General features: G+C 37.9%; 1 protein-coding gene across 2 annotated transcripts; it reads right to left on the bottom strand.

Annotated features, from left to right (window-relative positions):
* Nucleotides 1–21,281: 21,281 nt before the first annotated feature.
* LCMT1 (leucine carboxyl methyltransferase 1) lies at nt 21,282–108,905 on the bottom strand. Of its 2 annotated transcripts, none has more exons than XM_027859606.1 (11): nt 108,611–108,905; nt 100,594–100,685; nt 99,797–99,918; nt 93,376–93,452; nt 86,627–86,688; nt 59,651–59,753; nt 37,607–37,727; nt 34,983–35,084; nt 32,163–32,254; nt 27,064–27,161; nt 21,282–21,519 (listed from the first exon to the last, which is right to left on the bottom strand). In XM_027859606.1, the coding sequence occupies exons 1-11, from the start codon at nt 108,712–108,714 to the stop codon at nt 21,494–21,496; spliced, it is 999 nt and encodes a 332-aa protein (XP_027715407.1). In that variant the 5' UTR covers nt 108,715–108,905; the 3' UTR covers nt 21,282–21,493. The 2 variants fall into 2 exon arrangements, with proteins under 2 accessions (XP_027715407.1, XP_027715408.1); XM_027859607.1 differs by lacking the exon at nt 108,611–108,905 and adding an exon at nt 108,245–108,359.
* Nucleotides 108,906–116,432: the final 7,527 nt, after the last annotated feature.

Genomic DNA, 116,432 nt, shown 5'->3' with positions numbered 1-116,432 from the left:
AGAGAGAGAGAGAGAGAGAGAGAGAGAGAGAGAGAGAGAGAGAATGGTGGTATATGAATATATGTAAATATATAAATAAATAATGAAAAATACTTTATATATCTACCTACCTATCATTATTATCATTAGCCTTCTAATTAGTCTCCCTGCCTCTTCTCAGCCCCTCCTCCACCAATGAATATTCCATATAGATGCAATTCCTTTGAATTCTAAACCTTATTATCCTAAAAGTCCTTTTTTTTGTTTTGTTTTGGACCAGACATGATTTCATTGGTCCAGGGAACTTCTTGGTGAGGAAACTCATGCCACCACAGCAGGTTAGTGCAGCCTGCATCCTACTCTGCCACTTAGAGATTTAGAGAGATGCAAGGGACCCTGAGAAGTGAAATGACTTGTCCAAGGTCTTCCAAAAGTCAGGTCTTCTACTCCAAGGCCATCTCTCCATTTCCTGCATCAGGCTGCCTCTCTATACCTACAAAATAACCTTCTCAATGCTCATTCTGGCTCCAAGCTACCTCTCTATCTTTCATGGAGTTCCATTCCAGCCAAACTAGGATACCAGCCATTCCCCAATATTATCCTGCCTTCTCACAGGTCATCCCTTATGCCTACAGTGATCTCTTTCTAAATTTTTGTCTGTTCAAGGGATCATAGACTTAGAGACAGAAAGGACATCAAAGATCTTTTGGTTCCACCCCCCTCATTTTATATGTGAGGAAACTCAAGCTCAAGAGATTTAAAGACCTGACCTTCTTAAAGGTCACATAGATACTAGGTGGCAGAGCTAAGATTTGAACCCAGATCCTTTGATTCCAAATCTGCCACTCTTTCTCCTGCACCATGCTACAAATACTTCCTTTCCTTCAAAGAAGGACCCAGATCCGGTGTTATGACCTACATAGAGCCTTCCTTGATTCCCCACCAGCTAGGAGAGATCTCCCCTCTGTCCTCACTGACCACTCACATTTGCCCAGCCCTTTAACATCTGAAAAACACTTCACATACATTCTCTTATTTAGTGCCAGCAAGGCACACACTGCAGGTATTATTACCTCCACTTAACAGATGGAGACACCGAGGATCTGGAAAGGTGAAGTAACTTGCTCAGGGTGACAAAACTAATCAGTCTTGGAGCTGGGATTTGAACCCAGGCAGGAAGATGCTGGTAAAAAGTAGAAACAAGCAACAAAACAATAAATCAAGCCTTGATTTGTGGCATTTGCCAGTTTCTGAGGTGTAAACAGATGATCACGCTGAAAATTTAACAGTCAACTCTCACAAGAGGGGAAGTGGTTGGAGTTAACTTCAGCATCCTTGAACCCAGGTCTTAATGATTCTGAGTCCAGGACTCTATCCAATACACCATACTGTCTCCCTGACTGCAGGTCTTGTATTACAGTCATTCCCCAACAAATAGTGGGCTCCTAGAGGAAGGGACTGTGTCTCGTTTCATTTTTTAATTCCCAGCACTGAGAATAATACCTTGCAGATAGCTCAAGCTTTTCATAAATATTTGCTGAATTAAATTAATATGCAGAAATAGAGATGCTGGATTCCCTGAAGATCTGCAGTCTATAGCTCCGTCCATAAGAAAAATGTGAAGCCTTGAAATGAAAATTCAATTTATAAGTTGTAATTATTGCCTAAGGGCAACTAGGTGGCTTAGTGGATTAAGTGCCTGGCCTGGAGTCAGCAAGACCCCTCTTCCTGAGTTCAAATCTAGACTTACACTCTTACTAGCTGGGAGGGATAGCTAATGCAGTGGATGGCAGAATCAGGATCCAAAAATAGGCTAGAATATTGAGACCATGACCAGTAGTTTAGAGTAATACAAATTCAGTCTTTGTTAATTTATCAGATTGCTTCCAAGTGACATCTAGCTGAGAGAAAGCTTTGACATGAGATACGTAAGACAGGCCAACAAAAGAGACAGTTTAGGTTTTGCTAGGTACTATGGAGAAGGGCCATATAGTTACCACTTCCATGGCTCCCTACCCATACAGTCAAGATGTAGGTCTGGGCCTACTTTCTCCATGAAGCGTATTCCTAGTATCCCCAACTATAAGTGATATCTCCTTCTTAGAATCTCTCCTACCATTTTGTTTGACCCTTTCCTAAACACTCATGCAATCCTCGCATCAGAGACTGTCTCCCGAATTAAAATTCCCAGGTATTTTGCAAAGAATTTTCTCATTCTCTTAGGTCATAATCTCCATCCAAACATTCATTACAGCTCCTCAATGCACTAGACCAGATCCTTGCCCTTACGTGCATGAGCGTGCAGTTCATAATATTATTGAAGAAAGTTTTATTAAAAGGAGGAAAATGAAATGGAATTCCTTAAATGAGTAGCCATCAGTCTCAAAGGAGCAGAAGAACTCAGTCACCTATAGTGTTCTGCCCCATTTAGGTCAAAAGCAGAGGGGTGGGGACGTGGTTCTGATCACTCTCCACCTTGCAGACATTCCTCATGATGTTGCCATCTTTTTAGCACTCTCAGCCCATCCACCAGTTTCTCAGTCAAGACAATGGGTTATTTCATTTTTCTGGACCATCTTACCCATGTGACATAAGGGGAAAAAAGCCTCCCAAGTCTCTTCTGAATTACCACTGCTCCCTTCTCATCCAACTCTACTGACTTCTTCAGCATCTGTCAGTTACCAGTTCCACCCATCATCATGCACCCCTTGGGCAGACACAATTTATTGTCTCCAGTTCAGTTCTTCAAACTGAAGAGAGACAGGGCTATATATATATTATAACTGAGGATCATAGGTTCATTTCACAAAAGTAATCTGTCTCATCCTCCTCCTCCTGTTAATTCTGGGCCCAGCTCATTGTCCATCTGCACAGTCTGTCCAAGGTATGATGGACCTACATTCTATGTGTTACCTCTCCAACCTCAAATCATAGCCAGATCATGAGGCGCTTTTCACTCGTTTAGTTTTGCCCACATCAGGCTGAATTTTTTTGATTGATTATAGATCTCATTTGGGCATCTCTGCAATGTTGCATGACCTGGTATTGTCTCTGCCTGCAAGCTGGTATTGTCTCTCAGGAAGGAAATACAACTGAGCACATAGGAAAAATTAGATCACAGGATATGAGCTACGCAAAAAAGAGAAATGCTTTCCTGACAAAGAGAGCTGGTGGGCTGCCAGTAAAGATGGTGATCCATCACTGAAGGCCACAAGTCCACTTGAGATATTAGCCGGCAAATGTAATCTGCCAATGGAAGTGGTTAAAGGACCTCAGAAGATATTAGGAACCTCTCTTCAATTTCTACTCTGCCTTGGAAATCCAACACGGCAGAAGCACACACATTTGGCAAGCATACCTCTCCTTGTGCTTGATTTTAATAATTAGAGGGTTATTGAACAAAGTTATCACCATAGTCTCATCTTTTGAGAGATCTTACATGATTTTGACTTATGCACGGGAGATGCCTTATAGGAGAACTTTTAAGGCAGCTCATATTTTCTGGTTTTATTTATAGCAAAAATGTCACTGTTGATATGGCAGTTTTCTTATAGTCTATCCACTCAATACTGGACAAGGATCTCACATTTAGAGTTCTAACAGCTAAGTGACTGTTTGTAGACATTTCGAAAAGTGTGATTCTTAGCACTCTGCCCCTTTCCTATGACTCTGCCACTGTCACAACAGAAGGGGAAAGGGGCCCCACACAGGATTGTGGATCATTTTAATTTTTCTTTGTTTCATTGGTTGCTATGACAACCTATGGAATTCTTTATTCATCACCAATTGGCCATCCTGCTGGAGATAAGCATCTCTGTAATTTAGTGAGGTCTATCCTCAGAGAGCAGACACTGTCTGTTGCTGGGACTTTATAGGAAGTCTTTCCAGCATAGAATTTTCCCAATTTTATGCTCTGTCGGTAGCCTTCAAGAACCTTAGGTCCCCCCCCACTCCACAAGGAGACATTGGAGTAGGACTTTGTTACACATAATGTGTATCTCAAATAATGTTTATTAAACTGGAATGAAGTAAACCTGCACTTCTGACTTGCTTTTATCCTTTTCAGTTTCTTTGATTCATAATCAATAGGCAATTATTAAGGCTGCTTTAAATTAAAGAAGTTAAATTGAACAAACATTTCTTAAGCTTCCACTATACTATTCAAACTTTATGTGGAACCTTTTCCTACTATATGAGCAGTACAGTGCCAACTTGGAGAAACAAAGGCGAAAAGATGGCATAGTAGCTGTCCTCAAAGAACATGTAATTTAGTAAAAGGTATAATGCAAGCCTACAGATAACGACGATAGTCCTAGTCATCTATAAAACCCCACCCTTCACTTATTGCTGTAATATTACATCTTATCCTAATATTCTAAGTGGGCCTGTCGCCTCTAGTGGTGGGTGCCATCTTTACCAGGAGTCTTTCTATGGGACACTAGCTTCCTTTGACTGTTCAAAGAGAATGGTTCTTCTATTTTCCCTGGTTCACAGCCTGTGGTCTCATTTCTTCTGTGCACTAAATTCCTATTTCCCATCTGAGAAACAATGCCAGCTCTCAATTAATTTTCAGAGAAGGGATGGCTAACTGGGTCTGAAGCCAACAAATGATCAAGACCACCTGCTTAGACTGCTAACTGTGTCCACTTGCCCCAAGTTTTCCATGACTCATTCCTCCAGTATTCCCAGGGGAGGGGTAAACTATTACTACAATGTCCTCAGCCATGGAGATAAACATGTCCTGCTGCAATAAGCACCATGATTCTTGCATACCTTCTTCACAAGATCAGATGAGATAATGAATTTAAAACCCTTCATAAAATCTTGGAGCACGATAAGAATGTAAGCTGTTCTTAATAACCTCAATTTAGAGCTGGATGGGACCTTAGAGATCCTCTAGTGTAATCTCGTTTATTACTTAATACTTAATTTATATAATTAGTTTATCATTATAAATAATTAATTTACAATTTGATAATTAAGAAATAGGTTCAGAATTCAGATTCTGATTCTGTGGCTGTGCAATCTTTGGCAATCACATAACTGAGGTCTAGAGAAGTTGTATGATTTGCCAAAGATTGCATAGTAACAGAATCAGTATTTGAATTCTGATTTAGAGTCCAATGCTCTTTCCACTACACTAGAATGCTTTTGGAAAAAGGTAAGAAAAAATATTTATATAATAAACACATGCACATATATATATACATATGTTTATGAAGCCAGAGAATAGGAACTATAAGGTAATAATAATAATTTATCTGTCAGAGAGGCTGCTGAAGTCTAGTGGAAAGAGAACTGACTCAGGGTTTCAGTCCAAGTTCCATCACTTATTAGCTGGGGAATATTTGACAAGTTGTTTAACCTCTCAGCCTCAGCTTTTTCATATAGAAAACGGAGGTGATGGGACCTCAGTGTGTATAAAGACTCCCTCTTTATTTTGGATTTTGCCTTGGACTTTGGACTCTGACCATTTTATATGTCTGTATCCTGCATACCTCACAGGCTAGTTTTGAGGATCCAATGAGAAATGAATTGAAGTGCTGTGTCAACAATAGAGTGCCACGTGCATGTTGGTCTTCATGTTACCATTTCTGCGCCTCTTAGGGGCAAGCTGCTGGGCTAAATGGAGCAGTTGGCCTGATCAAATGAGACAGATCTGTTGATATAACATCTTTTATATCATTCAAACACTATTGGCTTGATACTTTCTGAAATATCTCAGCAACAATTCCTCCAAGAATAATTTACACAGCAACTACTCTACTGTAAGGGAAAACAAAATTGACTCCGATTCGCACAGTGACCAACGGTGACTTCAGAAAACCATTGATAAAACATGCTTCTTGCATCTTGGCATAGAGCCAGGTTCATAGATTTAGAGCTTGAAGGGACCTCAGTTCGATTCTTTCATTTAATACACAAGGAAACAGAGGCTCACAGGTGTTAAGTGACTTGCTAATGGTCATACAGCTAGTAAGTAACTGAGGTAGGATTTAAACCCAGGTCTTCAAACCAAAAATTCTATCCACTATTCCTCCCTGGGGGATTATGGGTTTAGAATATAATGTACGTGGTCAGACACAGCAGCAACAGTGTCAATTCGTTTGCTTAAATACTTCTTTATTACAAAGATGCATTCCGTCGGGGGTGTGAAGTAGGGCAGTCATCGGGAGGTGATAATTTCTTAAAGAGCATCAATAAAACCTTTTTTAAAAAGCTTTCTTTGACTCCTATCCTTGCCCACCTGCCCGCCTTCCTGATCTTTGATTATTTTCAACAGAGTACAGGTGATGCTCAAATGAAAAATGGTCTTACTCATCATCTTTTAAAACAAAGTGTCATCATTGAGATAATGATGTAGGTAGAATTAGGGTTAAAATGAGACAGAGCTAGGAGTGAAATAAATATGTGACCAGTAGGGTTGTTAATCTCCTAATTTAAACCAAGTCCCTGTTCTCCTTCCTAGAGCCAGCGAGGAGGCATGGTGGATAAGAGCTCTGAGCCTGGAATCAGGAAGATCTGGGTTCAAATTCAACCTCAGACACTCGCTAGCTATGTGACCCTAGATAAGTCTAATAACTAGTCCTCTGGTAACTAATCCTCTTTCTGTCTCAATTTCCTCAACTGTAAAATGGGGATAATAATAGCACCTACTTCACAGCATTGCTATGAGAATCAAATGAGCTGCTTTGCTCAGCACAATGCCTGGCACATAGCAGTTACTTAAAAATGCTCATTTCTACACTTACCTTGCCTTTTTTTTCCTTGAGTGAATACTGAAGATTTCTTTTTTCTTTGCCACTATGAGATTCAAGAAAACTTGGTCCTTAAAACACGTGTACCTGAAGTAAACACATAAAAATCAATCAGCCGTAGAATCTGAGATACACTGAGTATTGGAGTTTCAACAGGACTTCGGGCATAGAATTTCAAAGTGCTAAGAGACCTTGGAACATAGAGTATCCAAGCCAGAAGGGGATCTTAGAGTACACAACATGTGTTGCAAACTTGAAAGCAAGGGACTGTGTCCTCTTTCACTCTGTATCTTCAGTCCTTGGTATATAGTAGATACTTAATAAATGCTTATGGAATGAGTATCAGATGAAATGTAGTGTCAGACCTGGAAGTGATTTTAGATAATAGAAGAAAGAAGTTTAGCTCTAGGAGAGTTTTTAGAAAAGACTCCAAGTGAGGGAGCATTTGCCCAAGATTAAATATCTAACTTGTAGATACTGAAGCAGCACCTCAGATCCATATCTCCCCACTCCCAGTTCAAAGTTCTCCCTATTAAATTCTACTCTACTAATAAAAAGTTGAATGCTATCTTGAATATCAACTCATTTCCAATGTCTCCTGATAGCCTATGCCCTGAACCTAAGAGTCTTGGGAATGGCAGTGCTCCAGGCCTACATCCAGCATAGCCCTCACATCCATTATCCAGGAGGATGACTTCTTTAGACAAGGAGCCAGCCGTCCTGACCAACTGCTGACCAACTGCCTCAAGAAGCTGAGCTGAAACACTGGGGCAACCTGGGGGAGATATAGGAGATGGCATGTGCCAGGCAAGTTGAACCATCATCTCCACCACCTTGACCACCATCTAACTCAGACCTCAACAGTGATAGCCCAGGACACTGAATCTAAGGGCTTTGGGAATAATACTGCTCTCTAGGCCAGGACTTCTTAAATTGTAAAATCTGGCAACAGAAAAAGGTTTCTGAATGTGCAATGACCAATAATTAATTAAAAAATCAAACACGTAATGAATCCGAGGTGTTTCTGGCAGTGCTTGTCTGTGTTGCATCATGCAACTTCACTGCAGCCTTGGTTCTGAGCACAAAGCATGCGCACTTTGTACTGTGCATGCCCTCAGGCCATACAACACCAACAAAAGCTACCAAAAACGGGAAAAGGAGTCTGGAGTGGAAAAAGCTTAAGAAGCCCTGCTCTACGATGCAAGGATCCAAAACAACTCCAAAGGATTCATGATGGAAAATGCAGTCCACATCCAGAAAAAGAACTATGGAGTCTGAATGCAGATTGAAGCATATTATTTGCACTCTCTCTTTTTTTTCTTTTTTTGTTTCTTCTTTCTCGTGGTTTCTTTCATTGGTTCTAATTCTTCTTTATAACGTAAATGTGAAAATGGGTTCAATATGAATGTATATATAAAGCCTATATCAAATTGCACAGCATTTTGGGGTAGGGAGAGGGGAGAGATGGGGAGAAAATTTGTAACTCAAAATTGAAAGTGAATGTTGAAAATTAAAAATAAATAAATAAACTAAAAAAAGAAGTCCTGCTCTAGGCCACTGGTCCTGCTTCCAACCTGGGCTCCACAACCATCATTGAGGGGAGAAATCACAATGAGAAAGGGACCCACTTTCCTCTCCACCACCAACACCAACACCAACCACAACTAACAGGCAAGTAAACGCAAGAACCCAATGAGTATCAGTACCCTCTAGTTCACCAGCCCTGTTTCCAGCAGAGACCTAGCAGCCATCATCCTGGGGAACATGGAGATTCAACCTGGCAACTGCTTCTGTAGGGGCTGCAGCCACAACTATTGAGATTCAGGGGGAAAAAAAGTTTTCACCAACAATGTCTTTGAACAAATGGTTCAACATCAGAAACGGGTATAATTTTATCGGTGGAAACAACAGGTAAATGACACAATGGTTAGAGCACTGAGCCTGGAGTCAAGGAGACCTGAAATCAAATCCAGCCTCAGACACTTACTAGCTGTGTGACCTTGGGCAAATCACTTACCCTCTTTTTGCTTTAGTTTCCACTTTTTTTTTGTAAAATGGGGATAATTATAGCACCTACCTGCCAGGGTTGTTGTGAGGGTGAAATAATCATTGTAAAGCACTTATTCACAGTGCCTAGCACATAGTAAGTACCATCATCAGTGTTGAAGATGATGCATTGCCAGGTGCTTTGTCACTGCTCCCTAAGGACCATGGGACTTTTCCATATGACTTGAGTTGTTTTTGAATGTGTGCTCCCTGAGAAGAGACTGTCTTATATTTCTATTTATATCCCCAGTGCCCACCACAAAGTACAAAGTAAGAACAAATGCTTTATCATTCATTCATTCAAAGCATTTGAGAACCTACCTCGTACACTAAAATATGTCAGATATATATCATGTTATGAGTCAATATTCAAGAATCTGTGATTTCATCAGTGTGGGAACTTCTTCCACCAATGCAGACCACAACCACAAGGCCCAAAGAGGCCCAAAGTGATTTTCCCAAGGTCATACAGATAGTAAGTGGCAGAGCTAGAATTTGAACCGCAGCTCCCCATGTTTCCTTGTTTGTAACATCTGGAGTACAATGGATAGAGGGTTGACTTTAGAATCAGCATCACCTGGGTTCAAGTTCTTCCTCAGACATATACTGGCTATGTGACCCTGGCCAAGTCACTCTCAAGGTCCCAAGGCAGCTCTTTATGCCTTAGCAGATGATCTTTGTGAAAGACTCTAGGCAAAATCATTCATTCCTTTAGGACCAACTCAGTGATGGATCCCTCAGAATTTAGCAAGACTAAGTCAAGCAGTCAAAGCCTTCCCTACTGGTATGGCCCCAGAGAGCCCAAGCTGACTTCCAAGGCACTGGAGGAGTATATTTTTCCTATTATAGACACTAAATTTGTGCAATTGAAATGCATTATATTGGTTGGGATATGATATGCTGCTTAGAAATTGGAATCATAGATACAGAACTGGGGGGAAAAACATCTGATTTTACCTTTTCATTTTACAGTTGAGGAAACTGAAGCCCAGAAATGTTAAGTGACACCCAAGGTCACATAGGTAGTAAGTAGAAGAGCCACAATTTGAATCCAGGTCCTCTGACACCAATTTCCACTCTCCTTCCACTGTATTCCAGGGATAAATCAGAAGTCTTAGCTTGGAGTCCTCACTTAGATACTTATCACTGTATCATTTTGGTTACTTTGCCTCTCTGAAAAGATAAGGATGATAAAACTTGCACTATCTATCCCCACAGATTTGTTATAAGGATCAAATTAAATAAGGTGATGTTAAGATACTATATAGCCATAAATACATCTATGTTAAACATAAGCTATTGTTATCGCTTTAAGTGAATTTTCCGAATAGAGGGACATAAGGAACCAATGAAAATCAGAAAGTTGAGCCGGGGTGCTGTCTATGAAATTTGTGTTATTTGTAATTATGTAGTGGAAAGGGCAATGAACTTGAAGGCAGGGACAGAATCACAGAATTTCAGAGTCAGAAGGGATCTTGGCTACCACCCAGACAAGCCCATACCTGACTATACCACATGCTTGACTATGATCTTTCAGTCTTTGCTTAAAAGCTGCCAATGAAAGGGAACCCACCTGCTCCTGAAGTACCCTATTCCACTTCTAGACATGGCTAATTATTTTTTTTTCCCAATCTTTCCTCATGTCCACGGCTTGAGCCTTCTCAAACCAGGTCCCAGATCTGTCAAAGTTTCAGTGTGAACTTTTATACCTGGGAAATGCACAAATTTGATTTATTGTTTTGTCAAATGCCTAAAAATTTAAGAAAATGATGGAGAAAATGTTATCAATGCATAATACTCCAGATGTAGTCTGATTACAAACTATCATATCCTTATTCCTTTCATCTCATCCACTTAATGTACCCTAAGACAGAAATAACTTTTTGGCTGCTATTTCATACTGTTGCCTCATATTGGATTTACAATCCACTGACATGCCTAGGTCATGTGGATTCTAATCCAACCACTATTAAGTAGTTGTGTGACCATGGATAAGTCACTTACATACCATGGGGCTGTTTTCTCATCTGTAAAATGAGAGATACACTAGATGGGTTCTAACGTGACTTCTCTCACTGATATTCTATAATCTATGTTCCAAGGTTCTTTCCAGCTTTAAATCTATGATCTCATGATCTGATTTTCTGTGATTTCATTTAATCTCTAAGCTGGTCAAAGTTCTTGTTTATGTGTTTTCACCATAAATGCAAGTAGGGATTCACTGTTCTCTTTCTCTGCAATGTTTTCTTCCATGGAAAGTCACAGCCTGAACCTTGAAATATGAACTCTATTGTAAAGTCATTACAAGACTTCAGTGGCTTTTCACAAGAGTTACTGATAGCGAATTTTAGGTGACAGAATTCTGCTGATCTTCACACTCAGGGCTGCAGCCAAGACAGTTTCCAATATGGGGTACACAGCCTTCTAGGTCTCCTTTCTAGCTGTGACCAACACCTGTGAACCTTTTCAGTGATAAAGGAATGAAATTCGTTTTATGATGGCCGATCAACGTGAAACTAAGATTTCCCAGACTCTTTGACTAGCAATTCTTTGTTCACATAGGTAAGTTTGTGGTTTACTAGCAATTTATTAACTGTCCTCTTAAAGGCAACTGCTAGCTACATATTTCCAACCATACAGACCAGGGGTGGGGAACCTGCAGCCTCGAGGCCACATTAAGGAGATTTTTTCTTTGAAGCTTGGATTCAGTCACAGGGCTGCACTTTAGGCCCTAGAGGGCCACATGTGGCCTCGAGGCTGCAGTTTCCCCGCCCCTGGTATAGACTCAGCCTACAGGGAAAGCTACATAGGAAGCTCTTCCTTTTCAACACTGTCCCTCCAACTCCTAAGGCACATGAGGGCCAACCAGAAGCCTTTGGTTGTACATGCCTTTTATGAAGAGGCCAAATCATGCATCTCCCTGGAAGTGCCTGGTACACAGGATCAGAACTAGGCATTCTTGATGGGATGACCCCTAAAGACCTATTTCCAAGCATGCTCCATAGGATGGGATCTACACCCTCTCTTCCATTACATAAATATTACAGTTACCAGAGAACCTCAGGAGTGATTATCTTTAATTCATAGAAGAGGAGAGTCCGCGAAGACCAACCAGAAGGCTATCCCCCAGATTTGATATATCATTACATCAGCCTTCCACTGCTCCTTCCACTACCACTCCATGACACAGGGCAGCTCAGCAGCAGAGGTGAGGGTTAGTGGTTCTATAGAAAGAAGCATGGTCTCATGCAGGCATGTCTTATTGGCTTCCCAACACTGGAGACAGAAAAATGTCGATTAGCAAGGCTGCCTGGGAGATGGACATTTAAGTCACTGAAGGTTTCAGGCATAGAAGACTCCAGAAAGAAGAGACGGTATTTCTAGAGCAGAGGTAGCGTATTGCAAGAAAGAATAGGCCCTCCTCCAGAAAAGAGATTTTTTTTTTCAGACTACCACATACAACTACTATTGCAGTTCGGGTCCTCATCACCTCTCATTTGGCCTATTGCAAGAAAATTTTCACTGGCTACTCACCCCTCAATATCATTCCCTCCAATCAATTCATCTTGCACATAGCTGCCAAAATAGTTTTCCAAAGGCCTAAGGCTGATGTGTTCACTTCTCTATTTAAAAATTTTTACCCACGGCACAGTGGATAGAGGTCCAGCCTCAGAGTCAGGAGGACCTGAGTTCAAATGCAGCCTCAGACACATGACACTAGCTGTGTGACCCTGGGCAAGTCACTTAACCCTGATTGCCTCGCCAAAAAAAAAAAAAAATTCATCCACATAATTGAATGAAAGATATAGAGAATACTAATGGGCTAATTTGTTAAATATACATATATTATATATACATATATACATTGACTTGATTAATTAAATTTATATGTATATAATATATATTTGTTAGAGTAAAATGTCTTCTAAAAAGTTGTCCTCCTGCAAAGTGTCTACTATTAACAAGTTCATACAAAATTTCTTGAAAGTTGTAACAACAGAGATAACTAAACAATAGACGAGGAAATATATGCTCACCAAAAATGTCAGCTACTAACAAGAATATCCAATGAAGAGTCCAAATGCAAAAAAGGATTCCAAAAAGTGATAAAGTACTCCAAATGTTCCTGTTATAAGCAATATGCTGATTACACCAAGCCCTGGAACATTACAGAATTTCCTAAATGAGATCCATAACTACCCAACAGTTGGGCCTAACAATCTAGACAGGAAAAACCAAGTGGATGAAGAATGCTTATTGTCCTTACTATGATTTCAAGTTGTATGAACAGTCCCTTGAGCTAATCATCAATATGTATATCTTGGACAGACAATGCAGATCAATGAGAGTTTAATCCAACCTGCCTGTTCGCTGTTGTCTGAACTCAGCTTTGTCATTGCATATGCTCTTCCCAGTTCTCGGAATGAACTCTCTCCTCACCTCTGCCTCTTAGAACCACTAATTTCCTTCAAAGTTCAAATCAGGGGTCGCCTTCTATGTTGCACCTTTCTCTATACTTCCAGTATGCTATTCCTCCTCAAATTAGCCTGTATTTGCTTATCTGTTTACATGTTTCATTGCTCAATAAAATTTAAGTTCCTCACTATGAATAACAAATATAATGACGATTTATATTTATATAGCACTTTAACATTTGCAAATCACTTTGTGTTATCTCATTTGATCCTCACAACCACCTGTGAAATGGGTGCTATTATTAATCCCATTTTACCAATAAGAAAACTGAGGCTGAGAGAGGTTAAGTGCCTTGCCCAGGGTCACATAGCTAGTAAGTATCTACGGATGGATTTGAACGTAGGTCTTCCTGACTGTAAGGAGTAAGGACTGGGTTGTTTGTTTGTTTTGTTTTGTTTTTGTTTTTGTCTTTTGGTCCCCAGAGCCTAGCACAATGTCATAGTAATGTTTAATCAATATTTATAGAATTGATTTGGTGAAGAGTTAGTGCTGGACAGCCTTTAGGAAACTGTGCAGCACTTTCAATGCCAAACTTCTCCCTGAAACAAAAATCCATCTTTTTGTTAAACGTGAATGTTCTTCCAGTGCGATGCTATACGCCCATCAATCATGGAATACAATAGTTGATTTAATGTCACCCAAAGGGCAGTGGAGATATGATGGGTGTAAATAAGCTACAAAATATTACCAGTGATGACTCCCATATGAAGAAGCATAAAAAGATGTGAAAGGCAGAAAAGTAGATGAGCTAACAGATGCATGACCCATGTGCTACAATGGTACCCAAGCACTCTTAAATTTAAAAGCCCTACAGATGCTCTCTGGGCTCTTTTCCTGACTCTCCAGACTTCTTTCTTTTCAATGATCTAGAAATCTTCTCACCCCAGAAGATCACTCTGCCTCTGCAGACTCGTCCTCAGGTCAATTACTGCCAGAACTCCCATTTTAAGAAAAATTCCCAGGCCAGCCATGTTCACTCCTTTCCTCTCTAGGTTCTGACTCCCTGGATTACTTTTCCATCATGCCCTGGCACACATGCCTTCTCCTCTCCCCCTCCCCACTTTTCAACTTTCTCTTATGTGTTATCTTCTCCTGTTAGAATACAAGCTTACTAAGGGCAGGGAATGTCTTTTTTGCTTGTATTCATATTCCCAGTGTTTAGCACAGTGCCTGGTACATAGTAAGCATTTAATAAGTGCTTGTTGACTTGAATTGATTTGACCTAAAGGTCATACCTTCAGTATGTGGGCAGGCCCCCCATGGAAGATTTATGGGAAGACATGGCCAAGAGGCTCACAGTATGAGAAGATACGGATGGGTTGTGATATACTACTGATTGGAGTAGTACCCACATCTAGAAGATAATAGATTCAATGGAAATATTAGATTTATAATTGTTTTTTTTTAAAGATGGAAAGAGCCTTAAAAAACCATCCAGTCCAACATCTCATCTAATTTAATGTCAACTAAGTCCCAGAAAGGTGATATTCTTTGCCCAAAGTCACATAGCTGTCACCAAAGCAAGGCCTTTATAACAACACATGATTCCTGAGTCCCCATACTCTGACAAAGCTTTTATCTTGCTCAGAATCATGCTTTCAAATCACTTCCTAGTCATTTCCAAACCATGCCAGCTGGTCTCTAGCCACCCTTGTCATTGCCCATCCCCCTGGAACCCAGATTTTGCCCCTGGAACTCTGGGCTCTGGTAATTGTGTTTTCACCTTATCCTACCTGGAACCAGGCTTCCATGTCTCCTCCCCTACCATTTCCCAATTCCCTCCTGCAACTAATTTCTTGCTTCATTTAACATGATGTCTTCCCCCATTAGAATATAAGATTTTTGAGGGCAAGGATTGTCTTGTTTATATTTGTATTCCCAAGTAACATAAAGCTGAACACAGCACAAAAAGCACTTAATGCTTTTTCATTCATTTGTTCATCACACTCATCCAATACTATCTCACCCACATAACACTACCTTCCTTGTGACACTTAACTTTTTAGCAGGTCCACTACTATGCTTCTTCTGCATAGTTCATTTCTCTGGACCATGGTTTCTCCTTTGTAAAATGAGTGGATTGGATTAGATGAACACTAAGTTTCCTTTCAGCTCTGACATTGTGCATTCTACGTTTTAAGATTCTTTCTGCTTCTAATATGCTTTGTTTCTGCCTTTAATCTATAACTTCGTATCTTTTCTATCATGGTTCCATAATAATCAGTCATGGCTCAGACAAATAATATTACAAAGGCTCAGAACCTCTTTAGCAGAGAACAGAGCTGAGACTAAGACAACAGGATGAGAAAATGGAAGCTCCATGCTCTGCTCTCAGCTCCATCAATGACCTATTAGGAGCTTTTGGATACTTCAGTTTACCGATCTGCAAAAAGCAGAGCATCTGGCTGCCCAAATGGTGTGGTGAATGGAGTATCTGATTAATGATGATGTTTTGAAAATATCAAAAAACATACCAGACAGAATATTGTCTGAAGCAAACACACACACACAAACACATGGCAGTGGCAGAGGAGAGAAGGAAACATACACAAGGGATGCTATGGAGGTAGAATAAACAAGATTTGGCAAGGGATTGAACGTGGCAGCGGGTAGAAGCGATGAAAAGTGATGAGTTCAGAATGACACTTGTTTTAGGAGCCTAACCTAGGAAGATGATGGTGTCTTCAATAGTAATAGGGAAGTCAGGAAGAGGAGGGGGCTTGAGGGTAAAGAGAGTGAGCTCGGTTTTGGACTTCATGAGCTTAAGATGTCTACAGGACAGCTTCCAATTCAAGATGTCTAATGGGCATCTGTTTCGAGACTGAATGTCAGGAGAGTTTAAGGTATGAACTAGTTTAAGGTATGAATTACTTGTTTCATGTCCCTAATGATGACAGGACTGAGTGCTATACTCCAAAAAAATATATTTAAAGTAAGCAAAATCCTTTCTTTGAACAAGGTGGGTGGTGAAGGTGGTGTTTTTATTTTGCAGATGTGGCTCTCTGCCTTTCCTACAAAACTGACAACCAATTTTCCCAAGTACACGAGCTAAATAAACTTTAACCTAATTAGGATCATCTAAAAGCTTGTCAAACACTAATCTTTTATATAGTCAGTTCTGCTATCATGCTCATTTTGAAAATGTGAGTTTGTTTCAGCATGATTGATATATCAGGGAATAATATGAATGTAAAGAGAATTTTAGGTTTGTTTATGTGCAATTTCGTCAGTGAAACAAAAGGACTATAAACCACATCCATTCACACATGTTTATAACCTTCCATTGCCACTTCATAATAACTCATAAGCTGTAACCCTTCTGATGGCCACTTCCACAAGCAAATGTATCATTTATTGATTTACTGTATATCTTCTGATGCAGAAGATATGGTCCGTACCCATCCATTGTCTGCCCCTTTCACTTCCACCACAGCTAGGCCCCTTTGCTGTAGGCTTTCTTACCTGTATGTAGCCTTTGACTCTGCCACACCAAGCCCTACTGAGCAGTAGCTGAAAGTCATGGACACAGCCGTTATTTATTGTAGGATTTATTTAACCATTTAATGTGTATAAAAATATGCTATTATTTTTATTAGGTTATCTTTTTTTTTTTAATGTGTTGTTGATGGAGTTTTTTTCCCCTCCTATAAGCCCCATGATTTTTATTGTACAATTTCGCATAGCACAGTGATTTTTAGGAACGCATATGACAGAAGAGCTGACTATACACTTGGGTGAACATGTTTTACAATCTATTCCGTTTCATTGATCTATTTGGGTTTGTTGCTTTTTATTTTGTTTTGGTCCAGTACTATGAAGTTTTCTTAAATAAGTGGCCCAGTGGATAGAGCACTGGTTCAGGAGTCAGGAAAATCCATGTTCAAATCTGGTCTCCAAAGATTTACCAGCTACATGGCCCTGGTTCAAGTCACTTAACCTCTTCCTACCTGCACATCTGCAAAATGAGGATAATAATAGCACCTATCTTCCAGGATTGTTGGGATGATAAAATGAGATATTTGTAAAGCACTTTGTAAACTTTAAATCTCTACATAAGTGCAATAATTACTAAATTTTCACTTTGTAATTCTTTTAAAAATCTGAAGTACAAGGAAGTACATTGACTTTTAAGTGTCTCCCTTCATATTCTTACCCACCTGTTTCTCCATTCAGATTTCACTGTAATTTTGTCCAGTTAAATAAAGAAGTTCCTTTGTATTTTGCATGGTATTATGTTAAATATATACATTCATTGATGAGTATTTTCATTTTTATTCTATTAATCAAAATCATCTACAAACAACTTAATGTCCCTCTAGTTATTTAGGTCCTCCTTTATTTTGGTCACCACCATTTTATAGTTCTCCTATATAGACTCTATATACTTCTAAGTGAATTTTCAAATATCTGATAGTTTTTATTGTTGTTATTGGCAAAAATAATTAAAAGTAACAAAATTCTGGCAGCACTGTATAAACAGGCACACTCATTCATTGCCAATAGAACTGCAAACTTGCATAATCTTTTTGAAAAAAATCTGGCAATGCATGCACAGAAAATAATCCTGTTCTTTAATCCAATAATTCAATTAGGAGGAAAAAAGCTGTCAGTTCAAATATTTTCATGGTAACATATGCAACTGCAAAAACAAAAACTGGAAAATACTCATAAATGTCCAATAACAGGGGTACAGTTAAACAGTGGTACATAAATGTAGTTGAATACTATTAAAGTAATTAAGATGAAAAACATAAGACGTTTGTGAAATAATGCGAAATGAGAAAAGCTGAATCTAAAAAAAAGACATCATAGGAAAAAAAAGAATGAATGGACAAAGAATCTTGAGGGGTACATAGAGGAAGAAAATAAAAAGTGTTGGATGCTTTATGCTTTGAAATCAATTCATATATAGTTGGTATTACTGTTTAATGTTGAGCACCTAATAAAATTTTTTTAAAGGGGGGCCTAGGAAGGCCTCTGAGGTCAAATTCTATGCTTCCTTTTTTTTTTTAAAGGAATTAATTATGCAAAAAGGCTTATGACAGGTTTATGCTAAGTGCTAAAATTGGTTACAAAATTACTATATGCTAATATCTATACTTTTGAGGAGAAACAGGATGTCAAAAAATGAAGCTATGTGGAAGTCATACTGCCCAACTGAATACTGATCAGGGAGCCAGGAGATCTGGGTTCTAGTCTTAACTTTGCCCTGGGTAGCTGTTGTTACCTGGGCCAAATCACTTGGCCTTGTTTTCTCATCTATAAAATCAGGGAGGTAATCACTATGGACCCCCTGAGTTTTGAAATTCTATGATTTAAGACCATCTCAAGATGTCACATTGCATGAATGCCTCCATGGTGTTTTTCCCCACTCTTTTCCATCTGACTAAGGACACAAGGGCTTGGAAGACAGCCAAGTCATTTGGAGAAATGGGAGAAGTTCCTCTTTCTATAGAGATAAATGCCTCCTGAGAGGCAATTTAAAGCAGGGAATGTTAAGAGAGAAAAGACAGTTTTGAGAAGCAGATGTTTCTCTGATACGCTTTGAGCACCTCATTGAAGACACTTGAAGCCCCATGAGCAGGTCAAAGCAGTAAGCTTTCCAGCTTAACCATGCTCTTGCCCAGAAGCCCACAAAGATTAAGAATAGCTACTAAGTATAGCTTTGGAAGACTTGTGTGTCCAAGAAGGGAGGCAGGGGAAGTGAAGGATAATTTATTTTTCCCTGATAAGGAAAAATAGCCTCCACTAAAATCCTACTCCCAAACCTTATCATATTGGGAAAGTTACCTAGTAAATGTGGCCTTGGAAAACTTGTTACTTCAGAAAGGGAGCCAGGATGAGCAAAGGATTTAACCCTAATAAGGATTCACTAAAGTCCAATTCACCATATTGGGGGAAATGATCCTGAATTTTCAAAAGCTAAAGCAGCAAGCATTGCTCTTGTGAGGTCTTGAAAGCTAGGAAGACTGAGTATGAGTCCAGCAGTGACTCAAAGGACGATCAAGCAGCAAGGAAATGCAAAGAATCAAAACTCAAATCCTAGTTACTAGACTAAACCCAATGCTTAACTGACTAAATTCAAAAGTCCCAGGAAGAATTCCTCAATTGACCTAACAGTAAGAGGCATTAATATATCAGTCCTATGGGAGAAACATATTTGTATGGTGATCGTGACCCTGGGTCTTGCTGGTATACATTAATGTGAAAAGAACTTGGGTGAGTACTAGAACAGTGGGAGAAAAGCTGTATAGAAATCTAATACTCTTCCCACCATGCTGTTGTGTGCTACTGAAAGATACCACCTACTCCTACCCAAGCAATAAATATAAAATAATAATAAATGTAATAAATAAAATTTAACAAATACATAAATAATAAATAAAATAAATATAATATAATAAACAATAAGAAATATAAATAAGAAATATAAAAATGTCATTGTTTTTAATTTGCGTAACTTTTCTCTTGGGGAAAAAATGGGAATGGAGAAAACACAGGTTCCTTCTGAATTTCTGGCACCTTGACTAACTACAATATTTATGTCTTGTCAAGAAAGTAAAAGACTAGCAGGGTGGGGCAGCTAGGTGGTGCAGTAGATGGAGCACAGGCCCTAGAGTCAGGGAGGACCTGTGTTCAAATACGGCCTCAGACATTTGACACTTGCAGTGTGACCCTGGGCACAGGGTCTTATTTGCCTTATTTCTCCTATTAGGCTATAAACCCCTTGAAGACAAGGGCCATATCTTGCTTCATCTTTGTATCTCCCAGCAGAGGGCTCCCAGAAGACAAAGTTAGGAACAATGGGTAGAAGCGGCCAAGAGGCAGATTTGGCTCAACACAAGGAAAAATTTCCTAGTAATTAGAGCTGTTCAGAAGTGGAATGATCTGCCTTAGGAGGGTGGGTTCTTCCTCACTTGAGAAATTCAAACAAAGGCTAAGTGACTACTTGTTTTTTGTTTGTTTTTTTAAATTTGAGGTATGAGTTGGACTATATGATCTTTAAGATCCCTTCCAATTTATTCTGTTATTGTGCAAACTGAACTGTGATTACAAAAAGCTAAAGCAATACTAGATAAAGGAATTACAGAACTCATGGCAAAGAGCTCCAGTAATAGCTCACTCAAAAAAATTACGTCAATTGATACTAGTCATTTGTTTATATTCTTTTCTTCACTGAGCCATTGAATGGTCTATAATAAAAATAAATTGGGCAGTAAAACACTTTCCAACTGATTCTTAGCTGTCAATCTGGGCTACAGTCAAGTTTTTGAACCCCTATATGTAGTAACACTTTCATTTTGGGGATAAGATTTTAATGGTTTAAAAAAAAGAAAAATATTTTAGCTTTCTCCTTCCTACCTCCTACTGGACTTTATTAGATTTTATGTCCTTTGAGGGTAAGAAACATGCCTTACACTATTCCCTAAAAGAATTGCACACAAGACCTTAAGCAAAAGAAATGCTCAGTAAATGTCTGTTGAATGAATAACCTGGCTTTCTGAGAGATTAAGCAGCAAAAAAAGCATACATAAAATCAGTACTATGGAAACAGAAATCTGAAAGTATCAGAGAGAAAGGAGTAAAAGAAGAATAAACGTTTGAAGTGAGGACACAGAGACCATCTAATATCCCCAGAGAAAACAACACCAGAAAGCAGTCAGGTCCAAAAAATTCAAAAACGTGTTTTAATTCTGGCAGCCTTCTTCTAGATGGATCATTTCATAGACTGAGAAATCAAGATGCCATATTGTACCAGTAAGCCAATCTGAACAAAACACTGACCCGTTGGCAAACAGTTTTCACATTAACTATAAATGTAGCCCAAGGCATAGCTCACAAGTCTGCTATGCTCAGATGCATTTAAAGACGACCCACAGATTCAGAGTGAAAGAGCAATAACAGCTAATGAACTTGATTGTTCTCTTTTGATAAAGCAACCTTTGTTAATGGGGACTCTTTGGGTCTGAAAATTTCTAACTCGAGGTTCTGGAGGTGAGAAATAGAAAAGCCCAAATCTGCTCATAAAGGCAAGAGAGGTTTATTAACACAATAAAATACCAGGAAACATCCCCAGCAACACTGGTTACTTGAGTCTTTTGGGAGTGTGGGTGACACTGAGGAGAGTGAGATGTGTACATGCACTGTTCTTTGACCAAAGAAAGCTCTAAAGCATTTCTTCCATGGAAGGGATGGTAGGTTTGGCTTCTGGTTCAACAACTTCCCTGAAGAAATTATTTGTAGGTGATATCCTTGAGACCTGTGGGGAGAAGAAAACAAATCATTTAAGGATTAAAAACAAGAAGCATGTCTACTTAGGAGATTTGGATTCTGTTTTGTATTTATCAATGATATGCTACATGGCACTGTGCAAGTCATTCACAAATTCATTGTTAGAGCTAGAAGGGACCTTAGAGGTCACCTAATCTAAAACATGTTTTACACAGAAGGAAACTGAGGCAAAGATATGTGGTAATTTTTCCCAAGGTCACACAGATAACTAAAGGCAAGATTAATCATACAAATAGGGTCTTCTGAATTCTACGTCACAGCTTTCTCCACTATAACCATGCAGTATTAAATATTCATGCTTTATAGGCAGAAACAAAAGAAAGTCTAAAATGTGATTTGACAAACCCAGGGGCTGGGACACCATGGCAACATTTGCACTATGGTACATAGTATTTCTGGTGTGATCTTCACTATATAGATATTTGTGTTATGTCTACGTGAAATACATACATGCACACATGTGCACATATACACAGAGTCTCAAAAGTCTTAGTATGATTTTAAGCTTTAATAACATTGTAAGTATAAATGCTACAACACTTTAAAAGTCATTTAAAATTTTAAGATACTGATGTTTCTTATTAAAATTCAACACAACCACCATCTTGGACTATCCATCACTCTAGTCTTTGTAAAAACTTTCATCAACTGCTAATCAGTGACTGAAAGGACTGCATTTATAATTCTAGCTTTAAGAGGGACTGAAATAAAAAATTAAAATTATTCAAAATTCACAAAATCAAGTAAGTGCAAAAAGAAAATTATGTTTTTTTGTAAGTCTGTAGTATTTGTACTTCCGAAGTTATTAAAAACCTAAAACTGCACTAAGATTTTTGGGATAGTTTAATTAATTTGTTCAGCCAATAGCTCTGTAAAGGTGCATAACGTAACCCATCCATCATGCCTTCTTATCCTGCTCAACTCTTATTTATGTCCATCTGAAGTCCTCCAGAGGAGATCCACCCAAAGGGCATGGAAATCTATCTTCTAGGTCTGACAGTATGAGTACCGAAGCAGAAGGAAGGCTATTCATTTGTCATAAGAATTTTTCTTTCCTTTTAAATGGAAAAAAGAATTTTTAAAACTCCTCCTAAAATGTGGAGTTGGCTGACAGAGTCAAAGCAAATCTGTCAGGTCCTTAAAGGGAATAAGAAAATGTTCAGTATTTTGTAGCAATGCTGGGTAAGGTGAGCAATACATGTTCACAGACACAAAACTTCTACTGAGGGATATTCTAAGAGATAGGTAAGATTTCTCCTAAGATACACATGCAACTTCTAATGTTATCAGATTCTAGTCACAGAAAGTATCCACTGGATACAAAGATTTTTCTACTAATCTACAATCAATAATGTCATAGGCATGAAGTTGTTTTCAATAGCAGAAGAATTTTGTGCTCCAGTTGGAAAAAACTCTTTTCTCCAAACTTCATATGTGGACGTTAAGGAGGGTCTTTAGCCTAGCCCTAGATGAACCTACAGAAGCTGAAAAATAAAAGCGACAGATATGCTTTTGCATTGCATTAATGCTATTTAAGAAGAAGAAACAGTTTAGAGATGAGGACTTAGAGAGGTGATTCCTATTAATTCTATAGGTATTTATACTAATTTGAATAGCTTGAATTCCATATAGCCAAAGTAATGAATTTGTATTAAAGCTCATGACAGTTTATGAAATAGCATTCCTCCTCACTCTTTCTTTTGTCCAGTAAGAACATAAATTTGGTTTTGGGACTACTAATTTCCCCTTGATAGGATGTATGGTTTCTTAAATAAACAGTAATACAGTGCCCATTATTACTACTGTTCCATCTTCTTAGTTTTATCTTAACCCATATGTTACCTAAATTTTTATGATTTAGTTAACTCGGCCTCCTATTCCTGCTGTTTCGCTTTAGTCACTGTTTGTCATTTGTCCTTTAGTTCAGATTGTCCTCACCAGTGTTACCAAGAAGGAACCCAGTAAGGGAAAATGTCCCGGCTTAGCAAGCATGTTGCTACTTGTGTTAACACTTGCTGGCTTTGTTTCTGCAGCGATATGAATGCTGGTGATAAATCCCAGTAAATACAAAATAAATAATTTCATTTCCCATTTGTGTTCCCAACAACCATGATGTCTCCAGGGGGAAATACTTCCATAGCCTATATATGTTAATTCTTTAATATCCATTTATAGCTAACTTTGGACTCGGCCAGCACACCTCAGCTGCCTTCTCCCCCCACTCCTACAGCCCCCTCTTCCACTGGTGTGTTCCTCTCAAAATTTCCATTTTGAGAAAAGACCCAGACCACTCCCACTCCCTACCTTAATCTTCAGACTCTGGCACTGGTACTTTCCTCTCCTTCCTTCCTACTCCACCCCCACTCTCTGATGTTTCAGCTCCTCTTTATGTGTTATCAGCTGCCACTAGAACAGAGGCTCCTTCAAGGTGCGGACTTTCCTTTTGCTTGTTATTTGTATCTCTAGCTCCTGGAACAGTGTCTGGCATATTTTAAGTACTTAATAAATGCTTCTTCTAATATTTTTATTCAACTCAGCTGAACAGAACACAAAACAAAACTGCCCAGGTCCATTCACATGATGGTTTTGCCTCAAATGTTAAGTTCCTGAGGCCCAAGCTACATCCTGTATGGTTATCCAAACTGGCAGTACTGCAGCGTGGAAAGAGCAAAGGACTCTGAGCAAAAAGACTGGGACTTGAGTGCTAAGTTCTTGTGCTAGAACAGATCTTAGAGATTGAGACCTAGCGAAGTTAAGTGGCTTGGACAAGGTTCCACAGGCAGCAAAATTGGGACAGGAATACTAGTCTGACCTCACAGCGACGCTCTTTGTACTATGCAGAGTTGCTTGGGGAGTATCACAATACTTTGTTCTCCAAATTGCCACTTTCAAACTGTCTTACTGACACCATAACTCAGCAATCTCTCCTCCTTTAAAGTTCACTCAATCCAAATTTATCACTCAATTAAGATTCTAGCAGCTGTGACGTCCCAATACCAAGGATCTTCCTCTCCTTCCTAAGTAAGTTCGCTGCCTGCCTCACTAGGGGACTTCAACATACATACTGATATTCTCTCAAACACCTTAACTTCCAAGTTCCTCGATCTACTCAACTCCCATGACCTCCCTCTCCTCAACTATACTTACGAGATGGTCATACCCCTGACGTTGCCATCACCTTCAAGTGTGACACTTCCATGTTCATTAACTCCAAAATTCCTTTATTTGATCATAACCTTTTATTATTCCATCTTTCCCTATGCCTTACTACCCTAACCCTGTTCTCTGTCCTCACCACGACTTCCAGTTCCTATACCCCTCAATTCTTTCCCAGGTCATCACCCCTGCAATGGGAGTATTCCCCACCTTTTCCTATTTCATACCTTAGAGAACTAGCTCAACTACACACTATTCGAGACACTCAGATCCCTTAACTCCTAACACTGATTATGCCTTGTATAATCTCTGGCTCAACCTGAGATTACCTCCACCTTCTAGTCTTGGCTCCTATTTGAATGCTGTTGAATGGAGCTGAAGAAAAATCACAAAACTATGTGGACCAGATCCAAAGCTAGGGGTGTCTGAGGTTGGAATTGAACTCAGGCTTTCCTGACTCCAGGCCCAGAGCTCTAACCCTGTACCACTTACCAACTTAGCTCAAATCCCACCTTCTGCAAGAGGCTTTTCCCAGTCCTCCCACCTCACCCCTCTCCACTGCTTTCCCTTTGACATTACCTCCCATTTGCTCTGGGTGTATAAAATTTTTGTATGGAGATAATTTTTTGAATATTGTGTCCACTCATAAAAATGTGAATTCCTTGAACAGAAATCCTGTTTTTGCTTTTCTTTGTATGCCAAGCACTTGTATGATGACTGGCACTTAGTAAGCACTTAACAGATGTTAGCTGACTGAAAGACCTACGGCCTCTGGCATAACAGCTGTGTGACCATGGGCAGGACATGTTGTTTATGTCTTCTCACGTGTCAAGTGAAGATGATAGTACTTGCTTAACTACCTCATAGTCCTGCTATAAAGATCAAATCAGAAGGTAACATATGGATAAAGAGCTTTGTAAACAATGAAGGCAGTTATTACTACTTTTGTTATTGTAATATAAACAATCCTGGACAGTTATTAACAATGTCAAGCACATTAGGCAATTAATTATTTTTATAGCAATATCAACAACATAGAGGCAGTATGGTATTGTGGACAGAGAGCTGGCCTCAAAGACAGGAAACCTGGGTTCAAGTCTCACTTCACCTCTTGAGGGTCTACTGGGACTCTGTGACCCTGAGTCAATCTCTCAGTGCTCTAGGCAACTCTTTATCTTATAAATTGCCAACAAAAAAAAAAAAAAGGTACCATCTTCTTTGGTAGAAGATGTTTCTTCATCTTGGAATTTTATTCCACTAATGTCAACTCAAGTAAAAATGGATCCCTGAGAGCAGCATACTGATTTAGAAAACCACAAATTAACATTATCTATGTTGTATTATATTTTTATTTATTTTATTAAACATTTCCCAAATACATTTTAAATTGGTTCATACCTCTTAGGAGTTTGACACCTTTGCTAGTCTATATTACTGAAATTACAGGTCCAGACTCTTATCCTAACAACATCATCATCATTAATTATTACACAAAATAGAGTTTTCCTTTCCACTGATGTCAGTGCTCTCTCAGGGGACATATAAAGTGTTTATATCATCATCCCTGTTACTGCCATTTGACCTCAATGCCACTTAGCATCTGTGTGATCAAGTGACGACAAGAAGAAGTCTCTATCCCTCCTCTGGGTTCCCAATAAGGGCATCTAATTACTACCAACGTTATGCCCTCCCACTTGAGAAGTGCCAATAGATGAGCATGGGCATTGGACCTGAAAATCTTCCTTTTCAGAGACAGTTTAAAGAGCTCCCCTCTTTCTGAGCCACAAGGATATGTAGGGTACAAAGGCTATACCAACTAATTCTCCAAATCAGGCAGGTCTCTGATAGGTGATACCTATACTTTCCTGAACAGAGCATTCCAGTGTACTTTAGGACACAATAATGGAATTTTACACTCTTTCATGGCTAGAGTATTTCAAGTGCTTGCAATCTTTAAAGGAAAATTCCACTTGTCTGGCCTCCTGGAATAGTCAAGTCAACAAACATCAGTAGTTTAGTACAAAGGGCACTGGGGTTAGAGTCAAAGACCCCATCTGAGTCCTGATTCCAACACATACTTGATGTACAATTATTGGTCAGTTTTTTAACCTCTTGGAGCTTCAGTTTCTCTACAAACCAATTTATCAGCAAGCATTTATTAAGCACCAACTAAGTGCCAGGCACTGTGCTATGAAGTGGAGATACAAAGACAAAAAATGCTATAATCCTTGTTGCTTTCTGTAAAAGAGGATATTACTCATACTACTTACCTTACAGGATGGTGTTGTAAAGGAAAAAGTTTATAAAGCAGAAAATGCTATGTAAATGATAGCTATTATTATTCATAATAACTTACCTAGGTTGTTTCCACCTTTTGTTGCCCAACAGAGACAGTAATGTTGCATAAGTTGTTCAAGAAGCTCCATTTCATCAAGGAATTCAAGTGATTCTATCCTGTAAGATAATTTTTTTTTAGTCTAAGTCTAAAGCTATCAATTTGTTTATTTATAAACAGTAAATTTTGTTTGTTTTGTTTGTTTTTTCTATGCACATGTACCATTTGAAAGCAAAATTTATTTAAACATCAAGCTAGGTAATTGGGGGGGAAAGGGGAACTTTTCTAAAAAAATTACATCATATGTATGTTTACAGGAGCACAAACATGAAAAATAGAAATGGGTTTTTGTTACAAATATTTAGGTTAAAAACCTAAATATTAAAATGCAACATGTTTTTCTTAGCATTCGCACAATGTAAATGCAGATTTTTTTTTCTTTCATAAACGCATAGTAATAAGGAAAAAGACAGGTAGGATTTTAAACTTAAACACTGTCCTACAACACTAATTTCCTGAGTCTGTCTACACAGGATGTAAATTTAAGTGTTTAATTTCTTAGCAGCAAATTCAGCTATCATAACTACATATGCAACTGCCTTGAAAACAAAGTATTTGCAGAAAGTCTGAAAATGAGCACTGGACTTAGAATCACAAAGCCTGAGTTCAAATCCTGGCTCACGCATCACTAGCATTATGATCTTTAAAAGGCCATTTTCTCACTCTATGCCTCTGAAGCTTTGACCTTCTCTAAAATCAAGATTCTATAATTTGTACATTTTGTGGATAAGAAAAACTGAGGCACAGAGAAGCTAAGTGACCCATAATACCTATTGCAACATGGTCATTCTCATGATTAAATGGGAATAAATGTAAATCAAGCCCATAAAAAGTGTTTTTTACTGTTATTATTTTTTTTTTACTTATTTATATTGTTATTTTTACTGCTATTACTACACCGTCACAACTTGGGTGCCCTGTTTCTTATATCCAGGGAATATGATTTGAAGAATCTAACCATGATCCTATAGCTCAGTATCTTCTCCAGGAACTGTCAATAATTTTTTTTTTTAATTTTTACAGTAAATCTGGGTCTCACAAAGCTATACTATAGGTAATATTTCATAATACTCTCTCCAATTTGGGGTGCAAAGAAAATTTTTTAAACATTTACCCACCAAATTTCTTAATAACTAGTTACTATGGGAATTTAAATACTCTACAACCTTGCTCTAGCCCTGTCCTTGGAGGTCCATACTAACGAACTACCCATTAAGACGGCAAATATTTACTGGGTGTGTACTATGAAGCCATGAGCTCAATTCCGCAGGACATATAAAGAAACATGATACAAAGTCCTCTAGGTAGTCATTAAACACCCTCAGAGGTGGTACAAGACAGATCTTAGACTAAATGCAGCAATGGAGCAAACAGTGTCAAAGTTTCCAAGGTAATGATGGTCACTTTTCTGTTCTTAGTGAATGCCAGTAGTTGTTAAGGGAGTTAGAGAAATGTGAGCATTTTACACTTGCTTTATATCTCCCACAACTTTCAGTACTGTGTGGTCACAGAGATCCATAGTAGATTTTAAATAAATACTTAGGATTACAGATTTAAAGTTGCAAGGAACCTCAAAGATTGTTTCAACCAACCTTCTAATTACAGAGGAATCAAGGAGGCCCCAAGATGTAAGTAAAGTGACCTGCCAAAAGGAGCAGGTGGCAGAGCCAGGATATGAACTGAGGGCTTCAGACTCCAGACAGTGCTTCTTCCACTGAATCTGGCTGACTTGTATTGACTGACTGATCAAGAGGATTAGGCTATAGAAGAGGCTGCATTATTAGCAGGACACACCAACAGCAGCAATGGCATCAGGATCTAGGAAGATGCTTCCAGGGCACACAGAGAAGAGGGAGAGGAGTGTAAAGCAGTATGGGCAGCTCCCAAGGGACACATGAGGCCACAGAAGGTAGAACCAAAAGATAGATGATAGCTTTAAAGAAATAAAAAAATAAAAAGGTGGCATCTCTTTGCCCCTTGATACCGTAGATTCCAGAAAGATTTTGATGAAGAGAAGTATACCTAACATTTGTTTTCAGGTTTAGAAAGTTGAATAACCTTGGTTAACTTGGCATTTTCTTTATCTTGAATGCATTAGCAAATCTTATCGTATTTTTAGATGAGATTGCCTTGTGAATTATCTCTAACACAATTTCTAATTTAACGCACAAGGCAGTTAACAAGAGAGATTAGTGAAGTCACTGAATTGGATAGGACATAACTGAATCACCGTCTGTATGTGAGAACATCTGTAGCAACCTAAGTCATGACCTCAGAGAACCAGAAAGGTTGGATAGTCCGGGGCAGCAGATGTCAAAGCAGTTGCTGACCTGGATCCTTCTTTCACCACTTGCCTGTTAAAGCTCTTAGCCTTATCAATGGTCTGTAGAGTAGACAGGAATTGAGTTTAAGCCCACAAAAACCAAGAATATAAAACACAAGATTTAGAAGACAGTGACTGTATGTGGTAGCATAAAGGAAGAGATAGAATGTGCTCTCTACCAGAAGTGAGAACCAGCCAGTTGTCTACGCAGTATCCATAGGGGTCCAAAAAGCATTACAGCATTTCCATCATAAGGGCAAAGCAAAGGAAAAAGGCCACACTGAGTAACGGAGAGAAAATAAGACCAAGATTGAGGAGACCTAGTTTTGACTCCCAGCCCTGATACTTATTAGCCAGCAGATCTTAGCCAAGTCAGTTTACTTCTGTGAGCCTTGATTTTCCCATCTATAAAAGGGGACTTATATTACATACCTCATAGAGCTATCATGAACAAAATGCTTTCCAGGCCTTAATACGTGATACAAACTATTATTTTTATGTTTAGTTTAAAAATCATCATTTGCTTTAATCTCAGGACTACTGTTATTTCACCATTTAATAATAACAGGTTCCCTCTATTAAGTACTACAGACATAGTCAAAACGTATATTTGTTTTGCTTAGCTGTACTTTGCTACAAGGGAGGGTGCTAATGGTTGAGGTGAATGAGGCAATGGGAGGTGATAATAGTGTGAAAAAGAGCAGCAATATAACATTTTTTATAAAGTTACATGCAAATAAAAGCCAATAGCTAGCATTTATGCAGTGCCTTAAAATAAACAAAGCACATTACATCCATTATCTTATGATTTTCACAACAATCCTGTGAAATAGGTGATATTATTATCCTTCTTTTACAGATGAAGAAACTGAGGCTGAGAGGTGAAGTGACTTGTCCGAAGTCACACAGCAGCGTCTGTGGCAGGATTCAAACTTAGGACTTCCTGACTTCAAGCCCAGTGCATTATCCACTCTGCCCCCTGGCTGCATCCTCACACTTGGGAATCTAGGACCTAGACTGGGAATGTACCTAGCATGGGCCTGTACATATAGCAGGGGCTCGAACAATTGCTGACTTGGGGGAATGGAAGGGGAGAAGGGGAGAAAGGAAAGGGGAAATACTCTAGGCAAAGAGTTAATTCTATTAGGCAGCCAGGCCACTTCTTATAAACCAAGGATGCTACTCAGATTATTGAAAAGAGGTTTCTATGAAGAGAATCAAAAGACAGATCAGTGGATGTGCATTTAATGGTATCTTAGGTAGAAAAGTCTATTTTTCTAGATTACCTGCTGAAGGAAAAGGAGCAAGTATCCTCATGCCTAAATCATCATGGTAAAAAGGCAAGAAGAAAGAAAGTAGGACACATTTGCTAAAGGTAATAAAACTAAAAATCTCTCCCTAGACTCCAGTCACTAGATTTTAGAAGCAGAGTGCTTCGAATTAGGGAGGGGATAGTCCCACTGTCCTGTGCCTTGGTCACTCCACTTCTGAAGCACTGTGTTCCTTTTTGAAGGGACAATGATAAACAGAGGCAGCAACCAGGGGGGTGAGGATATTCCAAAGAACTTAGCTAGAGAAGATATGACTTTAAGAAGAAACAAGAGAGTGATCTCCAAATACATAAAAGGAGATGTCACTCAGAAGGATAAGAATTATTCTGCATGGTCCTTGAAGGCAGAACTGTTGCAGGGAGGCATACTTTTAGTTCAATATAAGAAAAAAAAGAAGATATTTCTAATAACTAGAGCTGTCCCAAAATGAGAACAGCTGCTCATGAAGGTAGAGACAGGAAGTGTTCAAGTGAAGCCTGGATGACAACTTGTTGAGCATGCTGAAAAGGCACAACTGGATCAAACAAGGGGTGAACTAGATGATATGTAAGGTCCCTGTTAACTGCAACATTTTGTAATTCTTTTTCTTTCCTTAGTGACACTCAGGGTAAAACTGTGACCTCATACCCATTTGAATGTGAACTCCTTAAGGGCAAGGGCTGATCTGCCTTGCTTTGCCCAAAGCCTAATAAGGTGCTTTGCACACGGTGTACAATATAGCCATTAATAAAGGGCTATTGACTGACTCAGCTAAAACTACTTACTGGTGACTTTACAGAAGTTAGGGGATTTACTAATTACTTCCATTCCAAGGACTGCTTTGGGATATTTCCATGTATGACTGTTTATTTTGACTGAAATAATCTGGTTGACAGATAGAGCACTGGGTCTGGAGTGAGGAAGACCTGAATGCAAATCCAGCCTCAGACACTAGCTGTGTGACCCTGAGCAAGACGCTTAACCCTGTTTGCCTCAGTCTCCTCATCTATAAAATGAGCTGGAGAAGGAAATGGCAAACCACTCCAGTATCTTTGCCAAGAAAACCCCAAAAGGAGTCACAAAGAGTCAGACACAACTGTAAACAACTAAACAACCAAACAACCACAAAATCTGATTGGCAGAAACTTTCTCTCAAATAATAGTTAATGAATTTCTCTAGAGATATTTAGAGCAGTTTCCTTTAAGTTAATAGGCTACTTATTTTAAAACCTATCTTCTTAGTTCTTTTCACATTAAAAGATTTAACAAGGAAGTAAGGTGTGTGTTGGAGTGGGGAGTGTTGACAGTTATAAATAACAAAATTCTAATAGAGGAAAAACTTATACAGTACAAATACACAATGAACTACCAAAGAAATGCCATCTGGAAGAGATTTCCACTTACAAAAAAAAAGATGGTGTCAATACCTGCTCACTTCAGCTCGGGGTAGACTGCTATATAATTCCATCATGTCAACAGCAGAAGCTTTCTCCCAACCATTTGACAGCAGACGCTGTTTCTGGAATGTGCAAGTGCAGATAAAATAGAACCAACATACAAATCAATTCAATTCAAACACTCTTAAGCACCTACTATGCACATTGTGATGGATGATGGTGTGATACAAAGACAAAAATTCAGTACTCCTTGATCTCAAGGAGCTTGCATTCTACTGACAGTATGTATAGTTTTTAAAATCATCATGAGTTTCCTGAGAAACTACTTCTTTTCATGAATCTGCTCCAGCCCCTACTGATCACTGCTTCCTCAATTCCAATAGTCCTCAATGTCCATACCACACAATTTAATACCTGATTAGAAACTGCTTCATATTAATCTCTGGACTAATGCCTCAGGTTCAACTGATTACCAGTATGAATTAGCTGGGATAGCCATTTAATTTATGTGAGACTCAGGTACTTCACTGTTAAAATGAGGATCATAATTCAACACCTACCTCACAGAGGTATTAGAAGGGAAATATTTCTGTAAACCTTAAAGTGCTCTATAAATGAGATCTATGATTATTCTCTAGACATACCATTCATCAAAGCAGAGAATATCCAAGTTTAAAGGGACATTAGAGATCATCTAATCTAAATCCTTCCTTTCAGAAGTGTACCTACATCTTTTCTTCACATTACTTCACGGCAGTAGTGCCACCTTCTGTTTATCAGTACCCTCAGTACTTACTGACATGATTCCCCATAAGACGAAGAGAAATATTAAATTAGACTCATACATGCCAATCATATAAAATGAGGAGAGGGCCTAGGTATGTGGGCACCTGTCAATGTTTCCACAATTCTGTAACCCACAAGGAAACTTTTTTTCCAATTCCACATCTCTGTAACCATTCCTGGCTAAGCAGAGAACCTTGGTTCCTGACACTGCATTGTGAAGCCTCAACCAGTTCTGTAGAGGTTTTTCCTCCAACAGTGAAGCTTGAGTTATGTGATAAAGAGCAAGACTGTCTTGCTCTGACCTTGCACTCTTGACAAAGCAAATTAGGATCTGAAATGTATAGGAATAGAAAACTAGATTCCTCTTGCAATCCAGTCAGAGTTGAGGGTGTAAAAATATCTCTCATAATATTTGCATAATTGTTTTACAAACTGATGGCTACATAGAGGAAGTCAAATACTTGCTAATCAATTCAATGATCAAACAATTGCCATTTGGCCAGGATGTAATAACAGCAAAGATATAATACTTGATCATACAATCAAAATCTCTCAGTATGTTAAAAGTGACAAGGCCATAAAAGAATATAATTCATGGTTAATTTCCTTAAAATCCAAACAATTTTGAAAGTTTCTTTTAGACAGTTCACCAACTCACTAGAAGTGCCATAAGCAAATCACTTCATCTATTGTGGTCTCAATTTCATCATCTGTAACATGAAAAGATTAGCCTAGCCAATCTTTATGGTCCTTTCTAATTCAATGGTTTCAAGATAATGGTATGCTTTTTTATGTACAAGTAGTAATTCTACTGAAAATAAATGAATTATCAGGAAGATAGGAAGAAAGACATCCAAGAGGGACTTAACTTAAGGAAAGTTTTAAGTCTTAAGTCCAAAGGAATTCTAGAATAGGTGTCTTAAAATTAAAGTAGATTTTTTTTAGGATAAGTGGAGAAGTGATGGGCAAATTGGCATGATTATGGGCAGGGATGGTGGTAGACAGGAGTAGAAACTATACATCCTAAAAGGAGGAATATGTTTACCATTAATATGATTTCCCTTTTAAAAGGCTGTCTTGGGGGCTATCTGGAAATAATCGCTCACAAAGTAAGGTTTCCTCCAGATGAGAATATCTCTAGGATAAAAATATCATAAGGTATGTTTCCCAGGCAGTTGCCAAGAATGGGAGAGAGAGTAGCTGTCAAGTTGGGCTTGTCAATAAACGAAGGCAAAAAAACCCAGTATAGTTTCTGGGTGGAGAGTTGGGAATAAAAATTCAGATAGGCTAGAGTATTTGATAGTAAAATAGATTATTTGTGGAAGAGAGGGTCTGATGAATAAAGTATCTCAACAAAGGACAGTCCAGAACAGAGCTCCAAACCATTATGTGTCTGCCTTTCACATATTTGGTTCTTGGGAACCAGTCTCCTATCCTCCTCAGTCATTTTATACATGCTCAGCACTATGAAATAGCACTCTTTCAGTATAGTAAGCTTTCAGACAGAAAATAGGCATATCTTTCATACACACACAAAGGTATTTTCACTATAGAGTATATATACAGAATGGACCTGTGGTTTCGGAAGTACAGGGAAGTAACTCACTGATCACAAACTTCCCTCTACAATGCAGGTCAGCACCTCTTTTGTGACTGATGGTCTTAAGAGGTTTGTCTAGAGCCCTGAGAGGTTAAATAATTTAACCAGCGTCACATAGCCATTATGTGTCAGAAGTAGGATCTGAACTTAGGTCTTTCTGGCTCTAAGGGCAGTTCTCGATCCACTATGCCACATTTTCACTATAACAATAATTTTTAAATTTCCCACAAAAATTTAACTGTCTTTATCCATAAAGGGTACATTGGTTATAGGACTTAGCTAGAAATATATGAAATTAACCGCAGAAAAACATTATAACAGCTACTACACTATCCTCTTTTGTTTATATAGATGTGAGACTGCTTAGAAAATTAGGTATTCAGGAAATTCCTAAATTTATTTTATCTAGGAAGTGGAAATTGGCCTTTGTTAACAAAAACCATATTAATGTTTGTTGTTCCAACCTGAGAGTCTAAAGATTTACAGGTTTCAACTCCAGCCAGGTCACACTGTCGCCTTCGAAGGTTCTCAACCATGATCTGCCCAAACTTATCATCCATATTAACCTAGAAAGAGAGAAAATTAATCAGGGCATTACAAGAAGGATTTTAAAGGATTTTAAGTTGAGGAATAGTGGAAAATGTTAGGTAGACAAATACACACTGGTACTTTCCATGAATGAAGTAATATTGTTGCCTTAAACTTCTTCAATCCACAGTCCTTTATTGAGGTTCTCAATAAGATTATTCATTGACATGACACTCAAGTAGATGACTGTCTACCTTAATCCAAAATTCATTGGGGAAAAAAAAAAAAGAAAACACATCTACCTATCATTACCAAAAGCCCATATTACCATTGTAGGCATATCGCTAACTGTTTAAAAACTCCCAATTTGTTTTTATTGAATATTTATTTCAGACCCATGAACAGAGCTCTCACTTTTCATACTTAGATGTGTACAAACCTACAGCCTAAAACTGTAAGTCCTTCAACAAAAATACTCAGATTTAACTGAGAAGTCATTAGGAAGCAAAATCTTTAAACATAATTAAATTTTGGCAAAAGACTCAAAACATTTTCCTTCTTATTACATTTTCCCAAGGATTCGCTATGAGAGGATTAGTTCTATTTAAAGTCACAATTCTTGGGGCAGCTAGGTGGCGCAGTGGATAGAGCACCAGACCTGAAGTCAGGAGTACCTGAGTTCAAATCCGGCCTCAGACCAAACACTTGACACTTACTAGCTGTGTGACCCTGGGCAAGTCACTTAACCCCAATTGCCTAAAAAAACAAAAAAAAAAACAAAAAAAATTAGTCATAATTCTTAATTTCTACTAGAAAATTATTTTCCTATAAAATAATGCACCTATACTTCACAACTTTTTAATTCTTCATTCACATTAATAAATCTAGTGTTTATCAGTGAAGTACTTGAATCTAACTCATATTAAAAACCACACACTAATAACCTGAGGAAATCCAACCTTAAAACATGCAACTACCACTGAAGTATTCAGCATTTACTCAAATATTTATTAAGCACATTGCCAGGCACTACGGGGAATACAAAAAGAGCAGAAAAGTTCCTTAAAGAGCTAACTGTTAACTAATCACGTATTTACTGAGCCCCTAATGCTTGAAGACACTGTGTTACAGTCCATGAGAGATATAAAAAGCCTCTGATTAAAAAATTATAATTTAATTAGACAGACAAAACATATATATGTGGAATTGGACTATAATATGATACAAGGGAGTAGAAAATAAAATCCTAAATTCAAAGTTATAAACAATAATCAATATGTTAAAACACATTGTATAGTGATTACATATAGTAATAGATTACATATAGTAATACAGAAGGCTTTGGTGGAAGAGGTGGAACTTGAGTTCTAAAGGACTGGTAGAATTTGGATAGCAGAGAAGAGAGGACAGTCCATGCAATGGAAACAACCTGAGCCACAGCACAAGAGTAGGGACAGAGAACAATAAGGCAAGCAGCCTCAATGGAATGGAGGTGCTGAAGAAGAATTTAGTAGAAAATAAGGTTAGCTGAGGGGGATGGGGATGATTTACAGAATGTCTTGAAAGCCAAGCTGGGGAGTTTTAGATTTGATTCTATTGGCAATAGGTCTTTAAATACAAAAAATGATATGTGATAAAAATAGTCTTTTAGGAGGATTAAATAGGAGAGATCAGTTATGAAGATAATGATCTTATCTAGAGCTGTAGCAAAAAAGAATAAAAAAGAAAATCATAGAGCTACTGAAAAAAATTCACAGGACCTGGAAAAATGCTAGATATAGCACAGAAGATATTAAGGATGAAGAAAGAAGATTAAAAGATAACTTAAAGGCTTCTAGTCCAAAAGAATAATGTTGCCAATGATAGAAATAGGAAAATTAGGAAAAGAAGTCAGAACTGGTAAGGGTAGTGGTAGGAAGAAATCTGATTTCAGATGTGTGAAATTTGAGGTGCTGGTAAGCCTTCTGGGTAGAGAAACAAAGAATTTTAGAGCTGAGAAGAACCTTAAAGAATACAAAGTGAACCTCCATAATTTACAAACGATAAAAAAAGTTAACTGACTTCTCTAATGTCAAACAGCTAATCACTGGAAAAGTCAGAACTAAAATCCAGGTAGTACATGGCTATATAGGCCTGGAACATAAGTCATAGCAAATGACACAGATCTGGAAGTAAACATAAAGATGATAGATAAAATAAGTCAGATGTGCTTGGTGACAAAGTAAGGGTAGAAGAGAAACAATCTGAGTGGACAGGCACAGATAGAGGGTAGGAGTAAGAGTCAGTAAAGGAGACAGAGAAGGTCAGAGCAGTAAATAAAGAATCACCTGACATCAGAAAAGAAAGTGTCATGGAATCTACAGCAAGAAGTTTCAAGAAGGGATTAATGTTGACTGTAACGGAAGAGTCAACAGGATGAGGAAAGCTGCTTTTTAAGATGACAAACACCTAATAATATTGGTAGAGAAAATAGAAAGAGTAAATGGAAAAGGAGGAACAAGGAAGGGAAGGGATAAATGCCCCCTGGCATTTTGCAGAAAGTCCATACTGTTGTTGTTACCTGTTCGTAGTTTATGAACATCGCTGTTTCAAAGGTGTTGGCTGCCCATTTTATAAGACTTGCTGACTGCTCCGGTGTCATGTAAACCAGTACACATTCTGCTATCAGCAGAGTTGGTAATCTTAAGAGAGGAAAAAAAAATTTTTTTAGCTATTTTAATCAATTTGGATTAACACATGCTGACCAATAGAGGGCAGTTCATATCACAAGAAAACTAGTAGGATTTAGCCAAGCATCAAAGTATGATAGTAAATCTGATCACAATAAATGAATATCATTGAAAGTAAAAGCATCTGTCAACAGTTGTGCCTGGTTTCCACTATGTGGAAATATATGGAAATAATAAGCTACGGAAATGATTCGTCACATGTTACCTGATACCTCAGTTTGCTAAATCCTTCCATATACAAAACTAAAGGCTATAATCATAGTATAATAGATTTGAAAGTGTAAGGGAACATCAATGGTGCTGAATCCCCTCATTTTACAGATGAGGAAAAGGCTCAGGGAAATTAGATGACCTAAGTGGTAAAAGAGAAACTAGCAAAAGGACTAAGGATAAACCTTCAAAAAATAATGGGAGCAAAGCAAACTCTGTCTTCCTTGTTCTGTCATCTATATTCCAAGTAAACCACCGTCCTAGAAGAAAAGACATAAAAAGGCTTGAGGAATACCTCCATACTTTTCAGGTTATCAGAAAGAATAAAATGTTTCTTTTTAAAATGGCAGGACATCAATGTAAAAACAAAGAAGAAAAAGTGAGAGGACCTGGGTTTGAATCCTCTAATTTCAAATTATGGGTTCTTTCCACTGTACTAACATGCACTGGAAGAAAGCACTGAGATCATCCATCTCCTCATTTTATAAACAGGGAAAACACATTCTTCTGGGGAATTGGCCACAAGAGTTACTAGCAGAAGAAAGAGGACTAAAGATGATGCTTCTAAAAAAGAATGGAGAGAAAAACAAATTTTGTGACATACAAGAGAAAAGAAAGGAGGAAACAGCTACTTGTCTTTCAAAGAAAGGCAGTAGGGGCAGCTAGGTGGCACAGTAGATAGAGCACAGGGCCCTGGAATCAGGAGGACCTGAGTTCAAATCAAGTCTCAGACCAGACACTTGACACTTACTAGCTGTGTGACCCTGGGCAAGTCACTTAACCCCAATTGCCTCACCCAAAAAAAAAAAAAAAAGGAAAGAAAGAAAGAAAGAAAGAAAGAAAAGTATAATTTCAAAGAAAGGAAGTGAGGCTCCACAGAAGCTTCTGAATACTAGATCAGATAAGGGTCAGAAAATAAACAGATAAATAGTAGTAGTAAGGGATTGTCTAAGTGGTACTGAATCAACTATCCATTTTGTGATTACAAGAGAAGTCTGTTATCTTCCCAGGGCATGACAGAACATGACAAAATTTCCTAAGACTTGTCGATCTGAGAACTATCCATTTCAAGGCAAAAATGACATTGTGACAAGAAATCCAGAAAACACTTCTAAGGATTCTAAATAATCATTAATAGATCAATGTCAACTTGGAAGGAGACCTCTAGTAGGGCACCTCAGAGATCTGTGGTTCGTTAGCACTGTGCTGCTGAACCTTTATCATCAAACAAAGCATGTATATATGTATGTGTGTGTATATGCATGCATGTGTGTATGTATGTGCATGTATCTATCTCTTATCCTTATAGCACAAATCTGGAAGAAATAGCTAATACAATGAATGAAAAAGCCAGGACGGCTAAAATATCAGGTTAATTTTAATAAGGTGAAATTTAATAGGAATAAATGTCAGGTTTTACACATGTGTTCAAATAAATCAATTTCGTAATACAAGAGGGAAGTGTGGACAAACAGAAGCTTGTCTAAAAAAGAACTAATTCAAAATGAGTCAAATGATATGGCAGCCCCCCCAAATTCAGGTAATCTTAGGTTGTATTAAGATGCACATGCTATCCAGCACAGTTCTGCTATACTCTGTCTAGAAGATTGTCCAGTTCTGGGTACCACATTTTACAAAGGTCATTAATAAGCTAAACTAGGTTTAGAAGCAGGTGGTCAGATGGTAGGTTCCAAAAATATGTCATATTAAGATAACCTGAAAAGACTGTGAACGGTTAGTGTGAAGAAGAAAAAAAAAAAACCATGATAAAAGGCTGTCATGTGGAAGACAGATCAGCATCGTTCTGCTAGGGCCCAAGAAACAGAACGACAACAGGCAAAAGTTAAGCAGAGTTGGGTTTAGGATTTTATTTAGGAAAAACTTCCTAATAATTAGAACTATCCAAGAGGGGCCATGGAAAATAATAGGTTCTGTTCTACCTCTCTAAAAGTCTCCTAAGCAAAAGGATTCTTGTTTAGGTACAGGGTGGACTAGCCAGCTTCTGAGCGAGTCAACTGAAACAGGGCTTTAGTTGAGTGACTCCTGACTGGTCAGAAAAAGATCTGATTTCACTAGCCCAAAGTTCCAATGCTGGCTGTGCTATGTAGGACTGGGAAAAGATGGAAGCTTTTTTTAAGGGCTAGCTGCTCTCTAATGCCACCTTTGGATAGAGAAGGAAAAGAAGCAAGGGATTTTGTTTCTATGGTTATCCTGGTGAACTTATTTGAAGAGTGAACCTGAACTGAGCTGCTGTGAAAACAGCTGTGAGTGGACCACGTAGCATTCAGATAACTGAATAATTATAGCTCAGAGATAGTTGGTTTGATGAGCCTTGCAATTCTTTAACTTAATGGGAACTGTTTTTCTTATTAAGAGCTAACACTTTCTAAGTGTTCTTTTAAGGGTAGATGGTTAATTAAAAGGGCTTACTGAAGCAGTGAAGATTTCCCTAGCTGAAAAGTGGTGAGGATTAACAGTCAAGCAGTGAAAAGAGAAGCAGTTTCATATGATGTAGATGATCCCAAATGGACCGGTAATACTGAAGACTGTAGAATTGTGAGTTCTCCTAACTAAGCATATGGGTTTTCATTCCTTATGTTTCCCTGCCAGGTTCCTATAAGTGGGTGCCCACTCTTCACCACAGATATAGAGTGCATTGGTGGAAGGATGTGACATCCATTGATTGGATGGGGGTTCAAGATCTAGAGCACTGAGTAGGAGAAATGTTCCTTCTCAACAGGATCACTCTTAGAACCTTTGAAGGTAACCATGCAGTGATGGTGATCTACCACTGGGAACTTAACTTGTGGGTACGAGAGCAGGGTATAGGAGTGAACCAAATCCATAGAGAAGTGACATGTTTTATATACCTAGATATGAGGTCTGAGGCTCCAAGTCCTGCACAGCAGGAATGCTGACTAGACCTCCAGTAGCACTCCATTTTTACCATTGTTATATTATGGGAAAGACCACCCCTTTAGTCTCTATGGAAGGTAGCCGGCTCCCTCTAATGAGAGATCTTCAAGAAAAGGAAGACAGAGGATTAGATGTCCTGTGAGGGCCTAATTACGAGTTTGCAATTCTGTCATACAGAACTTGACTATTGTTTTAACAGGCAATGTCTATCAATCCTATTTTACAAATGAAGAAACAAAATTAGAGAAACTAAGGCTACATTACAAGAGAATTAACCAAAAACAGCTGAGTTTCCTGGAACTCTAAATATTTTATGGTTTCCAAAACATAGTCTATATTTACTACAGAATCAAATTTGAGTGCTTTGGGAGCTAAAGTTACCATTTTTAGTTCAGGCCATCTTCACCTCTAGGCATCAGTTAAAGTAAAGTCAGTATGACTGACTGAAACAGATTTTCAGCAGAAATATGAAAAGGCTAAATAAAAATAATTTTCTAGTTTCCCAACAGTGAATGTTTATAGTGAACAGGGAGAGGAGAAAAGGAAGAAGCAGGCAACCCTAATAAATGTGTGACTTTAAGAAATGTCAGCAACTTAATTCAAAAACTCCCAGTAGAACTGTTAAAATAAGGTGTACAAAAGAACAGAATCCTTGAAGCATAGAAACAACTAGTTAAGACAGATGAGATCCTTCCTTTGGGACTAAAACACAACAAAAATTCCTTCAACTACATTTCTGTCTTTTTTCCTTTTTGAAGGACCTCTAGTAAATATATCATACTAATATGTAGAAGAATGCAAATGTGGAATAGTAATAATAAAACAATTCTTTGTAAAGACATTGCAAAAGCTGCTTGCTGTTGATATCTACCTCAAACTGCTTAAGTACTCAAAGAAAGAAACACCACGGCATGTACTGTGGAAGGGCACAGGTGTATTGAAACCAAAGTCAAATGTTAAGGGTGTGTGTGTAGATAAAAACATTCTGATTTCTCTTAATAACCTACTATGGGTTATTTATGAACTTAACTCTTTTCAATTGTATTCATAAGTCCTGCCTGTACTAACTACAGGGGAGGGGTAATGAATTCCAATTCTCTGGTTATAATAATTTCTCCTTTAACTTTCCTAATCTTATTCCTTTGCATCTTCAAGGGATGCCCTCTAGTTCAAATACCTTTGTATCTGATGAATATTTGGTACTCACCCTATCTTTACTCTTTATCATTGCCTAAGGTGTCAATCTTATACCTTCTCAGCCTTCATCTCCAAAAATTAAGATTCCAAAGCTTATTTTATCCTGCTGTAACAGGGATCCTCCCCTCTAGAAATCTCCTTGATTGTTTTAGCTGCTCTTTCATCAACTTCTTTAATTTTTGTTTTTCCTAAGGTAACTATATAAGTACTGCATGCTGAAAATCCCGAGTACAGAAACACCATGTTTTGTATAAAGGAAGAAAATGTTTTTATGTTTTTGTTATTCTTTCTGAATAAATTGTTTTAAAACTCCCTGTTCTGTATTCAAGGTTCAATTTTAAAGCATTCAATAACTCAGCTCTTTTAAAAAGGAGCAAGTTCAGTCAGCAAAAGAACTCTAATTGGGATAATACAGAAAACAGGCAAATAATCTATAAAATAAAATATTACAATATAAAAGCAATTCTTTTTGTAGTGAAAAAGAAGCGGAAACTAAGGGGGTGCCCATCAATTGGAGAATGACTGAACAAATTATGGCACATGAATGTAATAGAATACTATTTTGCCGTAAGAAATTCTAAAAGGAATGGATTCAGGGAAAGCTGGGAAGATATTATGAACTGATATAGAGTGAACTGATCAGAATCAGAAGAACAATTTGTACAAAAACAAAACTGTTGTAAAGGCAAACAAAGTTAGTCTTTGCAAGACGTAAGATTTTTAATCACTATAGTGACCAAACATGATTTCAGAAGGCTGATAATTTATGTTATTCCAGTTCCTGAAAAGAGAGGTGATAGTTTCAAATGCAAAAGGAGACATATATTCTAGGGCATAGACAATGCAAGAATTTTTTGTGTTTGACTATGCTTATGTTACAAAGGTTTTGTTTTCCTTTTAAGTTGAGGGCAGGGGAAAGAGAGAAAATAAATGCTTAGTAATTGAAAAATAAATTTTAAAATGTTGTATTACATAATTTCAGGAATCTGTAGATATTGTGTGGATACTTCCTGCTATCAGTGAAGAAAGGAACCCCCTTACAATACTCAGTAAATAATCTTTGAGACTTCCTGTAGACAAAAAATTCATTAACTTGCAATCAATCTGGCTGAGGTAGGCTTGTCCTCAGGCATCTGTGCCCATATATGATGCTTTTCCAGCCTAGAAAGACCAGCCAGAGATTGTGCATTGCACTGACACGACTCTTAAGACCCAAGATCACCTACACCACAATAAGGTTTATAATTTGAATTTTCAAATGACACAAAATATGATTATTACTAGAGAAAGAAGCAGAGTAAGAACTGCTCATTGAAAAGACATGGCAGGAATGATGGCATATTTTTATCTTGTTGTCCCCAAAATACAACTCTTAAGCTCAAAGCTATTTCAAATAATCTAGATTTAGTAAACTACTTTCACCCTAACCATGCTTGTCATTACTTCCAAGACAAAAGACTTTTACATCCCTTTAAGCCATCCTCTTTCAGCTATGAAAATGCTATGAACTTATTAGTTAAAGGTTTCTTGGAAAATCAAGTAAATAACATTTAGGTTTTCAGTTAGAAGGTTAGATTCTGCTCTTGATTTCAAGTCAGCAAATAACCATTCAAGGAAATTCTGGCACTTCAGAGCAAAAAGAAAAGATTATAAAAAGAAATTAATGTCCATCAGCCCATTTTACATTGCATCCCATGCCCTCAGTCCTTTAGTCAAGAAAGACTCATTAAACACCTACTCTGTGTCAGACACTGTTCTACATGCTGGGGATGAAAAGAAAGGCAAAGATCTTGCCCTCAAGAACTATGCATTCTAACGGAGATGATGACATGTAATTCAGTAGGGAGATACCAGATTTACACAGAATAAACGAAGGAAATCTGAAAGGGCAAAGAAGCAACCTGAGGATGAGGAAAGGCTGTAGAAAGGAAAGTTTAATCTGAGCCCTGAAGAAGCCATGGAAATGAAAAAGAAGAGGTGAAGGTGCTGGGCATTTCAGGCACAGGGCACACAGTCACTGCAAAGACATGGAGAAAGGAGACAGGGTTACGTTTAAGGAAATGCAAGCAGGCCACATTTATGAAGCACAGAATATATGGAAGGGAATAAGGTATAAGAAGGTTAGAAACGTAAGGAAAGGTCAGGTTATGAAAACTTTTAAATGCCAAACAGAAGACTTTGTATTCAATCCCTGAGGTGAGGACACTGAAGCTCAAAGAACCCCCAAAAAGCAAAATCTTGACATCTACACCAGAATGAGTAATGATTAAAAAAATCCACTGTCAAACTATAGCAAGTGACTTTTCCCACATCAGAACTGTATAAAATGTCAGGCAGAAGCTCATGGGCAATAGGAAAGGAGGCCTCTCCAATAGCATTAGGGTAGGATGATATCTCAGCACAATCAGAGACAGAATACTTGTAGTCTAGAAGATTCTGTGTCCAGTGGCAACAAGAATGGCAAGTTCCCCCAAGGAAATTGTGTGGACACTTCCTGATATCAGTGAAGAAAGGAACCCCCTTATACTACTCAGTAAATAGTCTTTGAGACTTCCTGTAGACAAAAAATTCATTAACTTCCCCAAGGTTGTCAGAAGGTGGAAGCTACAACAGACCAAGTGCAGAGCTGCAACACTCAGATCCTCAGTGCTCAAACTGAGACAGCCAAGGGCCAGGGGCTGGCTAACACTGTCCTGCAATGGCAGAGAGAACCTTGAAGATCCTAAACCTCAAAGATGCAGGGCAATCTTTGTTCTAACCCTTAAAAATGAAGGTTAATACAGGAAGCCCAGGGACTCAGGGCAAGAACAAACAGGGCTGACTACCTTACTCAAAAGCATAGTGGAGTGCAGAGTCTGGTCCTGGGTCAAAGTCCCATTTAGGGAACAAAAGCTGGAGAAACGACTAAATCAAAGAAAATGCTAACCAGTATAAAAAATTACTGTAAATCTAGCAATCTCCAAAAAGAAGGCAAAAATAACTCTCTAACAAACTGTAAGCACACTCAAAGGAAAAAACAGACTTCCCACAAAGAACACATGAATATCAGAAAGAAAGACAGAAAGAAAGAAAAAAAGAGAGAGGAAGAACAAAAGAAAAGAAGGAAGGAAGGAAGGAAGGGAGGGAGGGAGGGAGGGAGGGAAAGCAAAAAAAGATCTTCAGAGAAGAAATAAAAGGAGAATAAATGGCTTAGAAGAGAAAGTGATAAATGTTACCCAGGAAATGAACTCATTGAAAACCAGAGAAGACCAAAGAAAAATCAATGACTCCATGAGACAGCAAGAAATATTGGAACAAAAATTAAAACACTGAAAAATATATTTTTAAAAGATACATTATATCTGATATACAGGTCAGGGAGAGATCATTTACAAATCACTGAACTCCCTGAAAATCATGATTAAAAATAAAAGCTTAGACATTATATTTCAAGAAATAATAAAAACTGCCCAAATTTACTAGAATTAGAAGGCCAAAAAGACATAGAAAGAATCCAATGATCACCTCTTGAAAGGAATCTAAAAAAGAAATGTCCCACAGCCATACCTTGACTTAGGATCAATCTTCCAGAATAACATCGGGATATCTGTTATCCTGAAATCTCTTGGGCCAACCTGGCCCTTAACTGCCAATAAAATCTTATTCTATTAACTAATTATGTAAGTGACCCTGGATGCTCAATTTCTATGACAGCAGAACACAAGGTATGGCAAGTTCTGCTAGGTTATAAAGTCTTCTAGCTTTGGGGTTTATATGTATTAACAGAGAGTGAACCTAGCTGAGTCTACAGAAACCCACCTCTGTTGCAGGTTAGCCATCCAAGAATATTTGTTTGTTTTTGGTTTTGGTTACAGCTTCCCATAAAACTATCTACTATGGCATAGAGGGGTTGTGCTTTACCCTGGGAAAGGGAGTGCACATATGGATAAAATCATGGATCTCTGAAATACTGAAGTCATCAAGTATGTTTATTTCATTTTAACCAGTTCTGAACATTTCCCTAGAAGTGTCACGATTCTGTTAAAAATTCTAGATGCAAGGGGCAGCTAGATGGTACAGTAGGTAGAGCACTGGCCCTGGATTCAGGAAGATCTGAGTTCAAATCTGGCCTCAGACACTTCATACTCTGGGTGACCCTAGGCAAGCCACCTTACCCCACTGCCTCACAAAAAAAAAAAAAGAAAAAAAAAAGAAAGAAAAAGAAATTGCAGGCGAAATATGGAGTAGAGATCGGCATTAACTGACACAGTTCAACAAACCAAGATTGGTTGGCCCAAGTTGCTGATTAGGAGTAAGAACCATAAAAATCTTCCCATTTTTAGATGAAAATAAGTGTAGAATCATAGGATTTAATGCTCAAAGGTCTTTAGAGGTTATTTGGTTCAACCCTCTAATTTTAAAGATGAGGAAACCGAGGCCCAAAAAATGAAATAACTTATCCAAGGTCACACAGATATTAAGTAGGAATGCTAGGATTAGAAGCCAGGTGTTCTGTCTTTTGTTTCAAACCCAGTACTCCTCCTACTGTAATGAAATACATCACAGCATAATCAAATGAATACATTTATGGTTATTACATATCCAAAATTTAACCTAATATTAAACAATACAAGGTATGCATGTTCACACAATCTAAAGACTTAAAATGCAAAAAGTCTCATTTTACTGTAGAAACCAGGAAGAAACCTAATTTAATTAAGTACTACATTAAACAATCATATGCCACTCTCCTTTCTTCCAGTTTTTTGTTTTAACCACACAAAGAACAGTGACAGAACTGGTTACAAAAAACCACAGGAGACCAATTCATGTCATATCTCAATTTGAACAGGTAACAATGCAGAACAGTGAGAGAATGGTTAAGTGTTAGCTCTTCTGCCCAGATCACACATTTGTTCCAGACAGAATATGTGGGAAAGAGGGCAATAATGAACTTGGTGATTTCCCCTATGATTTGATTGAAGAAAACCAAATAGTTATCTGGGTACAGACATTTATAGCTCCTTTACATAATCAAGGTTTTTCCAAGGAGTCAGACTTGGTCTCTTAGGTCTTAAGTCATCTTAGGTCTCTTCGAGCTCTAGGTCTAAGATCCTATGATCCTAAGATTGGATGCCTTGTCTCTTAAAGTTATATTTGCTGCCTATAAGGCTCTGGAATTACTTTTAAGAAATTTTTTCTATGAACATATTAAACATAAAGATCAATCAACAAATATTGAGAATAGCTATTTATAAGATGTTGCAGGTAATACAAAGAAGCATTAAATACAAGAGTCAAGAGGGGAAAGTGATAAATTCAATTTTATAGTGACAGGATAGCCAAATGTAAATGTCTAACAGCCACCTGGAAATGCAAGATTAGAATTCAGGAGAGAGGTCAAAGCTACAAATAAGGACTTGTGATTCAAATACATAATATCTACATAGGATTTTTATAATTTTCAAAACGGTTTCATATCTATTATCTTACTTGAGCCTAACAGCTTATGAAATAAACAGGACTAGCTTTCCTTTTTAAGAATGAAGATACTAAGGTTTCATTTTGTCTTTGTATTTCCAATGCCCAGTACATAGTAGCTTCCTAATTAACATCTGATGAATTTAATTAAATGTTAAGCAATGATTCAAAATCAGTTTTTTAAAAATCTGTAAAAACCACACCTACACTAAAGACCTACTCTTGTAGTTCATTCTGATGTGGTTTGAATTTTAAATGCTTAGGGACTGGACCTGTAATTTCACTAATACACAGAACTCCCTAGTAGGAAAATTCCCCCCACCAATGCAGGCCAGCATCTCTGCAGCTTACAGTCTGAGAGTGGCCTAGAGAAGGAGAGTGTAAGCAAACTTGCGTGAAGTGACAAAGAGTTGGCAGTTGAATCTAGGTCTCCCACTAACAGCTTCCCCCCTGGCTCTCCGTCCGTTACACACTGCCTCTTTTAAATAGGTATTATTGTACTTTGCAATGTGGAAATCCTAGAGCTTATCTTAAGCTTAGATATTCTGGTATAATGAATCCAAGGCACTTATTTAGTAGACTCTTCCTTGGATTTTTAGCATTTCTCCTATAATCAGTTATGATTTTATGTTTGGAAAAAAACGTTATTGTGCATATGCTGTCAGATTCAGTCCATGTGTTAAATGGTTTGGCTGAATTGCTTTTTTCTTCACTTCTTTTTTAATCTTGGTTACAAGTGGCTCACTAGGGAGAAGAAAATAGGGATATAATCGGAAATGAAAGCAATGATGACAATGAAGCATTGTTTTTTTAAATGCACAGAAAGAATTTTAGATAATCAGGATTTTGGAAGTAATGTGCTGAATTTAGTATATACTTTAAAAAACCAAACTATGTAATGAGATTCATGGTTTCTATACAATACTTTTCTATTCTTTGCATAAAGTATATAAAGTACAATAGGCAGCTAGGTGGTGCAGTGGATAGAGCACTGGCCCAGGAGTCAAAAAGCCTTGAATTCAAATCCAGCCTCCAACACTTACTATTTGATCTTAAGCAAGTCATTTAAGCTTTCTCAGCCTCAGTTTCCTCATTTGTAAAATGAAGATAATAACAGCACCAACCTTCCAAGGTTGTTGTGAAGATTAAATGAGATATTTGTAAAGCACTTTGCAAACTTTAGAGCACTATATAAATGTTAGCTATTATTATGGTTTGTGCTTATTGGTGCTTGTCAAGTTCAGAGTAAAAATAATAAAAATTTTTAAATAAAGAACACTATTGACCTCTTGACAGAAAGGTAAGTGACTAAATATGCAGAATGAGACACATTTCTGGACATGGCCAATATGAGAATTTATTTTGCATGATTATGTGTATTTGTTACAGGGGTTTTGTTTTTCTTTTTTTTTTTTCAGTAGGGAGAGAAAATAAGTGCTTGTTACATGAAAAATTTTTTTTAAATTTAGGTGATATAAAAACAAGAGACCAGTAAAATTTTTAAAGGAAAAAAGTTACAGATTGTAAGATTACAGACAGTCCCTTAGCTTACTAATGGAATGAACAACATAACTATGTTATTTGGAGTTCCCTCCAAACTCATGTTCCCACAGAAACGGTGTTGTATAGCATTCTCAAAGGTCGTTCACCACATCCAAAAAATCTCTAACATATAAAATATCCAAAGTCTTATCACCATGTTTCAATATTTCTACATTCAGTAAATGTAAAATACATTCAGAATTCCAACTGGGGAATAAGAGACATACCTCCCCCTTCTGGACAACAAGCAGAAATGTGACGATTGAGTCTCAAGTCACTGATGGAATAATGGGGTCTGAGTGGAGATATGGATAATGACAGATAACAATGGGGTCAGAAGGGAGAAAAGTGATGAGGGGACAAAACAGGGGATCTATGGTAAGTTGCTGCAGGAGTGAGACATCCATCCAGGTTAGTCTGTTGTGTGCCTCTCCTTTTTCACATCCAGGACTCTGACACAAAGGACTAATAGCTGCAGAGTAAGACAGAAGGTAAAGAATATCTAAACAGAGGAAGGGGGAGAAAATTTAGAACTCAAAATCTTATGGAAGTGAATGTTAAAAACTAAAAACAAATAAATAAAATTTGTAAAAAACAGGACTAATTGTGGAGAAAGACAACATATAAGTGAGATATATATATTAGCAAACACAAAGTAAATTCTTATTCTCTCCTATTATAATACTAAAATATTTCGCAAAAAAATTACATTTATTCACCTAATTCCCTTTAAAGTTCCATCGAATGAACAGGCCTATCACTCTGCATGTACCCAGGAAGGGTCTGACTCAGTGGACTGCAAGGCTCCTATATGGCCCTACTATACATGAAACTGAAAAGCTTTAACACGAACAAAATTGCAGCAAATAGATTAAACACGGAAGTAACTGACCGTGAAAATATTTTTATTACAATACAAAGGTCTGATATCCAAGATGTATATGCAGCTAACAAATATGTAAAACCAAAAACCATTCACCTGAAGAGAAGTGATCAAAGAATGTGAATAACAAATTCTCAAAAGACATACAAACTATTAATACCATTAAAGAATGCTGCATATCACTAATAATAACAGAAACACAAATCAAAACACCTAAGAGGTTTCATCTCACAACCAATAAATTGGCTAAGATTATGAAAAACCAAGAACATTGAAGGAGATCTCACAAGATAGGCACACTAATGAAAAGTTGAAAAAGCTGAGTATTATTACAACCATTCTGGAAAGCAATTTGGAATTACGCAAATAAGGTGATTAAAATGTCCATACTTTTAAAATCAGATATCCCACTGCTGGGCACATACCCCAAAGAGGCCAGTAATAAAAAGAAAGGCTCCCTATATGCCAAATGTTTACAGCAATACTTTTTGTGATATCAAAAAACTGGAAACAAAGTAGATGCTCATGGAAGGGCTATAGCAGGGGTGAGGAATCTGTGACCTCAAGGCCACATGTGGCCCTCTAGGCCCTCAAGTGCAGCCCTTTGACTGAATCCAGACTTCACAGAACAAATCCCCTCAAAAGAAGGATTTGTTCTGTAAAACTTGGACTTAGTTAGAAGGCTGCACCCAACAACCTAGAACTCATTGGCCTCAAGGCCACAGGTTCCCCACTCCTGGCTAAAGAAATTGTGTTACACAAATGTAATGGAATATTTCTGTTCTACAGGAAATAATGAGCATGATAAATACAAAGAAGCATGGGAAAACTTACATAAATTGATCTAAAGAGAAGTGAAGCCAGGAAAACAATAAGCCAATGACAATGTGAATGAAAACAACTATCACAAAACAAACAAAACTGAATGTTGCAAAATTATAAAAAATAAGCTTGATTCCAGAGAAGAGATATGAAAATACACTCCCCTACCCACTCCTTTGAAGAGGATGAGGAGGTCCAAGGGTACAGAATACTGCATATGATGCCAGATTTTTTTGGATATGCTAGAGCAATTTTGCTGAATTTTTTTTCTCTCCTTCCTCTTTGTCTTTCTTTATAAAAAAGTTCTTTGTTATAAGAGGTGAGGGACAGGGGGATAGAGGGAACCCAGAGTAAAATCTAAGCAACATAAAAACAAAGGATAGCAATAAACCAAAAATTATATCCTGACGGGTAAGTAGTTAAAAAGGTGTTCTCAAAAAAAAAAAAAAACCCCAAAAAACAATCAACAACCATATGAAGAATGTTCCAAAGCACTAACAGTAAGAAATGCAAATCAAAAATAACTGAGGTTAACTGCCATTTACCAAAATGACAAAGATGGAAAAAAATGATGGGACCATTCGTTGGTGAAAAGATGGGCACACAGAAAACTATGGATTATTTTTATTTCTTTGTTTTCCTCCAGTCTCACAACCACCCAGGGGAGTATTACAGATACTTCAGAAGAGATATGAATGAATCATTTGCTACTGCTTATTTCCCAAATGTGCCATGGAAGAAGTTTGATATCTAAATTATCAGCTGGAAAAACCTCAGCTGACATAAAGAAACAACATGGTACACTGAAAAGAGTTCAGAAGACTTGAGTTCTTCCACTAAACTTTAAGTAATTATTTTCCTTCTCTTAGTTTTCTCATCTGTAAAGTTAGACTAGATGGAAGCAATTAAGAAAAGACTAGATAACCCCTTGAGATGTCATCATCTAAATTAGGAATAGAGGATTTTAAAGCTGGACATCTGGTGCTATCTACTCAATTTACAAGTAAGGAAAATGAGGTGCTAAGAACAGAGATAACTTCCCCAAATTTATAGATCGCTTGACTGGTAAGGTTAAGTGGCTTACACCTGGTCCCTCACAGTGAACAGGTTTGGACATTTCCTTGCACCAGAACATACTGTCACATGTGAAGGCAAGACCAACTCTATGCTCTGTCATCAAACCATTTGAAAAAATGCCACTACTTTAGCTATTCATTACCACAGAAAGCCCAGAGAGATGAAGGCTGTAGATGCCACCAAGGCTCCTTCTCATTCTTTCTAAATCCCTGGACCTTGAAGGTAAGGCCCTAATTCAAGCCCTCTCAGGGATCTGATGTGAAGGCATCCCAAACCCAGAATCTACTGTCATGTGTGTAAGCAGTATCTATTCCATCCACCCTGTTTCACTGAAGAGTCTGAGAAACACCATCTCAGCCCTAAATAATCATCAAACACGTAAACATCATGTTTTTCACTATCAAGAACCCCAGGCAAACCAGCACCTTAGATACCAGATCTGACCTGCAGCTGAAAGCACATTCCAGTTACTAATCTGCTGGGGTATTTTTGTTATCACTTGTCATTTTGAAATCAAGTAAAGGATATAGAATCAAATGCAACTTTAAAGAAGCATCTGGGGGGGGCAGCTAGGTGGCGCAGCGGATACAGCACCGGCCCTGAAGTCAAGAGGACATGAGTTCAAATCCGGCCTCAGACCAAACACTTGACACTTACTAGCTGTGTGACCCTGGGCAAGTCACTTAACCCCAACTGCCTAAAAACAAAAAAACAAAAAAAAATATATGTTTAAAAAAAAAAAAGAAGCATCTGGCGACTGAATTACCAGATATTTAACAACCCAGATACCCGAACTGATCAACCATGCTCACCAAAGGTGTTTATCATTTTCACAGAAGATGGCCTATATAAGTTCCAAATAGTAAGATTCCCCTATTGACAGTGAACTTCTCCAGATGCTCCTGTTTGGGAATAGAATTATACCAACTGTATCAAGCCTAAAAAAATATAACATATCCTTAATGATTAACTAAACAATCCATGACAGGCATTTGAATATCAAGCCTTATATATCTGAGGCAGGTACTACAAATGGACAGTGAGTAAGGTCCAGAAGTTAACAGGAAGAAAAGAATAGTTTAGATTGCATTTGGGAAGTGAACAGTGCTTCAAACAATGCCAAGCTGGCTCTTAGCTCAACAAGTCACCTTTTAAACCCATCAATGCTATACGGTTTTCATCACACACCATCAGCATTATTCTCAACTCCTCTCTTTCCTTCATCCCATATATGATCAGCTGCCAAATCTCGCTGTTTCTTCTTCCACAATATCTATTGCACACAATCCCCTATTTTTACTCACAGCTACACTTAGTTCAGACCCTCATTGCCTCTTGCTTACATTATTGCAGTAGCCTCTTAATTGGCCTCACTTCCCTGCTGCCAAAGATATTTGGCAGATCTGGCCACACCACTTTCTTCCTCAATTTACTCCAGCAGTTCTGGAGAGCCTCTAGGATCAAATGTAAATTCCTCTGTTTACCTTTTGAAGTTCTCCACAATAAGGTCTCAACTGTACAGAACCATACTGTTCATGGAGTTTTCTTGGCAAAAATACTGGAGTGGTTGGCGATTTTATTCTCCAGTGGATTAAGGCAAAACAGAAGTTGAGTGACTAACAGCTAGCAAGTGTCTGACGCTGAATTTTACCTTGGGTCTTCCTGATTCCAGATCCACTGCTCTATCCACTGAGCCACCAAGATGCCTAAACTAGAATTTTCTGAGTTCTGGATTTAGAGTCTTATGTTGTTGTTGTTTAGCCTTTTCAGTCATGTCCAACTCTTTTGGGGTTTTCATGGCAAAGATACTGGAGTAGTCTGCCATTCCCTTCTCCAGTTCATTTTACAGATGAGGAAACTGGGGCAAACTGGTTAAGTGACTTGTCCAGGGTCACACAGCTAGTAAGTATCTGAGGCCAGATCTGAACTCAGGTCTTTCTGACTCTGGGCCTGGCATTCTATCACTGTGCCACATTAGTTGCCTCCCTTCTCAAACTATCTTGTATTAATTACTCTGTATTTAGTCTCTTTATACTTAGTCTGTAACTACTTAAATATCCATTTGCTGTCTTCAATGTTGAAGCAGTCTTTTTGAAAGTAAAAATTATTTTAAGTCATTGAATTGACATACCCAGAGCCCAGTACAGTGCCTGACACATAGTAGGTACTTAAAAACTGTTAATTAGCTTATTAAATGCAATGCAATATTAATAAACTAAAAGAAACAAATATTAATAATTCAGAGAAACTTGGAAGATATGCATAAGCTAGCACAGAATGAAGTAAGCATCCCCGGTTAAGTGAACAATTTACAGAACAGCCACAAAACTTAAGGGAAAACAAGCCTGAAAGACATCACAACTCTGATCAATGCAGTGACCAAGCTTAACTTCAGAAGACTGATAGTAAAAGAATGTCCCTCCCCTTGGCAAAGAAGAGATGGCCTACAACTAAATAAACATTGTTAAGACACTGACAGGGTTTTGGTTTGTTTAACAAAGCTTCCTTGTTGCAAGGGAGAGTTTTAATTTTTTTTTTTTTAAAGAATTCAAGTATCAAGTGACTCAATGGGCAAGAGAGATAGATACAAGGTGATCACAAAGCCCCTATTGTATTTCCAATGATAATCTACACATAATAACTGATGAAAAAGATTATCAGAGAAGAAATATATGATCCAAAAAGGAAGTAGATCAAGGCATGTGTTAAGAATAAGAGATAAAAGGCAAAGTGCTCTAGGACTTATGCCCATAAAATATTAAAAAAAAACAAAACCTAGAGGAAGGCTGCCAGAACGTTAATAATAATAATAGCATTTATACAGCATCTGCTATGTGCCAGGCACCATGCTAAGTGCTTTACAAATACTATTTAATTTGAGCCTGACAACAACCCTGAGAGTTAGGTGCTATTATTACTCCCATTTTACTGTTAAGGTAATTGAGACAATGTTAAATGACTCCCTTTTCTCCCCTATTTTATTCTCTCCTCCTTTGTTCCAATCTCTGAGGAAGAGACAGTCTTCTCCTTGACAAGGCCTACATCTCCAATTGTGTCCTTGATCCTATCTCTTCCCATCTCTAGGAATTTGTTCTTTTTCATCTTCAATCTTTCCTTATCTACTGGCCTCTGCCTACAAATACTCCTAGATTTCCCCCATCTTAAAAAGTCTTTTCTTGATACTGTGATCCCCTCAAGCTATCAAGACACAGCTTTCCTCCCTTTCACAGCTGAACTCATATTTCTTCACTCACTGCCCCCTTTTTCACTTCCTACTCATCTTTCAATTGCTTGCAATATGGCTTCTGGTTCCATAACTTGACTCAAATTTCTCAGAGATTACAAATCATTTCTTAATTAAACCTGAATGTCTTTTCTCAGTCTCCCTCTTCTTTAACCTCTGCAGTTTTAACACCTTTGACCATTGCCTCTTCCTAGAAACTCTCTCATCTCTCAAGTATCCTGTGCTTAACAGATTCTACTGCCTATCATATCACCCCTTCTCAGTCTCCTATACTAAATTATTATCCATCTCTCACAGTCTAGGCATGGGAATTTCCTGAGACTCAATCTCTCTTCTTTGGTAACCCCATCAGTTCCCATGGTTTTAACGATCATTTTTATGCAGCAAACGGGGATCTCAATTTTGTCTTTCTTTTTATCAAAATGAGTACTTCATAAATGCTTATCACAAGCCTCACTGACTATAGATAAATCTCAAACCTATCCATCTAGCACCAATCTCTTTCCATAACTCCAGTCCCATATCATCAATTGCCTGTTAGTACTTCCATGTGGCATCCTCTTGGCATCTCAAACTCAACATTTCTGAAACAGAACTTATCTTCTCTCCTCCTCCCTCCCCCCACCAAATCTATCTACTCTCCAAATTTTACTGTTCCTGTTGAAAGGTACCACCAAGCCTCTAGTTTTATGGCCATCCTTCATTCTTCCCTGATCCTCCATCAGTTTTCTACCTTTGCTGATTCTACTTTCACAACTCCTGTAGGGATCCCTTCTCTCCACTCATGTGGCCACTCCCCTCACTCAGGCTGTCATCATTTCTCCCCTAGATTTCTACAAGAACACTCTAATTGATCTCCTTACTTCTAGCCTTGTTCTAATCTAACCCATACTCCACACTGCTTCCAAAATAATCACCACATGGTCATAAACATTTCATTGACTTGCCCCAAATCCTTCAGTGGTTCTCTAATGCCTCTAGAATAAAATATGAATTACTCTGCTTGGCATTTAAAGAACTCCATAATTACACTCTAACCTACTTCTATTCTCTCTGCCTCCAGTCTCTCCCTTCTCCAATCCATCCTTCAGCCAGTTGCCCAGGTCTGACTGGGCCAAACCCCCATTACATAAACTCCAGTGACTACCTATTATAGGATCATTGGATCACAAATTTAGAGCTACAAGGGACTGTACACTTAATCAAGTCATTTACAGATGAGAAAAACGAAGAATGGAGAGGTTAAGTAACTAGTCCAGGGTTACACAGCTAATGCCTAAGGCAGAATTCAAACTCGGGTCTTTCTGACTCCAAGTCCAACATTTTATTCACCACTCTAAACAGCCTCCCAGAATCAAATATTATGTCAAGACAGGCAAGACAGTGCCTGCCCTCAGGGAGCTCACAATCCAATAGAAGAGATAATATGCAAACAATGATGCATAAACAAGTTATAAAGAAGATAAATGGAAAATGATTAATAAAGGAAATGCATTAGAGTTAAGAGGGATTAGGAAAGCCTTCTCATAGAAGATGAGATTTTAGCTGGAACTTAAAGGAAGCCAAGGTAGCCATGAGGTCAAGATGAGAAGGAAGAGCATTTCAGGCATGCAGGACAGCCAGAGAAAATGCCAGAAGCCCAGAGATGGAGTGTCTTGTTTATGGAACAGCAAGAAAGCCAGTGTCATTGGAATGAGGAGTACACGGAGGGGTATAAGGTGTAAGAAGACCGGGAGCTGTGTGGGCATAGGGAGAGGGCGTGGTTATAAAGGGATCCAAACAGAAGATTGTGAAATTCATTCTGGAAATGATAGGGAGCCACTGGAATTTACTGCATGGCCGAAGGGGTGGTGGTGACATAATGAGATCTGAACTTTAGTGGCTGAATGGAGGGTGGATTGGAGTGGGTAGAGACTTGTGGCAGGCAGACCAACGACTGGGCTATTGCCTGTCCAGGTATGAGGTGATGAGGGCTTGGACCAAGGTGGTAGTGTTATCAGAAGAGAAGGGGACATATCTGAGATATGTTACAAAGGTGAAATCAATAGCCTTTACAACATATTGGATATGGGGAATGAGAGATAATGAGGACTTGTGGTATTTACATGCCAAATTCCTCTGTTTGGCATCTAATGCCTTTCCCAATTCAGTCCTATCCTCTTTCCAAGCTTATAACACATTATCCCCTTCATGCACTCTGCAATCCAGTCAAACTGGCTTTCTTCTTATTCTTCACACATAAACTGTCATCTCCTGAATCCCTTTGTCCTGGATGTTCCCCATCCCTGGAATGCACCACCTCCCTCACTTCTAACTCTTAAGAGTCCCTAGATTCTTTAAAGGCTTAGTTCAAGCACCACCTTCCTGTACACAAAGCCTCTTCCTGATCCCCTCAGCATGCAGTGTCTGCCCCTTTATATTACTTAGTATTGATTTTACATATCTATATTGCCTCCCTAATATCTGAAATGTGATCCTCCTTGGGGGGCAGGGATGGTTTTGTTTTTGTCTTTATATGCCTAGCACCTGGCACAGTGTTTTATACATAGAGCACTCAATAAATACTTGCTGATTGATTTATTTTAGTGCACACACTTCAGCCAAGCATGCTTACTACTTGTTGCTGGAATTTAGCATTCCACCTCCCACATCCACACCTTTTTATAATCTGTCTTATTTTCCTTCACAGTTCTGTTCAGGTGCTGTCTCCACTAAGATGTCTTTCCTAATGCCCCTCCCCAATAGCTGTATTCTCTCCCTTCCTAAACTTATCTATGCATATACTACATCCTTCAGAAGCATGTATCCTCTGAGGGAAGCAACTTTCATTTTGTCCTTGATCAAAGTTTCACAGAGGAGTGTGCATTTCAAATCGGCTTTAAAAGTGTTAGTGGGAAGCCTCAGAAAGGGGAAATAGAGAAAAACACTCCAGATATCAGGAGAAATTAGTGTTTCATTTCTGTCTTTGAATCCCTAGTGCCTAGCATAGTGCTTTGCATATATCTGGTCAGGACTGATGCTTTTACTGGTTTAAGGTATTCCCAGGGAGGAAACTCCCTCTACTAGTGTGGATGGACAACTGTTGTGTGATTTAAAGAATCTCAGAGGGCTGATCAGGGCATTGAGTGGCAATCAGTGACATGCACAGGGCCACAACAACAGTGTGTATCAGAGATATGATCCAGATCTTCCTGACTGCAAGGCTGGCTTTCTAACCACTTATACCACATCACCTCTCTTGGCATACAACAGGTGTTTAAATAAACTTTTGATGAATTGAACTGGTTACAGGAGTAAGTGTCAGAGCCAGGTTATGATCACGGTAGGACTAAGCTACACAAACTCTGAAGTCCCTTCCAACTCTAAGACTCCACAATTCTATGTCTTCTCCATGGCCTGTTTAAGCTCTAAAGTTGCATGACCAAGATAAAGTATGAAAACAGCTTATACTGTTGGTGGAGTTGAGAACTGATCCAACCATTTTGGAGAGCAATTTGGAACTATGCCCAAAGGGCCAAAAACCACCACTACCTACCATTGCTAGGTCTGTATCCCAAAGAGATCATAAAAATGGGAAAAGGACCCACGTGTACAAAAATATTTATAGTAGCTCTTTCTGTGATGGCAAAGAACTGGAAATTGAGGGGATACCCATCAATTGGGGGATGGCTGAACAAGTTGTGGTATATGGAATACTATTGTGCTATAAAAAATGATGAGCAGGCAGGCTTCAGAAAAACCTGGAAAGACTTGTATGGACTGATGCTGAGTGAAGTGAGCAGAACCAGGAGAACATTGTACACGGTAAAACCCATATTGTGCGATGACTAACATTGACAGACTTGGCTCTTTTCAGCAATGAAAGGATCTAAGACAACTCCAAAAGACTCACAATGCTACCCACATTCAGAGAAAGAACTATGGAGTCTAAACGCAGATCAAAGCATAGTATTTGCTCTCCTTTTCTTCTGTGGTTTTGGTTTTTTGCTTCATTCTCATGGTTCCTCCCATCAGTTCTAATTCTTCTTTACATCATGACTAATGGGAAAATATGCTTACGATGAACATATAAGTAGAACCTAAATCAGACTGCATGCCATCTTGGGGAGGGGGCAAAAATTTAAAACTCAAAATCTTATGGAAGTGAATGCTGAAAACTAAAAATAAATAAACTATTAAAAAAAACACAGCTTATAAACTATAACATCATTAAAAGCAATGTAAGAATGTTTCAGGTGGACGTAATCTGATCAAAATGAAAAAGGCAGGCTAATCAAAATAAAAATAATCAACAAGTATTACTAAGTATAAGGATAAAGTGTTGGCTATATTGAAGAAGGTACTATAGTCTGAATTCAAGTCATTTCTTTAATTCTTAAAGTTTCAAATTCCTCCACTTAGAAACAGTGATAGTGATCACTGAAATAAAAATATGACATCATAATCATACTGTACTTCTACTCCCAATTTTACTTCTTAGCATAACTCCACAAAATACATATGAGGTTAAAGAAAAAGTCTCACTGTGTATTCATGTTACATTTCTTTAGTTTCTCTTCCAGGCTGTGTAAGTCTCTGAGATCTGCTCCCACAATGGCAAATCTATTTGAATCCAAGACATGTCCATCTGCAAACAGAAAAAAGTATAAGATGCAACTTTTTCTCTAAAGTAGTGAGATATTTTTCAGAAGATATATATATTTTTAAATTTTAAAAGCCCTTCAATCTCCTAAATGTACATCTTTCCCAAGAGTCTTCTATGGTAAACAGGTAATCCCTCCAATGTGAAAAACAGTTGTATAAGAAATTACCTATGTTAGGATTCTTCTCCTTATAAAAATCATGAAATTATATATACGTTAAAAATAATTTATTATTTGCAACAATTTTTTTTAAACAAAAATAGACTTATATACCCTATTTTGCTTCAAAATTTCCCCTACCCTTTTAACCCATGGTTATTTCAGACCATCACAATCACTACCCTAGAGCTGTATTTATGGATTCCTTCCACATATTTCAACCACCAGAAAGCAAGACAAACCACACAGAGCTCCAGGAGAAGCAACACAATACACAACATTAACATCTGTGAGAGTGACATTATCTGGGTTCAAGGAACCTGATGTATGAAATGGTTTTGTTTGTTTCACAGGTCTCCCTTTTAATCTAGATTATTATTTGCATTCTTCCAAAGGGATTTCAGAGCGTGGATCAGGAGGGCAGCAAAAAATCCATTACAAACTAGCCTTGTGGTAGGAATACAAGATGGGGAAGAGGAGACCAATGTCACAATATAATAGTTAGGAATCTATACTGAAAAACAGGATGGAATTTGCAGCCTATATATGACCTATCCAATACTGTCCTGGCCTATGCAACTCTATATGTATGAATGTATGTATGTATGTATGTATGTATGTATGTGTGTGTGTGTGTATTCATTCCAAACTTCCTGTACTAAGAGAAAAACATTTTAATTATAAATGTGCTTTGAGAATTTAGAAGTAGATTTATCTGTTTCTCACAAAAGTTTCAAAATATACATTTTAATTGTGACATGTGTACACAAAATTCCAAGAGGCTCTTCAGAGGAAGGGACCTAGTCTTATTCAACGTTTATATTTTACCCACAAACTAGTATCTTACCTTTGTGTTTCACCCTGCAGAAAGTAACTTAATAAATGTTTGATAAATAAACAAATAAATAACCTAAAGGAATATAAACTCATTTATATGAAATACATTTCATTGATTTGTTCTTAATAGTTGTTTAAAATTTGCCACTCATAGGAACAAATTCAAAGATGAAAAACAAAAAAAAAAACCACTCTTTAACAGACAAACTTACAACAACTATCTCTGCAGCTACTAATCCTAAATCCACGTGCTAACTTGAGTCTCCCTGAAAATGTATCCATAATAAAATCTACTCTTGACTTTCAGTTGACAGGCCATGGCAAAAATACCAACTTGTATATTAGGATCAGCTGACTTTTTCATATTATTGGAATGAGAAGTTTGTTTTTGATTCTTTACAGATCAAACATACAAAAGGACCAAACTAAAATAGTTTAAACAAATTTGTAGCTCTTATTGTAAAAGTTGATGAAAAATTTTTTGCTAAATATTCCCCTAGGGCTCTCAAAATACTTCCTTTACAATTAGACATTCAATTAGTAATAAAGACCAACAAGTATTTGAGTGTCTATGACATAGAAGGGATACACAGGGGGTGCAGTGAATAAAGTACCAAGCCTGGAGTAAGGAAGACTTGTGTTCAACTATGGTTTCAGACATTTAATAATTGAGTGACCCTGGGAAAGTCACTTAAGCTCTATTTGCCTCAGTTTTCTTATCTGTAAAACACTTAGCACAGTGCCTGGCACATAGTAAATAAATGTTAGCTATTACTATCATTATTATATAAGGTAATATGCTAGAGCTATGGGGGCTATTTTAAAAGTAGATTATATATGATCTTACCCTCAAAAGTCCTATTAAGGAAATTAGGCATATATACATAAAAGGATAACTAATTAAAAAAAAAGGGTAGGGAGGAGGGATCAGGAAAAGCAAAACTTATTTGACAATATGCGTAGAGGAAGGCGGGGCAAGACAAAAGCATGATTCCATAAGACATCAATCTGGCCAGTGTATTGGGAGGAATGGAAGAGAATAGACTGGGTCACATGGTGGAGCATATTGAATGCAAAGGTCAGACAAAGTGAGGGAGGCATGCAGACATCTTTTCTAGGAAATAATACCTGATGTAGAATACACAGTATATTTTCCATAACTAATATAATGATGCTGATGGAAGTATTTCAGGCTGAATATAAGACAGGATATAGATTCTTTATACTTTAGCAATATAAGGATACTGGTGGTAGCATAAACAATTTAGTTCCTGGGCCTTCCTGGTCACTATTCATCCTGGATAACTCTCACCATCTGCTGAAGCTATCACAAAACCACACTCACTGGCTCTACAGCAAATTCATGCTAGCCAAACTCAACCAAGCATTCACTATTAAAATGCAATCCTATTTTTTTAATTTCTTATTCCTTTTTCTATTATTCTCTTAATCTTCCAAACTACTCACTGCCTTGAGATTATATCACCTTTTATTTTAAAGACAGAAGCCACCTAACAAAAAGGAGCTTCTTCCACACCTTTCCTCCTTGACTCTAGACCTTGAGCTGTCCCTCCTTCCAGTTTCTGGGAAAGAGGTACTACTTTTCCACGCCAAAGCTAATATCTCTACTTGTGCCCTTTATCCCCTTCAGAGTTCCCCCTTTCTCAAGCACCTTCCACTTCTCCCTATTGGCTCCTTTCCCTCGGTCTACAAAGATGCTCAGTTAAGTCCTTGTTTCTCTTCTCCTCAACCTTGGTGATTTCAGCCATTTCCATGGTTTTAATAATAATGCAATCTATACAACGCCAATTTAGATCTTCAGCTTCAACCTCTCCTAAAACCATCCTCTCATAAACTCCCTACTTCCCTTCTCAAACTATCATCCTCTCTCTTGCTTCCCCTTTATAGATCAAACTTCTAGAAATCTCCATTTCAACAAACATTTAGTGTTAAACATATACCGTTAACAAAGCCAAATAAGACGTCATCCCTCTCCTCACGGAGCTCCCAGACTAGTAAAGAGATAGGGTACACAAACAGATTGCTATGATACAACAAATTACACACGTGTGTTAGAAAGCTACAAAACTAAGTGCTGTAGGAGATTATAAAAAGAAGTTCGTTACAAAAGAGAGTTGAGAAAAGGAGATCCAGGAGTTTCATGGATGAGTTAGGATTGGAACTGGCTTTAAAGGATGAGGAGGAATTCTAAGAAGGAAATGAACATTTTAAGTATAAGAAACAGTACCAGAAGCAAAGGAGAAACATGAGGTGAAAGGTCAGATGGCAGAAAGCCTAATCACCTGCTCATTCTTCATCCCTTTGTAATGTAGACTCTCCCACCACTGTAATAAAACTATTCTCTCCAAGCTCAGCAATTACCTGGCTGTCACCAAACTCAAAGGTCTTTTTTTTTTTTTTTTAAACTTCTCATCCTTCTTGACCTCTCGGCAGCATTAACACTGTTGACCAACCTTCCTTGTGGATATGCCACACTCTCACGGTTTTCCTGCTTCTCTTTTCTGCCTTCTCTGCCAGGCCTAATATCTTCACACCCCTTAAGTATCTGTATCCCTCCTCCAAGGGCAATGTTTTTGATACTCTTTTTCCTATATATATTCTTTCCCTTGGTGATCTCAGTCTCTCACACGGCTTTGATATAAGTGATCATTTCTATCTCCAGGTCTAACCTTTTCTGCATTTTCAGCTGCCAGCTAAAAACCTCCACATCTATGTCCTACTAGACCTCATTAAACTCAGCAGTTCAGAATTCTACTCACCTTCCTTTTCCCTTTCTCCCCTAGTCCATCACTGTATCTTTCCGGTCAGGCAGGCTTTGACTTTGCTTTCACAAATTCTACAATCCAAGGCTGCACAAATGCCAACAAACACGACATCACAGTGTTGGACTTGGAATCAGGAAAAAAATGGCTTTGGGTCTCACCACATGTAGGAGCGACATAAATATAGTAAGTCACTTAACCTGTCTGGGCTTCAGCCACTTCATTTATAAAATGCAGATAGTAATGTCTGTTGGACTTCTCTCATAGTTCTGTTGTAAGGATCAAATGAGAAAAGAAATATATAATGCCTGATAAGCTTTAAAGTCCTAAATAAAGGTAAAGAATTATCATCATCCAACCAGCTGCCAGGTGCTATCAAGACTATCTCAATACTTGCCGTGGTATCCACTGCCCTGCTCTCATTCACATTGCAGCTATCTTCATCCAGACTCTCATTACCCTAGAGTAAGCTAACAACCTCCTAAGCAGTCCTCCTGCTCTTGCCCTCTCCTTGCCTTAACCCACCCTTCATTCTGTGCCCAAGCAGTCTTTTCATAGCACCACATTGACCATACCACTCTATTTAAAAACCTTATACTGTAAGATCATAGGCTCCTCACTGGCTACATAATAAAGTATATATTCCTTAACATGGCATTTCAGGCTCTCTATAATCTGCTTCCAACCAATCTCAGACATCACCCTAACCCTTTTCTTCACATGGTGTGCACTCCAACCAAACTAGACTGTCCTTCATTCTAGTCTTGCCCTCTCCAGCCTTCTTGCCTTTGCTCATACTTCCCACTCCTAACCTTCCCATGCTTGAAATGGATAATTCTCATCTCTGCCTGTTAAAACTACAATACCTTGTTCCATGACCCAATTCATACCACCTCCATAAAGTTTTGACCAATGCCCCCAACTTCAAATGAGCACAAATTTCACTTAACACTTGATCTTTTTTAATCTTATTTTTATTGACATCTTTTGTTTATTTATCACCTACATTTCTGAATATATACTCCTCCTCCCACTCAGTAAACAAAGATTCAAACAAGAGAGAAAAAAAGCAAAACCAACCGACACATTAATTGTGTTTGAAAGTATATGAAATATCGGGGCAGCTAAGTGGCGCAGTGGATAAAGCCCTGGAGTCAGTAGAAACTGAGATCAAATCTGGCCTCAGACCAAACAGTTGACACTAGCTGTGTGACCCTGGACAAGTCACTTAACTCCAACTGCCTCACCAAAAAGCAAAAAAAAAAAAAAAAAAGTGAGTAACAGGAAAAAAAAAAAAAACTGGTTGAATTTGGGGCAGCTAGGTGCCAGAGTGGATAGAGCTCCAGTCTTGGAGTCAGGAGGACCTGAGTTCAAATCTGGCCTCAGACACATAACACTCACTAGCTGTGTGACTCTGGGCGAGTCACTTAACCCCAACTGCCTCACCAAAAAAAAAAAAAAAGAAAGTATATGAATTATCCCACACCCATCATCCCCCCACTTCTGCAAAGAGAAAAGGATCAAAATACTTTGTTCTGAACATTCTTACACACATATCAAACTTCGCCTCATGCATGCCTGTACGCACCTTAGTCTTTCCCTATTAGAAAGCTCTTACATCTTATTTAATCTATGTCTAAAACCTAGTAGAATATATGTTATCTTGCACAAATAACACAATTAATGTTTCTGTTTTTACCCTCCAAATTAAAATAATCAGTATAAACATTATAGTAGTAAAACTGCAGAATAACCCTTAGAATTTAAAACTAAAACATTCTCAAGTTAAGCTAAAAACTGAAATTCCCACATTGCTATCACTTAACCAATAAATGTAAAGAACAAGCAAGGTTATTTTTATTTAGAAGTGATATGGAAAACTACTAAATCCTGGCTATTTTTAAAATGCTGGTTTTCAATCAAAATAAAGCTCCAAAAGAATCTGGTTTGGCTTGGATGGAAAGGGAAAAAAGACATTTTGCTGAGAACCACTATCAAATAATTTGAAATCATTAAAAGATATTAGAGCACTTTTAACAAGCAGATTACTGGTTAACATAAGAATAAGCAAGCTATATTCCAATTTAAGTAACTGTAAAAAGGCAATGTCAAAATTACAGGCTAAAGGGTGGCAGAGCCAAGATGTGAAGGAGTGAAAGCAGTGACTTGCTTGAGCTCTCCCCCAAACCCCTCCAAATACCTGTAAAAAAAAATGGCTCTAAACAAATTCTAAAGCAGCAGAACCCACAAAAAGAGTGAAACAAATTTCCAGCCCAAGACAACCTGGATGGTTGATCAGAAAGGTATATCGCGCCAGGCAGGGAGAGAAGCGTAGTTCGGCGTGGGCACGCAGGCCACAGAGAACCTGGAGCAGGCCTCAGAGGACTGAATCATGGGTAGCTGTGGCGGTTTCAAGACTTCTCAACACATGAACACCAAAGACAACTTAGAAGGTCAGTGGGAAAAGTCTGTGACTGCAGTGAGAGAGAGAAGCTAGGTCTCAGCCCCAAGTCAGTGCAGTGGCTGCCTCCTGAGTTTCTGGCCCACAGACTGAGGGGGAATCGGGTGACTGATCATCAGAGGGGGATTGCAGGGATCTCTTTGCCAGTGCTGAGGCAGGAATCTCTTGCTTTGTTCGTACTTGGATCTGGGTCACAGTTCTGAAGGGCAGTCCTGGGTCGAGGAAAAGCACTGGTGTGGTGGAGCTTGTTGTGGCAGTGGAAAGGAAACACCTCACCCCTTATCATACCACCTTGGAAGAACTGAAAATTTACAGGTCCCTAGAAGTAGCTCTGAAAACAGCTATACAAACTCCCGAAGCTTGGGACAGTACATCCTCCACACTGGAAGCAGACTCTTACCTTAACAAAGAGTTTAAATTGGCCGGGATCATGAGTAAACAGAGCAAAAAGAGTCAGACTATATTGTCTTACTCTGGTGACAAAGAAGATCAAAACATACAATCAGAAGAAGACAACAAAGTTGAAGCTCCTACATCCAAAGCCTCCAAGAAAAATATTAATCAGTCCCAGGCCTTGGAAAAGCTCAAATTTTGAGAAGCAAGTAAGAGAAGTAGAGGAAAAACTGAGAGTGATGCAAGAAAATCATGAAAAACAAGTCAACAGCTTGCTAAAGGAGAACCTAAAAAATACTGAAGAAAATAACACCTTAAAAAATAGCCTAACCCAAATGGCAAAAGAGGTCCAAAAAGTCAATGAGGAGAAGAATGCCCTAAAAAAGCAAAATTGGACAAATGGAAAAGGAAGTCCAAAAGCTTACTGAAGAAAATACTTCCTTAAAAATTAGAATAGAGCAACTGGAAGCTAGTGGTTTTATGAGAAATCAAGACACTGTAAAACAAATCCAAAAGAATGAAAAATTAGAAAACAATGTGAAATATCTCACTGGAAAAACAATTGACCTGGAAAATAGATCCAGGAGAGAGAACTTAAAAATTACTGGACTATCTGAAAGGCATGATCAAAAAAAGAGCCTAGACATCATCTTTCAAGAAATGATCAAGAAAAACTGCCCTGATATTTTAGAACCAGAGGGCAAAATAGAAATTGAAAGAATCTACCTATCTCCTCCTGAAAGAGATCCCCAAAGGAAAACTCCTAGGAATACTGTAGCCAAATCCCAGAGTTCCCAGGTGAAGGAGAAAATATTACAAGCAGCCAGAAAGAAACAATTCGAGTATTGTGAAAACACAATCAGGATAACACAAGATTTAGCTGCTTCTACATTAAGGGACCGCAGGGCATGGAATATAATATTACAGCGGGCAAAGGAGATAGGATTACAACCAAGTATCACCTACCCAGCAAAACTGAGTATAATTCTTCAGGGAAAAAATGGTCATTCAGTGAAATAGAGGACTTTCAAGCATTCTTGATGAAAAGACCAGAGCTGAATAGAAAATTTGACTTTCTAATACAAGACTCAACTGGAACATAAAGAGGTAAACAGGAAAGAGAAATCATAAGAGACTTATTAAAGTTGAATTGTTTACATTCCTGCATGGAAAGATGATATTTGTAGCTCATGAGACCTTTGTCAGTATTAGGATAGTTGGAGGGAAAAAATTATATATATATGTATATATAGATAGACAGACAGATAGACAGATAGATAGATAGAGGGCACAGGGTGAGCTGAAGATGAAGGGGTCATATTTGGAGAATAAAATTAAAGGGTGAGAGAGGATTACAGTAGGAGAAGGAAAAAGGGAGAGGTAGAACAGGGTAAACTATGTCACACACACACAAAAACGAAAAGAAAAGGCTCTTACAGTGGAGGGGAAATGGGGAAGGTGAGAGGGAATGAGTGAATCTTATTCTCATAGGATTTGACTTAAGGAGGGAATAACATACACACTCAATTGGGTGTGGAAATCTGTCTTACCCTATAGGAAAATAGGGGGAGAAGGGGACAAGAGAGTAGGGGGATGATAGAGAGGAGGGCAGACTGGGAAAGGGGACAATCAGAAGCAAATACTTCTGAGGAGGGACAGGGTCAAAAGAAAGAATAGAATCAATGGAGGGGCAGGATAGGATTAAGGGAAATAGAGTTGGTTTTTCACAGCATATCTACTATGGAAGTGCTTTGCATAACTGCATATGTATAACCTATATTGAGTTGCTTGCCTTTTCAATGGGGGTGGGTGGGGAGGGAGGAAGGGAGAAAATTTGGAACCCAAAGTTTTAACAACACATGTTTAAAAAAAAAATGTTTTCACATGCAACTGGGAAATAAGAAATATAGGAAATGGGGTACAAAAATCTATCCTGCCCTACAGGAAAATAGAAGGGGAAGGGGTTAAGAGAAGAGGGGGAGAGATAGAAGGGAAGGCAGACTAGGGGAAGGGTTATTCAGAATGCATGCCATCTTGGGGTGGGGGAAGGGGCAAGATGGGGTGAAAATTTGGAACTCAAAATCTTCTGGAAGTAAATGCTGAAATTAAAAATAAATAAATTTATTCAAAAACAAAAAAATGTAGAGAGAAAAAGGGCTCACCTATGAATGAATAACAAAAGAGAGAAGTTTAAAAAAAAATTACAGGCTAAGCTACATGTCATGATCTAACTTCTGTCTTATACTGCAGGCAGATTTTGGCTGTTTAAGCAGCTGCTGTATTTCATTTTAGAAGGCACCACCATTCAACATTCATAGAACAAATTAGTAATGAAGTTTTGTATCTCTCTGGATTAAAAGAAATAGCTTTTTAGCAGTTTCATCATACTAACACACTCTTGGGCTAAAGTTGAAATAAAATTAAAAAAACACAGGTCTAATAGTTCCATTGTACACTCTGCTGGTCAAAGCATATCCAGAGTATTGTGTTTAATTCTGAGTGCCACACTTAAAGAGGGACAATGATGTGACGTGCTAAGCATAAAAAAATTTTTAAAAAAAGATCATCTGGTGGCTGATGCTTTATTTTTTTTTTTTTTAGGCCAACCCTTTATTGATGAGGCTCTCTGCCCTTGGTTATACTGGTCCTCAGACAAAAGAGTTCATCGCTAGGGCTGTTCTCAAAGCAGCTTGGTACAGTGGAATCAAAGGACCCAGGTTCAAATCCTGTCTTTAACATTTAATGCCTGAAAGAATTGGAAATTGAGAGGATGTCCATCAATTGGAGAATGGCCGAACAAGTTGTGGTATATGAATGTAATGGAATACTAGTGTGCTATAAAAAATTATGAGCAGGCAGACTTCAGAAAAACCTGGAAAGACTTGTATGGACTGATGCTGAGGGAAGTGAGCAGAACCAGGAGACTGTTGTACACAGTAACAACCACACTGCGTGATGACTGACTTTGATAGACTTGGCTCTTCTCAGCAACGCAAGGATCTAAGACAATTCCAAAAGACTCATGATAGAAAATGCTATCCACATCCAAAGAAAGAACTATGGAGTCTGAATGCAGATCGAAGCATACTACTTACTATTTTTTTTCTTCTGTTGTGTTTTGTTTCCTCTTCCTGGTGGTTCCTCCTATTGGTTCTAATTCTTACCTATAACATCACTAATGTGAAAGTATGTTTAATAGGAATGTATTTGTATAGCCTATATCAGGTTGCGCACCGTCTTGGGGAAGGAGGTGGGGAGGGAGGGGAGAAAAATTTAAAACTCAAAAGCTTACGGAAGTGATTGTGATAATTCAAAATAAATCAATTTAAAAAAAAATTTAATGCCTGCAGGATTCTGGACTAGTCACTGAATTCCCCTAGTCTTCCTGCTCCATAAAATCAGGGATTGGTGAGGTAACTCCTGGAGTCCCTTCCAACTCCTGATCTAGAATCTGAAGATCTTTTCCAGCTTGATAGCGTCTACCAGGATTGACCTCCATGCTACAGTGATGTATAAAAACTTACTAGAACAGGCATTTATAAATACATCTGTCTTCCACTACAGTCCTTTTTGGATGCCACATCATGGTGTGATGGCAACCCTAGGCTCTTGAAGTCTCTACCCGCAGAACATAAGCTCTGGTCAGATCTTTTTAGAACAGAGCCAGGAACAGACTAGATTCTATCATTGAAGGACCTAGCTAAGAAGAGGGGAAACACCTCACCAGGTTGGTCATAGGCTGCTTAATTTTTTAGCCACAGAACTAAAAGACTGACTACCAAGGTATAGAACTACCAAATGGCATCAATCAAAGGAACTCTTACTGACAAAATTCCAGATCCCTGAGGTATTAAGGTATATGTATGCACATAGATCTGTGTATATGTGTGCATATGCATATACACACTTAAAATTGTTAATATGGAAGATACAAATATTCAGCAATCAGATTCTACAATGAACCTGTACTTCATCCTATTAGAAGGCTCTAGAAAGCTCTCAATATCATATAATTTAGAATTCTCTCTATAAAGAACATCAGAGAGATCACTTTATCTAGCCCCTTATACACATGAGATTACATCTCATCAGAGAGAATTGGAGCAAAGGATGATTCCTGCTTTTGTCTCCTCCCAGATAAGAAAGAATATCCAAATGCATGCAACCAGAATGGTGGTGGTGGTGGTGGTGGTGATAAGGAGTGGGGGAATCTATAAATGATATTACACAGGAATCAGTGAATGACCTGGTAATTTTTAGCCTGCAACAAAGATTAAGAAAAAAACAATGACACTTTTCAAATATCTGAAGAACTATCATATAGAAGAACTATTAGTAGCAGACCTAAGTTGTAGTATTCCAGAGGGTGAAAGCAGGACCAAAGGGTTAGGAGTTATATTAGCCATTCAATAAATATCTGTTGAGTAAAAAAAAAATGATGAATGAAACAACAGACTTTAAAGGAAATAAGTTTCAGACCAATATAAGGAAGTCTGAAGTAAGAGAAAGAATGCCATTAAAGCACTGTATGACCCTAAACAAATCATGTACTCTTCTCTGTGACTCAATTATCTCTTCTGCAAGGTGAAGGAACTATAACGTATTTTCCTTTTGTTTTTAATGGTGCATGAATTAAAGTCATGATAGCTGGCAGTATTTGATTATGGGAAATAAAGCAAATGTATTTTATTCTAAAAAATGAAAGGACTAGACAAAGTGATCTCTCATGTTTCTCCAATAAAGAAAATTTTAAATTCTATTACATGGAAGACCAACAACTAGAGTTGATCTCACTATGAAACAGGCCTGATCAGACAAAATTATTCAAGCAAAGACTAGGAAACTGTCAGAGATGTTGTAGAAGGGACTCCTACATTTCAGTGGATGGTTAAACTAGTATTAGATGACACCTAAGATCCATTCCAAGGTTTCAACATCATAATCCAGAAATAGCTCTTAAAATATATAAGTACTTGAGCTGGATTTTTAAAAAAAATAAAATCAAGTTAACTACTCACAAAAATGCCAGACCTTCACATTCCCAAAGGAGCAAAACATGCTAAAAACTCATTTAGGGTTTCAAAAAAGACTTTGCAAAGCGGTGCAGATATACAGGCATTAAATCACTAACAAAGCCTTAAGCAAAGTACTATGAGAAGGATCACAATTGCATTATTTTAAAAAATAAACACCTAAAAAAGTCAACTACATCACTAGCATTTATCCCAGTTTACTGATCCTATTTTATAAATATGACAAAACAGATGGGATAATAAAGTGTTTGCTTAATACTTATATCAAAAAGAATTTAAAAATTATTCAAACAATTCAGGGAAGCCTGTGAAAATTCTAAGATCCCCTACATGCCTCCTAACAATTCTTCCTTTAATCATCTGCATTCCAGATGCTGTTTTAATAAAAAGTGGGAGAGAAGGGAAGCACTAACAAATTTAATACTTCAGCTCTATTAGAAAATTTTCTTTCTTTCTTTCTTTCTTTCTTTCTTTCTTTCTTTCTGTCTTTCTTTTTTGGGCTAGGCAATGGGGTTAAGTGACTTGCTCAGGGTCACACAGCTAGTAAGTAACAAGTGTCTGAGACCGGATTTGAACTCAGGTCCTCCTGACGCCAGGCCCGGTGCTCTATCCACTACGCCACCTAACTGCCCCCTCTATTAGAAAACTAACTACAATATTAGCTCTATAGATAGTGAGACAAGAGTTACTAAAGGATTATTACTCAGATTTTATCAGTATTGCATTATGTTGCCTGTATAGAAAATTAAAGTTCACTAGCCAAAATTAAATAGTATAAAGAAAAAAAAACCTACTTGGCTAGCTTGTACACACAAGACTCAATGCTCTATACCAATGAATCAAGAAAGTAATTCCCAGAACAAAAATTATGCATTGCATGATTTGACTGAAGCAGTCAAAAGAAAAAAGTGTAGACAAACAAGGAACTCACAGGCCAACTTCAACTTCATAAAAGACATGTACAAAAGATGGATGCAAGGAAAGATTGAAGATAAACACAAAAGTGTGGCACAGTACTACAAGAACAGGGTCAGAAATGCTGAAGTTCATAATAAATTGAGGTTGATGAAGAAAGCAAATGACAATAAAAAGTTAAGGTTTTCTTAAAGCTTTATGGGAAAAGAGGGTGAAAGAAGGAATAAAATTTGGGGCAGCTAGGTGGTGCAGTGATTAAAGCACTGGCCCTGGAGTCAGGAGGACCTGAGTTGTCCATATCCTTTAAACAAGAGACTCCATTACTGGGCTTATACCCCAAGGAAGAAAAAAATCCCTATATACTCCAAAATACTTACAGCAGCACTTTTTGTGATAACTAAGGACTGAAAACAAATTAGATGCCCTTCAATTGGGGAATAGCTAAACTAATCGTGCATGAATGTACGTGAATGTAATGGAATACCACTGTGCTGTAAGAAATGATGTGCGTGATAAATACAAAGAAGCATGGAAAGACGTGTATGAACTGATGCAGAGCAAAGTGAGCGAAGCCAAGAAAATAATATTCCAGCGACTACAGCAACGTAAATGGAAAGAACCACACACTAAAAAATCAAAAGTAAACGTAACAAAACTATAAACATCAAGTGGGACTCAAATGAAGAGATATGAGAAGACACTCCCAACCTATTCCTTTGTGGAGATGGAAGGTTCCCAAGTGTTATACATTGTACAAGTTTTTTGGATTTTTTCAATACATTGATCAGTTGTGCACTTTTTTTTTCTTCTCCTATTTGTCATAGGGAATGGCCCTCTGGGAGAGAAGGGATACATGGGATACTATGGTGATGTAAGAAACAGAAAATATAAATAAAAACATAAAAAATAAATCATATCAAGAAAAGGAAGAAGAGAAGGAGGAGGAGGAAGAGGTTTCTGTGGGAGGATATGGACTCGGGTCTTCCTGATTCCAACTTCAGAAGTCTAACCAGGACATCTCGCTGATTTGAGTCAAACTAATTTCATTTCTTGTTTTGACAGGGTGATTAGACTAGTTGGTCATGTGATCCTGGGCAGCTTACTCTCTCAATTGCTCTAGAGAATTCTTTAGGACTTTAAGTTCTCAAAAAAGGAGCTGACTTGCATTAGAGGGAGTTTCCTATACCAATGAAACCACAAGTCTAGACACTATCCTCGTCCTTATCACTAAATAGTAAGAGAGGTAGCATGAGCACTGGTGTCAAACTCAAATAGAAAAGGACTTAGAAAACCACAAATCAAAACTTTCTACACTGTTTTATTTTTATTTATTTTGTTTAGCATTTCCCCATTATATTTTAATCTGAATCTGGCTGCACTCCCTGGGAAAGGTGAGTTTGACAACTCTGGCTTAGAGGATAGAGAACTGGCCTAGGAGTCACAAAGATCCTGAGTTCAAGTTCTACCTTGGACACATGATGACTGTGTGACAGCTGGTCAAGTCACTTAACTCTCTAACACTGTAAATTGGAAAAAAAAAAAAGATGAAATCTGCATTACAAGAACAAGTTCCCTACTAGATATTCCTTAAACTAATGAAATCAGAGTAGACTGGGAGGTCAAGAGAATGCAATAGATATAGTTTATCGAGATTTCAGCAAAGCACTTAACAAAACCTTTCAGGTCATTCTTGGGACTAGACAAAAAAATATAGGCTCTAGATGACAATAAGGTGGATTTGGAACTGGTTGAATATTTAGACTTAAAAAAGTAAGCAATTAATGGTTTAACTAGTGTAAGAGATATACTAGCCTCCCTGACCTACTATATGACGCAGCTCAAAAAACCCCGAGCTACATTATTCCATCAGAGTAAGACCATAAGCAATGGGCCAAAGCCCCTTTTCCCCTGCCAGTGGGGAGTCTGCCTGTCAATTTGCTTTCAATTCCTTAGGAGACTTCCTTTCCCCCACTAACATAAATCTGCCCTAGATTCCAGGTCCAGGATCCTTCGTATCTTCGCCCAATGCCAAGTCCTGCTAAACCCAGATAAGAACCCTATAAAAACCGACCAGACTTTATTGGTTTAGGAAGAGGTACCCCGTTCCCTCCAGGACCCCAGCACGGTTCCCAATTCTTCCTTGGGGCTTACCAGACCCGACCAGTTTCCACCATTTCCCTTGACTGCCCTTCATTTTGAGAGTCTCTCCCCTCAACAAAGCTGGCTTGCTTTACTGCCTAGGTGTTTTCTTGTATAAGACTTTGGGATTCTGAACCCTCCTAAGTCTGTGTGAAGTCACCAAGAGATTTATGTCTTGCTCTGTACTGCTAATCATTTTTTTCCATGACTTGCATAAAGGAATAAATGGCACACTTAAGACCTTGACAGACTAGAACACTGGACTGAATCTAATGAGATGGAATTTAATAGCAATAAATATAAAGTCTTAAACTCAAGTTCAAAAAAATCAGCTTCCTAAGTACAAAATGCAGAAGTGTAGCCAGAAAGCAGTTTTCTTGAAAAAAGACCAGGGAGTTTCAGAAGAAAGACTTCCAGCTCAACATGATTTGATGTGATGTGACAGTCCAAAAAGCTTATGCAATCAGACTACATTGAGAGGCATACTCTCCAAGACTTGGACGTGAAAACACAATTGTCCTCTGCCCCAGTCAGACTACCTGCAGAGGTCTGTTTTCAGTTCAGGGTGCTGCATTTTTGGAAGAAGCAACCAGGATAGTATAGGGTATCAATATCATCCATATGTGGGATCAGCTGAAAGAAATGCAGAAAAGAGATCTTGGGGGAAATGTGATACTTTTCTTCACGTATCTTAAGGGCTATCATGTGGAAGAATGATCAGTTTTGTACTGCTTAATCCCAAAGGGCAAAACCAGAACAATTGGAGCATTAGACCCAACCAACAATATAATGGATTGCCTAGAGAGGAAATGGGCTCCCTATCACTAGAGGTCATCAAGCAAAGGCTGAATGACTAATTGTCTGCTATGTCACACAGCAAATTCTTGTTCAGGTATGTGTTTGGACTTAGATGGACTATGAGGTCTCTTCCAAATCTTGCTGGACTGTGATTCAGAAAAGACAAAATTACACAGCCTCAAAAGTTGCTAAAAGGCAGGAATACATGTTGCCCAATTGCTGTGAACTTTGACACTAAGCCTAAAAAGATCCAATTCATTAGTTATTGGCTTATTATATTATGTAAAATACCTAACCCTAGAAAATGGGTTTGAGTTAATGAAGATTTACAAAATTTGGGACAATAGCTAAAAACACCAAACACCATGGATGTACTTTCTTTGCCTAGCATCATATGGTTAATTATCTTCACTATTTCATACAGACAACAAAAATTCCAATGACTATAGATATGCTGCTTAGCAGAATGAAACCAGAAATTTTTCATTTTCTAAATTAACTTGGCCATGGAAAATATTTGTCCTCAAATAAAGTTAACACAATAAATAAATTTTAGTTTTGGAGAACTAAATACCCCAGGAAAGGGGGTATATGGAAAACATAGCAAAATAGGGGATATTAAAGTCATTTAATATTTTAAAACATTACACGTTAACTCAATTTTGCAGTTAATTTTTTAGAAGAAATATTAATTTTGACATTTGCTTATAGAACCTTTATTCACATAATGCAGAAACCACTAGGGCTTCCCAGAACAGTTTTAGAAACAAGATATTAATTCACAAATTTTATGTCTTCAACAGTGGAGGTTCATAGAATCAAACAATCCTTGAATTTTAGGATTGGAAGAAAGCTCAGAAGTCAGCCCCTGGTCAAATCATAAATCCAATCCATGATATTTCCAACAAATACCATCCAGCCTCTGCCTGAAGACCTCAGGTAATAGTCCTTTCCCATCCAAGGAAACCATTTCATCCCCGGATATCTTTAACCAGTGTTTTATTACACTGAGCAAAATCTGCACTTCAAATTAGAGGTTAGTAAAAATAACGATGGAATTTTAATGTTTAATTGTTTTAAACAACTATTGCTTTTCAACAAATGACTGTTTAATTTTATTGTATAATTTGGATCACTCCTAATTCTGTCCTTTGGGACCAATCAAAAAAAAAAAAAAAGTTAATCACTCTTCCATATGGAAGTTCTTCAAATATTTGAAGACTATTATATTGACCACCTAAGCCTTCCCTTCCAACAGGATAAGCGACCCCAGCTCCTTTAATCAACTTAATTCAATTCAATATGCAATAAGCAAACTGTGTTGCACACAGAAAACACAAAGATAGAGAGGAATAACAGCCTCTGCCCCCAAGAGATTATACTCTACTGGAGGATAAAAAACAAACAAGGAAACAGCTAAGTAAACATAAGATAATTTGAGGAATAAGAAAACACTAACAACTGAGGGAGTCAGGAAAGGTTTAGGAGGTAACAGGAGCTGAGCCTTGAAGAAAGCTGCTGTAAGAAAGAGTGAATTCCAGGCAGAAAGGAGAAATGTGAAGAGAGAGTGAAATCAAGCATGGAAGACAAACCTGTGAAACCTGTGCAAAGGCATGGAGATGGGTTATGGAATGATCAGTTTAGGGAACAATAAACAGTCTGGTTTGGCTGAAAAGCAGAATACTAATATGAAGTAAATGTATAAAGGTTGCCTGGGGCCATATTAAAAGGCTTTAAATTCCAAGCTAAATTGTTTATGTTTTACTCTTAATGCAATAGGGAGCCAGCGAAGAGTCTTAGGGATAGGAGTGACAATCCCTAAATCCCAACCTCATTCTTCTTCCTGTGCTCTTCAGTTTGCCAACATCCCTTCCAAAATGTGCCATTCAGAACACAAAACTCCAAATATAGCCCAGCATACAACAAGAAAATGTGAAAATATGTTCTAAGCACTATACTTAACATAATCTAAGATTACATTAGGGTTTTTCATGACCACATCATAGGACCCTAACATCTTTACCACATGAACTGCTTTCTATCTAGACTAGTGTCACTCCCTTCTGTCCTTACAAAATTGTCTTCTTCATACTTATCTCTAATTTGATCCTGCTTGTTTCAATCCACACTATAGCCCTATATCTTTTTGGGTTCTAATTCTTTCATTTAGAGCAGGGACCCATGGACTTTCAGGGAATCCATGAAAACGGATAGGAAAACAAATTACATCTTTACTTGAAATCTAATACTTCCTTCAGCTGCTTAAAAACATGATCCCAAGTGGGCCAGAGGCTTTATCAGACCGCTAAAGGGGTCCATGACACAAAAATGGAGAAGCCCTATAATGCACTGACTATTCATCCCAGCTTCATGCCATGAGGCAATAAAAAAGCATTAATTAAGTGCTTACTACTTGCAAATCACACAGCTAAGCAAAGAGGATACAGACAGAAACTTATGTCATACCTGTGGCCCCTCTCCATGTTTCTTACACATACTCATTTTTGATTTAAAATCCTCTAGGCAGATATTATTTTGGCCCCTTATACAATATACTTTGTGTCTGAGAAAGTGCTCATCTATATAAAGACTGATACTGGAAGAGTAAGGAATAGTTTATCTATCAGATTTATGGAGAACAGAAGAATTCATGATCAAACAGAAGACAGAGAACATTATGAAATGCAAAATGGATAACTTTGATTACATTAAATCGAAAAGTTTTTGCACAAAGCCAAAGCAACCAAGATTAGAAGGAAAACAGAAAATTGGGAAAGAATTTTTATAACCAGTCTCTCTGATAAGGGCCTCATTTCTAAAATAACAGAGAATTAAGTCAAATTTATAAGAATACAAGTCATTCTCCAATTGATAAATGGTCAAAGGATATAAACAGGCAGTTCTCAAATGAAGAAATTAAAGACGTCTATAGTCATATGAAAAAATGCTCTAAATCACTATTGATTAGAGAAAGGCAAATCAAAACAACTCTGAGGTAGCACATCACACCTAACAGATTGGCCAACACGACAAAACAGGAAAATGATAAATGTTGGAGAAGATGTGGGAAAATTGGAACACTAATACATTGTTGGTGGAGTTGTGAAGTGAACCAACCATTTTGGAGAGCAATTTGGAACTATGCTCAAAGAGCTATAAAAATGTGCATACCCTCTGACCCAGCAATAGCACTTCTAGGGCTATATCCCAAGGAGATCATACAAATGGGAAAAGGACCCACTTGTACAAAAATACTTATAGCAGCTCTTTTTGTAGTGGCAAAGAATTGCAAATTGAGAGGATGTCCACCAATTAGGGAATGGCTGAACAAGTTGTGGTATATGAATATAATGAAATACTATTGTGCTATAAGAAATGATGAGCAGGCAGACTTCAGAAAAACCTGAAAAGACTTGAATGGTCTGATGCTGAGTGAAGTGAGCAGAACCAAGAGAACGCTGTACACAATAACAGCCACATTGCATGATGACTAATATTGATAGACTTAACCCTTCTCAGCAATACAAGGATTTAAGACATCTCCAAAGGCCTCATGATGGAAAATGCTATCCACATCCAAAGAAAGAACTATGGAGTTTGAATGCAGATTGAAGCATACTATTTGCTATTTTTTTTCTTGTGTTTTGTTTCCTCTTTCTGATGGTTCCTCCTATTGGTTCTAATTCTTACTTACAACATCACTAATGTGAAAATATGTTTAATAGTAATGTATACGTATAGCCTAAATCAGATTGCGCGTGGTCTTGGGGAGGGAAGGGGGAGAAAAATTTAAAACTCAAAAGCTTATGGAAATGACTGTTGATAAATCAAAATAACTTAATTAAAAAAAACAGTGCTCATCAATTCTGAAACACATCTCTCTTCACTTAGTAGAGAGATAAGGAACTACAAATGTGGAATATTATATACTATGGTAGCCGTTTTATTTTCAAGAGGCTTCAATAAGCATAGAGAGTGTTTAAGGGTTAACAATTATGGCTAAAAACAAAAGGTATCAACAAAAACTTTAGCATGCTAAATGCTCTAACAAATCTTAGTTTCAGTATATGTTGTACTTAGGATGACCTGGAATGGATTTCAGAAACGACATATACCATCTACCAGGATAATAAACCCAAAGGTGGAGAAGAACACTAAAGGAGGAACCAACCAACGGTACCATAAAAGAAGAGAAAAAGTTAAACTGGAAAGAAATTAAAACAGTGACTGCTTAGAACAAGCTGCTAAAAGCTTTAAGTTTAAGAGAGACTAAATAAGTAACCTGAAAATTACTTAATCTGCATATAATTTTTACACTAAGATCCACATTGGAGCATATATTCATCTGTAGCAAAAAAAAAAAAAAAAAGTTGCAGATGTACCAGCAGCTGACTGTAGAGCTGCACCATAATGGATGAAGTCAAGAAAAGGCACTGTCAGGAAAAGAGGAAGGAGAAAAGACTACAATTTCCAGATATAGACTATCTGGAACAGAATTTCATAACTTGTGAATCTGGGTGATGACAGTTCAAATTTATACTGGAACTCTACCAGGAATCCGTCTATTTGGGGTTGCTTGAGAGTACCTATTACCATATCTGACAACTTGAATACTCAATCAGAACTGCCCAGCTCTGCAAAAACTTATTGTTCATTAGGGAGTTTTAATGAAAATTCAAATAACATGATTTTTATTACTTATGCAATAAAATATTATTCATTAATATTATAGTACATAATTAATCACATTCACATCAGAAAAAGCACTAAAGACTACCATTATGGATGTAGAAATACTTCCATTAAAGAGAACTGGTATTATTTTAAGGATATAATGGTATTTGTTAAAATGGAATTCTACTTGTAGACAACTAAAAATAAGATGAAAGGGAAATAGAATTTTAGCACCTTTAGAATGCAGGTTATGATTGAAAGCATTTCAGTGGCAAATATTTTCTTCAAAGAAGCTTATGTAAGGAGAGAAGAGAGAGAGCACTGAATTGTGGTATAGTAGAAAAAGGAGTGGATTGGTTGTCAGGAGGCAATTTATAACTAGTCCTGTCACTAATAATAGTAAATATTTATATATTACTTTAAGGCTTGTGAAGTGATTATATGTGTATATGAAATAACCCTCACAACAACCCTGAGAAATAGGTATTATCTCTATTTTACAGATGAAGAAACTGAGGCAGAAAGGTTCAATGACTTGTCTGGGATCACAAAGCCATTAAGTGTACAAGACAGGATTCAAACGCATGTCTCTCTGACTCTAATTCCAGTGTTCGCGGGACCATGCCACCTAGTGGACCATTAAGTTTTATCAGCTTGAGCATCACCCCCCCCCCCCCCCCCTCTCTCTCTCTCTCTCTCTCTCTCTCTCTGCACTTCCATTTTCCCACCCTCACTATTAAGGGCCTGGTCCAGATCACCCATCTCTATGTTCCATGCTAGCTCTAAGATTCTCAAGTTCTAAAATTCTTCACAAGTGTAACATTCTGAGATTCTCTAAGCTTGGGAAGTGGGGAACGTGACAATAAGAGTAGTGACAAATGACAACACCCAAATCAACAAGGATTTAAAAGAAGTAATTTTTTTGTCCTTAGCTGCCTTTAAGCATTAGTATTTTTCACCTCATCCAATACCCAGGCAGCCAGATACCTAACTGGGACACTTTCTCTAGAAGCTGAGGGCAGAGAGAACATAATAGAGAAAGGAGCAATCAATAACCGAACATGAGGAGACAGTTTTCAACCTAGTAAAACACCAGGATACTGATTATTTTTAGCAAAAATAAAATGGACACTCAGATAGTTTACACCTAACTTCAAAAGCCGATGTAGTTATTAAAATAATCCTGGTCCATCTTCCTCATTTCACATGCAAATTCTTACAATGTGACCCTTCCAAGTAGTTGCAAATGAAGCAAAATATTACAACATGAATCAAATTTTAAAAGGAAAAAAGGTAATTATAAAAATAAAAATATTTTATTTTTAAGAGACTTCATTTTATTACTGGAAAGACCAAGAACTGCCAAGCAAGTTTAGGGCTATTTTAAGAAATTTTTCCTTAGCAACCTGAAGAAAAAATTTAAATTACCGGTGAATATGAAAATTTTTTCTTCATCTTTTCCTTCTAGACAAGCCAACCAACAGAACACATTAGCATTCAAGCCTAATGAAAACCCTAAATTTTTTCCTAATGAGCATATCAATGCTTTTATATGTTTATGGCAGAATCTGAATTTTTAAAGGGCCAACTTTCCAACATTTTTTCATTTTAACATTATTTTACCTACATGAAAGGATGTGAATATATATTTATTATGGTATTTATAAGGGTGAGACAGAATGGTGCAGCAGAAAGAACACTAGATTAAGAAACCAAAGACAAGGGGCAGCTTGGAGGCTCAGTGGATAGAGCACCAGCCAACGAGTAAGGAGGACCTGAGTTCAAATCCAGCCTCAGACACATAACACTCTGTGTGACTCTAAGCAAGTCACTTAACTCCAATTGCCTCACCAAAAAAAAAAAAAAAAAAAAGAGATCAAAGACAAGTCACTCAACTTCTCTAGTCTTCCAGTTCCTTATCTGTAAAATGGGTGGGTTGAGCTGAAAGACCTCTAGAGCTCTTCCTTCTAACTGTAAATTCAATGACACTGTAAAATGTTAACACAGAACACCTCCACTGAAATCTTCCTCATGCTGTGGAGGCGACCCTGGGTTTTTACAAGTTATGCCATTACAGAAAGCACCAGTGCTGGCAGTTTGTAAACCATGCTGGGAAGACCGCCAGCTTGGGCCCATAGGCAAGAGCTGTCTGTCACTAAAGAAGATACCTAAGTAACAAAGCAGCGTACATGGTGTTGTTCAGTGGTGTTCAACTCTTCGTGACCACTTTTGGGATTTTCTTGGTAAAGATATTGGAGTGGTTTGGCATTTCCTTCTCTAGCTTATTTTATAGATGAGGAAACTGAAGCAAATAGGGTTAAGTGACTTGCCCAGGGTCACACAGCTAATAAGAGTCTAAGGCTGGATTTGAACTCAAGTCTTCCCGACTCCAGGCCCAGTGCTGTATTCACTGCACCACCCAGCTGCCCTAAAGCAGTGTCCACTGAGGAATGAACTTTTTTGTCCAGAGTAATCATGTACACTGACATAGAGAAGAATTCTGATCTTAAGTGGCAGGATTAAATCACAGATCTTTTGAAGCACTGAATTAAAGAAAGCAATTCTGGTTTAGGCAAATGCTAAAGAAATGATCATTTCCAAAACAATCCCTCCTGTTTCAACATGCCAATGCTGTTTTAGTGTAAAGCACACAAATAATTATGAAACTCTAATAGATTCCTATGAACTTGTCAAATAAATTAAGATATATGAAGCAATGGAAACTATCTATCATGCCGTAAGAAGTGATGAAAGGATGAGTTCAGAGAAACCTGAGAAGACTTGTATGAACTGATACAGGGTAAAGTAAGCAAAACCAGAAGAAAAATGTATACATTAACATTGTAAAAATGGACAACTTTAAAAGACTTAAGTAATCTGATCAATGCAATGACCAATCATGATTCCAAAGGACTGATGATAAACTATGCCAACCCACTTTCAGAGAGAAAGTTGTCTGATTCAAAGTACAGAATGATACACATTTTGGGGCATGGGGGATTTTGTTTTGCTTGATTATGCATATACATTACAAGGGTTTTGTTTCTTCTTTTTTCTTTTAAATGGGAGTGGGGGGAGGTAGAAGAGAAATAAAAAAATATTTGTTAACTGAAAAATCAAATAAAAGGAAAACTATTATTTCATTTGATTTCTAGGTATTCAATTCAGATGCCATAGAGTGTTATTGTGGAAAACGGTACTAAATTAGTTACACCAAGGTTTAAATCTGGACTCTGACAGTTAACCAGATGTGTGACCTTGGACCAAAAATGAAATTCTATGGGCCTCAGTTTCCTTATCAATGAGGAAGGGGTAAATTAGTTGTTCTCCAAAGATCCTTCCAACTCTAAGACTATAACATCATGCACTATATGAGAGAAAAGACCTATTCAAAATGGCATTTCTATAAAAGATACTATAGCATATTTAATGCAAAACAGTAACAATTACAGGCATGGCATAAATCCTACATTGAGTAACAATTAAACATATTCTGTACCATTTATTCACTTCAAATACATATCTTTCACTAAGAATCTCAGAACCACAGTGATACTGATTCAACAAATTTAATAAATAACCCCAAAAACAATCACTCTAAGAAGCCTCAGGAGGCAAGAATTTTGCTGACATAAATTCAACTTGTCTAGAAAAATGAGGGGGCTTGAACTTGGTTCTTGATAAGGGAAAACCAGAAAACAAAAATACTATTAGGTGAGTGTAAAATTCTTCAAAAATATATTCTTTTTCCATATATGATAAATATAAATGTGGTGATATCAGATATCGTATGTAAGAAATACAAGAAATGATGAAGGTTAGGATGGCAAAAATAGCAAGAAACATGATAAAATGCAATGACAACAGGGCTGCAGGGAAAAAGACATCCTAATATATCATAAACCAAACCAACAAATTAAAATAGCTAGCATTTAAATTGTGCTTTAAGGTTTGCAAAACACTTTACAAACATTATCTGATTTTGTCCTCACAACAACCCAGGGAGGAGATGAAGATGCTAGAGACTATATTTTTCAATTGCCATTTTACAGATAAAGAAACTGGGGCTGAGAAAGGTTAAGTGACTTGACCATGGTCACACAACTAGTAGGTATCTGAAGAAAGATCTAAACACAGGACTTACTGATTCCTAAGTATAGCATTCTAGCCCCTAAGATATCTACCTGCCTCAAAAACATTATGGAAGAACAGTAAAAGTCACAGAAGTAATCATGACTTTACACCTGGTCATTCTATAAAAAAGAAGCAAAGTACATATTTGTATAAAAATATTCTTGGCCATTCCATTTGTAATTTTTTTAAAATGGAAACAACCTATATGACCAACAATTAAAGAACGTCTAAATTTTGATATAATGTAATAGATTATGGTGCTGTAAAAAAATTACAGAGCAACTAAAAAAAATTTAAAGATATGTAAAGCAAGAATGATAGACCCAGAATTATAAGCATAATTACTAGTGTATTTTAAAATGAAGAAACACAAGTCAAAAAAAGAGGAACTTCCAAGAGACTTGGAAAAAGACATAAAGTAAAAAAGCATTTTTGGCATGTGTAGTTAATTTTGTTCTACTTTGTCAAAGGCCAAAGTTTTTACATAATATTTCATTGTTTATTTCATGTGTTTTTTATTTTGTTTTTATTTATGAGTATTCAGTTTAAAAAAAATTTTTTTTAAGGTAAAGTAAAAACTTTGGGGAAACCAGGCATGAAGAGTAGTTCTTTTACACAAAGTTGGCTATGTTTAATATTCAAGGTTATCTGCCCCAAAACTCAGGAAGTACTACCTCTAGAAGTTCATTTGGGAATGCAATCACTGAGAAGGTTGTGAATTAAAGTATGTGCCTTCAAGAGCAGGTTTATCTGAATCGTTACTTATTAGGAAAAACACTGTGTGATGTTAAGTTGGGTTCCCCTGTTATCAGGTCTTATTATTGTATAAAGTCAGTTTATACAATTGTTTCTTGTCATGAAAGAAGAATTAGCCCGTTGAACCTCTGGACAGCTACAAATGAGAACATTAGAAGACTGGATGAAAGCTAAACATAATTTAATTATTCAGAAGTACAAAGATGTAAGACTAAAAGACATTGCAAATGCTGTGGCAACAGTTGTTTTAACACAAGAGACAAAGGTGAATGTCAAATGTCAATGACTTGCAGTTTTACACTAACCAAAAGGGTTTCTCACTCCTCTGTTTACAGCAAAGCGTTCTAAAAACTGTAAAAATTGGGCTATTCAGAGTTTTTAAATGTACAACCATATACATGTATATAAAATCAAAATATTTAATGAGTATAAACTATACAAAGAACACTGTGATATCCATTTACATGGATTCTAAGGATTGTCTCAAAATTTCAACTTTATCTTCTCCACTTTCAATCCCAGAAATCATGAAATACAATGAAGGATACTTTGGCCATCTTCATGTTTCTTACTATAATACTTGATTTTAATTATGTGGATGTAAGGGAGAGAGAGGTGCTGGGCGGAGGGTTCAAGACCAGACCTCTGGTTTCACTGATATAAGTCAGGCAGTCAACAAACTTTGATGAAGCACCTATTACATGGCAGGTGCTGTGCTAAGTGCTAGGAAGGAACACCTTCTACCAATGCAGCTGGCACCTTCTCTCAACTGATAAGTCTTAGAGATTTGCCAAGTACATGGAGAAATTACATGACACGGCCAGGGCCACACAGCCAATAGGTGTCAGAGGTAGAAAGTGAACTCAGGTCTTGCTGGCTCTGAGATAAACTCTCTAAGAGAGAGAAAGACAGACAGACAGATGGACAGAAAGACACAGAGAATGACACATGTAGATATAGCTATAGATACACACACACCCAGTCAGCCTCAATCCAAGGCCTGTGTGTGATGTGTGTATGTGTATGTGTGTGTGTGTGTGTGTAGGTGAATATACACACTCATATATAATACATACACATATCACATTACATTTGGGGTATTAAGTGGGAAGAGCACACACTGAAATGGTTAGATTAATAATACGTTTGTGTGACTTTACCTTACTAAACTTTCCTACAAGAAACAGACAAAAATCATAAATTTTTTATAGGCGGAAGGAACCTCAGCGATCATCTAGTCCAACTTCTTCATTTTATAGGTGAAGAAAATGAGACCTAAAGAAGTTAAGTGACGTGTCCAAGGACACACAGATAATAAGTGGCCAGTCGACATACTCCAACTCCAAATCCTGTACATGTTTCACTCTCTACCACACTGGCAACAGAGTGTTTACATTAAGATATAAACTAATAGTGTCATTTTTCCATTACCTTGATTTTAAATCTCTGATTAAAGTATCTAAGGCCTAGAAAAAGGCAAAACGTTTTCAAGGGGAGAGGAGCACAAGAGGGACTACTTCAATAGTAGAGTCTATGCCCCCCAAAATCATCAAAAGAATATTGTCATTTACATAATAACCCATATTTGTATACAAAGAGAACTTGTGAAAAGAGCTTTTGTAAACCAAGAAGCACAAAGAAGGCTAGGTAAGTGGACGTATACCATATATGCCAAAATAAAAAAGTATACCAAAATAAAACACATCCATCCAAATATAGCAAACCTCAAAAAATAAAAATTAATTTTACAAATACTATACTGTGTTTTTACTTGCCTAGTAGAAAAGATTCTTCTGGATGTAATTCCTGGATTGGTTTTGATAGAGAAGATTTGGCTCTGTGGAAAAAAGGACAGGGGAAAAACAAATGGCTTATTTACACAGAAAGACTTAAGTATAGAAAGTTGCCCTCTACTGGAAGCAAGGAAAACTTCACTGTATTAAAAAGCAGAGATCACGCCAAAGGGCTCTCATTTCTCCTAGCTCTCAGCAGGCACAGAAAAGGGTCCTGCTTAGGTTAACTAACACTAATGAATCACACCTTGATTACCACAAAGGGCTCACACTTAAAGAAGCCCATGATTTCTTTTGCAAGTGTTTTCTAACTGTACTTTTGATTTTCAGATCACTTCTAGCTTTTATGTATCTAAAGAAAGCTGCATCTTTAAATTATCTGTCAATTCTCTTGGATTTCTTTAAACATTCTGCTTACTCTCTGAACAAAATATGAAGAAGACTTTCCTGAACTGATCTAAACATATACTGTACTACTGTTCCCACCACTGACTTACCTCTCCACCAAAAAAACAAAACAAAATAAAAACCACACAGCAACACATCTGTCTTACGTTAAAGGTGAGTCTAGGCAATCATCAAACTCAGACTGCTTTCTGTTCAGACAACAGAAGTACATTCAGTCCTCACTGTTCTTTTTCTCTCCAACTAAATTCCAATCTGTGAATAGTGGCCATGGTCCCTACTTCCATGCCTCTCCCCAGACCTCTGGAGAGTTCCTCATCTCTGCTGATCTTTCACAACATATAAAATAGTAATCCTGCATAATTATTTTTTAACATTCACCTATGTATTTTTTTTGTCCTCTCAAAAAGATCTTATTTTAGGGATATTATCAACACTATCCTTCCCTCTAGTTTAATCAACTTAGCTGTCAGGGACTAATTTAATTTTGTATTCTATAGGAATTACTTTAACCTGTGTTGACAATGACTCTGATAGCAGACTAAAGATTTGCACTGAGGGCAAACAAAATGCCACAAAGTATCACAAGTTGATAATGTAGGCCAAGAAAAGGTAAAACGGGGACATGTCTAGCACATTTTAAAGATTCCTATCCCAAATGGTTAAAAAAAAAAAAAAGCTTTGGCAATTTAGCTCTACCTAAAAGTGATTTGTGGGGCAGGTAAGTAATGCAGTGGATAACCAGGCCTGGAGTCAGGAAGATCTGGGTTCAAATTTGACCTCTGACACTTGCTAGCTGTGTGACCCTGGGCAAGTCATTTAACCCCTATTTGCCTCAGTTCCTCATCTGTAAAATAGGGACACACTGGAGAAAGAAATGGCAAGCCACTCCAGTATCTTCGCCAAGAAAATCCCATGAACTTTGTCCATCGGTGTCATGTACAGTCAGATACAACTGAACGACTGAATAACAACAAAAGAAATTTAGACTAAATAGTTAATTCATAGAATGAATACTTCTCCATCTCCTCAGCAAAGAACTCCACCTGTACTCTATGGAGAAAATAAAGGCCATATGCAGTGATCTTCCTTCACACCCTTACTTGAACAGCAAGATCCTTCAACTGCTTCCCCCAACCTTTCTCACCTCTTTTTTCCTGCCCTTGAAGAATAAAAAAGCTAACTGCTATATGGCTTTAAATTCTGCAAGCCCTTTATATCCATCTCATCAGATCCTTACGATAACTTTTTGAGATAAGTATTTACCAGTAGCATTATCATACAGATGAGAAAGTTGAGGCTCACACAGGCACTCAGTACTCACTTTCTCCATGTTGTACATTCATAGGAGCCATCTTGCAGTCAGACATGTGCACACATCACCCCTGTCTCTGGGATCCACTTCTCCCTCCCCCTGTCTTGCCTAATGGTTCAGCTCAGGTGAGACACTCCTCCACTGGGAAGTCCTCCCTGAGTTACCCTCTTGTTAATGCTCTCTCACCTCAATTTTCCTTCCACCATACTTATTTGTTTTCAGGGTAGATCCTCCAGCAGAATAAGTTCTTTATTAATGACAAGGGCTATTTTGTTTGTATCTTTATTATCCCAATACCTAACACAGTGTCTTAAACACTGACTGAAGTGAACTAAGTGACTCACCCACTATCATCCAGAGTTGGTATCTAAACCCAGTTTCTCCTGACCCCAAGTAATATATTCTACCCACTCTTCCATACTGCCTCTCTTTGCCAAGACTAGTTCTACTACTTGTGCCCTTGATCCAATCCTTTCCCAACTCTATCTCTTGAGAGACAATATGGTATAGTGAATAAAATATTGAACCTGGAGTCAAGTCCTGAGTTCAAATCTCTCCTCTGACACTTACAAGTTGTATGACCAAGGACAAATCACTTAACCTCTGTGAGCACCAATGTCCTCATCTGTAAAATGAAAGGGTTGAATCCAATTGTCTTTAAAAGTCCCTTCCATCTTGAGATCCCCTTTCATCACTCCTGGAAGCCTGCCTGCCTGCCTTTTAAGCATTCTCTGTCTTTCCCATTTCCAATGAGAAATTATCTCCTGGCTCCTTCCATGCTGCTCATAGGCATCCTAGGTTGACCTTGTCCTTAAACACTCACCATGAGGTTACTGTCTTGTTTTTTTTTCTTCTTTTTACAGTTAAATTTACTGAGAAGTTGTTTTTATTTGTTGGTTGTGTTTCAGTAAATCAACCAACAAATGTTTATTAAGAGCCAAACTGTGCCAAGCACTACAGAAACAAAGGCAAAAATGAAATAGCCCCTCAATAAGTTACACGGCCATGCATTCAAACTCTGCTTCAGAGAGCACAACTCCGATGGGCTGGCCACGTTGTTCGAATGCAAAACATACGCTTACCAAAAAGACTATTTTATGGAGAGCTCACACAGAGCAAGCATTCACACGACGGTTAGAAGAAGCGATACAAGGACACTCTCAAGGTCTCTCTTTAGAACTTTGGAATTGATTGTGTGACATGGGAGACACTGGCACAGGACTGCTCAGTATGGTGTGCCCAAATCAGAGAAGGTGCTATGTCCAACAGCTCAAAGGAAATGCACGATGAGCAAAGTGAGAGAATCTACCCTAAATGTTCACAAGCACTATTTGTGCCCAACCTGTGGTAGAGCATCCTGAGCTCATATTGGTCTGACCAGCCATAGTCAGACACTCTGAAATTTGATGATAGCACGATGATGTCATTTTGGTCCTCTTCAAGAACCAACCAAGGTTCTACCCTAGTAATTCCTCACTGATCACTCAATTCTCACCTCTTGGAAATCTAGTTTCCAACATTATGAATGAAATTCCAGGTTATCCACAACCTCATAATTGTTCAATCAAACTGTTGACCCTTCTCCCTATTCCTATTTCCCTTAGAAATCCTATTACCTTTCAGCTTCTATGATTCTGCTCCTTTCAGGCTCTCCCACCTGTATTACCGATTCTTCTCAGGCTCCTTTGCTGAATAATCATCCATCTCCCAATTCCTAAGCATAAGGATCTCCCCCTCTTCAAGGGTTAGCCATGGATTCTATTCTCTATATTCTATCCCTTGGTGATCTCATCAGATCTCATGGATTAAATTACCATATATCCATCCTATTTCCAAATTTCCATATTTTTGAGAGGCAGCTAGATGGCGCAGTGGACAGAGCACTGGCCCTGGAGTCAGGAGTACCTGAGTTCAAATCCGGCCTCAAACACTTAACAGTTACTAGCTGTGTGACCCCGGGCAAGTCACTTAACCCCAACTGCCTCATCAAAAACAAAAAACAAACAAACCAAATTTCCCTATTTTTGCTGAGGTCCCCTCCATCTTTCCAGACACCAAGTTTTGTAATACTCAAGATAGCTCAGATTTTTTTTCTCCAACATCCAATCAGTAGCCAATTATTGATTCTACCTCCACAATACCTCTGGAATTCATTACCTTACCATCCCCCCTTGCCCCAATTCCATTTCTGAATAGCTCTGATCATTAGCATGTATTTCCTTATATTAAGAACAATTCTGCCTCTGCCACATCCCCCTGTTAGTCCAAGTTCAGCCCTCTGGAGACAAGGAGAGTAAGTCTATTCCCTCTTCTACATGATTGTCCTCTAAATACCTGAAGAAAATTATCTTCTTTCCAGGCTAAACGTTACCAATTTTGTACTAGATTCTCTTATGGAAGGATCTCAAGACCCTTCAACATTCAGGTCCTCCTCCACCTTATCAATGTCCTACTTAAAATGTGGCACACAGAAAAGGACAAAAAACTCTAGATGATATATGATTTGGGCAACGTACAGTGAAATGCTTCCTTACTCTGGTCATTATTAGATTTTATTCATTCCAATATTACATTAGCTTTTACACCTGCCATATCACACTGTTGATTTATATTGGGATTAAAATCCATTAAAACTTCAAATCTTTTCCAGATGAACTGTTATCTTGCCACACCTTCCCTATCCTATTATTATTCACATTTGAGTATGTATAGATTATGCATGTTATATTATATGCAATATTAAATTAAGTATAAATATAATTGTTATATGTGTGTGCATATGTGTGTTTGTGCGCATGTGTGCACATGCATGTATATGAAAGAGAATTTTTATAGTTCTTTATACTCATTAAGTATGGTTTCATTTCTAGATATACCAGGGAAGTGTTTTGATCTGGGACACAATCCTATGACAGGAACTCATAAACACAGACTATCTTATGTGTTGTATTCCCCATCAGTATAACTATAAGCTCCTTGAGAGAAGGAACTATTTTTTTTCTTTTTGGGTCCTCTGCATGTAGTATATGGTAGGCACTTAATAAATATTGAAGTGAGTTGTTCAGATTATTCTAAATAAATTTAGTAAGGAAATGTGCTTTTTAAGAATATCTGATTTCCCAATAATTATAAATAAATGAGATGTTACTGTATATTTATATTTTATTTATTAAGACTTTATATCCTATGGGGTGCTAGGTGGCACAGCAGATAGAGCTCTGGCCTTAGAGCGAGGAGGACCTGAGTTCAAATCTAGTCTCAGACACTTGACACTTACTAGCTGTGTGACCCTGGGCAAGTCACTTAACCCCAATTGCCTCACCAAAAAAAAAAAAAAAAAAAAAAAAAGCAAAAAAATAAAAAAGACTTTGTATCATAAATGCTGTGAAATTATAATGATGACCAAGCTCACTACAAAGAAAAGATATGAGAAAGCACCTTCCTTAGAGAGGTGGGGGACTAGAGGTGTGGAACCCTGCATATAATGACATTTATTGAACATGTTGGTTAGTTTTACTGAACAGTGTTTTGCTTTGTTGTTGTTGTTGTTGTTAAAAGAGAAGGCTCTCTGAGAGGGAGAGGGAGGAAGGATACACTGGGAAATGAAGTTGATGTAAAAATATCAACAGTTTTTTAAAAAAAAATCTCACATTCCCTATTTTCATTTTTTCATGTTTTTAGCTACTGTAGAAATTTACTTGAAAATAAAGTTTTTTCACTAATATAATATAATGACCAAGCTTGGCACCAAAGAAAAGATAAAAAAATGTATCTCTATCCCTTCTTTGCTGAAGTAGAAGACTATATTCTGTTAAACTTGTATGATGCATTTGTTAGTTCTGCTGAAATGTTTTTCCCTTCTCTTAAAAAAAAAAATTCTTTGGTACAAAGGACAATTCTCTGGGCAGAAGATTGGGGAGGAACAAATGTGGAAATAAACATAATATTTTAAAAATTTCAATAAAAATTGAAAAACATAAAAAATACTGTTTTCCAACATTATATGTTTATAGCTTCCTCAATCTCCATTTAAAACCATTTAAAATTTAACAACTTAGCAAATAAATTTGTCTAATTCCAATAATTATGCTAAATCAGAATGATAAATACAAAATCTCCTCTTGCTTGAAGGCCTCATAACTAAACACCCCATAATCCCACTTCAAACTTCATTGGCTCCCTTAAACTCCTGCTACCTTGCATTTATGATGAAACTTAATTTTGAAAGCACTTTCATCTTAGCTTTACAACATACTTTTAAAGATGTTCTAATTTTTCTCAGATAAGAAAATTAAGAAATAGGCAAGCTAAGACTAGTTCCCAATGTTCTATTTGTCTCCACTACACTTTCTATAGTGATACAGGCAATATAATGAGACAGGTAGGTGGCCCAGTTGATAGAATGGTGGACCTGGAGTCAGGAAAACTAAATTCAAACCCAGTTTCAGACACTAGCTGTGTGACCCAGATCCAGTGATCCAGAAAATAATTATCGTCCTAACCTCTGTCTCAATTTTTTCATCTGTAAAATGGAAGATACTAACAGCACCTATCTCATAGGGTGCTTGTAAGAATCAAACAGAACTTGTAAAGCACCTTGAAAAATTTAAAGCATTATATAAATGCTAATTATGTTATTACTGTTGCTGTTATTGTTATTATTGTTGTAGTTGTTCTTAGTGGAAATGTATAAAAGTTTAAGAATTCAGAGAAACCCAAACAAGCAACTGCTTAGTTTCCTCCATTCCTTGATTCTGTAACCCAGACCTATAATGTCCATACCTCTTCCCAGTACCATACAATTTAGTATATAATTGTTCAAATTATTTGTGTGTCCTTCCTCCCCCCCATCCCAATTTGATGACTATTAAAACCTACCTTGTGAAACTACTTCTGGATAGCACTGTAGAACTTGGTTAGGAAAAGTTTTGTAGGTCACTGTTCTACATAGCTCTTATTCTCTTAAAATACAAATGAGAATTACTACTGTTTTTCTTGTAATCAAACTTACTTGATATTATATAGTTTTCTTGTGACTATCATTGGAAAGTCAACTTCAAAATATTTTTTTGGTAGAAGATTTTCATCCTGAAAAGAAAAGCAAATTTTATAAGTGCAAAAGAAAGAATTTAAACAACTGTGAAATAAGAAGTCAGTTCCATTTCTGTCATTTATGATCTCACAAGTTTTTAAGGTCAAACTGATTTCTTTCCACTCCCTCCTTTGTCTTTGTTTTCCCCAATCACAAGGAAAATGTGTATCAAATGATAAAGTAAAACTAATTTTTAAAACTAAACTGAATCTTAATATATTACAGCAAAGTATCAAGAAGAAATGAACCAAATTAAGAAAAATGCACTCCAATTTCAAAAGGACAGGAGTAGAATCAAAACTATTCCAGGTAAAATCTTGATATATTTAAATGACCTGACCCAAACCCAAGGGACCCCTGCTCAAACTCTGGGGTTTGGGGTGGGAGGGACTTTTACTGTATCATCTTGCTCAGCTGCTAAGTGTTAGTGTTAATAATGTTCAGAGTTGGAAACACAAAACTTTATAGATTCATAGACTCCTACAAATATAAAGAACCACCTGATCTAGGCCTCTGCCTTCAGGTAACTGAATAAATAAGCCATTTAAAACAAGTCAAAAATGTCTACATGGAAAGACTTCAAAATTTCCTTTAGTGGCTCATTTCAAAGGTAAACCATCATCTGGCAGGCAAGAAGTACATTAGAGGCAAATGTCACATAGTGACAAAAGCAATGAATTTGAAATAAGGTTCCATTTCTGGCACTTATCTCCGACCACATGAAAGCTGATTGACCCATCTGAATCTTACTTTCCTTATCTATAAAATATAGATAAAATCAATCTATGAACTGTGAAATGTTACAAAAATGCAAATTATTAATACAAGTCTAGACAACAAGCATTTATTAAATGACTTTTATGTGCCAAGCACTGGGGATACAAAGAAAGTCAAAAGACAACTGCTGGGGCAGCTAGGTGGCGCAGTGGATAGAGCACCGGCCCAAAAGTCAGGAGGATCTGAGTTCAAATCCAGCCTCAGACTAAACACTTGACACTTACTAGCTGTGTGACCCTGGGCAAATCACTTAACCCCAACTGCCTTTAAAAAAAAAAAAGAAAGAAACTAGGATAAGAAGGGAAAGTGTCAGCTGGAAAAAAAAAAGACAACTGCTGCCATCAAGAAACTTACAGTATAATGGGCGAGGCAACATGAAAATAATTCTGTTCAAACAAGGCAGAGAACAAATTAGAAATAATCTTAAGAGGGAAGACACTAACACTAAGGGGGACCAGGAGAGACTTCTTCAAGAAGGTAGGAGTTTAGCTGGGTCACGAATGAATCCAAAGAAGTCATCAGACAGATATAAGAAGGGAGAGACTTCCAGGCATGGGGGAGAGGCAGTCAAAATAAAATGCAGTCATGAAATGGAGTGTTTTGAGGGAGGAACAGCAAAGAGGCCAATGTCACTGGATCACAGAGTACATGGAAGAGGGAGGGAGGAGAAAAGTGTGAAAAGACTGGAAAGTTAGGAAGAAGCCAGGTTATGAAGGATTTAAAAGACAAAAAGAGGATTTTATATTTGATTCTGGAAGTAATAAGGAACCAATGGAGTTGACTGAACAAGGTGTAACACAGTCAAATCCGTGCTTTAAGTAGATCTATTTTATAGCTGAGTAAAGGACTGACTCGATTTGGGAGAGATTTGAGGCACTGAGATCAACAAATAGGCTACTGCAATAGTCCAAGCATGAAAGGATGAGGGACCACGCCACAGTAGTGGCAACGTCAAAGGAAAGAAGAGAGGCATTTATGAAAGACGTTACAAAGGGAAAATTCACAGGACTTTGCAATAGACTAGATGGAGAAGGGGAGAATGAAGAATCACAGATGCCAGGCCTGGGTGACTGAGGGAGACTGGTGGTGCCCTCAACAGTAATAGGGGAAGTTAGGAAAGGGGAGGGCTCATTTTGGTTACATGGAGTTTAAGATGCTACAGGACATTTATTTTGAGATATCCAATAGATAGGATACCTAGAACTGAGAATCATCTAGAGAGAGATAGGTGAACCCATAGAAGTTAATGAGATGGTACAGAGGGAGAAAAGAAGAGGGCCTAAGACATGCCTTAAAGGACATCCACTATCAGAGAGAACAACAAAGATGAAGATCCAGCAAAGAGACTGAGAAGAAGTGACAAGACAGGTAAGAGAACCAGAAAAGAGCAGAGTCAGAGAAACATAGAGAAAAGAGAGGTGAATAAAAGAGTGATAGAAGTGTCAAATGCTGCAGAGAGGTCAAGATGGATGGATGAGAACTGAGGAAAGACCATTAGATCTGACAATTAAGAGATCACTGGTAACCTTGGAAACAGCTTTCCTAGTTGAATGAAAGGTCAGAAGCCAGACTGCAGAGTTAAAGAAAAGAGTAAGGGGGTAGCTAGGTGGTACTGTAAGTCAAGAGGACCTAAGTTCAAGTCTGGCCTCAGACCAAACACTTGACACTTACTAGCTCTGTGACTCTGGGCAAGTCACTTAACCCCAATTGCCTAAAAAATAAAGAAAGAAAGAAGAGAGTAAGAAAAAGAGAAGCGGAGGTACCAGTTGTGTAAGGTCTTTTCCAGGAGTTTAGCAAGGAGAAGTAGGAGATATAACAATAGATAGTGGGGATGGCTGGATCAAGAGAGGGGTTTTTTGAGGATGGAGAAGATATTGGCATATTTAAAGGTAAAAGGGAAGCAGCCAATAGACAGGTAGAGATTGAAGATTACTTGAGAATGAGGATGAAAGAGGGGGAAATCTACTAGAGAAAACAGCATGAAACAGCATCATCGGTGTATGTAGAAGAATGTTTTTATGTACAGATTAAATCTCTTCTGTTTGCCTCTTAGTCTTAGTAACCATAGAGAGCAAATGTTTAATATTCTCTTCACAAAATCTTTTCTCAACGCTTCATAGTTGAGAAGCTTTTGCTGGCAAATAATCAGTTAAAGTGAGAGGTAGTGAAAAGAGCACTGGGATGAAAATCAAGACCTAGTTCTAGCCAGGGGTGGCAAACCTGCGGCCTTGCACATGGTATTCTAGGTCCTTGAGTGAGGTCTTTTGACTGAGTCCAAGTTGTGCAGAACAAATCTTTTTATCAAGGGGATCTGTTCTATGAAGTTTGGATTCAGTCAAAGGGCTGCACTTGAGGACCTAGAGGCTCACATGTAGCCTTGAGGTTCCCCATCCCTGTTCTAGGCCAAACTCTCCCCTAACTTTATAAACCTGAAGAAGTAATCAACATCTCTGCAGTGCAGCTTCCTCACCTTAAAAATGAATCATAAAACCTCAGAACTGGAGGGACCCTAGAAGTCACCTAGGGAGGCAGGGTGATGCTGGGAAAGGCATATGGGCTTAGCAGTTGGAAGGGCAGGGCTGAGCCCAGGCTCTCCCATATCCTAGCTGCATAACTTTGTCCAAGACACTTCCTTCTCTAAGTCTCAGTCCTTCCACTGTCAAATGTTTACCTGTGAGCTGTAATGTGCTGTTGCTACGTAGCATTCCACAGTATTGCTAGATTTAAACCTTGCATTCTTATTTTGGGGGTGACCAGAGCAATACCTAGGGTCCATACTACTACAAATTCTTTTACCTAGGACAGAAACAGTTGGAATGGGAGTAGAGACACAGAAGTGATTCCAACTGTGGGTGCTAATGTCAGAAGGAGCTCTTCCTATGAAAGCTGGGGGGGCAATAGGCCCCAGGAAGATTGCCAAGGCAACAAGATTTGGGCAAAAGTCTAAGGCCAGGCACAGTGAAGGTCTGCTGCACTTCAGGGAGGCCCCAATAAGCAACCATGCGCTTCCTTCCCAGGGAAGCAGCACATACCACTTCTCTTCAAGACAGAGCCTCAGCCTTGCCCCAGTTATAGCTGAGTATTCTACTGTTCACAGATGAAACCCCAAATTGATTTTAGCCTAGAAGTTTGTAGAAAACTGTGTCAATTCCAAAGCTGCTCCAAAGAATCCAATGTTCAACATACAGAATAAATTTTTACTTCAGACTCAATACTTTCAACTGAACCAAAAATAGGAATCTATGACTTATACAATATATTTATATATTGTAATACACGTAGCTAGAAGCAGAGGTGTGACAAAACTAAGGCCTCTCAACTCCTAGTTTAGTAGTCGTTTCACTCTAATTATTTAAACAATGTTGCTTCTAGATAGGAATGGAGGCTTTAAAGGAATTCTTTCCTTCTGAGACTATTCAGAAAAGAGAATAAAAACAGAGCAACCAGCCCAGCTGTTATCCTAAAAACAACAAAGGTAAAGTGTGTATGACCCACTAAAAATATAAAGTATTATTCATGTTAGAAGCAACAATTGCTGTAATACCTGATAACCTGATAATATCACAGTACCAGCCTTTAAAAACATGTTCTTCCTTTGCAGGTCAGCAACTGTCTGTATATCATAATTTTGGAAAGTTATTTAGGGCACTGAGAGGAAAAATTACTTGCCCATGGTCATACAGCTAGTAAGCCTGAAATAGATATTTTAACTGAGATGAAAACATTGTCTTTAAAAAAAAATCATCTACAAAAGAGAGATAATTTAAAGAAAGGGCATATCTTTGGCGGATCAAAAAAGCAGAACGTCTGAACAGTGGGAAGGGGCAAAGGTTAAATACTTAGGGGAATGATGAAGTCATTGTTTTCCTGAGTAAAGAATGGTCTTAAGAGGTTTGAAGCTCAGACAACCAGAAAACATTTTAGCTTAATACTTCAAATTTTTATAAAACTTCACTTTTTTCAAGGCATTTTAATGTATATTATTTCATTTGATCACAAAACAACCTTGAATTAAGCTAGTATTGTTTTCCTTATTTTATATCTTAGGAACTTGAGGTCAATAAATGGAAACAGAATTGACTATTAAGTCACTTACAGAGACAGGACCAGAATCCAGGTATTCTAATTCCTAGTTTAGTATTCTGATTAGTTACAGAATGCATTCAAAGATGAAGATGAAATTAATAAAAAAGTGGAAGTCAGACACAAGAAGACTAGTAGGAACTGATGCAGAATGAAGAAAGAACCAGAAAGAATAATACATACAACCATAATAATATAAATGAACCGCCACACAAAAAGGCAGATGAAACCAGATTAAAAGCAAAGATCAGTCCAGAGCACAAATGATGAACCATTTTTTCCCTTCTCTCAGTAGAAAATTCAAGTGGTTGCAGAAGTGGAAAGTATGGGGACAGGAGAGAAAGAACTATCGATGCCAAATGTTGAATATGAAAGATAGATGTGGTTGCTGTATTGGTTGGCTTTACTTGACATTTTTTACAAAAAATGAGGTGGCTGGGAGAGTGTATATTAAGAAATAATTGGGGGCGGCTAGGTGGTGCAGTGGATAGAGCTCTGGCCTTGGACTCAGGAGGACCTGAGTTCAAATCCCTTTTCACACACTTGACACTTACTAGCTGTATGACCCTAAGCAAGTCAACTAACCCCTATTGCCTCACCAAAAAAAAAAAAATTTGAATGTAAAAAACAAAGAAATCAATAAAACTTTTAAAATGAATGATAAATCTTTGTAGAGATGGGGAAAACCATGGATATGGGTGGATCATTACATATAATGTTAGATTCAGCTGATTCGCTGGTTAATTCTGTTGAATCCCTTTTTTTCCCATTTTTTAAATTCTGTTTTTATAGGGCATGGTTCTCTGAAAAGGGAAGGGAGAAGTTAATCTTTGGAAAGGAAAGTAACAGGAAAACATAACAGTAATAAAATTTTTTTTTAATTAATATGGAAGTATAAATTTTCAAAAGCATTAAAATTCATCTTTACCTCTATGATGTTATGGTGAATTTACGCACTGGAAATTTTAGTTTTATATGCCTAAGAAAACTTAAGAGAAATTTTTCAAATCTTCATTAAAATAAATAGGAGTCTCTTCAGGGAAACTGGTACAATGAAAATATACCCAACAGGGAACCAGTAGCCATGTGAGCTTGGGCAAAAAGTCAACATTCATGGACTATTTCAGTACTTCCACATGAACCACACTGTGAAAGATACAAAGAATAAGCTCATCCATACTCTTAGGTCAATCAACTTTGGTGTCTTAGTTTCCTCACCTAGAAGAGGGAGTTTGGTTCATTCAATGAACATTTATGGTGTGAAGTAACTACTTTGTTTCAGGCATCAGAAGAGAAGCACCTCATGACAGGGACAGCACGAAGATCAAACTAGATAATGTCTATGAAAGTGCTTTCAAAGCCACAGAATGTTAATCAATCCTAACCAGGCATAAAGTACATTATTATTATACTTAGCTTGTGAACCTCTGAACCATGCCACTTTAAAAGGGACCATGACAAGCATTTACACTCAAGTCACCTTTAATATCCAGAATGTAGTATCCATTCCAGCACCAAGATTTATAACTTGACAATTGCATTCTGTCTTCTTTAGGAAAGCCTTTAGCAGCTGATTGACACCATGAACCCGAGCAAAGTACCCTATGACAATTCCAAAGAAATGAAATTACATCAAATGACCACCACACAAAACATTAGATGCACAAAACAGCTGGAAAATGACATGAGGTTTTTGTCTTAAGGAATTTTTCTTCAGGGACAGAAATATATTTGAAGGGTTTATGGAGGAAAACAACAGATTAAAAATTCTCATCTTCATCCAAAGACATTCTAACCAAAATAAACAAATACTATATCAGGAATTAAGACTACTTTGTGAACCTAAAGATAATTACTATAAAGTATTTTAGTTATTAGTGTTTATTAGTTATTAGTTTATTAGTGTTTAGTTATTAGTTTAAATTAATATTTAACCAAATTATTTTACCTCAAACCATATGCTCTAAGTATTTCCATCATATATGGAATATGATGTTTACAGAAAAGTTGGCAAAAAACAACCTGTCAAACTCATACAGATATTCTGCAAACCAGAGAACACTCCCAACATGAAGTCCTAAGAACACCATCTTTGTGTCTAAAAGTTTGGTGAGACACTAAGTGTTCATCTCAAAGAACATTTGCTAGTTGTCCCCTTCTTTCTCCTGACAACAGAAGACTTTCTTAGTCATTATTTAAGTACTCCATCCAGTGCTTAGAACAACATCAAAAGCAAAAAGAAGCTTAACAAATGACTGATGACAAGGGTAAACTTGCCTCTGTTAATTTCAGGAGCCTTCCTTTCTTTTGACAGCCTCACAAAATGTTGAATATAGGGGTCATGCCAGTAACCGATACTTACAGCAAACCTGGAAGAGATGACAAAAAGCAGATTTAGTAAAAAAATAAATAAATAAATTAAAACTTTAGTATCAGGATTTCAGGTGTCTACGATGGTGTCTAGGATGTAGCTAACGCCACTCAAGGGAAAAGTATGTAACATCAGAGAACAAAAAACACCAACAAGTCTACTTTCTCAAGAGTCTCGTTTCCTTATGAGAGAGTACTGCTCAAAGAGGAGGAAGAACCAAACTGACCTGGAAGACCACAAATTCAAACTAGCTCTTAAGTCTTTCTCCTCCTCAGCTCTTTCATCCATCTCTGTCTCACCAAGTCTGCTTAATCCAGACTTGCTCTTCTCTCCTAAATGTTCCAATTCTTACCCTAGTATTACTAAATTCAGATTATCCTGCAAGAAATTCCTCATGTATGTACTTTATAACTATAAACATATCCTTTCCCCCACCTCCCAGGCACAAAGGAAGAGGTTTCTCAAATTAATTTAAGTGTAAATAGTTACTAAGCAAGTATAGTTGTTTATGCTGATGTTTAATATGAAGTTTTTGGTAAGACATTTGTTTCTCTTTCCTAAATCTAACTTGATCTAATATGAACAAATATTCTAGAACCAAATCTTCTCATATGCAAACACTACGTCCAGGAATGTGATTATTTCTGGACAATGAATTAACTCTTTCAAGACTAATTAGAGGACTTATGTCACACTAGATTTACAGGAGTTCTCAACTTAGTGGGTCTGTGAACTTTTTTTGTAACTTGATAAAAGTATAATCAATATATTTGATTTCCTTTATAACCATATGTATTCTATCTTATACATTTAAAAACATTTTTCTGAGAATAATTCTATAGGCTTCCCTAGACTACTAAAAAGTTCTATGACACAAAAAAAGGTTAAAAACCCCTATTAGAAGAAAGACCATTTTAAAGATGAAATATAGTCTGAACTATTCTTAAATTTGAAGCAGCTAGGTGGCACAGTGGATACTGCACCTGGTCTACAGTCAGTAAGTTTCATTTTCCTACATTCAAATCCAGCCTCAGACACCTACTAGGTGTATGACCCTGGGCAAGTCACATAGCCCTGTTTTCCTCATTTCCTCAACTGTAACATGAGCTGGAGAAGGAAATGGAAAACCATTCCAACATCTCTACCAAGAAAACCCCAAAAGGGGTCACGGAAGAGTGGGACATGACTGAACTAAACAACAATAAAATTTATTAAATCCACAGACATGTTCTAACTATACCCTATTTCTAGATAAGTGAGTCCTGAACTATGGTCACATAGTGGTTACTCCTTATACCCCAATGAATATTTATTCAAACAGAAAATAAAAACTAAACTATTATATTAGTATTCGAGGTCCCATTCCTTTCCACTTGTTCTAAGAGCTTCATGCCCAAAATTAGACCTCTCTCTTGAACATCTTCAATTTCTCCCTCACCAGCAGAGCCTTCCTTTCCACCTTTTAACATTCAATTCTCTCTAATCTTTAAGGAAAAACTAAATGAGGCAGCTAGTGGTGCAGTGAATAGTGTTGGACTCAGAAATTGGAGTCAGGAATACTTGAGTTCAATTTCAACCATAGGTATTTGCTAGCTTTGATAAATCACTTTAACTGCTGTATGCCTCAGTTTCCCCAGCTGTAAAATGGAGATGAAAACCTCACTGGGTTGTTGTAAGGCTCAAATGAAATAACATATACAGCACTTTGCAAACCTTAAAACATGCAAACACTACATAAATATATATATGTATATAGCTATTATTATCATGATAAAAAACATCCTTCGACTTTACCTTATCAAGTATCCTATCAAACTCCTTGAATTTATCTGCACTTCCCATATACTCATTCCTTTCATTACTTGCTGAAATTCAGGTACTACATCAACACTGAAGCTGTTCTCTCAAAGTATAACCAATAATCTCCAACTCGCCCAATCCAATAATCTTTACAGTCTGCAACCTCTGACCAATTTGCAGTGACACTGTCAACCAGTAATCCATGAAGGCTGCCTCTCTCCCAACCCAAAAAGGGGGGAGGGTATTTGGATGAGGAAGGCATTACAGGTTTGGGGAACAGATGATACATAAAAGGGAGATCATGAGTAGTTTGGCTAGAGTACAGCATACAGAACAGGAAGTGATTTTCTTAAAAGGCTGATCTGATCATGTAATCTTCCTACTCAAACTCCAGTGGATACTTATTACTTCTAAGACCAAATACAAATTCCTGTGTCATTTAAACTGCTTCAATCTTCCTAACTTTGCAGTCTTCCTCCTCCCCTCTCCATGTACTGTGATCCAAACATTCTAACTTATTCAATGTTATACACACCAACACTCCTCTTTCCTTGGTCTTTCACACTGACAGTGCCCCATGCCAGAAGTACCTCCTTCCTAACTACATATCTTAGAATCCCTGGTTTCCTCCAAGATTGGGCTCAAGAATTACCTTCTATACTTTCCTGGCCTCCTTTTTCTCCACCAGTAAATTCTCTCTCAAAAAGACCTTCTGTATATATTATGTATGTGTATACACACACACACACACACACACACCTTCTGTATATATTATGTATGTGTGTACACACACACACACACACACACACACACACGCTGCTTCAAGGCAGTGACCATTTCAGTTTTGTCTTAAAACACATTGCCTGGCACATCATAGCACTTTAATCCCTCATCCTCCTCTTCCCCAATTCATTCGTGAGTGTGTGAGTGTGTGTGTGTGTGTGTGTGTGTGTGTGTGTGTGAGAGAAAGAGCAAGAGAGAGACAAAGTATGTGCATATATGTATATATGTATACACAAATTCTCTCGCTCTCCTCCTTGAAAAGGCAAGCAATTTCATACAAATTATGTATGTGTAGTCATTGCCTTCTCTTTTCAAGTAATTTAAAATCTACGCAGCTTTCAAGGCTCTCTATACCTGGCCCAGTCTTTCTATCCATTGTTATATTCTATTACTTCCAAATACACAATCTGGACAGGAGTATGACCAGACATACCTACTCACAAACCAAATGCTACACATGTCATGTTGAAAACTATCTCCATGACTCTAATGTGTCTCACACCTAAAATGCCTCTTTTTTCCTCTCCTTTATCTAGATCCTACCTGTATCATATCATAAGGTTCAACTCACATCTCACCTCTTCTTTGAAGCCTTCTCTGTCTGCTCTAGCTTGGACAGACTTTGGAAGATAGTGGAGAATAGAAGGGTCAAGAAAAACTGAACAGGACTCAACAACAGCTGTTTACTCTAGTTATCAATGAGCTCTCCTTTTGTGAAACTTCTATTTAATTTATTGCAGATACCACAATCTATATGGTGCCTGGCACACAGTAAGCATTTAATGTTTGCTGATGTTTGTTTTATATACAAAGGTTCAGCATGCCCCATTAGTATGTTAGTTCCTTAAAAACAAAAACTATATTCTGTATCACTTCTTTTGAATGTTTCACAGCACTTGATGGTGTCCAGTGTATAGATATCAACGAAATCTAGAGCTAGAAAGAACTTTGACAGCATTTACAGATACTCAAACAATATTTTTTGATTCCAAATGTATATCTACCATGAATAAGACAGTCCATGTTTTAGCAAGTCTCTTAGGTATGCCAGCTTACTACCAGGATCCTCAACTTGTCAATTGTGAAGCAGACAGCTGCCAGAATACATACTTCTCGGACAGATATCAATCCCACTTCTACCTATCTAAGGACTTTAGCACTACTAAACCCCTAGCTTAGCATTCTACATTCAATGATGATGAGGAGGAGGAGGAGGAGGAGGATGATACTAATAATAATAATACAGAATGTTTATAAATCACTTACTATGTACCAGGCATCAAGCTAAGTACTTTATAATTATTACTTCATTTGATCCTCACAACATCCTTGAGAAATAGGTGCTATCATTCTCCCTAAAGATGAGGAAGCTGAGGCAAGAGAGGTTAAGTGACTTAGCCATGATCACACAGCTAGTAAGTATCTGAGGCTGTATTTAAACTTAGGTCTTCCTGACTCCAGGCCCAGCATTCAATTCACTGTGCCACCCAGCTGACCTCCCTCTAGTGGAGAGCACAATACAATACAGTCTCAGATGCTTCTAACTGTGTGACCTTGGGTAATCTCTGTTTGCTTCAGTATCCTCAAATTTAAAATAGAGACAATAACATAGCACCTGTCCCAAAGTTGTGTTGAGGATCAAATGAGATATTTACAAAGTAGTTATTAGTACAGTGCCTGGCACCTGGTAGGCATTATATATAAATTCTAGCTGCTATTATTATTACTCCCATTCTCCCCACAATGACTTACACTGTAGAGCTCAGGACCTGGAACTATTTCAGACACTTACTAGCTATGTGACCCTAAGCAAGTTACTTAATGTCTGTCTGCCTTAGTTTCTCCATTTGTAAAATGGGGCTAATAATAGCACCTACCTCCTATAGTTTTTGTGAAGATAAAAAAGAGAGGGGCAGCTAGGTGATGCAGTGGACAGAGCATCAGCCCTGGAGTCAGGACCACCTGAGTTCAAATCAGGCCTCAGACACATAACACTTACTAGCTGTGTGACCTTGGGCAAGTCACTTAACCCCATTGCCTAGCCCAATAAATAAATAAATAAATAAATAAGAGATAATATTTGTAAAGAACTTTGCAAATCTTAAAGCATTATATAAATGCTATTATTGAGATAACTAAAGATTTAATTTTTTTCACTATAAAAACAGGTATTACATACTTGCAACCTACCTATAATGAAAGGAAGCATGGTAGTGTGAAAAAAGCACTGGACTTGGCATGAGAAGATGCTATACAAAATTACAAAGAACAAGCTTGGCCCCAAAGTAGAAGGCCAAGTCCGTCTTTTGGCTTGGTCACTCTTTTGCAGAGATGGAGAATCCACAGATGTGGAACATTTTCCCAATATATTGATCAGCTTTGCTGGTATTCTTTCTCTTCCTCTTTTCCTTTTTTTTTTTTTTTAAAATATATGGAATAGCTTTCTGGTAGAACAGAGGGGAAAGGATCTCAAAGGGAAATTTTGGTCTATGCAAAAACAAAAGATAAATTAAAAATTATTCTTAAAAAAAGATTTGTATTGCTTGGCCCCTAGAGGGCAGAATTAGGAATACTAGGTAGGCATCAGAGATCAACATTACATGGAAAATCTTCCAATTAAAGCTATCCAAAAGTATAATGGGATGCATCAGCAAAGTGATTTCTTGATCACTGGAGGCCTTCAAATGATTATTGGATGACCCTCTTGCTCGGTTTAGAAAAAGGAATTCTCATTCAGATACAAACTAGATTAGCTGGTTCCTGAGATTCTATGATTCTACTGCCCTCTCAACCCTTCATCAGCCTAACCCATTGATTCAGTATCTGAGGATTTCATTTTTTAAAAAAGGTTCACCAAGACTCACAGAATGGCCCAATGGCCAAACGCCAGATGCAGTAAACCACAACTTTTAGAGCTATAAAGGACCTTCAAATCAACAAGTCCAATCAAGTCTAACAAGTTCACAATTAAAATCTGGAGACATAAAAGGAAATACAACGAAGAAGAAAAATAGAATTTTTCTAAAAGTATCAATTCAAAGGGAATTCACCAACCAACCAAGATTTTAAAAGAATATATACAGAAGAAAGAAGCAAAGGAAGATTACAGACAAAAAATACAAAGCACAGCAATTCTTTATGGAGAATGTTGTGTCAAAGGCAGAAAAGAGAAGGAAATTGAGAGACAGACTAGTAAAAGTGCTTTAAAACTAACATATTGAACTGTATTTTTTTTAAAAAATTGCACGAAAAATTCATGGTTTCATAGGCAATTTTCTTTTTCCATTCTTCTTTGTACATGGACATATTTGGCCATTTCATAAGAAATATTTTTAAAAGAATGTAAAAAAAAAAAGAGAGAGAGAAGAACGTCAAGATTTTTAAAGTTCAAAATGAATTGAAGCTAGCCAAGGACAGCAAAGTGTGTGTTTTTTAACTATGTTGGGGGAAAGAGGAGAATCAAAAAAGGGATAGAACTGCTGCTTGGGGAAGAAAGAACAGTAAGTGACAGAAGACAGAGGCAGAGCTTGTTAATTCTTACTGTATTTGTTTTCTCTGCCCAAGAAAATGACCTTTGGAATGGAAAGAGCAGAACAAAAATGGCTAATCGAGAGTTAGTACATGCCAAAGATACTTAAGAAGGAAAAAAATAAGATAAGTCACTTGGCCAGTGACTGAATGGCAGAACCCAAAGAATAGTTAATAGTCACTCATGGTTCCATATCAGGTTGGAAGTCTCCAGTGCTCACAACTGTTAAACATTTTGATCAATTACTTGAATAAACAGATAAATGGTATTTATCCAATTTGAAGATAATAAAGAAAGCAACAAATATAGCTAAGGAGAGAGGAAAAGGCAGCATGAAGTAATGGACTGAGAACTGGCCTTGAAGCCAAGAAGATCTTAGACATAAACTGAATGTGTGACACTGGCCCAAGACCTTTAACCTCTCAGTGTTTCAGGACACTCTCTAATACTAAGTTGCAGAAAAGGTGCCTCTATTGGTTAAGGGAGTTTCCTCTCCTGAAATCTCCCTAAACAAATAAATCACAGATCTAGGCTCTATCCCTCATAAGCTATAATTTATACAACACTTTAAGGTTTGCAAAGTACTTTACATATATTATCTGATTTTTTTCTCACAACTCTTGAGGTAAGTATTATTATTATTATTATTCCAATTTTGCAGATGAGGAAACTGAGGCTAAGAGGTTAAATAATGCCCAGGGTCACACCACTATGACACAAAGCTAGAAGGGTTAGCTAACACACTGGGTGACAGTCAGGACGCAAAAAAACACTGACAGGTGAAAAAAAACTGGGCTGACTCGAAGATGAAATTTTCTACTTAACTGTGAAGTCATACTTGGAATCAAGATACTAACTTTAAAAGATGGGAAAGAAATGGCTAGATAGTAGATCATCTGAAAAAGACTCAGAACTATTAGTGCACTATACATGCATTTTAAATCAAAAGCATGATAAAGTAGCCAAGAAAGCTAAGGCAATCTTTAACTACCTTGAGAGACACAGATTTTAGTAATAAGAAGGTAATACCCCGCCCAAATGAGACCAAATCTGAAATAATATACTCAGTTCTATAGGCACCACATTTTAGAAAGGACACTGATAAATAAGTTAAAGTGCTCCAAAGGAAGATAAGAAAGTAAAAGGCTCTGAGTCCATGTCAAATGACAATAAGACGAAGAAGTTGTGAGTGTTTAACCTGGAGAAGAAAAGGCTGAGGTGATAATGGCTTTCTCCAAGTACCTGAAAGGCTGTCAGGTAGGGTGGGGATTAGAATTGTTCCGTTTGCTCCCAGAGCAAAGAACTAGGTGCAATGGGTAGAAGTTGCAAAGAAGCAAGTTTAGGCTCTAAGTCAGAAAACACAGCAGCATTTAGAGCAGAGGATGGGATGGACAGCCTAGATTGGTGATGTGTTCCCCCTCTTCGGACTACATATAATCTCTTACATGGTGCTTCATAATGGAGAATTTTACATTCGGATATGTCTGACTAATGGCAGCCGAGGTCCCATCTCTCTCGGAAATTCTGTGATCCTCGGTTCTTGAATGGCGTGGGTTCAATTCGTCATTTTACAGACGACAAAACGTGATTAGTGCAGACAAGGGAGTTTCAGAGCTCGAACTCCCTGGACCACCTGCGAGGTGCGTGGGGTTAGAGGATGCCCCGGGACAGCTCCCTCCGGCCCGGCCCGGTCCTGCCCCGCCCCGCCCCTCCCCGCCCCCCCCACCACCACACTCGCGGGCACTCCCGCCGCCGCCACGCTCCCCGCCTTCCACCCCGAAGGCCCGGCGGGGCCCCAGGCCCCTTGGCACCTCTTGCATAGGGAGGCGTCATCACAGGTGCCGCGCACGCCCTCGTCCCCCGTGTCGCTGTCCGTGTTGGAGACAGGGGGCTCCCGGAGGCTACGGGAGGCCATGGGAGGCTCCGGTTCGTTTTCCGCATTAGACTCCAGGGTGGGCTTCAGGGCGCGCTCACCGAGGCGCGCTCCCCGGTGGGGACATGGACTCCCAGACCGGGATAAGCAGGTGGAAAAGGGGGGATGGCCCGGACTGGGCGCTCCGAAGTCGTTCTCTGGCGTCGTCCTCCACCAGCAACTGGCCCCCTCATTGGCTCCTCCTCACCCTGCCTATTTTGAGGTGCTCATTGGACCGCTGCTCCTCACACGGGCTTCCCGGGGGTGGTTATTGGATAAGAACCGCGCACGGCGCTTAGGGCGGGGTAATTGGACGCAAGGGTTCGGCCCCGATGCCTTCTGGGAGTTGTAGTTTCGCTTCTTCAGCCTGGCGACTGATTTCTCCCCTTTTTTTCCTCTGCTTGGTAAGAAGCCACCAGAAGGGTGGTTGGGTCCCGAAGTTTTATAACTCTAGCCAGTATTTAAATATACAAAAAAAGTACAAGTCGCTTTCCCTAGAGACCCTCCTGTAAGTACTGCTTTCTGGTGGGTGGTTGGTTGGTGTTGTTTCTTTGAAGGTGTCTGATTTTTTTTTTAAGTCACAAGTGACAAGTGGATTTTTACATGCAATTTACAAGTCCATTTAATGTCAAAATACATAAAAATTCTTCACCCAGCCCTCCTTATGTAGAGCATTCATAATATTTAAAGTTTGACTTTATCAACATTTCACATGTAACATGTTGATAACAGTATTTTACTATTTAGAAAGTGCTTTGAATTTTGTTCTAGTAAATATGTATTAATATCTGTACTATGTACAAGGCCTTGTACTGAGGTAGATATATTATAATAATAAGAGATCACAGCTGTATGTGGCTATACATCATACACCTACCTCATCTAAACTTCCCAATAATCCTATGAGAGGAGTGCTCTTATCACCACAGTTTTACAGATGAGAAACTAAGACAAAGGTTTAACAACTTTGCTAGATTCATGCAGTAAGTATCTGAAGCAGGATTTTAATTCAGGACTCTTCAACAGTCTCCCTACCCCAGCTCTGTTGTCCTGCTTTTACACTTATAGATCAAAGACATGAATAACTGTGATACAGGAGATATTCAGCTAAGTGTAAAGGTTCTAGAGTGCTATGAGATGTAAGGAAGAAGATAGCACTTGTGGGAAAGGCGGGGAAGGAAGGTCTAGAAAGGCTTCTGGGAGTAGTAGGCATCTTGAATGAAAAGAGGATCTTTGACAAGATATGAGCTGGGCCTGGAGTGGAGTGGGTCCATTGAAATGGTGTCCATTCCAGGCATGGGAAATGGGCAATGCCTAAATATGAACAAAGGAATGGGGCAGGAGAGGGTAGGAATAACGTTTATATCAACACTTTAAGGTTTGCAAAGTGCTTTGAATATGTTATCTCATTTGATCTCAGTGACAACCCAATGAGGTTGGAGCTATTATCATCCCTCTTTTGCAGAAGAGGAAATTAAGGCTGAGAGAAGTTAAATGATTTGCACAGGCTCACACTGGAAAGGCAGGTACTATGTACCAAGCACTATGCTAAAATCTGCAGATACAAATAGAAAGCTGAGACACACCCTGACCTCGAGGAGCTCACATTTTAATTAGGGAAGAGAACACATAAAAATTGGTTCATATTTTATGTTCAGTTCATGACAGATTGAAAGACTAGGGAATATTTAGACAAGGATAGTAGCAGGGAAGATGGCAAGGCTCAGAGTATCCTGGGGAGTAATGGTAGGGCAGATGATCTCCTACTAAGGGGATAGTAGATATGAGTATTAAAGTGGAATGAGGTTCTGGAAGAGGTAGGGACTCAGAGTCAGTATCCAGTTCACATGAGCATCCTATACCTGTTGGGAACTGGGCATTGAATCAATGAGGGTTGTTTAGGGAAGGGATAATTGTTTGGCTCTCTTTAGTGGCTGCAGGTATTGCAAGTTTACATTCCTGCTGCTCATTGGTAGGTTATAGAGGATGAGGGGAAGCTCCCCACTTCTTTCAATGGTGCAGATACAGACGGCTGATCCAGATTATTGGGTCTGGCAGGTGGAGGTCTGGGGTGGGCAGTGAAGGGGAGTAATTTGTTATAAAGATGGACGGGTAAACTGGAGTCAGATTGTACTCCAAGTTAGAGATACTAATGCTAGAATCAAAAGATTACACTTTATTCTACTTGCAACGAGGAGCCAAGGAAAAATTTTAAGTATAGAGGTAAGACGAATATAGCAATTCTTTAGGAAAATTACTACGGAAAAATTAATTATTAGAATAGCTGTGTGGAGGATGAATTTATTGCAATAATTTAGGTAAGAAGAAATGAGGGCCTGAACTAAGTTTTGAACCTCTGCACAGCACTATCTGTGATAGATGCAGGACAAGTATTATTATTCCTACTGTATAGATAAAGATCAAGGACCTGGTCCAAAGTTTGTGGTCTCTTCTTTACTTCACTTTCTAATGGCCTCCACAATTTGACAAACAATGATAGGAGTTTTGGATTAGAATTGTTAATCCCAGCAATAATCTATGTAAACAAGGGCAAGGCTTCTCTATCCTTTCTACAAGATCCTGTGCTGAGTCTTTAGAATAAATGAGATTTTCACATGTTCTTATTCACAGATGACACTGAAATATTACAATGAGCCCCAAGACACTAGGAAACCTCTGTGAAATCTGCAGTAATGAAAAGACTGGCCTAACCATCTACATAGAAAAACAAAGTGGGTGAAATTACACATTATCCATCTGATGACAAACAGCTGGTTGAATTAGTTCATCAACTTGTCTATCTTGGATAGGTGCTGTAGCTAGACAATGACCTGGGCTCATAATTGAACAGAATTGCTTTTGGAAAACTGAACAGTGTTTTCCTTTTTTTTTTTTTTAAATGTTTTCTTTTTCCCCCTTACTTACATGTTAAGGCCATTTAAAAAACTTTTTTATATAGGTCTGGGGTGGGCAGTGAAGGGGAGTTCCAAATTCTTTCCCTCCTTCCTTCCTTCCTTCCTCCCCTGCTCACTGAGACAGTAAGCAATCTGATATAGTTTGTACATGTTGAAGTGTTTTCAATGACGATTGAGTATTTGCTACTGGAAAAGCCCATCGTTCCAGCACCAATATTTTCACAGTGGCACCACATTGTTATGAATCATGAAACACTAACACACAATAGGTGCCTGATGAATATATATAGAATGAATAAATAAACATTGTAATCTCAAAAGAATTTAAAATAACAAATAGCTCAGTGGACCTAGTAGGCTGTACCATATTAACAATAATGACTTGTACATGAGAAATAGAGTAAAGGATTTTATTGAGATTTATTTATTTAATGAGAATGAGAGACAATAGAGTCACATTATAATTGATACACTGTTACCCCCCCAAATAGAAAAAGAATACAATTAAGGCTTCTGGCTCATTGCCTGGATCCACTTTTGAGAATCTGTGGGGGGGGGCGGGGGATGGATGTCAATTACATAGAATGATCAAGTGTAGTTAGGGAATGTTCACATCAATGAATGCAAAGGTAATAGAAGCAATAAAGTCCTTCCCAAGGGTAGCCAGGTAATAAGTAACAGAGCTATGGTTAGAACCCCATGCCACTAGTTCAGAGTACACTGTTTCTTGGCTCTATCTAATGGCCTCAAATCCTACAGATCAAGCTCGCACACACACTGGGCAGCAGCACTCAGTCATTCAATAAAAACTGACAACTGCCTAACTGTCCCTTTCCCCCTCAAAGCCTTTTTGTTTCCCTTCCTTCCTTGCTGGGTTGGGTTAGCCATCCTGGAAGAATCTGTAGTTAAACCCTACAAAGGTGCTCAGTCTTTACTATAGCCTCTTCAACAGACTGCCCACACATCCCAGTGATATCAACAGAAACTAATAAGCCACCTTTGTTTTTAATTTTGCCCAAGGAGGCTGTAGGCTCTCAAGGTCCCAGTACCCATTGGTCCAATTTTTTTGCCAAAAGGCCCTATGTGTGGGCTTGACTTTATAAAAGTGATTTTCTTTGTTTTTCTTTTTTATTTTATTTTATTTTTTTTAGTGAGGCAATTGGGGTTAAGTGACTTGCCCAAGGTCACACAGCTAGTACGTGTCAAGTGTTTGGTCTGAGGCTGAATTTGAACTCAGGTCCTCCTGACTTCAGGGCCAGTGCTCTATCCACCTAGCTGCCCCTTAAAAGTGATTTTCAAAGGCTCTATAAAATACCAGAATACTGAAGACAGAAAAGGGGCCAAATACGATATTTCAAATTTTCTAGTGTTTTTTTTCTTTCCTGATGAAACAACTATTGATTTATGATTTTGCATGCATTTTAAAAAAATATACTAATTCTAAGCTACGATAAATGTAAGTAGACTCACAGGATTTTCAGGGGACCTTAAGAGTTTATAGGATCATAGAATTTAGAACTAAAATGGACCTTAGAGATTATCTAATTCAATTTCTCATCATATAGATTAAGAAACTAAGACCCAGAAAAGGGAAGTGACTTGCCTAAAATCACATATCTAGAAAGTGGCGATGCCAGCATTTGAACCCAGGTCTGTCTGAATCCAGAGCTACTGTACCACACAGGTGTCTTCTATTGTAACCTACTACCCTAAGAGGGGGCCACCTCCAGTCATCCGGATCTATATCTTGCCACTGGACTCAGATGGCTCCAGAGGAGAGTGTTTGGTAGGTGACTTTGCACAGCCCTGTCTCACTTAAATCCAATTCACTTGCAAGTCATGACATAACCTTCCCAATGTCACAGTCTTCTTCAAGAACAAAGGACAAATAAGAACTACCCTAAGTAGGAATCCCCTCTACAACAACACATCTAGACTTTTGTCTTCAAATATTTACTTGAAGACCTCTCCTAATGATAGGGAGCACACTACAAGGCAGCCCAATCCAAATTGTACAGTTCTAATAAGTAGATACCTAACTAGTCTCCCTTTGTCCACTTTTTCCTTTCTCTAAATCAGTAGTTCTCAAACTTTTTGGTCTTGATACCCCTTTATACTCTTAAAATTATTGTGAACCCCCCAAAGAGCTTTTGTTTATTATATAAACATACATATAGACATATATAGATATTTACTGTATTAGAAATTAAGATGTCTTAGTAATATTATGAAAATAATTTTGACTGTGAAGACTCCCTAAAAGGGTCTCAAGTTGCTATAAGGTTCCCTGGACCACACTTGGAGAACCACTACTCTAAATCATCCCCTCACAACAAAGTAGGCTTCCTAGTGAACAGATCAAATCACATGACCACCTCAAACAAACAAACAAAATAAACAAAACCTTCAAAAACTACCCATTGCCTTTTTCATAAAATAAAACTCCTTAATCTGGCACTCAGTCTTTCCTCTCCCCTTCCTTCACAACCAGCTGGGTCCAAACAATTTTTCTAACCTTCTTTTACTGTTCTCCCATTTATACACTTCCAAACAAACTGAACCACTCACACTTCCCTGATTCTGTCTAATGCTCTTCCTTGCAATCTTGCTACCTTGGACAGATGTCTCCCACCTGCCTCCATTTACTGAAATACTTCTCCTTCAAGGATCAATTGCTACCTCCTCTAAGAGATAAATTCCCTAGTCCTCCCCAATTAGAAACAATACCCCCTTTCTTGAATCTCTCAGGCCACTCACATGCCCCTAATCATTTTCTAACTTGCAATTGAATAATATACATACAGAGGCATCTGAACATATGCACTCAGGATCATAGTATGTTATAGAGTTAGGAAAGAATTTTGAGGTCTTGTAGTCTAAACTCATTTAGCAAATGATGAAACTGAGGATGAAAGAGGTTAAAGAAACTTGCCAAAAATCACACAGGTAATAAGTAAACTGGGATTGTAGTCCAGCCTTCTGATCTCAGATCCAGATCTCCCTCCACTCTATCACATTAGCTTATCTTAATGTTTGTTGAATTAAAATGGGAAAAAAAGTTATTTATTTTGAGGCCAAATTTTATTTAGTTCATTTAATTTTTAATATAACCTAATTTTGTTTAATTTCTGCTTCACTTAAATTTACTTATTTATTTAGCTTTACTGTAATTTTCACTCATTAATCATACTACCCTTTCTTTTCCCATTCTGTTGTTGTTTTTTAATGGAATCCTTGGAAACTTTTCTGTGCCTCTGTCAGAGGGCAGAAGAGAATGGGAATAGGGTTTCTTCTTTATCACTTCATAGATCAGAGTTCTAATGGAAATGGATTCTGAAGATAATGGTGGTGGGATCATAGATTTGAAAACAGGGGTAGTTCTTTACACTACTCTTCTCAATATACAGATGAGTAAACTGAGGTCCAGAGAGGTTAAGTGACTTACCCAAGTTCTTACACAAGTAAAAAAGAGCAGAACCAGAATATAAGAAGCCTGACTTCTGACTCCAAATTCAGCAATTTTTCCAGTGCATCATGATGCCTGTATCAAACAGAAATGGTTGTTTACAATCCCTGTAGAAGTAGAGAATCACAAAATCTTAAAACTGTGAGGGTCCTGATAGGTCAACTAATAACAATACTGAAAAAAAAAACATACCATATGGCGTCTTCTTAATTGTCAATGTAATGAGATAATTTTTAAACATGGTTTCTGATGCTACATTCCTGAATTAGTAGTTGTGTTTACATTATGATTAAAAGCAGAGACTGATCATGAAAATAATTACAGTAATGAATTTTAATCATTTATCCTAGCAGTATTTCAACATACAGAATGTATGTCATAAAAGCAACTTTATTCTAAACTTTAGTCAAGTCCAGATTAGCTGGCCAGATTCAATAAAATCTGAATTATACAGTATTTCCTGTTGAGGAAATGCTTTTGTATTCTTATCTAAAGAGTTAAAGCTCATATTTGTAGTACTTTGCAATCATTAAAGTAAAAGAGTAGTAAAAAAAAAAAGAGAGAGAGCGCATTTTTTTTTAAAGAATGTTTAATGTATAACAATTCTTCCACGAAAATCTTACTCAGATACTGCATGGAGATCATAGGACAACAGAACTAGAAGGAGAAAAAGGTCATCTGGCCTCTCATTTTTCAAAAGAGGAAACTGAGTTCAAGGGAGGACAGGTGATTTGGCCAGGGTCATAAAGGTAGTACGCTTCAGAAGCAGCACTGAACCCATATCCTCTGATTCACAATCCCCTGGTTGGTCTACTATACCACTGCTTCTTAGGCAGCTAGGGGGCACGATGGATAGAGCGCCCAGAAACTCAGGAACCCTTCCTGAGTTCAAATCTGGCCTCAGACATTTACTAGCTATATGACCCTGGGCAAGTCACTTAACTCTGCCTCAGTTTTCTCATCTGTAAAATGACCTGGAGAAGGAATGGCAAACCACTCCAGTATCTGTACCAAGAAAACCCCAAAAGGAGTCAAAAAGAGTTTGACACGACTGAAAAATGCCTTAAATAACAATAACAACAACTGCTTTCTGTGAACAGAAAGGTAACCTTAGTTTCTTTAAGGCTAAGCAGAGTACAAGTTCTGATGGCACCTACCAAAGTGGAAAGGCTTTGATAATGAAGCCAGTAATAGACTGTATGTCCTTTATAGTCTGTGGACCAGCCTAGCTGAGTTTGGAGAGGTTGATCATGTTCTATTTGCTTATCTTCCTTAGCACAGTGTCAAGCACATTATCTATCTATCTATCTATCTATCTATCTATCTATCTATCTATCTAT

Source organism: Vombatus ursinus, unplaced genomic scaffold, assembly GCF_900497805.2.
Source record: "Vombatus ursinus unplaced genomic scaffold, bare-nosed wombat genome assembly UNPS02014171.1, whole genome shotgun sequence".
In the NCBI taxonomy this organism is placed as follows: Eukaryota; Metazoa; Chordata; class Mammalia; order Diprotodontia; family Vombatidae; genus Vombatus; species Vombatus ursinus.
This window is presented reverse-complemented; position numbering and strand designations above follow the sequence as displayed.

Excerpts from the sequence above, each read along its gene's own strand:
- LCMT1 (XM_027859606.1), bottom strand. The coding sequence starts at position 108,714 with ATGGCCTCCCGTAGCCTCCGGGAGCCCCCTGTCTCCAACACGGACAGC. Across the intron at positions 99,919-100,593 it reads GGCTCCTGAAATTAACAGAG|GGTACTTTGCTCGGGTTCAT; the intron begins GCAAGTTTACCC and ends GAATTGTCATAG. Across the intron at positions 27,162-32,162 it reads CCCCGAGCTGAAGTGAGCAG|GATAGAATCACTTGAATTCC; the intron begins GTATTGACACCA and ends ATTATCTTACAG.